The 144,179-nt window shown below is 37.1% G+C and overlaps 2 protein-coding genes across 5 annotated transcripts; both read right to left on the bottom strand.

Annotated features, from left to right (window-relative positions):
* Positions 1-32,738: 32,738 nt before the first annotated feature.
* LOC121430618 (golgin subfamily A member 6-like protein 1) lies at positions 32,739-34,319 on the bottom strand. The gene has a single exon (XM_041627936.1). The coding sequence runs from the start codon at positions 34,203-34,205 to the stop codon at positions 32,739-32,741; it is 1,467 nt and encodes a 488-aa protein (XP_041483870.1). The 5' UTR covers positions 34,206-34,319.
* A 6,833-nt stretch (positions 34,320-41,152) lies between these two features.
* LOC121414204 (E3 ubiquitin-protein ligase MYCBP2-like) lies at positions 41,153-134,971 on the bottom strand. Of its 4 annotated transcripts, none has more exons than XM_041607288.1 (71): positions 134,568-134,971; positions 129,491-129,554; positions 113,175-113,399; positions 112,167-112,320; positions 110,828-111,015; positions 110,187-110,325; positions 109,601-109,713; positions 107,647-107,824; positions 107,007-107,074; positions 106,621-106,774; positions 105,353-105,429; positions 102,216-102,426; positions 101,278-101,448; positions 100,307-100,465; positions 99,751-99,940; positions 97,670-97,968; positions 96,752-96,889; positions 96,216-96,297; positions 95,167-95,437; positions 94,439-94,658; positions 93,699-93,849; positions 92,564-92,877; positions 89,470-89,597; positions 88,806-88,897; positions 88,226-88,360; positions 87,246-87,329; positions 86,369-86,465; positions 85,615-85,807; positions 84,863-85,164; positions 83,646-83,903; positions 82,863-82,958; positions 81,994-82,089; positions 81,456-81,659; positions 79,984-80,291; positions 78,691-78,833; positions 77,525-77,625; positions 76,863-77,078; positions 75,568-75,865; positions 73,995-74,113; positions 72,745-72,888; positions 72,232-72,404; positions 71,278-71,422; positions 70,399-70,643; positions 69,584-69,699; positions 68,769-68,977; positions 68,045-68,182; positions 67,470-67,578; positions 66,522-66,649; positions 64,963-65,242; positions 62,473-64,617; positions 61,133-61,297; positions 59,469-59,656; positions 58,405-58,578; positions 57,395-57,724; positions 56,218-56,442; positions 55,320-55,548; positions 54,476-54,648; positions 53,587-53,667; positions 52,097-52,710; positions 51,517-51,628; positions 50,955-51,074; positions 50,105-50,212; positions 49,552-49,683; positions 48,406-48,541; positions 47,815-47,936; positions 46,902-47,087; positions 46,276-46,383; positions 45,300-45,509; positions 44,289-44,396; positions 43,549-43,714; positions 41,153-43,123 (listed from the first exon to the last, which is right to left on the bottom strand). In XM_041607288.1, the coding sequence occupies exons 1-71, from the start codon at positions 134,726-134,728 to the stop codon at positions 43,008-43,010; spliced, it is 14,232 nt and encodes a 4,743-aa protein (XP_041463222.1). In that variant the 5' UTR covers positions 134,729-134,971; the 3' UTR covers positions 41,153-43,007. The 4 variants fall into 4 exon arrangements, with proteins under 4 accessions (XP_041463222.1, XP_041463237.1, XP_041463229.1 ...); XM_041607303.1 differs by having other exon boundaries at positions 95,323-95,437; XM_041607295.1 differs by having other exon boundaries at positions 101,278-101,445.
* Positions 134,972-144,179: the final 9,208 nt, after the last annotated feature.

Raw genomic sequence — 144,179 nt, 5'->3', positions numbered from 1 at the left:
AGAAGCTTTCCAACGCAAACCTCGTACTCATCTTACTTGCTGAAGCCACACCAACAAAAGCGACTCCAAAACGATCGATAGCATAGCATTTAAAATAACGTTATACAGTGTGTATCAAAAAAAAGTTTACATCATGAAAAAAACCCGGGAATTAAAAAATATACAACATGTGGGTAATTTTTCATACATAATCTTGGGTTTGGATCCCATCCAATGAAAGTAAAAGTTTTGACAGAATGTTACACTTGAGTGAGCGCTGTCCATTTTTGTAAAGCTCGCAGAACTCTGATTGCACAGAAATGCTCGTTTTTACGCTGTGTCAAGGGGAAAGGGCGAAATCAAACTTACCCTGCGAAACATTTCTTATACAGTTCCCTTGTGCTTTTAGTCAATTGAAATAGAACAGATACATTCAAGCATTTTGTAATAATTTTGACACCCAAATTGAAATTTTATAACTTAGTAAGCACAACCTTTCCCCTTTTTGTGCCAGCTGGATCCGAGGACATAACTGAATCTGAACAATAGTTTATATCAGACATCTCCAGCATTTTTCACTTTATCACTTAAAGCGTGTTTACATTTCATTTTTAATTTGATACTTGTTTCTCCACACTTATTCCAGGCTTGACAATGATTAACAAAATGAAAATCAAGCCTAAGCCATTTCATGTAAATCACAGCTCAGTGTAAAGCAAATAGCGTCAGGATGGCATCGGTGTGTGGGGGAGTTGGGCGGGGCGCAATGCACTCTTCGAAGTGTTTTGGGCAAGGAAACAAATTAAAAATGGTAAAAGATATCTTCAAAACAATTTTACTAGCTAATTCCATGTGTTCTTCATGATTAAGGTCTAATATTTATTTGCATAACATTTTCAAAGTTCTGCGCAAATCATTGTTCACTAACTTTTCAAAAGTAAGTGGTGCTCATTCAAGCGGAAATATTTTTCGACAGTTATATCGTCATTTGCTTAAATGGATCTTAATGTTAAAATGTGGAAAATCTTCAGGATATTACAAATGTATAATTTTACAGGATTCTTTCTAAGTGTGAACCTTTTTTGATACGCACTGTATATTTGGCTAGTCTGGAGTAAGTTTCACCGGTTTGGCTGACATTAGCGATGAGGCCCTTGTTGTCCAATCCCACATTCAATCGCGTTCCAATCTCTATCCAAATTGGCCGTCAGAGTAATTCCATATGCTTCAATGTTCTTCTATTTCGTAAGTCAGTATCCCATCCGTCTTTTACATCTCGTTAGATTTGAAGATAGTTATTCTTTTTGTGATTACGATTCGTCTTATCAGTTTGTATGTTTCCACGATTGGAGCCCAAACGAGGTAGAGATGGGCAGTGGAAAACATTCTGGGCGGAAGAAGTGATTGCCTTTTTCGTTCTATCGTGTTTTCATTCGTATCACAAATAGTCAGTCACTTTATGTAGGCTATCCATCATGATCATGAGTCTTTTAGACCAATAATCTATTCTGAAAAAAAATGAAAACATGGCGATTGCAATTGTTTACATTTGTTTCTCATCTCCCAATAGCTAAGATGAAATACAAGTAAGGCAGCAAAATCAATACACATTTGAGAATCCGTGCACATATTTGTACCAGTAATGTCAATATCATATTCATTATATTATGATGATGAGAAAAATAATATACGTAATTTTCGAATTTAAAGTGTACTTAAGAATTACCAATTTAATTAATAACGATTACTCGTATGTTCATCCTGTCAACTGCAATTTCTGTGACATACCCTTTCATTCTCTATTTAATTTCACTTTTCATATGAAATTTACAGTTTCAAAGATCGCATTTTCCTTTAACGAACTTCCAATATTAAAAAAAATAAGTTATAGGTTGTTTTTGTAACGATGAGCATGACGTTTGATCAGTAATTCTAATATTGACTCTGTTCGAGTCAAGTACAACTAATCAGTCTGATATTATGATAGAAATACATCTTGTTTCGATATTACGAGTGACATCTAATGACGATCCGAGGTAGGGAAGATGAGAGAGAGAGAGAGTCAGAACTACATGTATTCGAGATTATTAAACGCCGTGATTATCGGCCGTATTTCACCAATTAAAACCAATTATCGTGCGCCAAAGCAGTGCGATGACGTCACAGTTTTGTTCACGTGATTGATTAGATAGGATATATCATGGCAAGTTTACTAATAAACCAAACAATGTCTGCCGCTCGCATATCGACCGCAAATTTAATAATCGGTCTTGACCTTGAAGATTTTTTGGACGGTCAATGAATATATATGAGATGGTGGACATTGCCAGTCTGAGAGAGAGAGAGAGAGAGAGATAAAGAGAGTGATTTGTTTTTATAGAATTTGTAAAAAGAAGAGAAATACTTTAGATTAACTAATACCTACCTTTAAACTAGAGAGACGATCTGCGACGAAGTCTTGATTACTGTTTTCTAACATTTTATTGTTGTACTATTGTTAAATGTAGTCCGGATCTTAGTATCATTATACATGCATATGTAAATGTTCATAATATTATATTCTCATTATCATAATTATTATTCAATTATTTTGATACCATATTCTAATCCATTTTCTCATTTTTAATCTCAATTGTATTCAATATCTTATACTTTATTTATGTATTCATTTATTTAAAGTAGAATTATCTATTTCGTAATAACTTTTATTAATAGCATTATCATTATAATTTATGTATATAGGCATGGGGGAAATCAAAAGCTTATGAATTCCCAAATCCTCCGTTTTAATCTATTTTTTCAATCTAAATATTTTTTACCTTATTTATTATCTATTTATTTCTTTATTCAAAGTAGTATCATCAATTTTATAATAACAATCACTATTAGCATTATCATTGTATTTAGATGTCATTTTGTTTGGGGGCTCCCTTTACACAAGTCTAGAAAAAAAAAGTGGTTATACTTCGTATTTCCGAAGGTTCGTAATTCCGAAGGTTCTTTATTCCGAAGGTTCGTAATTCCGAAACACGTAAATAGCCTATACCTCGATGTTCGTTAATCCGAAAACGTAAAAGGGTTCGTTAATCCGAACATTTGTGGCGTTATTCCGAAGGTTCGATAATCTCAAAATGAAATAAGGTTCGATGTTCCGAAGGTTCGTTAGTCCGAAAACGAAATAAGGTTCGTTGCTCCGAAGGTTCTTTAATCAGAAAACGAAATAAGGTTCCTTGTTCCGAAGGTTCGTTAGTCCGAAAACGAAATGAGGTTCGTTAATCATTACGTTTTCGGACTAACGAACCTTCGGAATTACGGACCTCATTTCGTTTTCGGACTAACGAACCTTTGGAATAACGAACCTTCTGAATATCCGAATCGTCGGAATAACGAAGCTTCGGAATTACAAATGACTGCGAAAAGAAGTTACCATTGAGATATATATGAAAATAAAAAACGACTATTTTGTAGATTGATTCATTATTTCCCCCTCGAACAAACAAACAAACATCTTGGTGAACAGAATATGGGCGTGCATATATGTCAGCACAATAAAATCCCCGTTATCTGTTGTTATACGAGTGAACGACCCTTGGAGAAAAAATAGAGTAAACATGCGAAGCAATATTCTAGAAAACCAGAAAACAGACAAACATAATCTATGCGATTCCCGGTTGGCCTGGAATCACACCTCACAATGCAAAGGTCAGCATCTCCCGGCTAAGCTATTGGGACAAACCGTGATCTGGGCCACGTCACATAAAACTTAGCGATTGATCGTGGGACTGATTTCTGAGATTGATTGCATTAATTGATGCGTAAGTATCAATCGTAAGTATCAGCTCCACGATCAATCGCTAAGCTTTTTGTCACTGGGACCTGTTGTTTCTAGGAATACAACTACTAATCATGCCGATGGATTACTTGAATTGCTTTAATACTAGGGCATGTACCCAGTCGGCAGATCCAGGGTTTTAAAAAGTAGATGCGAAATCCCGATATTTATAAGGAACAACTTGAGGAAACTCATCAAACTTCTTCTCAAGTTAGAGTTGTGTGCTGTACACATATCATCAATCTTCAGACGTCCTTCACATTCTCCAAGTGCACGCTCTTCGAATGGTTTATACCTTTCATATTGCGCTTTTCACCGGCGAACTTCACCGGCGAAGTTCGCCAGCGAAGGGGAAAGTGTCCAGTATGAAAGGTACACAGGAGAACTTCACCGGTGAAGTTCGCTGGCGAACTTCTCCACCTCTAGAGGTGGAGAACTTCACCGGTGAAACTTTTCACCGGCGAAGTTCGCCGGTGAAACAGCCAGTATGAAAGCAAACCGGAGAACTTCTCCTCTTTAATGACGTCAGAGGTCAATTTTTTTTTCTCTCTCCCAAAGACCCCTGTACCGAGATTCCGCGCGCGATAAGTTGCAAGCTCAGCTGAATGCTATGGCCAAGTATATACCCTCGAAAATATTTTTTTTTACTAACAATATTTATTTAAAAGCACTTTTTACATGTATAAAATGCGCTAAAATATAAAAACAAGGTGATATTGTTTGTTTTTCTTGTAATACTTCCAAAATATGTTGTAATTAATTTTTTGATACCTTTTTGTAAAAGGTAAGAAGTAATGTTTACAATTTTCTTTCGTTTTGTTCTGCAATCGCCCGTTGACTTTCGCCGGGGAAGAAATGTCAGTGCGAAAGGGTACATTTTTTTTCTTCGCCGGTGAAGTGAGGAATGCGAGGCGGAGAAGTTCACCGGCGAAGTTCGCCGGTGAAAAAATGAAAAGGGCAATATGAAAGGGGTATCAAAATTATCATATTCTCCCTCCCCCCGTTTTTTTTTTAAATCATGCCGTTAAATCCTATTTTCGTCATACCAGTCGAAATAAAACCCTTCTTCAAAATATTTCAGTTTAGAAAGAACCTGACCAACGCTCAATGACCTTACCAAAAATAATTCCCACAGGGTAAATGAATATACGTAACATGTATCGGAATGCCACGCGGCAAGGACGGTGAAAGCCAAGGCGTTTAGGGTAGTCTTAAGACAATGAAGGATAATGGTCAAGACTTATAGAGCAATTAGCGAAAACCGGCAGTGATATGATAACAAAACTCGCGGCGAACGGCCTTGAAAAGCTCCAATGATAAGTCACGTAATTTCTAGGGTAAGAAAACAGAGCGTACACACGAGTCATTTCGGAAAGCTTCCAAACTAAAATCTCCGAGAAATTTAAAACGTGATAGATTGATTGTTATTTGTTGATCCCCTATCTTTTTCACATACACATGGGATGGTTAGGCGTATATTTTACCATCTCTTTAACGATGGTGAGATTCTTTCGTGTGTTTCTCGTTAAAAATGCACCACCTGAACTAGGGACACTGACAGGAACATTGCCAGATTGCCAGCAATAATATGAATTTGAAAGATATTTTTATATATTGTTTTTTTTCACGAATATATTAAATACTATATTAAAGAAAATTAGTACCGATGAAAAGGAAGAAGACTTGTCTATTACTATGAAGGGAATTTATTCTAATTAAAGTTTCGGTATCAAAATGAGACCCAATTGAAATTAATTATATCATGAATAGAAAGAATTTCCTTATGCGTATATGCCTAAGGAAAGAGCAATTCATTCATGCAAAACTATGACCCGTTGGAACTTTACAGAAACTCTGCTAATCATAACATTTCTGTACTATTTCGTAAAAGACTGTCATTTTAAAAGGTACAATTTTATAAAGGTGTCCGTATGGTACGCAAAACTAAGGACGTCCCTGTACACACTCATTCTCTAGTTTAAAGGTAGGGTAGATAAAATGAAATAATAATCTATTTTTTTTTGCTATTTCAATATTTTCCCAGGTGCTTCAACAAAGTAAGACTGAATTTCCTATAAACCTTCTAAAATGTAGACGAATCATCACTCTAGCTTTGAGATGCCTGTTGGGACCAAAAAGCTAATCTGCAAAAAAAAGTTTAGACGATAGCTTATGGAACCAAATGTTAAGAAAAAAAATCTGACTTTTGCACATGGGAACATCACAAGTCGTTGTTCTAAGACACCCACACCTTCAGTTCAGGTCTTGAAATACACCAGGGAATTTGATAAAAACACCTGGGTCCAGTAACACAAAGGTTTAGCAATCAATCGCTAGATGAAATGGCCTATCCAGATCGTCGTTGCATACGCATGTTGCTCTGTAGACTGACAAGGAACCAATCAGAATTGTTTTCTCAAATTAGCCATTAATCGTTAACTTTCGTGTTATGTGGCCCCAAATTGTATTAAACTGCTAATTATAACACCAGTGATGTAGAACTAACACCGTGAATTCGACATTGGTGTTTATGCTTAGTGTAGTCCTCTGTAAACACTGGTGGTGTAGTTATATTACCTCTGCATTTGCAGTGCAAAGCAGTGTGCACCAATACTAAAAAACCTTATTAATCACCCCTTTATGAAATGAACGGTTATTTCACTGTTTTCACATCTACCATAGATGACTTAAAAGAGACCGTTTTATGAATATAATTTTTGTGTGACAATAATTTGTCGAATCTGACAATTTTTCTTGGTTTGATTTACTGACAAGCACAGTTCCTCTGGTAAGTCTCCGATAAAACATATTCTGTCGCATGAAATCTCACCCAGGTCCTATGATTAAACGATTCTCAAGAGAGCATTTCATGACGAGTTGTTTTTGCTAGTGGGTTTTACTGACAAATGTTACAAGCTATTGAAATTTTGGAATCTCATTGGCTGCGGAAAAAAAAATGGGTTGGTGGAAATCATCAAAACGCTCTTAAGATTTATCATTGTATGGGAGTGTGTGTCTGTGTGTTTGTAACTGGCAAATGTTAATATCGGTAAGTGAGATGCTTCTCTGATTTACTCACATTAAAAACCGCCCATACATTTTTTTTTTAATCCAATATTAAAGGACAGGTACGGTTTTTTTTGGGGGGGGCTTAGCTTTTGTCAATTCTTGGGACTTCAAGTAACATTTCTGCGAGACAGACCAAAAAAGAAAATAAACTCTCCTATCTCCTGTCACGTTTACCAATAGATTTATAATTCTGTATTTTGTCTGTTTGTCTCTGTTTTTCAGCCTCTATTTCACTTTCTCTCTCTCTCTCTTTCTCTCAAACACACACACACCTACACAGTCTTGAAATTTGACGATCGGGGATTACTAATCGCCAAAGTATGGGGACATGAGCTTGCGGTCTATTTCACTCAAAACTTGGATCAATCAACCAATCGGACTCATTTTCGGACAAACATAAGCATACTTATAGTTCGCTTACTGGAGATTCTTCCCCCCGCTTTACACACTCCACTTTGGTTTAAGTACCATCACTGTTTTTTTTTTTACAAATTATTAGTTTACTGTACGAAACGGTTTGAATTGAGATTAGATGGGATTATGATTGGCTTAGTTATTGGCACTGTCAACCGGGGACGTCCCCGGTTGACAGGGAAAATGTTGGAAAACTTGCTAGAAGTAGGTCATTGCACAATTTCTCTCTCTCTCTCTCTCCATCTCTACTTCTTGCTCTTTTTTCTCAGGTCTCTGGTGCTTCTTCTTAATGCGTGAAGAAAGATCCAGAATTGGTTATTAGGTCAGTATCAGGCACTCAGTCATATAGGATATATCAACAAGTAATATTTATCGTCGTCTGATCACGTGATTATTATAATATTTTTTTTGGTAGCGTAAAAGACGTAATATTGTGTTGACTTAATCAACCAAGAACGTATCGCGGTGTAATGAGCTTCAAATTACCTTGAATAAAATAATAACTATCCATCTTTATAACCGCCTGGTTGAATATAACAAATGAATCCTTCCAAGTGTCGACTTACTCCTGAGTCTTCGAATATTATATTTATACTTGACAGAGCGTGCTGTGAAAGGTTTTGGATCATATATTACAGGATTCGCGATGAGAGAAATCAACTTCCATTTTAAAAACAAATATGACCAAAGGAATGCGATAGAGATTATGTGCTCGCCTCGGCTGACTTTCAGGAATGGATATGTACTTAATAGCCAAAGTCCGCTTGAATAAAACAAATCTTAGTTTACTATGCATGCGTTTATTTTATTTAAATGTAGATGGTGTTCTAATGGTATATCCAAACACGTTTAAATAACGAAAGAAGAATGTCAGTAACAATAGTGCAGTTTTCCAGAATGAGACCAATAACTTTGAGAAGTTAACCTTGAGTCCCCAAAACAGCTTGCGTTCGGTCGTAAAATAATCGTAAAATGTTGTGCATTTTGGTTTACATAAAAAGTATCTGCATATCCAATCGACATGTACATCATGTTTAGCATGGAAGTTTGAAATTCATGATTCATTGTGCTAAGACACTTTACGATTGAGAAAAATTCACCTTATATTGATTTGGTTTGTTTGGTAAGATTTTCTCCCATATTATGTAAAATTCATGTTTTATGGGTAAATTTCAACGAAACATTGGGTAAGCTTTACACAAGATTTAAGATCATTTTGCTTAACAAACATTTATGTTTCTTGTGTACCCAAACTTATGCATAAACTATTTGAGTGGAAGAACAACAAAAAATATAGGGATAAAAAATGTTGATAACTAAACCAAAACAGCCATATACCAAATACAGTTCATATCTGACAGAGTAGAACGTGTCAGAGATTTTAACTAATCAGGAATCCGAACTTATACTATTAGTAAAAATTCACGAAGTTTCGACGGGAATATCGCCTTCTTCATGACGTGGAATAGGTTCCCGACGGGCTTTGTAGACGTCTGTTATAACAATGGACGGTGATTCATACGAATCACTGTTAAACAACAAGGATCTAACCTCGGGAGACTTATAATTGGGTATTATTCCTTACGAGTCCGTATCAATTTATAAGATCATCTGACATCAATGACCTAAGTGTTTCCGTAACAACACCTTAATTAACGGAGCTGATCGAGCGATCAAGTCATTGTTTAAGGTATCCACGCCATAATCTTGATTCAGGAAATTTTGAATAATATTTTGGTCATTGCTTTTTTGTACGATGTGCTTTGATTATGTAGGTTTATTCATGTGGTTTATAAATGATAACTAAAGATATCAGAAAATCTGTATTAACAGATTTCTCAGTGACTTCCTAAGTATGTCACCACTGATTCATATTACAATTTAAATTGACGATAAGAGTATTTCATTAAATTTCTTCCAGATCATTGCTAATTCTTGAAGCTATCTGAATAGATTGGGTATCTATTTTTTGTAAATCATTGGTAATTTGTCATACAACAAGACTTACAAGCAATATATCTGACAGATCACCATGTCATGCACACGTGGGTTTGATGTGGGCCTTTAAATGGGAACCCAGCCTTGTTGATAAAATGTTGTGATGAAAAGGACAAAAATAAATAAAACAGAAATCAATTGTAAGAATTTGAATGAAATCGGACAATCTACAGGTTGCACGGGCCTAATCACAACTGGCAGGCAAAATATATTCATTCGACCCAATTCGGCTCAATTTTTAATTTGATATTGCTGATTGACAAAAATGAATGAATATGACCGACAATCTAACATTGATTCTAGGGAGGATACCTACTGAGCTTCCTTTTTATTCAAATTGGAAATCACCACTATGGAACTATATTTGTACCGGCGGAAGAATTAGGGTCATTTACTCTCTCAAGTGATGAATTTGATCGCGTCAGGTGTAGTCTTCATAAATGCTGATTTATTTTTAAAATGAGCCGGTCGAGGTACACTTTTATGGTCAGATATGGAATGTCAGACTGTCCTATCCACTGGTAGTAAACATTCAACCCTGGAATTTCCTCCTTATTTTTCAGACCACTTTATTACACGAGTCTATGGGAAATGAATTAGGCCTGTGAGCCCAGAATGTTCAATGGCTGCTTTAAACTTGAGATCCCTAAGATTTTGTAGATTTCCAAATTGGCAACTGGGTAAGTAAATTATGAAAATGGACAAGGACAACTTTCCCATAGGCCATGTACTAAATTATCATGGATTGGTGGTCTTCTTCTTAGTACCTCGTTCTTTGGGGCAGTAATCTAAATATAACACAGGTAGTATATTGTTTCACGTCCTCATGAAAGAAAAATATGAAGATTTTTTTTATCGCTATTTTATGTACTGGATTACATGGAAGAGTAGTCCTTACTTTACATCACTTTGACATCACATATGCTGCCAATTTGAAGTCTTCATGGGTATAGTGATTGCCAATGTTTACAATTTTTAAAATTTCATAACTTTCTTATTGTTTGTCCAATATTGTTCAAACTTTCACCTACCAACTTTTCTGATTTTTTTTCTTCTCAAAACCAAATTATGGGTTGGATTCTCTTTTTCATTTCATTCATTTTCTAGTATAGTGCTGTTGATTAAAAAAAACAGTCTGATTTAATGAACACCACCGGTCATTGCTAAATCATGGTACAAGGTGATTTGACAGAGTTATGTCTGACATATCACCATAGCACATGTGGGCTTGAGAGGACCTTGACAAAATATTTGATTTTCTCCATTTTCTAGTAGATCGCTGAACATTTTGAACCAATATAATTTGATTAGCCAATTACATTTTGAGGTCATTGAGAATTTGTGGCACAGCATCGCCTGCCAGAGTTATATCTGACAGATCACCATGCCACAGGTTGGCTTAATAGGACCGTTAACTGTATTTAATTTCAATTAGTTTTCAATAGGACGCTCTTAATTTTTAACAATGTGATTTAATTACCGAACATTGAAAAATTTTGTCTAATGCGACTTGCCAGTGCTACATCTGACATATCACCATGCCAGATGTTGGCTTGATACTGCCTTTAAATGGTATTCCTAACGGATCGCTGTGATTGCTTGAATCAATCTGATTTGATGCAAGCTGATGGACCGTGAGATGATGAACAGGATTAAATCAAGCACAGCGGAAAGCGATCTTCGATTTCCGACGATAGTATATCAGTAGCCACACTCTATGCGCAATTCCACTCATCTTAACATTTAAATGTAAAAGGTCACTAGATATGTTTAACCCGTACTCCTTTCTTTTTTTGTGAAAGGAAATATAAGTTACACTCTTTGCGCAATTCTACTTATCTTGACATTGAAATGTAACAGGTCAGAATGTTCGTTTAACCCGTACTCCTTTTCTTTTTCTTTTTTCTTTTTTTTTGGTGAAAAGAAATATAAGTTAAACTCTATGCGTGTTTCCACTCATCTCAACATTGAAATGTTAAAGGTCACTATGTATGTTTAACCATTTCGTAAGGTCTTATCTCTTTGATGCTATGGAAAAAATAAATATAAGTTGCAAAACTTTTGATTGTTGATTTATTTATTTATTATTGGTGTATTTCTTTTAGATAATAATTACTACAGTTTTCCGAATATTTATGCAGGACAGTAAGAAGAAAAATGTATGTCATTTGGATTGATGGTCCTTCTTGGTTGATAAGAAGGCTAATGACTAATGACTCAGATTCTTCTTCGTGATAATAGGCCTATGAAGCTTTCAGAATGTAGGTGTGAAAATAGTGAAAAATGACGTCACTATGGAGTTAGTAATCCACGGTGAATCCTTGTTTTCTACCGCCCACCTGAAGGGAAGTTATCGCATTCGCGACGGGGAAGTATTTTTACAACATAGAGAACCTATTGTAAAAAGCCCTTTATGACAACCAGTCTTTGTCGAAAATCGGTGAATCAAGACACCAGTTTCCTCCTAGACTCTAGGCAAACGACGCTGTTTGTCCCCGTTCACCAATGTTCGGCAAAGACCTGTCAGCTGTTCATTTTGATGTAGCGGGCATGTCCAATAGATATTCTATGTTGCAGAATCCATTCCCGTCGTGATTGTAAGAAGTTGCTATGGTGAATTAATGTCGTACCATGCAAGGTATACTTGGGCACCAACTCTTCTTTTCATAAGTCCTCTTATGCGATGAAATAATCTTCCCTCTTTTATGGGTTTACAAAGCATTGGTGGAACAAACAAAATAAAATCAATTACATTAGTTTAAACTAATTACCAAAAATCCTGTATTTTTTCTCATCCCATCATCAAATCATTCTTCTCATTGCTTTCCCTCCTTTTCTCTCTATTAAGTCTCTCTGTCTCTCCTCTTCTCCCGCGCTCCCCCCCCCATCTCTCTTTTTCTGCCCCCCCCCCCTCTCTCTCTCTCTCTCCTCCCCCTTCTAACTTCCCTTATCTGGCCCCTGTCTCTTTCCCTCTCTCTCCTCTCCTCACTTTCTCCTCGTTCTTATTATGTCTTTGGCTCATTGCATTCTTTTTGAAGGCCATTTTCATGAACATCTCGGTTCTCTTATTCCGTTCTCTTCTATGACATTTACATTATGAAATGCTGGAGGGGGGAAACATGAATACATAATTTGTGGTCTATACTCCAAAGAGCGCTTATATTCAATCCATTAATTTATATTTTCCAATATCCTACACTGGAGGGTCTAGCTTCCAGACTATGCCTTTGTTGTTTCGATCTGTTGTGACGCTTCCCGCCAAAAGGCTGTCATCAAATTTAGCGCGCTTTATCGAACCCATTTCCCAAGGTGTTTTCTTGCTTCGTCGAAGTGAAATAAATATCCCTTTAGACTCGAAGAAGAAATAGCTAAAGCTTGATTTAAAAGTCAAAAGGAGAGTTAAAAAAATAAATTTCAATAATGATTCTTAGTCCACTTCAGATATCAGATGTTCGGGCAGAGATCGCCATTAGATTTGAGGTCTCAAAATCAAATCTGGGTTGTAATCTCTTTTGGACTTTAATATCAGTTGCTACCTACGAAGATTGATAAGTGCCGTTGATCAATCGCTTTCTTTTTCTCCTAACTATGGCAGTCAAGATGGTGAGGTGACGTAGGAAAAAATATATATTATATTTTATATATATTATTTATAATAATATTTTAAACTGGAGGCTGCACCCTACAATCTCCTCTTTTTAGCAGCCCCCTCCATGCCAAACGTGTGTGTATGATAATCTTGATTATATGATTTTCATATGTAGACATTATGTTTTCTTGCTTACATCACGATGTATTCAAAACAAAACATTGTATATCTAAACGTTAGAAATGGAAATTAACGGAATGAAATGGAATATAAACTCTGGCTTAAAACACTGTTCCAAAGGTTATAGGAAGCCAAATATAATGATAAATAATATAATAATATAGGATTTGTATAGCGCACGTATCCACCTTGCTAGGTGCTCATGGCGCGCCTATATTACCCCGGCTAAGCTAGACTACCGATTTTGGTGTGCACAGCTTTTTAAAGAATTACTTCCTGTCGGTACCTATTTACCTCACCTGGGTCAAGTGCAGCACAGTGTGTATCAATTTCTTACTGAAGGAAAACACGCCATGGCTAGAGTTCGAACCCACGATCCTCTGTTTGAAAGGCGAGAGTCAGAACCACTAGACCACGGTGCGGCCAGAAATATGTCAAAAATTTGTTTAAATTGAATGTTTCTTGTGCTCAATGTGCTCTTTCATGTTGCTATAATGGTTAAAACTACTTCATTCTATTATACTGACTTGGTTATGAATGATCCGAGTAACAGATCAGATGATAAATTGAAACTGTGTTGTTACAGATTGATGTCACAATCGGCTATCCATAGTTCACCCACCACTTTAAAGCAAAGTTTAGATAAAACTAGAAATCGAAATACGGGCTTGGGTCTTTAAGAATTATTTTGACGACCTGGAGCACATAAATAAGTGTGTGATACGGTAATCGGCGTGTTTGGGGTACATTGGAACAGACAAGAAAACAGACAAAATGGCAGACCATGTGTACACAATGACTTGCCCCAACAATCATTTAGCAAATCAGATTGTCCCGAGTGGTATTAATGGGAAAGAATTTGGACCTGACTATGGGTGTGTTTATGCTGCCATTGCGAGGACAGCATCAGCGTTTTCAACGGTCGATTTAGAACGCCGATCGTAAACGTGGTTCTGGGAGTAAGTCGGATAAGAGGGAGATGGTGTTTACCCTCGTGGGTGGGGTGTTTTGTGGGGGATCCTGTGTGCTCCGATGGGGGTGGTGCGGGTAACGGGGTGTGTGTGTGTTTGAACGTGAGATGTTATGGGGCAGTTGTGAAATAACAATTTTGTAATTGGTTTTGTCATCATAATGAAAGAGACTAATAACTCTTAACCTGAAACGGCAAGTAAATACGCAAGATTCTATGTTGATTCTATGCCGTTGTGAACCCAGGGTCTCCAAATACAGGGATAGATTCAATCCCATGACGGTAACATCATCTTTAAAGAGTGAAAAGAAGAGATTTAAACATGTTCCTTCCACTTCATCACCTTTATTACTGAAGACGTTCATAGTGACCATGCCTTATTAGGCCCCCGCCATTAGAAACCAATCAAGCGCGAGACAACGTACAAAATGATTTGACAAGTTCTCTATAAAAGCGTACTGCACGCATCTCCACACATAGCTGAAAATAGACGGGCATGCTGAAAGTACCACCATTCGTTCTTCCTCTATCTCTCTATCCCCCCCCCCCTCTCTCTCTCTCTCTCTCTCTCTCTCTCTCTGGTGATCACTTTCATTCTTGCTCTTTACCATACCATTTTTTCTCCTATTTTTATATTTTACCACAACCATGTCCCGTGCACGTCAATATTTTAGCGCCTCTTCATCTCGTACGCTGCGCAAACCATATTCGAGTGCTGAAAAATAAGTTATGATAATAATGTTGATGACAGTGGCATACAAAAGAATGGAGGGGCCAAACATTGCGTATTGGACAAATTTAGACAGAGTTATGAGCGAGCACAGCAAGCGTGCAATATTTTGGACCTTTTAATAATGAAAATAGAAGTTTGTGATAGAATTTGACATAATAGTCAGGCAATAATCTTAAAACAGTCATATGCCGTATTTTCCTATCCTTTATTTCCTTTTCTTCTTTTTTCCCCTCCCGGTCGTGCGAATTTCTGAGATCCAGTGTCCCCAGTCCCCAATTCTACATCAGTGGATGATGCCGACAACGACAAGGAGGAGGAAGACGAGGATGGAAAAGAACGGAAAAGGCGACCATGATTATTATATTGACACTTTTTTCTCAGCTTAAAGCTACAGTGACATAACTTCGTAAGCCCGATCGGTTCGTACTAATTTTGAGGTGTCAATTAAAATTCTCGTTTGTTTATTTTCTCAGAAGCCCTTTAAATCTTCTGAATTAACATAAAGTAGGCTACCAGTCTACGCGACCTTGCCCCCCTCCCCTCCCCACCGTGCGATTACCCCTGGCACCAACCGTGGTATACACACATCATATGCTCTACTATGGTCCTCAGTTTCTTTTATATAACAGCCTTCATTCAATAGCATTAGTCCATGTTAAAAAGAGTGCTATATCCGTTCTTATAGTAAGTTCATATCTTCTTAAGATCTGTGAGTTCTTTGAACCCCCTTAGACCTATATAGATCACAACATCATTGAATTAAAAGAGATAAGTGACCTTCATTTTGCCCGTATAAGAGACTCATTGTTCAACCTCTTTTGTTAGTCTTAACGCATATATAGGCATATAAGGAGTTTCATAATTCGTCCCAATCTTCGATCTTCTTCTCATTGTGTGATCCTGACCGAGCTATAGGCATCTCATCGTCGTCTCGTACTTTATTCATAAATTCTAATCTATGCGAAACCTTGTCGTTACATATTGTATTACCGCCCATCTCCGGGAGTCGAATAACCTTTCGAGTTTTTAATCGATGTATGCTATTTGATTCGTATCTGCCAAGAAGGTGTCTGATAATGGGGGCTATTACAGATTGACATTCCATTTACAGGTTATTGAGCCGTGGTTAACTTTCTGACACAAAGTTTGATTGAAGATTAGGTCAACCCAAGCTTAATACACGCATCAGAAGCTTTTAACCATGAACATGAAAACCCGCGAAGATGCCAAACTGCGATGTCACTCAACGGAATATGATTTTGCGGCAATATACCATCGGCCAGTCGTGTCTTAAGGCCACGCATAATCCCATTTTCTATCATGAAAAATATCCATATACGTTAATTGATACAAAACCCATTTCAATGATGCCATAACACTGTTTACAAATAGTGGACCATCTTCTATTACATAAGATCATTGTTTTATGAAACTAAGTGAAACCTCAAAAGGCTATAGTTTATACATGTATAATCCAACTTCGAGAGCTATAAGTGTTATTTACTAAATAATTCATTTACACAATGAATTTGAAAGATTTTCCAAAAGTGTATCTTATATTCACTTTATTTCTAAGTGCAGAGCCATATCAAAAGTAATTCTTGAAAAACAGAAACAAACATGACAATTAGATGTTCCAAAGAAATTATATTTATTTATTTATTTGGTTGGCTGCTGCTTTATGTTTGTTTGTCTAATGTTTTGTTGGGGTTTTTCTGTATTTTGGAAGAAAAGACAGGACGTATTTTTATTGATATTATTATTTGGCTTAGTATGGTTCCTTGTAGTCTCCTAGTGCAATCTTCCAATCATCTCTGCAAGATTTCTTTTCTATTCATCATCTTCTCATTTCTATCATATTTCTTTTAATTTCAATAGTTTCCTTTTTTCTAAAAACCATGTATGTCTCTTTTCTAGATTAAAATCCCTTGTGTCTACATGAGAGATTACTCTGTCTTCATCATTTATTTCTCTAATCCGACCAACAGACACTCCTCAATGTTTGAGAGACATTAAAGAAATACAGGTCAACATCTTTCCATTCTTTTCTTCGACGGAATTTGAAATTCAAGACCCTGTTTTGCTGGGAATTAATTACTTGGAGCAGGAATCGCAATCAAGTAGAAATGCGACTCCGAGTCATATTAGCAAGACTTCAGTTTGAATTTATCGCCTCTGGTTCTACAAGTCAACATGACACGGAGTTTGGCATTGAACCCCTTCCCCGGTCCCCACCCCTGCCCAATCATAAAGAGGATCATGTCAAAGTGATTCGATTTCATTCATAAAAACAAACAACGGTTCGTTGTATAATAAAATACATTTTACCAACAAAAAACTATTCGGTGTCATGTGGCTATATAAGAGCAAGAAGGGGTGAAATATCTTGTTTTTATGACACCTCGATTCAAAGAATGTTTCAGAACGTGTCACCCCTAAGATCGCTCGATGCCCGGAGCACCATAACTTATGGGTGTTTTGATTACTATTCTCACTACCAATCAAATTAAGAGGGATTCGAACGCGGTATATAGGGTCATTGATTCTATGTCTTGGCTTAATGTCCAGGCACCTCCATACATTCATTCTCTTCCTATTTGAAGAAAATAAATATCCAATAAAGTGACTTGAATAATTGTTAAGAACGTCGTGATCTTAATCATATTAATGTTACAAAATTGAACTTTTTACTTTGACCCATTTCTTTTTTTTTACAATACTGGGCACATGTCAATGTTCCGAAAAGAAAACATTTTTTTTTAATGTAACGAAAGAATGGATTGGAGTCGCATAAAATAAACCACAAAGATACACCCACTCTCTTAAGAAAAAGCATAAAGTTTCGACAAAATATTTAAGCAGAATCATTCGCAAGAAAACATATTAGGTTCTGTATGACAGCAGATTGGCGTATCAGATCATAACCGGTGGCATTTGTTGAATACAAAATATAAATGTTAAGTGATTTATTTTGGGATGAATGTGAAGACGGAATTCGTTTCATGGTGTATTATTGGGCACTTGTCATTCATTTATGGAAATTGCCTTATCTTTTTTTGATTGATTAAAATGAGCAAGTTTTTAAAATCATGTTTAAAAGCCACCGTTTCCAAGTTAAATCTGAAATCAACCGTTATGCAATAAAAGAACGGGATACTTACTTGCAAATGAAGTTGACAAATGCATAGCAGAATTGAGATAATTAATGATTGATTATCAATTTTGAAAAGACCTAGGCCTGTATTCTGAAGTTGGGTTTAACTTAAACCCAGGTTTAAAGTTATGGTTAAGGTATGTTGTTTCAGCCAGTTGTTTCATAATTGTGTATGAAGTATAAATAAATGACCGTCTTCACCATCAATGAATCAGGAAAGAGCACAGTAAACATAAGGAACATACAACTTGATAAAAATTTTGACACTTTCGGCTACCCATAATTTTATCACAGATTTAGACCATGGTCTAAGTTAAACCTGACTTCAGAATACGGGCCCTAGAGTCAACATATTTTAAGTTTTGTTTGCGTTTAAGAAATAACCTTACTCATGACTTACAGTTCCTTTTATTTTTCCATTAAAAAATAACTTGATACCAGGGTTGAAATCTCCTTTAATGCTTCTGAAATCCGTAATTTCCCTCTGGGCTTAGGCTGGATACATAGCTTAGAGTGTTTTGTTTCTGGATTATTTTCAATTTTGCGTCCTAAATATTCATGGAATTCGGTCTTGCCCGAAGAGTGATGAGCACCATGTTGCTTTCTCTCATTATGCTTGAAATTAATATCACACGTGCACTAAGCATGTAAAGGAAATACAGTTTTTGCGGCGGCAGATAATAGTCATACGGGGTGTTTCAGCATCATTACTGTGGATCCATTTCAAATTACCTACGAAGATCACAAATAACATTTATGATGAAGTAGTAGATATATCCCTCATATTCAAATATTTTCTGCCACAAATACCATTTCTATTTGAAGATATTATTGAATTTGTTTTGGTTGTGTGTCGCACTGAGGGGGTGTCGCGCAGTGGTCTAGTGGTTTTTAGACTCTCGTGTTTCAATATTTTGATGAATGTGAGTTCGATTCCCAGTCATATAGCGTATTTTCCTTCAGCAAGAATTTTACCCACATTGTGCTGCACGCAACCCAGGCGAGGTGTATGGGTACCCAGTAGGAAGAATTTCCTCGAATGCTTCACAGCTAAAGCCGGGTGAATAATAGCAACGCTTTTTATTTTAAAGATAATATAAAATAATATAAATCCATGTATTATTATTATCATTATAATTATCATTATTTTTGTCATTATCATTATTATTATCATTATTATCATTATCATTATTTTTGTCATTATAATCATTTTTGTCATTATCATTATTATTATTTTCATTATTATTATTATTGTCATTAATACTTTTGTTGTTATTATTATTACTTATCATACTGTTCGCATTATTCACAGCTGTGGCATTTTCTTTTCCTTATAATATTTTAAAACGGTATTGATGATATAAATAATAAAAGTATTGATGGTAATAATGATAATTGAATTATTCAGTATAATCATCAAATCTTTATAACCCATTTTGTATCGCCTTGTATTTCAGAGTTTTGTTTTTGCATATTCTAAAAAAAATTGATCCGTAAATATTCAAAATCTGCCTTAAAATACTTTTGTCTGTGGGGGGGTTGCTAATATTTGATTGTATATCTGAGACAAAATAATATATACTGGGACTTGAGCATCTATCTCTTACCACATTTCCCCCGGTACGTGCCTCTATGATAATAATTGTAATAGCACCGCAAAGCAAACATTCTCAAGTCTCGATTGTGATTTTTTTTCTTTCTAGACGAGAGGGCACATAATTAAGAACCATTTCGCGGGGGTGTATATTTATGCGGAAGATTCGGAATGCATTATACAATGGGAAGATTTTCATGTTCAAATTAGCATAAACATAATAATAGAGTCTTTAGAATGACATCTGTATTAATATCTTTCGTGTCAGTATATGTACTTTTTTATGTATAGGCCTATTGTTTGTCTTTCTGTCTATTAGGTTTGAATGTGTCTTCCACGTCACTGTATGTTTTCCAATGTACTAGTCAATTTTCTGATTCATGTATTAATTCCTACACTGTTAGAAAATGTATCCTTAAAAAAGAAGTTCCTGCAACAGAATCTTGAGAACACCTGTAATCTTACAGGAAATTGGTATTTGGTGTATGGAACCTTACAAATTTCCTTTAAGAAAACATCCATTTCCCCTTTTTAAACAGACCTGTTTTGTTGAATTGCAGAAAAATTCATGTTTTATGAATTTACAGAATGATTCTGTTATTGCTTTCTGCAAAATCTTCTTTTTTCTGTAAAATCAGGGGGTTTTTTAACAGTGCATATCTGTTTATTAAATTACGTAATTAATTGATACAAATTATTTGTTTATGTCTATATATACTTTCTTATAATTATGTATCGTTCATAGCGAATAATATGGTTTTTACCTTTTATTTTGAATTCTTTGACCTTTTTATGTTATCGACTTTATTGCATTCCGTTGAAATTACGTATCCTACAGTTTGAAATGGATGACGCTTTTAATTATATAGTTCAGAAAATTATAGTACAGTCATGATTCCCCCCAAATATCAGTGATTTATGTGTCCAATAAAGAAGAAATGGTCAGAATGAATTAAACTTTTAGAAGATTCTCACATTTTCATATTGGTACATCACATGGTATTCTCGAACACATTAGTTATTCCGACTACACATTTTTTAAATATTTTTTATCGTTTGGGGTTTACCTAAGCCTTATGAAAAAATAAAAGAGTGTTTTTCATAATGTTGACTTGAAGTTAAGAGCTATTAAAGAAATAATACAAATGGCGTTTTATGTAAATAATTATGTAAATAATGTATTATTTACTGATGAATGATGCATGATAAAGCTTTCAATACGGACGTACTGCCCATATCGTATCAACGGTATAAGGTATTTCCAGAATACCACGACATGAATATATCTTTACTTCTGGGGACCGTTTCATCAACATTTCTGTCTGACAAGTTGTCAGATCTGACATCTTTCCTTGATTCTGATTGGCTGAGAGGCACTGTTACTATAGTAACTGTCGGATAAAATGGGACTTGTCGGATAAAACGTCTGACAAGTCCTTTCATGAAACGCTCCCCAGATCAACACATTAAAATAGTAAATTGCACTCGGGATCATCCATGTAGGATCTATATAATGAATTCTCCTTATCCCCAGCCGATGTATATAAGCTTGGAGTATATCTATTCTCCAGACATTTTGAGAACTACAATATCGGTTTCCCCACCTGTTCTTTTTTAATCTAAACAACAGCGAAATTAAACAGCGCTCATTTCTTTTTAATGGTAACTTAAATAAAACAACAGATGTACCTTTTCCACCTCACGAGATGGACTATCAGTACCGGTATCAGTTTTTTGTTTCAATTATATTTGAAATGGATTCGTTGTCTCGACCTTAATACACTCTTTAAATCAAAGTGTCAAATTTAGCACTTTTAGGATCCTTACAGTGACTGCGCTTCATGCGCTGAGCTCCAGCACTTGGAGCGCTAACAGCAGCACCTTGGGTGCTCAGTGTATATACTCACCCCACCGCGTGCTATTTTAGCACCTGGAATGCAAAGAATATACACTGCAAGCTACTACATAAAAATGCTGAATATAACTCTCTAATTTTAGAGTGCATGTATTCATGTAAAACAAAATTAGAATATATCAATAAGAAATAATCATCACGGTTTAGTTTCTATTAATATTTATTCTCTGGTTTGCTTTTACGTTAACATAATTGAATATACTACAACGGCATACCCACGAGTCATTTTTTTTCAAAAATGATTTCATTTTCTCTTTAATATTTCATTCTAGAATCCCAGAATTCAGATAATTTAAATACCATAATGTATTTGTTTATTTATTAATTAATTATCTGTGTAATAATGCTTGAACGGGTTTTTGTCACTATTCGGCCGTAGCCGCCATGATATATTTTGATTTTTATTAATCAACCATTTATTCATTTATCTATCTATCTATAACCAAATTCTTCCCCGTTATGCATTTTGCTGGTGCATGTTCATTTAATAGATTGATTAGAGAATACATACTACATCATCAGACAATCATTTCCTGAGTGAAAATAAGTGAGTATAATTATGTAGGCTGACATGAAGTTGAATGATGTCGAATACATCATGAGGCAAGGAACATCGTGTGATAGATCAATTGATATTAATTGTGGGGTACGTGAGAAAGACCTCCGGCAACTGTTTGCACTCCTACCGAAAATGCTTACCGAGGGAGAACACTGCTATATATTAGTTATGTTCACATGACAATGATCTCAATTAATATCTTTATTTTCACTTGATTCAATATTTTATCAAATATCAAAGCAATGTAGGCCTGTCGTTGATTGAATCATTCTCTCTGCAAGCACAGCATTTCAGTAGACTTGTTTCTCAGTAGAACCGATATACCTTTTGCATTTCAAATCAAACAAGGCATCACCATCGTTTGCCGGTGGCATCGCATTGCTATCTATCACGATATTCTTCGTTGGGAGAATATTCTCTTGTAGCCATCATGTCTTCTTTATAAAGGTGCCGTCTGAACACAAACGTTTGTCATCGTTGTCGATGGGGAAAAATAGCGTGTGGACAAAATGAGAAGTGAATTCCAAGAGTGTGCTATTAACTCGAATGCTCCGCTCTACAACCAATCGATGCACCCGCGCACTCATTTACACTAATTTACAGTTCTATATATAGATACGATTCGTTTATTTTTAGTTGTGTATAGTAACATACCACCGTGATAATTGTTCATTGATTAGAAGCAAATGATTAAATATAAACGGTATTGAGGTTGTAATCCCTAATGATCTCCTAAACATAAGGGAATGCCTCATCACATTCATGTTTGACTTCGGCAGTGAAATAAATTACCAGTTAGTCAGTCAGTAAACAATTCGATTTGATTCGTGACATGTGATTTACTTCTGTTAAAATATAAAAATGAAAAGAAAAATGCTCCAACATAAACGAAATATAATGCGCATTTTGTTCACTGCACTTGCAGTCCTTTTAACCTTCATAATAAAACAACTACTGTATCAAACTGCAATGGTTTTAAAAGTAAATACATAGGACTGTGCTCTTTAGTTCAGTGTCTCTGTTTCATGCCAGTCACATTCAACATGTTCGTAAAAAAAAACAATTCAAATAAGTAGGCCATGTTACAACCGATAATGTCGCAATTATGTCGTTATGCGTTAGCAATTTAAGCTACAAGCATTATGCGTTGACTGTGACATTATGCGTTGGATGATTTTGGCATAATGTCGCAGTCAACGCATAATGTCGTAGCTTTAATTGCTAACGCATAGCATCGCAAGTCTTAACGCATAATGTCGCAGCGGTATTTTATTCAGGAATCGAGTTGCAGAATAGTCCACACATTACAATTTTTCAAAGTCCACCCCTTCTACTGACACTGAATTCGATACTGACCCCTCCCCTGCATCCGCACCTGCCCAACCAAACACGCTCTTCAAAACGTTCATAGGACAGAGCTTGGACAAATTAATCAGTGAAAACATATTTTATGTCTTATATTTAACTTGAGTCCTGGAGTAAATATCTTATCACTGCACATTCGTTATTTTGGTTTTTATATATATATATATAGAGAGAGAGAGAGAGGAAAGTTATTTTTTCTATTCATATTTACTTTAAAGCGTTGTATATGTTTTGATTGTATTTCAATCTTGTCTTGTCATTCTTTTTTGTCTTCTCCGCCTTTTTTATCCCCCCTTCAATACTACTTCATTTTCAAATTTAGAATAAGATTTTTTTTCAATGTGAGGTTTTGGGGGTATTAATAGCTCCTTAACAGAAATCGCTTTCCTTGACGGAACTCAAACAAAACCACACATTAAAATGAAAAATTCAAAATATCAGAATTATTTCAATTGCTGTGAATTGGTTGAAACCTTTAATTCCGAGACATTAATGTTAAGGATCCCGACATATACCCAGCTGCTTTCTGGCGAATCAATGGCATTCACTCTACATCATGTGAATGCATGCGACAAATTCATTAACCTAATTAAAGATCGCACTCGAGAATGCGACCTAATTTACCGCTCCTCTCTTTTTTCAGACGACGTGTAATGTGATACCTCCAAGCCAATCATCTTCAATAAAACCCAATTCAAATAAGTAGACCACGCCCTCACCTCCGTGTCTTTCTTTTCCTATAACAGGTCGAGGTCGATCGAGGTGCCGAAATGCCCTTTATCCACTCTCCTACTCTTACTTAGATAAATATGGATGAAAATCTTCTTGTAGGCCCCTACCTCTATTAAATAATAATAATAATGGTGGATTCTTTGAAAGCGCACACATCCTTCAGGCATGACGCTCATGGCGCTAAATCTACAATCATAAAATTTGATAAGGACATGAATATAAATTACCTTACAATTTATAATTAGTAAAGTAAATTAGTAAAAGTACAAACTTTCAAAGTTAATGATACGGAGCTAAAACTGGAGGATATTCAAGACAGATATGACTTAGTTTGATTTGCAGAAACATTACTTAAAATTACATCAAATGATGAAAATAAGAACTACTTCATAAGGAAAAAATTGATGAAATAACAAAAAAATCAAGACCAAGGAAAAAAATAAGAGAGGGGGTGAAAAGGAAAGAGGGAAGGGTGAAATAAAGATTATGATATTACTTTCTGAATACAGTATTTTATCAAAATTTGTCACAAAATTTGATTTTTGTTAAAAAATCAATTTTTTGCGCTCTCACTTCTTTCACTCGCAACTTTTTTATACAATTTTGCCCGATGTACCATATCTGGTTTTGGCTCATTATGCCAAAGAGAGCGCCATATTGGTAAATAATCATAAACCAGGGGTTTGAAGATTGATATCCTTAATTTGACAAACATTTTCAACATTTTATTTTCCGATCAGTATTTACCTTATATCAATATCCTAAGTTCATTTTCAATTATAGACTCTGAGGTATTTAATCAGCTATGAAGGGTAGTGGATAGTAACCAGCTGAATTTATCAATTTTTATAAGTATATTTCTGATTTTTGTTTTATCATGATTATTTCATTATAAACATAATCCATTCCAATTTGAGATCGCATTTGACTTTAATAATAATGATTATAATAATACTTGCTTAATAGCGCTTAAAGGTATTGTTTAACTTTGTGAGCAGCCGATTTAAAAAATTCTCAAACCAATATGAAACATATGTACAAGTGCATGTATTAGAACTAATAAACCCTGAAAACAATAATTGAGAATGAAAAGCTAAAACTACAAGGCCAACCCCTATTTTGTAAATAGGCGTCTTATAGACGCCTAAATAGTACACATAAGTGTATGGGATGAAATTATGATGGTGTTTTCGGTCACTTTATATTTCAATTTTTGAAGCACTAAATCATTATTTTTGAACGCACTTTTTTCTGGACTTCATTTTTGTAACATATCACAGACACAGGTGACAAGTGTGACCTTCTACCTCAGATATTTTAAAAGTCAAACCAATGTTAACCAATCATATTAATGCTCACTTTGTCAGAAGTCTCTCAGCGCTCTACAGTATAATTATGTGCAGCATAATTACCCTGGCTTTAGCAGTGCAGCTGTTACGCGCGCTGCGTTTCAAGGAATAAATTCCCTGCCAGGTACCCATTTACCTCACCTGGGTTGAGTGCAGCACATTGTAAATCAATTTCTTGCTGAAGGAAATTACGCCATGGTTAGGATTCGAACCCATGACCCTCTATTTCAGAGTCCGGAGACTAATCCCCTGGGCTCCCTTTATCTCCTTAAAGGCGGTTTTCCACTAGGGCGCGGACAAGACCAGGAAGGGTTGCGGAAGCTACTTTTGTCATTTCGGCATGCTGTCCGCAACCAAATTCCGTAAAAGATTATGCAAATGATCTTGTCCTAGGACACAACCAGGACTGTCTGCGTATTGTCGTAGGTCACTCCTGGGACTGTCCTAGGACAAGATTATCTAAATAAATTTGTCGGCGTTCGGTGCGGACAGCATGCAGATCGTATTAGGACAGAACCGGAGACATTTAGGACAACGTCACGAGTGGTAAATTCAAGGACTAGGACAATCGGACAACTTGCGAATACTCCATGAAAATTATCATCCATATATTTTTTTTATGAATTTAGGGGTGTTATCTTGGTTTTCTTCGACTACAAAGACTATATAGGATTTTCTTTTATTTCAAATCAAATTGCATACATTGGTGGACATCCCAGGGGGACAGGGGCGACGCGTCCCCTCACTTTTTGGAAGGGGGGCATTTGATATCAAATGCCCCCCTCCCCAATATTTGGAACGAGAAAAAAAATTAAAAAATGGAAAGAGAGGGAAAAGAACCAGAAGGGAAAAGAGAAGAGAAAACGAAGAGGAAAAACAAGAGGAGAAAGACGAATGAATTATATAAGATTGGGGGGGGGGATTTCATGTCACTATGTTAAATTTTCGCTCACGCTTTGTGCCCGCATTGCCTAATCTATGAGATGTATAACTTGCTCAATAGACTTATATTGAGCTTAAAAGATCAAGTTTTGAAATAAATATACAAAACATTTCTCGGAAATGAAGTTTTCAATTTGTTTGATTTACAAATAGATTTTATAGTTTTCTATAAGATGACTATATTTTATGGTCTAAATATTAACATTTTCCGCTCGCGCTGCGCGCGAGCATTATTTGATTTGTCAAAAAACTATTCTCTTCGTGTATTCCATATTTTTTTTTAAATATCCCTTTTTAGGATGGTCTGATTGTGAATAGTATCAGCTAAAGCTGCTCGCTTGCATTTTGATTGGGGAGTTATGTATACCTGTATCAATTGTAACAAATTATTTTAAATTCCTCTTTTTTGACAGTTTATTAAAATTTTCTGCTCACAATTTGCGCTCGCATTATTTTTGTTAAAAATATATATCAACCCATGTATCCTATTCATGGTTACAAAATGTCTAGTTATCTAACCTTAATATCAATTTCGAGCCCTCATTTGACTAATAAGTCATGTAACAATATTTTCATGATTTCCTAATAATCATTGTCCGTTTTTCTTTTTCAGAATGGAATATCGACAAGTTTCATAAATCGCTTAGGAAGATAGTCATCATAGTCATTTGAAGACAAAAAATGACCTTAAAATGTCCCGGTTGCTACTCAAATTATATGTAATGATAAAAACATAAACTTGAGCTTCGCACTCGCATCATTTATTAAGCGAGATCAATATCCAATTCGTAACTGCGCTTAAATTCTTTTTTTTTAGATCTGAAAATCAAATATATTTAGCTCGATCATCGCGCTCTTATTATTGATATTATAATAAAGAATGTAATTGGAAGTTCCTGATTCTAGGTCCGGATCTAAACACACGCACGCATGTTTATTTAGATACGAATCTTGTGCCAGTTTCAGATCAGATTACCAAATATTATAATTAATGTAGGAATATTATCCATCTATCCAATTATCCATCCTTTTTCTGATTTACAAAACGTGATATGTCGAATTTCGTTTCGGCTCGCGCTTCGCGCTGTAATCAAGTGTTTAGTCATACTCCTTTCCTGTTCATGCTTTTAAAAGGTGCTTAGAATGCCCAGTATTTAGGTAGGAATGTAAAAAAAGTTCAGCTCGCGCTTCGCGCTCGCATTATTTGATTGAAATGTGGAGGATAAAGGAAAGTGTGTTAGTGGTGTAATGTAGTATTCACTTTTTGAAAGCAGATTTTGTGTATTTTTATACATAACAATAAATTATCTCGGATCTTGATTTTTTTCAACTAAGGTAACTTTAAAAAGACTGCATATGTTCATAGCAAAGTTGGGGCTCTCTTCATAACATTACTTTCTTATAAATTTTTTACAGTTTAATACATAATCATATATTACAACAGAGGAAGAAAAGAGGAAGTTAGGATGCAAATTGCATTCGACAGGCACATGCGGATCAAGGGGTGAGGTGGTCTTGCTCCCCTTTAAAAAAAATACAAACAGAAGAAAAATAAGTGAATTGGAAAGGGAAACTTAAAAAAAATGATATGATTGAAAAGAAAAAGGGGGTGCCGTGCTGATGCGGCCCTCTCCTCCCTGCTGCTGGCTTACCCCTCCCAGTATTAAAGAGATATACAAACAGCACAAAAGAAATAGGAATAAACGAAGGAGATGAATGAAATAAGGTGAAATAGAATCGAGGAAAAAAAATCGCGATAATGAACAGAAAATAATTGGTCGAGATTATGAAAGTGTAAGATTAGAAATATCAGTTTTAATTTATAGACGAAAATGTGAATCCAGTGTCTAATCGCCTTTGCCTCCTCTTGTACCAATTGAAATAGACTAAGTAAGAAAATGTAAATGGGCAATTCAAAGAGGCCGAATGCGAACGCTACGCCTATTGACTGCGTAAAAATAGGAAAAATGCAGTAACCAAAGAAGAGGGGGAAAAAGGAAGAAGAGTGAAGAAATTGACAGACCTGCAGACAGGGAGAATATCTGCGTTTCAGCTAGTTCAATTTGTAGAAAATAATGGTCCATTTCACGCTTCATACTTTCAATAGTTTAATCATAAGATTGTGCACGCTGTTCATTTTTTACGAAAAATACTTAGGTCTTTTCTTTTTCGTCCTTGATGTTTGAAAGAAGTGAGTTCGCGCTTCGCGCTCATATTTTATGTTTATGAGAAACATGCTCTGTGCACGACTTTTTTTCAGGAAGGCCTATTTTTTTGTAAAGAGTCGTGGTGTAGTGGTTCTGACTCCCGCCTTGTAAACGGAGAGTCGTGTGTTCGATTCTCACCGCGGTCTAAACCGTCCTTTGGCAAGACGTATTGCATACCTTGTCACTCTCCACCCAGGTGCTAAATGGGTACCCGGCGGTTGGAAGCGAAAGTTATTGTATGCTTGAATTTGCCAGCGCAATTTTTAGACCGGGATAAATGCAAGGAATGCTTCCCAGGGTGTGGAAATTGTGCACTTTTCATGCGGGATTGAAATGAATCCTGGGGTAAATCGTTTTGAGCCGTTCTGATAAAAGCGATATTTATAAACTTGCTACCATTTATTATTATTTCTTATTAATGGCACCTCATTCATGATCAAACAAAGTGCTTAAAATGTAATAGGAATATACACTTGAATTTCAGTTTGGAATCTACACCTGTATTATTAATTTTGTTATGATATTTGTCCTATTTGTAAAGTCAAGCGCTGCCTAGAAGGTCCTTTTTTCAGTCGAGTACATTAAAATAATCTAGTTCATAATCAAACGTTGCATGAAACATCTTTTTATGTTCAGTACAGAATAAAATAATCTGCTCACATCATTGCCAGTTTAACTATTGCAAGAAATATTTTAAAAGTCCACTTTTCAGATCAGTAGAAAATGCTTGAAATATTCCTTCTTCAAGTCTGTAACCCCCCCCCCCCCCAAAAAAAAAATCAACTCGTGCTTTGCGCTCGCGTAATTATGTTTAAAACACTGCTTGAAATACTAGGTTCTCAGGTTTGTTTAGTATATACTAATTAGGCCCCTTGACCCCGTATTTCTTTACTTTTTGTAATTTTCTTGTCTTGTATTATCCCGTTGCCCCATCTAGTGCTTTTGCAAATGGTTTTTGCTACTTGTGTACTCGTTCCATACATATTAGCATTAGATCCACACATTCCTGAATCACTCCGCTTGCCTTCCTATTCCAGTCCGAACGTTCCTGAAACAGTCCGCTTGCCTTCTTATTCCTGTCCGCACGTTCCTGAAACTGTCCGCTTGCCTTCCTATTCCAATCCGCATGTTCCTGATAAAATCCGCATGGCGTCTTCTTTCCTTCTTGAAGCTGACCTGATTGCGGATGGTTTCCGGAAGACGCGGAAGGGTTTAGGAAGGGCAGGACATCATCAGGACATCGTCAGGACAGGGTCCCGAAGGTGTCAGGAATTCATTATCCGCGTCCAAATTTTGGTCTCGACCAAAATTTGGATGCGGACAAATTTTGATTTCCCGAACACCAGGAAGGGTTTAGGACAGCGTGCGGACACTCCTAGGAATGTCCGGACAGGTTGCGGAAGGGTCGCGGATTGTAATTATTACATTCCGCGCCTTGTCCTGACGCTGTCCTGGCCCTAGTGGAAAAGGGGTTTAAAGGGAGAATGAACAGACCAACATTGTATCTTGTCTCTCGTTGAGTGTGTGTTTTAAATAGCTAGTCTTAAAACACATAGGCCTACCTTTTGAGATAATTATTAGAAATAAAGAGGATGACTTATAATCTTAACTGTGTAGAGAAACTCAATGGTTCTGAGAGGAAATAGACCGGTTTTTCTTCTTGGTAATATGACTATTTAATTCAAAATGGTTTATTGAAAATACTTTCTTTGCGGAAAAAGCTGAATTGCAAAAGTTTAAAACAAATCATCAATAACAAGGAGAAAATAACTTAGTACTACGAATGAATTTAAGTATAGACATATTTGTAACAAAGTATAGCATAAATAAGAGTAAATCGATACTCATTGATGAAATAGGAAACAATGCAAAGTACATATAAATAAACCTAAAATGTTACCATAATCATTGTAGATGTTCTCATTTGTGAGAAATATGTCAATTTATACCCGATATTAGATTGTAAAAAAAAGGATACAAGAACATTGGTTTAAGTGGGTGTGTTTGTGTAGGAGAGAGAGAAAGAGTGAGAGATAAAAAAGAGCCGAGAGATGGAATGTGAGATGTAGAAGAAAAAGAGAAAAGCAAGGAAAGGGCAGGAAGAGGGAGATAAAAGAAAAGAAGGGAAAGAGGAGAGGGAGAAGGAGAAGGAGAGAGAGACACGCAGAGAGAGGGGATCACACCAGCTATGCTGAACAATGTTCTAATGATTTGTGTGACAAATGGCAAGGCATGATAACTTAGAATTATAAGAATTTTCTGCATATACTTTTCACATTCATAGGCTAAAACTGAACTTAGTGGAGCTGAAAAGAGAAAGATGCAGAAAATGAATTGGAAAGCAGATATGAATAGAAAAAGTGGAAGAAAGATGAGAGGCACACACAGAGAATGAAAGAAACAGAGAGAAAAGGGCGAAAATGCAACATTAATGTATTGATTAGTGAAATAGCGTGTTATCATTCAAGTGGACGTACATTACAAGACTGCGCTTCTCAGAATGTTGCATTGTAGGTAATGAACTTGGCCAGATATGATAAGCCGAGGGCTTGAGATATGGCCACTAAGGCTGCTGTTTCGTATGCAAAAGTTGATTGGAATATCGATAGTTACCAGTGGCAGATTTATGGGGGGTGGTTCGGTAGTTTAAGCTATTCCGCCCCTGCATACTGGATACCGGTGTGTTATTTGGCAGAGCGTCCGTCTCACAACCGGGAGGTCGCGGGTTCAAACTCCGGCCGCGTCAGACAAAAGACGTTAAAAGATGGGAGTTGCTGCTACCCTGTGGCGTTCAACGATTTAAGAGCCACAAAGCCAATTTTCGGAGTATTTCATTTCATGTCTATTTCGAACAATAAAATATGGATTTTCATCTGTGAATTTTCATTTATACTCTATTTATGTGTGTGGGGGGGAGCATTAGCGAACCTTGCACTTAATAATGTCCAGCAATACGTCGTCGATACTGCGTGAAATCTCTTGATCATCGATGCCGTATGTTTATCATAATAGTGGCGCACCACCTGTTGAAAAATAGCTAGGCAATTATTATCCACCTATCTGATAACTTTACCCAGAGGGCTTTTTGTGTCCATCACGTCATTCGGATGATGACGTTAAAGGTCGGTTCCAGGGAGGCGCGATAGCTCAGTCGGTAGAGCGGGGGATTCGCATTCCGGTGACCCGGGTTCGATTCCTACCAGTTGGTGCGCTAGTTCCCTTTGGTAATGCATTAATCCTCAGTACCAGGTCCTTCGGAGAGGACCTTAAGCCGTCGTCCTCTGGTTGCTTACAAGCATTCATGCTTTCTTAGCAATCAGGTAAAAAAATCACCACCAACCAACCAGACGTAAATAATCATATCTGATTGATAAACGTCTCTCTCTATCCTTCCCCATCCCCTCCCTTTCTATTGCTCTCTTTTCTCTTTTTGCTCTCTCTCCCACCCATATTTTCTCTTCCCCTTCATCCCCTCTCTCTCTTATAAGTCTCTACCAATTACACTATCCAAGGGGTGCTCCGGACTAAAAATAATCATGGAGTGAAAGTCACGAAAAGCAAAAAAAAAATTCCATCAAAATCTGAGAACAAATAACGAGATTATTAGATTTTAAAGTTTGAAAATATTTCGTGGTAATATTTCTAGTATGCACGCTGTCATGAATATGCAATGTGTGAGCTGATTATGCATACCATGTTCCAGCTTTCATTTTCTTATGTTTTTACATGAGATCATTTTTTTTATCTCTGTTGCAATAAAATAAGTTGCAGCAATCACCAATTTACACGTCAAGTCAGTAGTCAATCCATTTTTTTTCATTCATGAATGAATATAATTCTATAAGATAAAATATAACAAGTGGGGATATTGCATCATCGGTTTGCTGATGTATATTCATGTAGACATTGCATAGAATTGTTTCAACGATACGCAAATTTATATTTCGTAACTTTGTCATAATACTCCTTGTCCAATTTTGATGAAATTTTCAGTGTTATGTTTGTTTTATTTTACTTTGTTCAAATCACAAACGTTTTAGCCTGGGGTACCGTGAATTTTAAGCTCTGCAAGTGAAATGATAGATTCATAAACTTTTTTAAATTTATTTTACAATTTATTTACAATTATATACAATTTCTTCAATCAAAATAAGTTTTCAAGAGCGCCTCCTACGCCTTCGCCAACCAAAACAGCAAAGTGTCTTCCACCACTTCAGTCTCCTTCCATTATCGACTATCTGGTCAGTGATATCCCCATTACTTTCCTTCTTGATATCGTCATCTTTTCCGCTCATCTTTACCTCCTCTTTAAAGTCTTGCAACTCTGGAACATCCTGTTCCATTTCATTTGTGTCCTCCATCTTTTTTATCTTCGTCTGCCCCTCCTCCTCTTCCAACTTCACTTTCTCCATCCACATCTCATTCCAAAAGGACTCGGCAAACTCTGTTGATTCCTCAAGCACTCTTGGAAGCTTCTGTTCATTGTCCACCCCTTTCTTCTCCTTTGTGGCATTGTTCAAGGAGATGATTACCAATGCATCCTTTCCTGTCATCATCCTCTCCTTGTCGTCCGTTATTTCTTCCTTCAGCTTCCTATCGACAAAAATCTCTCCCTCATTCTCGGTCTTCATCTCCTCCTTAAGTTCCTCCTCGTCTGCTCGGACCTTCTCATCTTTCTCTATCTCCTGTGGTTCCTTCTCAATCTCATCCGCCTTCATCTCCTGTGTTGTCAGCTCCTCAGCCTCCACCTTCTCCTCCAATATCTGATGCTCCTCCTCTCCCAGCATTGGCTCCCTTACTGCCTTAAGCTCCTCTTCTGTCTCCTCCTTTTCCTCATCTGCCTCAGGCTCAAGTGTCCTCACCTTGTCTTCATCTGTGTCCACCTCCTTATCTTCCATTTGCCCCTTATCCATTCCCATCTTCTCCACCGGCTCTGCATTCATCATTGCAGCCTTTAGCTCCTCTTCCTCCTCATCAGCCTTCATCTCTACCTTCCCTGTCTCCACCTCCTTATCTTCCTCTAGCTCCTCCTCTAACTGCTCTGCTTCTAGCCCTTCCTCTGCATTCATCTCTGCAGCCTTCGGCTCCTCCTCCTCCTTGGCCTTCAACTCTACCTTCTCTGTATCCACCTCCTCATCTTCCATTAGCTCCTCCTCCACCGGCTCTGTTTCCAGCCATTCCTCTGCATTCATCACTGCAGCCTTCGGCTCCTTCTCCTCCTCAGCTCTCAGATTTACCTTCCCTGTCTCCACCTCCTTATCTTCCTTTAGTTCCTCCTCCGACGGCTCTGTTTTCAGCCCTTCCTCCGCATCCATCTCTGATGCAGTCTTCAGCTCCTCCTTTAGCTCTTCCTCCTCGGGCTCCACCTTCTCCTCTGTCTGCTTCTCTTCCTCCTCCTCTACCTTCATCTGCTCTTCTGTCAGCTCCTCTTCCAATTTCTCCACCTTCTCCTCCTCTGTATCCAACTTCTCCTCGGCTTTCACCTCTTGCTCTGTCTCCTTCCCCTTATTCTTCACGTCCTCTATTTCCTCTTCATCTGATTCTGTCCCGCATCTGATTTCCTGTCCATGAATCACCTCTACTTCTCCTTCTTGTTTCAGACACTGGATGAACTCGTCAAGCATGTTTGTCTGAATGTCATACAAATATGTGTACTCGTCCCAGGCAAGATACTTCTCAAGCTCCTGCTGAAATTTCGGCACGACGCGACTTGCTAATATGAATAAAAGACATATAGAATGAAATTAATGTTATCTTCTCATGAAAATTCAACACTTATCTGCAGGAATACTGGGATCACTTTAGTTTATCGTGCACGACTTAAACTTTTTTTTCACCAAAATATCTTAAATAGGTTTCGATCATTAACGATCAGAGGCGGATCCAGGATTTTCCAAGAGGGGCACATTTTCCCGAAGAAAATTTGACAAGCAAAAAAAGGTCCTCACTTGTGCAACGACGATTATTCTCATTAAAAATGCATTCGGCAACTATCAAAAGGGGCACACTAATGTAAGAACGGCATATTTACATTAAAAATATTGACTACCGCTCTCAGATTGAGGGGGGCATGGGATTCGCCACTGATTGCTCTATAAAATATAATCAAAATAATTTTTAAGTTGTATTAAAAATGATAATTAACACAAAAGAAGTAGGTCTACCAAGATGTAATCTGATCATATATTTCTGACATAAAATAGAAATGTAACAGAGGAAAATAATTTACATTTTAGGTTATAGAGTCATCTGCTTTTAATGCAAAATTGATAATGTATAAAGATTGATGAAAAAGTATTTATATTTTTTAAAAGATAACTCGTCATAAAATAAGGGATTATAATTTGGTTGACACGGAAGATAACTATTTTATTGTCGGTATGACTTACATTCGTCACTCATGATGAAAAATTGATCCAAGACCAAAATACTCTGAATTTATAAAAGATATCCCCGATCTCGCTATGAATAGCTCAGGTATGCGATCATAACATAAAGTGAATAATGATGAAATTTCTCAAAGTAAACTTTGTTACCATGCGCAGATCATGGTGCGCGGGAGTCACTGTAGCATTTACGTCACAATGCCTTGAGCGTCAAATCAAAAGGTTTATGCGCGACTGTAATCCATTCCATAGATTTTGGAGAAATGATTGATCGATCGTTTTTGAGAAAAATATCAAATCAAAGTTGTTGCACAGTATGTCATTCAGGATGTAAGAGTTGGGGAAATATAACAGAAGAGGTGACCATGTAACCTTCCCGCTATGAGACCATTTTCTAAATCCCCTTCCTTCCCATATACCCCACCCCCCCCCCCCCCCTTCAGTTAATTAACACTCAAACCCGATTGGAACCTCTTTATGGATGCCAAGTAAAAATGCCAAAGTGGTAAACAGGACAGAGGTGAAATGACAGAGGTTAAAAATGGCAGAGGAAAAAAATGGCAGGGGTAAATACGGCAGAGGCAAAATGACAGAGGCAAAAGTGGCAGAGATAAAAATGGCATGATACATCGTTAATATTGGTCTAAAATGTCCATTAATCGTTCTATTATAAAGCTCCATTATCATTTAAAAACAAAAACAGTAATTTCTGGTTGATCAACTTTCTTGCTAGTTGGCTTTTAAAATTAAGCATCTCTTTTTTTCTGAACAGCTAAAAAAAGCTCTACATTAGAGATTTTCTTCACTTCATAAACTGATCAAGTCATGATCGTTAGAGAGCATTGCAGACTGTCAAATGAACAAAAAAATCTGGTACTGGTGCCACATTTCATATACCCATCACACACCTAAAGGGATATAGAGACCGTACCTTTTCATCTAAATTCATTTAAGACTTACTTCCCAAACTATGGAATGAAATTCCAAATGATAAAAAAAAATAGTTCTACCTAATCAAGATTTAAAACTTTATGTAGGAAAATGTTATTTTCCGTTTATTGATCGTATGCATGTACAATGTAATCTCGCATATTACATTAGTGCTTCCCCCCATCCTTTTTTTGTGTGTGTTTCACTTAATTTTGATCTAAGATTTTTACTCTTTAATTTTGTTATTTGTAAATGTATCATGGTGACCCCTGGTGACCCTGCGGGGTCTCCGAACCATTTATTTGTTTGTTTGTTTTTCTGATACTTTGTTAGTACTGTATATTGTACTGTTTTTATCCTTTTGATGGTTGAATAAATAAATGAATTGAATTGAAATGAATTAGATGTATTACTCCACGCCTCCGGAACCCCCTTACTTCTTCACTTAGTGAAATTGACAACATTGAACTCTTCAAATCGTCTCTCAAAACTAACTTATTTCAGCAGATTTGTAATAATTAGCTTAATTGGATGAGCCTGCGCCCAAGGATGTTTTTAACAAAAATATGGCGCAATATAAATGCTGTGGATCATCATCATCACGAAATCAGAAGATTCCATGAATGTCCCACATATAGGCGGTCGGACGTACATCCTTTCTGGAATTGCCCAAATATTCTTGAATAGGGTATAGGATTGATCAATGGATAAAGTGTGTGTAGGTTTGGTTTGTAAAACCTGTGGTCAAACTTTAGTATATCCATAATATAGTTGAGTGCGTGCCCCCTCCCCTCGTATCACAAATTATTTTTTTAAATATATATATTTTTTAATATTAAACAAAGCTAGTCAACAGAATATTACACACCAACCAAACAAACAAAGCAAACTAGACACAAGTCAGGTATATTATATGTTGTCATAGAAATTTGAATTTATTTTATTATATCGATATACAACAAGTTTTTTAGGTACAATTATACCAATTCGTTTTCCTCTTTCTCTCTCACTCTCATAATACCTTTGAGCTAGAATAGGAGACATTGAATAAACATATATTGTCGATATTTCATACACTGGAACATTCACCAATACTCTACACATACAAATACCATCAAAGTGCTCATACTATATTGCTGCTCACATAAATGTCACTATCATTCAGTAACTAAAATACTATCATTAGGAAGATAAATGCGGAGACACACAAAAAACATGATTCTACATAAACATGCAGCAAATAAGCCTCATTGCAGTGAAATGACCGCATCGTCGCCTTCGAAATAATCACACATATTCAATATAAACTTGATACTCTTGTACAATTTTGTGCAGATTGTGCAACGTTGACTTGCACATGTTAACATGGAAAACATTTTTCACTTCAAGTTAAATGGTACTCTGGTTAAAGCAAAGTGTATATGAAAACTTAGAGAATATTCAAAAGTAATATATATAATTGATTTCACTGTGTGCGCACGGTTGCAATCAGATCATTATGATAAAATACGCATCAGAGGAACATGTTAGACATTCTTTTAAAAAGTTAACATCTTCATAATCATGTTCAAAACTTGCACAATCAAATGTCACAAAATATTGATGTATGTAGAGTTCATCATGTAATTTTAGCGATAAATATACTATTCTGATTTATGGTACACTATTACTTTATAGAATGCAAAGTGGTTTGTTACGAGTCACCTAATGGACACATTCAGCAATAGGTGCCCAGGAGAAAAAGCGGTAATAGCAGAAAATCATCATCATCATCATCACCTTAATCATCACTGTCGTCATCATCATCCTCATGAGGAGCAGAGGCAGCAGTATCATTATCACCATCAGCGTTGTCATCATCCAAATCATAAGGAGCAGAGGCAGCAGTTTCACCATCATCATCATCATTATTAGCAGAACATAAATTCTGCGTAAGCAACAATTGCTCATCATATTTAATCATAACACCTGGAATCTAGATCTAATCGCCTAGAAAACATCCTTTGAAAAGAGTTGATTCACATAAACAAAGACATACTTCAGGGTTTATTTTCTTAAATCTGAAAATGTGATATACACTTCTAATCTACATATAAAGTGCACACATTAATACAACTTTCCAATTAATATAGGATATAATAATATAGGATATTTATATTGCGCACATATCCACCTTGTTAGGTGCTCAAGGCGCTCCTATATTACCCGGCTAAGCTAGGCGTTCATAATGCACACAGCTTCTTAAGGAAGTACTTCCTACCGGTACCCATTTACCTCACCTGGGTTGAGTGCAGCACATTGTGGATCAGTTTCTTGCTGAAGGAAATTTCACCATGGCTGGGATTCGAACCCACAACCCTCTGTTTCAAAGTCCGAAGACTAATCCACTGGGCCACAACGCTCCACACACAAGGGAAAAAAGAAAAACTATGGTAACTTAACAACATATTGATAGTGAAATTAATACATTCCACATAAAGGTACCACATCAGATAACACCCTTAGAAATGGAATATGTCGGCATTACAAAAAAAAACTGTTCAACAAATTTGGTATGAAATACATGTACCCCATATGCATGGCCACTCTTGACAGGCATCTTTATACAGATATGTTTTGTGGCAGACTATTCATAGTAAATGGATATATAAAATCTTTGTAGAAAAGTCTATAACAAGCATTCTCTATTTACATTCAGAAATGAATTACATTCAGTAGTCACTGAAGAAATAAAGACTGGGCAGGGCTGAGAGCGACAAAAACTAGAGAGAGTTGAAGTAGCAAAGGCTCCTATACTTTTTGTAATGAGAAAATACATAAAACACTGAAAATAGGCTGAAAAATAAAAACAAGAGCTGAAACCAGCTCTAAATGTGAACTCTCATAACCCTGGACCAAGCATCATAAAGCTTAGCAATTAATCATAGAGCTGAATTTTACAATTAATCACACACAATAATCAATGCAATTGATCTCAGAACTCAACAATATGATCAATAGCTAAGCTTTATGTTACAGGGAAGGCTAATTACAGTCATAAAAATCTTCAAAACACGTTCAATTCTTGAAAGGGACTTTTTACATTGCCACTACAAACAGATTGCCTTTTTAGGCTGATTAAACACACATTCATTTCATGAATAAGATGAAATACATTCTTCGGAAAGATTGCCTTTCTAGTTAGGTTTTACAATACATGTTTAAAACCAGTATTCACAGGTGGCTTTCCAAGTCAGTTTCTAATACAAACTTCATTTTTAGGAGACAACTTACCTATAAACAGATGGTCTTTCAGAAAAGCTTAACATGGATTCCCTATGGGAGAGACAAATCACATAGTGACTACACCATCACTTTCTAATCAGGTTCTAAAGCGTACATTCATTTTTTTTTAGAGGAGGAAAATAACCTATGTCTTTTAGACAGGCTTTACATCGATTCATTTTTGGGGAGACAAACTGACACAGTCAAAACACACAAGTGGCCTTTCTAATCAGGTTCTGAAACACATTATTTATTTTAAAGGAGATGAAATGTCTTTTAGACAGGCAGAGCTGCCAACTTGAACAAGAGCATTTTAGTATTTTAAAAGTAGAAAATCACTATTTCCGAAGAAATACCATAGGACAACACATAAAACTGAAACTTTAGAAATCAGTATTTTGCATGAAACCATCAGCATTCTTCTCATTTTTCAGTACTTAATACTGGAAATCAGTACTAGTTGGCAGCTCTGGACAGGCAATACACAAATTCATTTAGGAGACAAATTAAAAACTCAGGTGGCATATGTAATCAGGTTCTTACACACTTTAATTACTTAAAAGGGATAAATGACCTATTTCCTAAAATTAGATGGAGTTTGAGACTGGATGGACTTTGATTCATTTGGGAGAAACAAATTACATACAATGTGGCCAATATCTATTAAGGTTCTAAGACACACATTCATTTCGTAAAAGATATTTAGTGTATAGCCAATTCACTATAAACAGATGGTGCTAGAGACTGGATGGACAAATTAATACACATGTTGCCAATCTACTTTAGCCAAGTTCTAAAACACACAATAATTTCTTGAAATACAAGGTGAAGCTGATCACAACACTTAATAGATCGGACCACTGATCTCCAAGAAATATTGATATTTGGACATCGCATTGAGCTTCATGTTGACAATGTGCGCTGCCAAGTAAATTACATGTACATAATGACACGCCACAAGTGCATTCTCTGGATGCATACAAGTTAAGTTTCTGAACATGTCAAAAAATATTAAAAATTTTAAATGGTTTTATTCAAATTCATATGCCACACGGTTAACTCTCAACAAGGCAACTTTGCATGTTTGCATTGAGACAACACAGTCAATGCAACAACATAGCATACAATCTTCTTGTAGTACATATATCTTCGTGATAAAGATCGTTACCATGGTAAAACATGACTGGAATATTACAACAAAATATTTGGTACACTTGTTTTTGACACATATAACTGAGCAAACAGGCATCATTAAAAATCAATGGTCGTAAGCACTGATCTAGCTTTGAATCATACAAGAAGAATACAACGACAAAATATACTGAAGTATAACTTCATAGCAATTTATATGTTTTGTAAGTTCAATAATTCCAACTATGAGCATTGACATTTTTAAGGAAATTCCATTACCATATGAACTGCAAAAACTCCATAGAAAATTTAATGTTTAGAAAAGTGTTTTTCTATTTCTATACAACTTAAATCCCTTCTCAAAAGAGAAAGATACACAAGAAAAAACAATTTCTGTTAGAATTGTCATTCTGCAAAGAGCATTCAAACAAATTGCATTGAAGTAAAGATGAGGATAATCAATAATTATCAATGGTAAATTCATACACAAGTTAATTTCAAAACTATATCTAACGGAACAGTTTGCTAATGTACTCAAGTGTTCAGGTATAACCTCCCGAAAGCCTGAGAGCCTTCTGGTGACATGCCTGGCATGGCAACAAGTAATACAGAAAACAGGCATTGCAGTTAATTAGACTTCAACACCTAAATGGAACACATAAAATACAATGCCTCTCTGTATAGAAGATTCCAAACTACCTCAGTAAATAGTAAACTTGTCTATTACACTATGATTGCACAGAGTATACAGTACATGTTGTACAAAAAAATCAAATCAATATGTCATCATTAGATTTAAACACACTTTATTCATATCACTTTGAAGAATCTCAATTAATTAATAGCACTTTTTTCAAATACATTCATATTGTGAGTATCTGATAGAGGCATTTTAGAGTCAAGCACATGTTAATTAATATGAAGGTGAATTGTAGCTGTATGGAATTCATGTGTATTTTTTTTTTAGCCGATTGAACAACAACGGCATGTTAAGAATTGGTGTTAAGAATTAATGTTTGGCACCAATATTACTTTAATTCATGAGCTTTTACATACTATAGATTCAAATCAATATTTTCAAACAAACAATAATGCATCAGAAATACACTATTTCATCTTACAGTCCAAGTTAGTTCACTTGATTCATAAACTATCATATAACAACTCATTAACATACTATATAGAGTCTTTGATTTCAATTCTTGCAATAGTAGGAATAGCAGATCAAATTAATTGATATTGGAATGGCCATTTAGGAGGGATGATACATAAAAATGAATGACCTAGTCCTTTTTATGAGTAACAGATATACATATCAACATAATTCAAATATTTCAAAGCTAATCAATAACTTAATAGATGTATCTTTAAGATCTTGCCAGACTTAGTTTTGAAAAAAAAAAAACAAATACACATATCTTCTAATTTCATTTCTCTTATGCAGAGCCTGTATTTCAGAATTACACAACATTAATGATTTGATAGAGACATGAAACTAAGACCAATCTAATCTTCAACAACTTCTTGTTTCATGTCAAACATGGAATTATCTTTAGACTTTGGTTGCAAGAGTATCACTACCTTTCTGCTAATACTGTACATCTATAAAAGATTCCTAAAATGAAATAACACACTGAACTCGTCTTTATGCCGACCATGAGTTTATTTCAAATTGCAATAAAAATATCGAGAATTTAACTGTGACTTATGTTCACATCATGGAGTTTTCATTTTACACAATAGAAACAGGCTTCAAAGCATGGAAACTGTCCAAATTGCAAACAGTCAGTGCAGTGTCAGTTATAAAAATATCAACACCCTCCACAAAATAAACTTCTGTGTGTTTAAACAGCTTTGGTTCACGCTAATGCTGAGACTGTGTTTAATAGAGAATTACCTTGACCTGTAATATGGACTCCTGTCATGAATCGATCCTGAAAAGGAAACAGTTGTGTTTTGCAAGTTGTGGAGGTTTATCGGAGGCATGCCATGAAGATTTAACACCCAAGTGATCACTAAAGGTGTGTTCTGGTGTGGCCTTGGTGTGCAGTTTACAGAGTGGTGTCATTGTGGTGTCAACGTGGTATCAATGTTATGTCAATATGGTATTGACCATGTATCACTCTGGTTGGTTCAAAGGATGTACCACATTGGACAGCCAGGATAGACATGAAATCTGTCTGATCCATTACTCATTTTTTCTTCAAGGAAGGTACAAAGATTTGATCCAAGCCTACCAATTTAAAGCAAGACAAATCCTGAATACTCTCCTGCAGATGATAGAACTGTGTCCCTGACATCTTGGTGAAGTCCAGGAGATGGCACATGCTACATCCACAAGAAAATTCCTTGTAGATGGATCTTGATGGAAGCACACAGAGTTGATCTTGGTGAAATTCTGTACTCTCAGCAAATGAGGTGGCTATACTCACATGTATAAGCATTCCAATATCCACCATATCCCAAATTCTTCTCCACTCATTATATATCAGTGAGGTCCTGAAGTTTGGGGCTCACATGGGTTGAAGTTCTACACTGTCTTGGTGGAATCTCTGGAATGTCCGAGCCTTCCAACACACACCATATCCACAATCTCCTCATGAGAAGATTAGTAGTAACATTCTTAACTTTGTGCACACATGGGTGCCATGTGACATGTGACTCTGTTTGGGAACCTTGTTGAAGTTCATCTGCCGCCCTCTCTTGGTGGAATCCCTAGAACGTATGAGCGTTCCTGCACACACCGCATCCCAAAGCAAACTCTTCTCCCGTAGGCGGATGTTGAACATGGAGGGGACATTCATCTCCTTCCAGTTGCTTGGCTCGGGCACCTGCACAGAAAAACAAAACAAAGAACATCAGTCTCTCCCTTACCTACTGGACAGTTTGATCAAAGAGTAAACCCTTTTTTTTCAAGGACTACGCCCTTTTTCTCAATTTTTACTTTGTTTCTCAAACTTTCCAGTCATAATAATTTGATTGCATTGCAACTTTTCAAATCATCTAGAAAACAGAGACAAATCGTTGCTCTCTCATTACAATTGTTTTCCTTCTTATATCATAGATGATGTTCTACTGCACCATTCAACAGTAAACAAAAAAGTACGCAAACAATGAAAACTAGGGTCTATCGGCACATATTATTTTTATGTCAAATTTGAATTGAAAATAATAGTAGGCAGGTTTTACAAGAGTCGTTTGGGTTATACAGCAAACATACAATTAAATGGTTTTTTTAGGGTATTGTTAGCCTTACCAGCTGGACAATGAGGCAGTTCAGCCTTAGGAATGGTGGTGATACTCTGAAAGTCATCATGGCAAGCCTGGCAGAAATGAGTGGAACCGAAGCAGAAGAACACTGCCACAGAGCAGCAGTAACGACACTTGTACTCCAGGAAATCAGTGCCATGCTTGGAACACATCTACATGTAAGAGAGCAAAGCAAATGAAGATATCACAATGATTTATAACCATCCAATACTAATGATTAACTGTCAACTCTGGTGTTTCATAATAAAGCTTTTTGTAAGTTATGAGCGACTTTCCGAATGACTGGTGATCCTTTCTTAGGTGCTAAATCAACATCCGTGGAAATTTGGTGTACATCTTTACAAGAAAGGATCCCCAGTCTTTCATAAAGTTGCTCAAATAAGTTGCTTGTAACTTATGAAAGCTTTATGAAATACCCACCTGAGCCTTTAAAGAGACATTGTAACGTGCTCCACAGACCACCTGTAATTCATGACAAACTTACAAAATCAACAATGACTATTAAACCTGAGCAGCAGAGTCATCAATACACGCACCATGGACCAGATCTGGAGGATTATTTACAATTACAGCAATTGTTACTAACCTTAAAGAGCAGAACCGACTAACCTTTCCATTAGAACATGGTAAGGAGACCAGCTGTGATGGAGCAAACATAGTGACTACTAGTAATCTACAACTTTGATTCCTATTTACGACTAACCTAAAAGAGTAACAATGACTAACCTGAGCCCTAGAGACATCGGAACACGCTCCACAGACCAGTTCTGACGGGTCGTAATCTTCTTGGATCCCGGCTTCTTGATCACATCTTGCCTCTCCTCCATAGTAAGCCTGGAAATACATTCATATAGACACAAACTCAGTAACATGAAAATCAAATACTTATTATGTAATAATAGCAGTATAGATACATGTACGTGTATCAATATCATTTAGGCGTTTGTGACATATCAGTGTTTCAGAGAAAGCATTTGTAGCAGTCATACAATGTTCTAAAGGCCTGGTCACACCGCCCGAGCGTTGTTGGAGTGGTCGTAGAGCGGTAGGGAAAGAGGGTCGAATTTCGCTCTCAAAATTGGGGAAAAAATCGATAACAAAATAAAAAAAAAAAACAATCGAAATCGAAAATGGTGAACGGTAGCGAGCGCTGATGATTTTTTTTCTCTTCGCTCCACGACCGCTCCAACAATGCTCGGGCGGTGTGACCATGCCTTTAACTTACATGTATCATCAACATTAGTAAATGTTCTTGTGTTCAAATAATTTTATTTTTCCATATCAGTTCTCCAAATTTATTACAACAGAACAATTACGCCCAGCGTTGTCACTCTGGTGATCGGAGCCGTTCTAAACATTCAACCACTCAAACCTTCCAACCGGCATTGAATGAAATTTAAAACCCACCTGCACGGCACTATTTCCCTGCTGATTTACAAACAAATATCAGTTTAATTTTCAAACAGGCAATGTTAGTTTAAGCTAAATACTTTTACTTTTGAAGCCATAAGAACCGACTATTTTTGGTCCTCCTAAACCCATGGCGCCAGAAAGATGTTTTAATCAATGCTGACAACCCTGGGGCCCATTTCATAAAATAAATTTGCAATAACAGTTAAAAGCTACTGAAATCTTTCATTCTGATTGGCTGATAGTAAACTTCTTATAGAAATTGTGCATTTCTGATATGAGACCCAGGAACACTGGTCAGGTCTTGCCAACATATAGCTTTCTCACCTTCTTACACTTGAAGCAGACATAGTAGGCATATCTATTCATAGCAAAGCCTGCAGGATCATTGTAGAACCTGGCTCCGGGTGTGGTTATCGCTTCACTCTTCAGAAGACCTTCATATTCCACCCTCATCAATGCTTTGCGTCTCACATCTTCGTGGAGAACCTCTATGGGTTTCAGAACATCCTGCAAGGAAGTGTGCTTCATGCTCATCTAAAAAAATGAAAATAGGACATTCAAGAAGAATGATGGTAATTATGTCCACTCTGCCCACTCTGCAATAGACCTTCTTTTACACTCAGCAACGCCTTGCATCTGTCATCTTCATAAAGTAAATTCTGCAGTAATGTGAACGAACCTCATACTCTTCTGATAGCATTACAAGAGTCTAGATGATTCTTGACTGCACACAATCAAAATATATTCCTCCTAATTGCCAGACCGATGATGTATTGGACACCTTTAACTTCTAAAAATTGTTAAATAATATTTTTTCTTTTAAATAATGACGTCTGTCACCTTTGATCTTAATATACCCCAAATTGATCAAATCATTTTCACTCATATATGCATACCTTGACCAAGTTTTAAGTTGATCTATCTTGTGGTAACTTGTTGCAAGAATGTAAATGAGAAGCATGTACGGATGACTCGAAAACATAACGCCTCTTCAGACCACCTTAATGTACATATACATGTATGATGCTAACCTAATCAACTTTTTAATATGCTTTCAATCAAGAGAATTCAGAAATGAAAGAGATAATGTAAATTCATAACAAAACAAAAAGAAAATGACTTGACAAATTTTTGCTACATCATTTACATGTATATTCATTTGCTGAAGAAATATAGCTGGTAATTGCAAAATGAAGAAGTTTGCATACACTGAAGTCTGCAAGAATTTTTTTTTTGGTTAAATCTTAACAATGATGACAAAGTGTGAGTGTTATTAAATTGGAAGATGAAATAAACTTACCTTGCAGATGGGGCAAAGCGAGAATCCAAAGGTTATTCTAGGACCGACCCATTTCCCTTCTAGGACTGCCTGACAACAATGGTGATGGAAGACATGCCCACAGTTTAGCTACAAATAACAAGGTCAACGAAAGTGTGATGTTAAAATGCATTGGCCTATATTTGTCACCATCATCATCATCATTTCTATCCTCATTACCTTCATCATCATCATCATCATCATCATCATCACCACCACCACCACCATCATCATCATCTTCATCATCATCATCATCACCACCACCATCATCATCATCATCATCATCATCACCACCACCACCACCATCATCACCACCACCATCATCATCATCACCATCATCATCACCACCACCACCATCATCACCACCATCATCATCATCTTCTTCATCATCATCATCACCATCATCATCATCACCGCCACCACCACCACCATTATCACCATCATCATCATGACCATCACCACCATCATCATAATCGCCATTATGGTCATTATCATCAACATCATTACCATCATCATCATCATTAACTACATAATCACTACCATCACCATCCCCAATATCAATGCCACCAAAAACAACACTACCACACCATCCCCACCACCAATGTTACCTGTATGGCTGGAGCACATGCTAGAGCCTCCGTGAAGCATATCATACACATATCATCTGCATCCTGACGTAGCGTAGACGGTGGATTGCAACCATAGAGACAAGGTAAACACTCGGATTCGTCACGGATACCACCACACATGTGACCGCACACCTGCACCTTGGTACATGCATTATCAGCATACCGCTGTAAGTAAACATTCACACCTATTATATTCAGTGTGGACTTGAATATTGATCTACTGGTTTACTTACATGTAAGTAACCAGGAATATTTTCACTTCTCAAATTTGATTACCAAAATTGGTCCTTGCAGAACAGATTAAAAAAGAAAAAGTTGTGCCCAGTCCTATGTACAAGTAAAACCTATGTTTACATGTATGTTCGATGTAAGGATCTTATTTCTGTTATACTAATATTTTTGTTGTTGATGTTCTTTGTAAGAGAACACCTTGCTCAACAAGCGTAAACTTCATGAGATGGTACCCGTTTTTTTAAACCTTTGTACATTAACATCTGAAAATTAAATAAATAAATTGAATTGAACTGAACCCACAACACAATTGACATACGTACATGTAGTAATCATGAAAAATACACTGCAAATTCCAATATGACATCAGGAAAATTATCACCTGTCACAGATGAATATTTTTAACTTCAAACTAACATAAGCTTATACATTTCTTAATGGTTGAGTCTTTCTTAGTTGTGGTGAAAAAACTGTGTAACGAACACTGCAGATTCATGTTCAATGGCAAACTAAAATTAGTGAATTACAATAAATTCAGAGTATAGTAGTATGTAGTCCAAAACAACTTATGAATTATGTACATTCTTGTTTTATGAGAAATATAAAACAGGTATATTTTATGAAATAACATGCCAAATCGTTGGACTGATGATGAGTTTACCTGGCAATCCGGATCATTGCACACACTTCCTGCCGGCCCTAGGATCCCTGTGGATGTCTTAGTTCCACAGAAACGACAAGTTCCCATGGAAACCGATCCACCACCACTCGACGCTGTGTTACCTTTGAACCCCAAAAAGAAGAAAATATGGGATGATAAAGTTTGCCCCAGGATTTTTTTTTCAGTTCATTTTTGTTAACAATAATAATACATGTAATAACATTCATAACAATCAGATTCAGTATTTGTATAGCCCATATCACGTACCATTTAAAATCTCTAAGTGCTTCCAAAGGGACTTGGATATCGTTACCCTGGCATTCCCCTGGCCAACTTTTTACAGCCCACAAGCTTATCAAGTATTTTTTTCCTTGTATTGTGTGTTATAGGGGTAACTGTAGCAACCTTTGTGGAGACTGTATACATGTACTGTATGTGTACCTATTTGTTTAATATAATTGAACATCGGTATCATATAGGATGCATCTACATGTAAAACACTTGGTGGCCATTTTAATTAATTCTGCAACAAATCATTTCATTTTGTTAAATTGGGAGTATACATTCTAAATATTTTTTTTTCCTTTTTACCTGGTGTGATCTCCTTGAACTCCACCATAGCTTTGAGTGTTTTGGAGTCAGCGAGGGTCATGACCCAGAAGAGCTTACTCCGCCCACATCCTTCATGGAGGTCAACACGTATAGACTCCTCCTCCTCTTTGAACACCTGAGAAACATAACAATGATATATTACCACAGTGTTCACACATTACAGCAAAATATTTCACATTCATTATAAAGTGTTTTGGATTCATTCATATCTTTCTGTATTAGTTCAGGTCCTTTGGGGTACAGTTGGACCTAAAGACATTTGGAAATAACAGAATCTTACATTAGAATGGTAACAAATGGTAATGCTCTACCAACAACAACAAGACAGACTCCTAACCAACCAATGGTTTGTTCTCATAACATAACAGATTACGCCAGTCTAGAGTAGAATTCGCCAGTCTAGAGTAGGTTTCGCCAGTCTTACAGTCAGTCAGTCATCTAGGTTTTACAGTAAGTCAGGTTTAGTCACTGACTGCAGGGGTGGCCAGATTCACCTCGCTCTCACAGAGATCATCCTCACCCTCTCTCACCACTTTTCTCTATTCGGTGCATCCTCTTCCCTCAGCCCAACCCTCCTGAACCACTTGCTACTTCCCAGTCTACTCTGGATGCCCCCTTCCCCTGACAAGCCACCTTGAACACAAGCTCCCTCTTAAAAACAAAATAAATACCGTGGAGAAGGTTTACGGTTCAGCATGTGTAAAATGAAAGTGGAACGCCTCTGGCCGTCTCACCTACATCACACGATTCAGGAGTAGTAGCAGGTCGAAGTGAAGAGAGGTTCCTCCTTTCTGCCTGTATTTCCTTCCCTTCTTCATATTACACATGGTGAACCGTCAACCTTCTCCACGTTAAAAAACTCCACCATACAAACCTACAAAGATCACAAGATAAATACCTCTCCTCAACACATGTCCATACCAACATACTCTTGTTTGCATTTGCCATCTGATCCACCGTCTTTTCCATACCCAACATCTGGGTCGAAACCTCAGTCTTTGTCCTTTCCGTCAGCTCACAATGCACATCGCTCTCACCTTTGCTCTCTCAATCCTTCTCACAATAACCATCTAATTTTCACTCAAACACCACTATGACATAACAAAATGGAAGCTCTGTTCATACCTTTCTCTGATGATTCCTGTGTTTCTTGGGTAGATGAAGCACCCTATCACAGTCCGCACAGAGGTTCCCGCAGTGTTCACACTGGATGATAGCAGACGTTTCTCCATCGTCATGATTGTCACATGTTGGTTGCTATAAGGGAACAAGAAAGAGTTGACTAGCTTTGTCAATTCCAATTCACATAACCATATTGCAAGTTGGTTGTTAAACCCTTGTATCTCAGAGCTTAAGGATTTTGAAGACCAGAGATAACTCAATTTTAGAGTTATTGACATTGGTTGCAATCTTCTTTGCCCTAGAAGAGTTATATATTGTTTTTTTGTAGAGTATAAACTTACCCCCGCTGTCATATTTCTAAAATACAGCTTTTTCTGAGCCATCCTCAAATTGTTATACTTTTTGAGATACAGTTTTTAAAAGATCTTTAGGTTTTAAAGATGACAACTTTGAAAGATTTGGCTATATGTACAACAGCATGTTCAATAGAGAAATCTAGAGGGGTGTGGGCCTCTGACACCCCCACCAGGATCAACAAATGAAAATAAGACAAAACCTTTTGTTTAGCAGCTGGTGAGTCCTTGCCTTGGGCCCATTGACTTGATGATAATCTCTCAACGTGTTCATGTTCCAATACACATAGTGATGCTAGAGATAACCACAGCTGTATGGAGAGGAAGAGTAGTTTCAAGTTAAAGTTTAAGAACAAGTTTCAATTTATTTTATTTCCATTTTAATATAATGAACATAACAACAAACAAATACACAGATACATGAATACACAAAACAAAGTAAAGATCACAAGAAATACTATGGTTACGATTGGAATTGTAGGAAAATTATCAGTAAATAAATAAAATGTTGCTTCAATATACATTTGGATAAACAAATGATTATATTTAACATATGAGATTGAAAACGAGGGACTTGTTAAACAGCATAGTTTGTTTTGGTAAGCCCCTGAAGACATAAACAGTAGTAATCTTCACAGAATAAATTCAGGTAGTCATCACAGATAAAGAATAACTTAAATTCAAAGTCAACCCTATAAGTACAATTTAACTTCAATAAGAATATAAATCAAACATGTCTAGTATGACGATTTCCCCAAAAAAATGGGAAATCTGAAAGGTATAAAAATTCTGCTTCATTTCACACAACAAATGTACAAGGGGAATATATCCAAATGAAAGAGTCAAAGAGGTCACACACTCCCTATTTCATTCTTATTATTTGAAACATGAATTCAAATACCATTTTATTGCTTCCTGAGCGATGAAATTGCCATTATTGTAAAACATCATGAATCAATAGCAAGCTTATTTATGACAAAATCTACACAACTTCAAATACTTGTTATTTCATGCCAATACTCCCAATTTGCTACTCGATCTCAATGTACTCACAGTATTTGTCTTGATACATAGTGCTGGCGCCCTCTTGGCTTCATCAAGTTTAGTCAGTGACAGCACTCTCTCTGCGATGGCTCCTTTGGTCACTTTGGCCCATTCTGATGAGATCTTACCCTAAATGCACCTTTGGGAAAAAAAAAATATATATAAATATATATATAAATAACAAGAGGTATTCTGTGCTTAACGTCAAATAACTTCTCATTTAAATAGTTGAAATTGAAACCAGCAAGTGATAAAGGATTTCAATTTTTTTCTTTCTTTTTTTTGGGGGGGCGATCTTAAAAAAAGCTATTATCACTAGCGGCAAGTTCTTTTTCATACAGATTTTTTTTTATATGCAAAAACAAAAGAAAATGAAAAAAATTGAAATCGCAACTGGTTGACAGTGAGGAAGGAGGGGGGGCTACATCGCATACAGATGTTTTCATGTTACAGCAGATTTTTGAAGGGAATTGTCCTCTACTTGAATGTAAAAGCGAGGATGGCTGAAGGGTATTTAAAGTGAACAATAGTTGCAAATTTCCATGCAAAGAAAATCTTGGAGGATACTTACAGCTGACATATCCTTGATGAGAGCAATGATCTGTTCTGCGATGTTGTGTGACATAGAACCACACAGCCACCAATGTTTGCTACGGGATCTCCTGGCTGGTGACTCCTCAGTACTGAATGATATCAAAGAATAATGACTTATATGAGGTCATCTATCAAGATACAATTAATTCCGAGGCACACTTTTATTATTACTCCAGCTTAGCTCAAGCTACGTAACTGTTTCTAGCATTCATCGCATTCAACTGATGCAGTCAGAAGATTGGGGGGAAAAAATGGCTAATAAATATGTTGTTTTACAAATAACAAATGTTTTAACTGTTCGTGTTATATACTGATTTGATTAAAATGACAAAAATTTCTTGGTTGCAATGCTTTCATAGAAAAGCGATCATGAAAGGCAATGAAAGAATGAAGTATGCAGTTGCAGTTTGAATTACAAGGAATGGGTACATGCTACACAATGTACATGTAGTAGGTTCTGACCAGAACTTTTGGATTTTAGAGGAAAAGAAGAGAATAGGGGTCATGAATGAAAGAACGACCAAGCAAGAATAAGCAAATGAACTGACATACAGTACCTCATCTGCTGTTGTAATTTGGCCAAGGTATACGAATGTGCCCCTCTACCAACTCCAAACTCTGCTGTCCCTCTACCCGTAGCAGCCTGCCATCCTCCTTTGACTTTGGTTTGAACCATCAAAGCCTTGGCCACACATGCTAAGAAGACATCCAGGACTCCTAGGTAATCCTCTGCAGGGTTGTCCAGGGTCCTATCTGACAGGCCTTGGGTCAGGATGCTGAGATCGTCCGGTGGAAGACAGCTCACACCCATGATTTGCTTGAAGAGCTTAGGAGGAATCTCCAGGAGGAACCTTCGCAGGACCGCCGTCACCTGTCTCTGGACTCGAGGTGTGCCGGTGTGAAGGAGCGAGACCAGGTCTAGGAGCAGTCCGTCTTGCTGGGCCACGTAACACCGTCCTACCCTGGATCCACTCAAGGCCAGGACCATGGATAGGAGCTCAAAGCAGTATGCATCGGGCGTCGAGGCGACCTGGTCCATGGAGGACGATGGAGCGGATGATGATGGGGTACTGGATGGAGTCAGCTTACTGGTGGCTGTCAGACTGGCTTCCCAATCATCCTGCATCTTGATTGTCTCCTTGCGGATGGCTTGGACAATGTGGGAGCAAACCTTAAGAAACAAAAAATAATACTGATGTTGAACAAGAGTATACATGTAGAAGGAAGTAATTTTGTAAAGAACATGTGTTTTATGTGTTTATACAAATGGTGGCTTCAAGAGTAAATAAAATATTACAACTTTTATCCTTTTCTTTCATTCTTTACTATACAAATATTTCGGACATAATCGATATCCACTTCATGTGCATGTATACATAATAGTTAATTATGATTATTTCAAATATCATCATGAGTAATTTGTGATCTAAGAGAATATAAAAGTTAGGGAACAGTATGACACAATTGTCTGCACTTGACTGAGATCCATATGTACAGGGCTGGCAAAGAAAATCAATTGGAAGTTAATTTTTGGTCCCAAAATCAATCACAACTCTGGCAAATAATTGCAAATCAGCAAATGATTGCTGTTATGCAACTTGCAACAGAAGTATAAATTCACTGACCACAGATTTTCTATCAGTTATATTTCTGCACACACAAATTTGTGATCAACTGCAAATGTTTTCTTGCAACAACCCTTCAGTATGATGCAGAGGGTGCAGAAAATTTCAAGTTTGTTGAAAAATGCTGCTTCTTTCTTGCATTATGGGACGTTGCAAGAAAACATTCGCAATCAATTTCAAATTTCTGATACAATTTTATAATTATTGATAAACAATTTCAGCTGTACCTTATCAGTTTGCACTCCTACCAATCAATTGCAAATTTGTAATTATCAGCAAGATGTAAGATTGATTTGGGACTGAAAATGGGACTAGAAATGTATTGCAAGTTTCTTGAAATGCCCTCATCCATGTTTAGTACCACAAACCAACACAAGAAGAGATGTTGTGATGATTGAAGTAGAGCACATGGTTCCATATACCTGTTTTTGTAGGTTGGTGAGTTTGGGACGACTGAAGAGGATTCCAACCATGTGTTCCTTCAGGTCACTATCATTAGTGTCCTATAAGAAAATAAACAATAAACAAACTAAATAAACAAGGCAAACAGTGCAATTGGACAAGGTTTACTATGATTGCACAAAGTAAGCAATTGCCAATTGAATTGTCTACTTCAAAGGTTACCCATTTACATCTACATGTACATGTTTGTATTCCTTTATTTTATGGAAGCACTATCCCAAAGAAAAGAGCTTCTTGACAGTATTTTCAATTCTTCTCATTGTGTTCTGAGAGTGATCTGACAACAGCAATCTTTTAAAAAAAATTGGAAATTAAGGTGTAATTTCAAGTCACACTCAATTCCATTAACAGCAGTTTCAAATTCAATCCTGAATGACCATATAAAAAACAAAAAGCTGATGAAACCATCAGGCCTAAGAACAGAATCGTCATGTGGCTCCCATAAGCCCAAATCGGAAAGTTAGATCAGTTGGTCAGTTTTCTTTTTTTCCCCCTCTTTTTTACATACCTTCGCTGCTGCGCTGCACAAAGAAAATCATGTATGTGATGATTCATTTATGCAGTCACACATGTCAAAATAAATACATCAAACTGCTTTAAGTCACTGAATAGAAATTTGAGCAGATTCTCCATCCAAGTCTGACATTTCATCACAAAAATATTGCATTTGTATATTTTGGGTCTTGTAAGAACGAAGAAAAAGAAAATAGCGACCGTTTTTCCGCTTTTAGGGTCAGTCAGATAAGGGCAACATCATTTTTTTTTTTAGGCATCAGGATCAGACTAAAACAACATTTCCAGAAAAAAGAGGGAATGGTTCAGTTGGAGAAAAAATGTAGTCATGTGTACCTCATCTTCTGGTGTTTGCATATCACCGGGTTTGATGATCTGACTCTCTTTGGTGATTGGTTCCTCATCGGAGAGCAGCCTGCCAAAGACCTGTGAGGTCAAGAGACGGAACACCCTCAAGGTCTCGCTGACACAGTTCTGCTGCTGAAGATTCAGTGCTGACACCTGGGCACCTACAAGTACAACAAACAAAGTCGTAGTGATGACAACAACAACTACAATAATAAAAATGTCATATTTATCCAGGGTAGCCACTTCACTTACGAAAACCGTTCTCCCAGTGGTCCCTGCTTTAAATGATTATTATTATTATAATATGATTATTTTTGTTTGTGAAGTTACAGAAGTAAAAATCATTGAAAGACAAAAAAAATTTGGTGTGGATGTCTCTTCAAAACACTATGATATCCATTATAAATGCCACCCAATATAATTATTGTCTTTCATGATTATTTCTTTCAGTTACTACTTAGTTACTCTGCTGCATCAAAAATAGCAGAATAACAATCAATTGCAAGTGGCCAGATGAAAATGGCTATGCCCATAAAGAATGCAATGATATCATAACTTTACTGATCGATATTCAAGCAGATACATGTACCCTACTTGGAAATCTCATTTCCTTCGTCCTTCTTGGATGAGTGAAGGATTTCATATAAAAGTTTAAAATTTAGGTCTTAGTGTGGTTAATAATCTAATCTTTGGTGCCTTCAAATTTCTTAAGTATTACCTTATTTAAACTGTCTATCCATCTGCAAGAACTGCAGCAGTGTAAGGCACCAGTGGACCAGTCAGTTTGGCTTAATCTTTAATCTACCAACATATGGTACAGAAACCAATTTACCTGCAGATAAAGTCTCCCCTCTGCTGCCCCCGAGGACTTTGACCTGCCGTATCCTCAGATGGCTATCGGGTCCCTTCAGCTCCACACGCATGACCTTTGACCCATCCAGACAACCAGTGAGGTCGCAAGTCACCCATCCTGTATGCCTGGCATCGAGGGTCGATTGTTGAATCTTCTGGAGGCATTCTACGCTGGTCCCCGACAGGAAGGTCATTGATGTCACCTTGTTCTGGAATGAAATGAAGTTCATAATCATCAGTTTACATGTAAAGGGGCTGGTACTTCATACAGCTATTGATAGTTTTACGAAGGACCACGCTTGAATGGTAACCACTTCACTTTAGTCTACAGGAACTGATCCTATGACATTTTAATTCACAAGTGGGCCTTGAATTAAACCCAATACAGGCTCTCACTTGTTAACTGAACTCAGGGATGGAGCAGCTACAGTACATGTTTCCCATTCCTCTCTTCTAGTTTTCAAACTCGGACTACTGCAGCATGAATCGAGAAACCAGGTAAATTGCACCTGCAGACCAAAATCAAGTCCTTGAACGCATACAGGTACACCAGGGCTCCATCTTACAAAGAGATGTGATCAATCTAATCAACCTCAACTATATGGAAATCCATCACTCTCATAATTCTTCATACAAGAAACTTGCAATGTCTAGGGGGGAACACGCCAAATTGTCAAGACAGCAATGAATGCAGAAGTATTCACCATATCTAAAAAACATTTTGAGCAAAAAAATGCATTTTCGATGTTGGCGTTGCTGGCTTTCAACAGTAGTGGTCGATCAGATCAATCTCAATTCTTTGTAAGAAAGAGCCCGGATGTGAGATTCTCTTTTAGTCCGTATGTCTTATGAAAAAAAAAAATTAAACTAGATCTTACCCCCAAGTCTCTCGAGTTGTCCACATGTATGGCGACCATCTTGAGACTCATTCCCTTGTTCCCGATGATGGTGACAAACTTATTCCTATTCCTATCCTCGTCTCCAGATTCCCAGAAGGTCTCCGTAGAACTGTCAGTGAGACTGGGCAACATGGCCGCCCGGCTGGACACCTGAAGCTCTACAGAGTGGGTGATGTCCCGGAGCAGATCCACTTTCACAGAACTCTGTACAAGAAAATAAAGAGGAATATGTTTTATATACAAATAAAAGGTCCATCAGCCAAGTTGTAAGTGATGTCCCACAGCAGATCCACTTTCACAGAACTCTGTACAAGATATACAGTTAGGATAAAGTTTGATTACAAATGAAAGTCCTTTCAGCTTTAAAGATTTAATTCCTTGCATCATGCCAGGGCCCAGTAAAAAAAAGGCTTTGAAATAGATTGTGGGACTGATTCTTATGATTGATTGCACTGAGGATGGTGTATGATCAATTGTAAATATCAACCCCAAAACAATCTTTTAATGTTACAGGGCTCAGATTTCACAAAAATATATCAAGAAATCGTTGTTTTCAATTTGAATTTTGCTCTCCGCCAATCAGAAGGAAGAATATCAGTAGCTTATAACAATTATTTGTGAAAATCAATACAAACTGGTGTGAAAATCCTCAGAAAAAAAAAACACAATTGATTAAGCTGCAAGATGAGTGTGGATTTCATTGATAGAAGTTGTTTTGAGCTGGCGATAACTTTCCATGAATCTCCAGTTATGTGGAAAAACATCCTATACATGTACATGTAAAGGGTAGAGTCCCCAGTTTTCTGTTTTATAAAATTAATGCAAGTTCAATGTTCTTTTGTGCTATTAATGCTCTATTCCATGTTCTCAGGTGATATGTCCAAAACAAGTTTGATTGGCAAATTTTTCCATAGATGCTCAGTTTTATTTTATTGGATTTTCACTATGGTATTCAAGATTTTAACTATATTTGTCATGATTTAACTTTGTGGGGGCTGAAAAATTCGGGGAAGGCTCCCCGAAAGCAGCTGGCAACCAAGGCGGCTAAGAAGAGTGCTCCAGCCACCAAAGGTGTTTTCTGTGAAATTCTGTGATATTTCTTTTTTTTTCTGTATTGAGTAAAACTACAGGTTCTGGTGTAGGATAGTGAACCCACCTGCGAGGTAACGGTTGATTCGGTCATGGACACCAGACTACCGGTCATACTGCCCTCTCCATCTCCTTCGCTCTCGTCCGATTTAGACAGGATCTGATTGATGTTACTGAACACCTGGGAGCGATGCAAGAACACGTGATCGGCCTGCCGGAAACGTAGACACCAGCACCGCATGGCCATCTGCTGGAGGGCGCCCCCTGTAGGTAGGTGCATCATGACGGTGGCAATGGTTTGGAGTAGGTTGTGGAAGGTGGCAGGGAGGGGTTGGATAGCCTCGCCGGCGATGGTGATGTCAGAGAGTGGATGTTCACACATTAGACCATCTATCTCCTGGATAATGGAAAATGGGAAACAAATGGGCCTGTATTATGAACTCTGGTTTGATTAAAACTCTAAAGTTGTGGTTCAATCATGAATAGCCATTGTATCACAATTCTGTAACAGCACAGGTTCAATTTTTCAGTTCATTTGAAAACAAATCGTTTACAACTGTCTGGACAACCAACTTTAAAAACACCAGTAAAACCATGAGGAAGAGCATTGGGAAATATCAGTTACATATAAAATGTAAACCAACTTTTTGACAAGTTTGGTTTCCAATTATTTCAGCACAGAGCTACTGTAAAACATGGCCTATCAAGTTAAACTAGATTTCAGAATACAGGCCAAAGAACTCTTTCATGAGGCTAAAGAGTAGTTTGTGTCATCTTATTGAATGAATGAAAGAAAGAATGAATAAAAATAATGGATGGATGGACGGACGGACAGACAGACGGATGGATGCATAAATGACCAAACAAACAAATGGATTGATGAATGGACGAGTGGATGGATGGATGGATACATGTAAATTAATAAATTGATGGCTGTATGGATGGAAGGGTGGATTGATAGATGGACAAATGAAAGAACAAACCAAGGAACAAACAAATGAATGGCTTGATGGATGGATCGATACATGAATGTATTAATTGACCAAATCAATGAAGAACTACATTACATGAACTCACCTGCTCAGGTTCTTTCTTATCCTTCTCTTTCTCCTTCTCTTTATCCTTGCCACTATCCCCGTCGTCTTCCGTCTCCTTTTCTCCTGCGGGTGGTGTCAATGCAGAGACGAAGTGCCAGAGAAGATCATGAAGACAGGTCAACTGAGTCACATTTCTCAGAAGCCAGTTCAAAGCCTGTCATACAACAAATATGTTATAAGCTTCTGAAATCCTTGCATCTAATTGGCTCAGAGTAGAATAGTCAAATATTATTTGCTTCATGAAACACTCCCCATGTATCTTTTTAGCAAATACATTAAAGGCTGTCATTCATACATCAAGATATTACCATGTAAATGTTTGGAATAGCTTGAGTGATCACAAAATTGGTGTAATAAGTAATTCAAGCTGTTATGTACCTTACTTTCCTTTGAAACAAAATTCTGGCACTTATTGTTTGTTTTATTCAGTTTGATGGGAAATAAAATATGATATAGGAATCAAATTGTACATGTAAACCCTGTACAAAAGTCAAGGAGGCAACAGTAGTAAGACATGCATTTGCCACGAAATGTTTGCAAAATTAATAATGCTTGAACTACGAGGAATCGTACATCAAATGACAAATATCATTTCATCTCTCAGAAAAATTATAAAATAAGTCATAATCATGGAAGCATTGTGAGTTACATGTAGGATTCAATGATCACAGCAATGCTGATCCATACTCGTTTATGTATGTTTAATCACAATTTGCATCTCTGTTACAAACAACGCTATGTTTTTCTTTTCCAATTAACATGACATTCTTTACATCTTATTATTTACTTATTATTCATCTATTGGTATATATGCACATAAAAATTGACCAGCAGCACAAGCTGAAAGGGTCAATTTACAAAAAGTACAATATACAGATGTAACGAAGCAAATGACATTCTTTACATCTTATGACACCAAGGTCAGCATTTTTTCTAATTTCAAGATTTGAGATACAATGGGTAGTTCATATCCCCCTTTTACAGAAATGATAATGAAAACTTACAAATAATTCCTGTATGCACTTTTTATGTGTTCGCACTAACCTGCATGGCATACACGCGGCACGCTCCCTTCCTGAGCGCTTGCTTCATAGCTAGCTGAAGTCCATCAAGGTCGTGCCTCTGAGCAATGAACAGCATGACCGGACGATGGAGGGTGGACAAGCCTACCGAACGACCCTCTATCAAACGAGCAAGTAAGGCTGACGGCCGTCGAAGAAGGGATGACCCGTCTATGGTACAAACAAGATGTTAAAGGTAAACAAAATTTGTGCTCAAGATTGTAATGATCATTGTGAGCTACTTATTTTCATGACGTATGAGTCTTTTGAAAAATCTAACATGCTTTTAACATTCTAAAGCTTGAATTATTTCAATGGTATATGTAATAAGTGGAAAATAAAACTAATACCTGAGCAAAATGATGTGCACATTAGCTGTGGGTCCTAGTTATTTGATAAATCATCCTTGGCCCTGTTGCATAAAAGTTAGTGTTAAGGTAACTTTGCCATCCAAAGGTAACTACCATGGCAACGCTGATCAACAGCCAATCAGAACCAAGGATTCCATGCAAGTTACCATCAGATGGCAAAGTAACCATAACTTTCATGCAACAGGGTCCTTGTCTCAAAACCAGGACCAGTCACTAGAACTAGTACCAGTACCAGTGATTCGCAAATTTGCATGTTAAGCCCAACGCACACTATGCAACAATTGCAACAAAATCACAGAGTGTGCGCAAACCTGCAATGCCCTGCAGCTGAGATCTGAATTATTGCAGTAGAATGGCAGATCAAATTTTAGACCTTTGACTTGTCAAATATTCCTTCGATTCTTCCACGATTTTGATAATGACAGCGAATCAGATTTGTCCTAAACGATGATGATGATGTCACAACCGACTTGCTGTGTTGCTGTAGCGCAGATGACATACACAGAAAAAAGGAGGTGCCATGGAAATGCAGCACCTCGCAGAGCTGTTGCAATGTGTGCGCTGGCCAGTGATGTGCTTGCACTGAGATACCATTAGCAACTTGTTGCAAACCAATCTTTGTGCAATTGCATCACAAAGTGTTCGCTGAGCTTTAGCTAAAACAAATGACTTGTAACAATGATAGCTAATAATAAATAGAATAATATAGGATTTTGAAAGCGCATGTACACGTATCCACCTTGTTAGGTGCTCAAGGGTTTATTTCCAATTCGTTTAATGCCAATTCGTCTAATTGAAAACTCGTCTACTATCATTTGGTCTACCATCAATTCCTCCACTCACCACATGGTCTACTTTCATTTAGTCTAATGCCATTCCGTCTAAAGCCAGTTGGTCCAATAAATATTTAGTCCATATACCATTTGGTCTAATTAAAATAAAGTGTTAATTGTGCAAAATGAATGAAAAGAAAAATGGATATAAGACCAACTGGTTATAAGACGAAATGGTAATAGACAAACTGGTGATTAGACAAAGCGTTGATTGGACCAGCTGGTTATTGGACCAAATGGTTGTTAGACGAAATGTTGATGGACGGAATGGCATTAAGCTAAATGAAGGTAGACCATGTGGTGAGCGAACGAATTGGCAATTTACCGCCCAGGGAGCTCCTATATCAACCCGGCCAAGCTGGTCAACTAGCTCACAGCTATCATGAGTAAATCCCTGTCTAATGGTATTCAACAAATTCATCCTGACTGAAACAAGGACATACCCGAGCTTCCGCTGTTGTTTCTCCTGCGGACCTTGGTCCTGCTGTCGCTCTGTGCTGCAGTATAACCCGACGCATTCATGGAGATAGATCTGAATTGACCAAAGCGCTGGGTAGGGTCCATTGAAGATGCGTTGACATGCTTGGGATGGGAATGGGAGAAGGCACCTGTGTGGGGGGAAGGGGAGGGGGGAAGTGTTTAGCCGTTATTCCATCTGACGAAGAACATGGCATACTGTTTGAAATGTCACAAACAAATAGTCCTTGGGAGCTTTCACTGAAAGATTACACCGCAGTCTGTTTCATCTACATTTTTCATACGACAAGATGTCAGATCTGACAACTTTCCTTGGTTTTGACTGGTTGAAAAGAATTGTTACGATGGTAACTGTTGGAATGAAACGTCCGACAAGTCCTTTCATGAAACGCTCCCCTCATTTCAATGATAAAAGTTCTTCACCCAGGTCCAGTTTCATATTGATAGAGTAACAAATGCATAATTTCTTTTAACAAAGATCTGAAAAAAAGATTTGTGATACCTTGGATGTTGTCTCGTAGGGTATCTGTTTTTCAAACCCTTGTCTTTTACTTTTTTATTTTTTTCGACGAACTCTATCGGGGACCCTTTAGTGATCATAAATAGCATAAAATAAATCCATTTAAACCAACAAAAGTCTAAATACTTATACATTTATGTTTTTTGACTGAAAAACACAATTTGCATTGACCATGTACACAGAATCACGTTTTTGAGCAATTTTACATGTAGGTTTCACATGCTCTTACAAAATGTTGCGTTATTTTGGAACTGTGTACCTGGGCATCGAAAATTCGGTCTCAAAAGATGCGCAAAACTTGAAAGTAAAAAGTCAGGGAGCGCGGTGGTAAAAAAATTTAAGGCAGCAGCGTAGTGACAAAAATTGTCGAGGGGGGTCAAATTGCCCCCCCCCACCGTTAAATAAGGGTTAAACATAATAGAAATTGTGGGCATCAGGGGAGTATTTCATGAAAGGACTTGTCAGATTATTTTTTCCCCGAAAAGTCCTGTTTTATCTGACAGTTACCATAGTAACATTGCTTCTCAGTCAGTCAAGTTTTCAGATCTCCCAACTTGTCAGACGACAAATGTTGATGAAACGCTCCTCTGGAAATAAGTGGAGTTGCCAATATGAGTCTGAATGAACACAGCTTGAAAAATTTGAAACTACCATACTTTAAAAAGAATTTTCTCAGAATCACACCAAAATTATCACTTCAGCTGTCCTATAAAAAAATGATTTATTTAAATGTAGTATTTCATTAAAAAATGAAACAACATTGAAGATATTCAGAGTTGTACTCACTTGAATGAATATCTTGCCCTGAGAAGACACTTCCAGTAAGAGGACCTGATGAAGATGCAATACCTTCATCTACATCAGAGAACTCATCCGATGACCCTTGACTCGCCATGACATTCAGGAACCTAAAGGTCGTGTCAGGAAACTGCGTCATAAAGGAATCCGACTCTGACACCGTAGGAAGATCAAACCTTGTGATCTTCCTCATCGGGCTGGAGCTGGGGAACATGGATCCAGTGGCGCTAGCTAAGTCCAGTAGAAACATTGCATTTGCCTTCATGACCTGGTGGGCTTCGAGAGGTGGCAGGACGCGAGGGGCTTTCAGAGACGGTACTTTCTTACGGACCTTCTTAGCTTTGTCTTTGTTCTTGTCCTCTGCATCGTGCATGTATTTCTCTCTGCAACGTTCACACATGAGGTACCAGTCCCTCCCTACTGTACCGCCTTCCCCACAGTTCCCGACAAAGCCATTCCTGTAGACTCCACTGCTGTTGTAACCATGTCCCAAAGCAGTTTTGCCACACCCTGGATGCATTTGCCTCATATGGTAGGTGACAGGGTGAGGAAACACTCCTAAGCATAAGTCACAGATCTTATCAAAGTCACCCATCCTAGCTTGGACACCTGCAGCTTCGCCAAACAAGTTACCATGTCCGCCACGAAAGTACTTCTCCCTGCGTTTCTTGCCTTTGTTCTCCCGCACGGGACGCTCTTCCTTCTTCTCAATCTTTGCTTTGGTCTTGGTGATCGGGGCAGGGCTCGGAAGCAAGACCTGTTGGGAAGCAATGTTGACTGTTGTTGATGTCAACTCATCCCAGAATGTTAGAAGATGTTTGAGAGTGATTGGCAATGATAGTTTTGATTCAGCATCTTTGGCAAGCTTATTGGCCGACTCCTTTTGAGAAGTTTTGGTGGCATACTCTGCCCCGACAGTAGCCGATCTTTCCCTCATCTCTGCAAAGTCCAGATTTTTCTCTGCAGCACTTATAAGCTTCTTTGGTGATTGCTGTACCTTCTTCGCGATTGCATCATGGGAAGGTTTGGGAACAGTTTTTGGAGAGTGTTTGGGTGATGCAGGGGGCAGGAATGCAGAAGCAGCTTTGACCGCAGCTGTTGCATCATTCTCAGGTGCACTGGAAGGGATGGGATTGAAAGACTTGGCAAGAGGTGAAGTTGGTACTGTTTGAGGAGCCGGAGCAGACTCAAGTCCTTTCTTAGCTTCTTCTAGAGTCTTATCGCTCAGCCGACAGTTTGACATTATATTCTGATTAAGCGGGTGCTCCTGAATGGAGAACTCTGACGAACTGAAGAAGATTCCATCAGACATGCTCTTGCTAAGATCCATGGAGTGTCTATTCTTTAGCTTGAGTTCTCTTTTGTTATGAGTGTTGACCGGTTCCTGAGGACTAATGGTACATGTAGATTGCTTGGTCATCCCTGGGTTAAACTTGAGAAACGATGCGCAAGCCATGGCATCATGGACTAATCCCTCGTGCCATAGAAAGGCTGCAAACACACAACGTACACACTCTGCCACCGACGTTGCAATGGCTGTATGAGCCACTTCCTTCACTGCTTCCTGCTTTAAGATGCTCGCTTTGAACCTCGCTGGTGACCTGTCTTTGCTGGAAGGTGATAAAGTTCTGTCTCTCCGACCAAAAGGAGACCGTGACTTTCTCCCCGGCTTCGGAGACATGCTACTCTTTGGTGATTGCTGACTTGAAGAGGTCCCGATAGAAAACCTTGACCTCTGAGGACTTCCGTGCGGCAACGGACTAGATGGCTGATGATTGCTTGCTGCTGTCATCCTTGCCAGCTCCGATTCGGCTGTCGTCATACCATCAACGCTCTTAGATCTTATTTTACTACCAATTACACCGACACCATCACTGCTCTGAGATGAGTCCTTTCTGGGTTCCTTCCTCACTTCCGACCTTGATTCTCTCTTGATTTCTAATGCTTCCTTTGCTGGATCAAGGTTCTCTTTCTCTTTGGAGTTCACAATGTTTCCTGACTCATCAACATGATTAGTCACTGGTACAGAAGCAAAGTGTTCAAAAGGATCGTCATCATCTTCAAGCTGTCCATTCTCATGCGATATTGAACCATTGGCTGTGGGTTGACCACCAAACATGTATGGTACCAAATCTGCAACAAAATCAGACATATATCACATTACAATGTGTCATCAGTAAACATCACTGTAAAAAGGTTACAAAGGTTACAAGGTGGATATAAATTTTGAAATATCCAATCCCTTTACATGATCTCAAAAGATAATATGCTCTACCCTCTACAAAAGGTTTCAGGAAAATATTACATTTCTCCCCAATCAAAACAAGCCCCCATTGTACCATGGGTTTTAAAGTAATGGAGTAGAAATCAGACATTATTAAACAAAATGCACTGCGACAAGTTCAAGGTTGAAGTTTCAAAATGTCCCATAAGTATTTCAAGATACACCTGCATGTCTAAGAAGAAATATCTCTTCACCTTTTGTTTGGGCAAAGCCCAAGGAAGGTGGCCCCTGAGCATTCTTGAAGTCAAAACCTACGACTCCTTTTCCCGCCTGCGACACAGAGTAGAAGGAGAAGTTCTCCGAAACAGCCTTGGCCTTCTCCTTGTCGGTGAGAGTCAGGTCTTTTTCGCGCATGAGGTAGGTGACACCTTTACTGAATGAGAGAGCCCATGCTTCTCCCTTGGTGTTCTCACAGTATCGGGTCATACCAGCCTTGTCCAGTTTTACCCAGATGGAACCGTCACCTAGCCGAACCTGCAAGAGGTGTTGAGGACATAAGATAAATATTTCAAATGATACTTGGTAAGAAAACAAGTTGGTTCATTCAGTGAGGAATCTCCCTTACCTTTACCTATCATGGTGACCTTGATGCTACCTCTAATTAAAATGGGAGGCCAACTGCAGAACATTAATCTAGATTCTGGAAATAGTTGTTCACCTCTTCTACATGTATGATAATTCATCCATACATACTTCCATATATCCATCTATCCTTCTATTCACCAAGCCATACATCCCTAATTAATACATAAGTTCACCATCCACCTACATGTATCTATCCATCAATCCATTATGCATTCATCCACCCGTCCCTTCATGTATACGTAAGGATTACCAAGTGTTATATATAAGTAAAATTGTAAGAGCAATTTCATTCATGTATTTAGTTATTTCCTCTTTAAGGATATTCATTGCATATAATGATTAAAAAAAATTCTAGAATGTCTCAGTAAAGGTTTGTTTGGCATGCATATTTAATGAGATGGATTAATTTTTGTTATTTCTGGAATGTCCCAAGATATACAATAGAGCCTGTCTGCAGTGAAAAGGACATGATTAGCTATGCTATTTGCATTGTTAATTTCACTGAGGTCATTCAAGAGTTTTCCAGAAGTTTACTTTTCTAGAAAGAAGGATAATGTTCTTTGTAAAGAGAATACTAGAAGCTTCCAGAATAGTGAATATTTATGTAATGTAATATAAGATGGCAGTTTCTTCAAGGACATCATCATATGAGATCAGAACTCAGAGAATCACACCAGACTTTATGTCAGAGCATAGTTTATTTCCAACTGAAATACAACGTTTATCTTCTGTGGAATTATTTGCACGCCATAAATGAACTGTTTGCAATTACTTTGAGAGAGGAATTCTCAGTTCTCATCGAGATCACCATCCTGTTTTAATGAACGCTTTTCAACTCATGGATTGCTGAAATTGACTGTTAATCATCATCAACATCATCTTCACGAACATTTCAACTCGTTACAGTGACTCTTGTTATTCATCGTGCTTCAACATCAATTTCATCATTGCCATTACTGTGAACTTTAATTAAAGGAATATTCGCCAACCAACTTGAATTTTATCTGGATTTAATACAGGACTATCATAAATGACACTTCAAGACATGCAAGATGTTTGGTTTTATTTTTGTTAGTGTATAATCTATTTCTTGTAATGAAATAAGGGAATCAAATTAAAAATGAAATTTTCATTGTTATCTGTTGCATTATCGTAACACAAGCCTTACCTCTTGTACGACGTTAGCCTGGTTTCCCATCACCATCATACCAATGGGCGTGGCCTTCAGACTGGCCCTACAGCGGATGTTATGACCTGACGGGCCACAGTTAATCACCTGATACAACCCAGGACCTCCTGCAAACAAAAGATACCCCATGAGAATTACTATTAGAAGGGATGCCTACCTTGTACAGGCCTTGTCACATCAATGGGTAATTTTAAGTCGGGTGTTGGCCTTGGTGTTGGTTTTGGTGTTGAAATTTGGATTGCTTCCCCTAGCTCCAAAACTTACTCAGAGTTTTCAAAAGCAATCCAGATCACATTAATGACATATCAACAATTACTAGTGACTTTTGATTAATTAAAGGTGACTTTTCGATCGGGACCATATACGTTTAGTGTTATAATCGTGTAAAAATTGACCTAACACCAACACCAAAAGGTCAACACCGTACTTGAAATCACCCATTCAGTGCAAGCCTTGTGTGCGTCTTCAGGGTGACTACTTTTGCTACCCGCAGCTCGCATGAATTGACAATATCTCCAATGCAATTGCCCGCAGGAGCGCACGCAAGCCTGATTTGCCTAGGTAAAAAAACTTATGAAAATGCACACAATTACCGCAACTCATCCACACGGCTTACTCTGAACAAGGTGACAGGCCTTCTGCAACACTGTATTATTTTGAAGGATAAAGGATTGCATTGATGTGGGATACAACAGTACTTTCAACTTTTCTCTCTTTAACAAAAAAATTTAAGTACTCAGATATCAAGAGAAATAATCCTGTGGTTTTGTTAAGTACATGTTTATTTGAGGTATCTGTAAATTTTATTTTCTCTCAATCAGTATATCAATTTTAATTCAGTGTAAAGTCATATAAACTCACTACCATAACAAAATAGATCACACTGGAGCTATCATTAAAAGCATGGAAAGAATAATGACAAGATACCTGTTTTGGGCTTCACAAGAGCAGGGCTGTCGGGATCCAAACTCTTGAGGCCGCTGGCAGATGGAGATTCCCTTCTCTCGGGACGGTCGTCATAAATAGACTTGGACTCCTGGAAATATGAAAAAAAATTATAACTTTTCTGAGCAATAGTCCTTAATTAAAAAAAGCAAACTTTTGCAAAGAATTTGTAAGACCAGAAGCTCTCACTGCAAAGTTTTGCAATCTGCTTTCCTGTTGAATTCAAAGCATCACTGGTCATCAAGTACAATGCAGTGTTCAACTGTTATTGCTGTTGTGTCGATAAATGCCATAAAAATTGTGCATGCGTGTGAGCCAAATTGGCCAATAGATGGCTGGGATATTTAATTTGAATTTTTGGATTGAAATTTTTTTTTAAGAATAATAAAGAACAGGTTTTCAATCAGAATGCAAAAATTAAATGTTACATGTATGTCATGCTTTAATATTATTAAAGTCCAATAACACTTACAGTGCTAATCACTATAGAACAGATATCACTCCTAATAATTAAAATCAAAATAACTCTGAAATCTTGAAAGAGAAAACAACCTTACCTCAACAGGGAAGAGAAAGGTCTTGCCTATGTGCTGATTATATAGAAGACACCAACCCTCGCGATGACCGTTGTCTGGACAATACTTCTTGATGCTTTCTTGGGTGAGCCGCACCCATATACCATCCTCATTTTGGAGCTGTAAACAAAACATACATGAAATAACTGCAAAATGAAGTAAACGCTAATCCTCTGAATAATTGTTGCCAGCTAAATGCCCAGCTTTCCATATCTATGCTGCTTACAACCTTTCAGAATATGAGCCAGCCACATGGCTATGAGCGTCTTGGTGTAGTGGTTCTCACTCTAGCCTTGTAATCAGTGAGTCGCGTGTTCAAATCTCACCACAGCCACGTGTACCTTGGCAAGGCGTCAACAAACACTCTGCCACTCTCTACACAGTTGTTAAATGGGTGCCCAGTAAAATGCAAGGCCTACGCAGTATGCCTATCAATTGGGTATTGGAACTCTTGTTAGAATGCTCCCCAGAGAGTGGGGATGGTGCATACATTGTGTGCTGGCAAGCAAGCAAGGATCCAATGAGCAGGGTAATGATAATTACAATGTAGATTGCATAGAAACATTAATTACTTACACGTAGCACTATATAATGTAGATTGTTTAGAAACATTAAGTACTTAGCACTATATAAATGTAACTATTATCATCAGTATAAATCATAATAAAAACAGACATTATGCGAACAACTGAATCTAAAGACAAACCTCTTCGGTGAAGATGATAACACCGCCAACGTCAACGATCCCTATCTGTTCACTCTGCAGAGAGGGCGCACTCCTAATCCGGAGCCCCCGGCAGTACTTGGCAATGAGCTTCCTCATCTTGTTGACAGGTGGAGAGGTCTTCTTGGGTGTGGAGTTGGGCGGAAGAACACCATGGGGAGGGTCGTTAACCTCTACTTGAGGAACGTCCTCTGTCATCAAAACAAATTAGAAAAAAAAAATTTCATTATCTTCATGTTAATATCAAAGGGGCAACATGCAATACAAATGTGCATGTTAGTTTATTTCTAAATTCCACCGGCCTCTTTGTATAGATTACGAATTGTGATATAAAAAAATATGACTTTGCATTTTATCATATTTTAGATATGTATCATATCTCAGACAAGCAAAATATTGCTTTATTGTACAAGCATTCCTCTGATTGAAGGTACATTGTAATCTTTGCTTGGATGTTTTGTAACACAACAAAATACAAATTCTGAAGCGGTCATTCAAACAAAATACAAATTCTGAAGTGGTCCTTCAAACAAAATTAATGAAATTGAATACAAGTTTCAAGAATATAACTCAAGTCAAACCCGTCTTAACGGCTATCACTTTAGTGAAATCCAATTTTTGTATGCCAGCAAAATTTTCTCTGGATTTGAAAGAAACATGTGCCATAGAACCTGCCTATAATGACCACCCGTTTACAGTGGCCATTTTTTCTGTTCCCCTTGAGTGTCTTTTGTAAACATGTTTGACTGTATGTAGATTAAAGGCTTAAATAGGTGTGATTATGATTGTACACTGACCTAATGAATGTCCATCTATGGTAACATGAACTGAATAGAGTCCAATCGAACTTGGGGTCCAGTTTGCTGTATAGCTCCCATCATTGTTATCTCTGACAAGCATACTCTCATTGGGTCTGTGGAAAATAAAACATACAATAACTTTGGAAGAATACATGTAGATTATTACATATCCTCTTAATTCTCATTATCATCACTATCACAATCATCTCTATCACAATCATCACTAAATATCACCTGCAAAATTATTTAAATCACCATCACCTTCAGCATCATTGTCACCATCATCATTATCACCATCATCATCATCACCACCAACATCACCATCATCATCATCACCATCATCATCACCATCATCACCACCACCATCATCACCACCACCATCATCACCACCACCATCATCACCATCACCACCATCATCACCACCACCACTACATCATCATAATCATCATCACCATCATCACCATCATCATCACCATCATCACAATCATCATCATCATTATCATCATCAAAGTGATATTCATCATCATCATCACCACCATCACCATCATCATCACCACCATCATCATCATCACCATCACCACCATCATCAAAGTAACATTCATCACCATCATCATCACCATCACCATCATTATTATCACCATCATCATCATCACCATCACCACCATCATCACCATCACCACCACCATCATCACCACCATCATCATCACCATCACCACCATCATCGAAGTAACATTCATCACCATCATCATCATCATCATCGCAGTCATATTCATCACCATCATCATCATCATCACCACCATTAACATCCTTACCTTGTAACTGGAAGAGAAGCAAACCTCAGCTCCTCAAAGGAGTAATCCTCGTACTCCTTCATCATGGTGATGGAGTTGTACACCGACACCCCCCTCCTCATCACCGGCTCAAAGGCCGTGTCAAAGGTCGGAGGCTTGTGACCCCCAAAGGTCAAGTCTTTGTCCCCAGAGTTGGGTGGCTTCTGGAACTTGGAGGATTGGTAGGGGTGGTCTCGTTTACCGACAGGGACAGCTTCTACTTCCACCTAGACACAAGATGAACAGATCACAGGAAGGTACATGAAGTCAAGTTCATCTCTCTTGCATTCATCATCTCATAAAAGTAAGTTTCAACCTTAATCCTATGAACTAAAGCTATGTACTCATAGGTAAAGCAAAGAATGATTTTGTGTCTTCAAACTCAAGGTTCACTTTCACAACATCATAACATATCTACATCTGATACACTGGCATGAAGGTTGAAAACTATCATAATGGAGATCACCATCACAAATATGTACAGGTGAAACAGTGTATTATTATTGCTTGGAAAAAGACCCAACACCTGACTCAAATTCCATGCCCAATTTATCTATTTCTCAGCGATCACACATTTCTTTACTAGGAATCATTGGGCAGCCATTTTTTATCCATACATACCAACAATTGGGTGGTCATTTTAATAGATTCTGTTAAAAAAATCTTCACCTTTATTTGTCCAATATTGGTTCAGATAAAATTATAATTTATAAAATCTAGCATGATCTAGCAATCTGCAATGAATTTCTAGTTCTCAGTGAGTTCTGGGGGGAGGGGGGAGGGAGATCATTTAACTATTCCTCATCATCTCCTTCTGCCCCCCCCCCAAAAAAAAAGTTAAAAAGTTGGGTTTCGGTTTACCTTTAAACCAGGTACAAACACCAGTCCACCATACTGGTCTCTGCTCAGCACAGTCACTACAGTCGGAACACTACATCTGATCTCATCTCGCGTGAATATCACATCACACTGACGAGGCTCTACATATGACTCTGGCTGTAACCACCTTAAAAAAACAAACAACAAGAATAAATAACATGACATGATTTGTTAGAATATTGGCTTACCTTGTTGGTCTACGAAAGTCCAAGGTGTACATGTAACAGAAACTTTGAGGGAAGCTCATATATAACACTCAGTACTCAACAATAGCAGGAATTAGTATGTGCTTTTTGTTAGTCAACCTCCATCTATCCTGAATGAGCTTATGACAAAGCCTCAGATGAGAAACTGTTCATTCTTTATCTATCTTATGATACATTAAAAGGAGTATCTCATTGGCATTAGGCTTGGAACTAATTCAAGCCCAGTTTGCAACTCCGGATTTTTTTTAGTTGCAAAGAAGTCCCTTGGACATCTCTTGAAAATTAAAGAGTCTGGCGAGTAAATGCATGAAAGTTTAAAATTTTTTATTTTTTTTTCCCCTGAAAGTTACAGACTATCCAAGAAAAAGCTCGAAGTTTTAAAACGTTCAGTTGTTTTAGATCGTCTGTCTACTTTAAGATGTTCAATTGTTTTAGATCATCTCTCTCTCTCTCTCTCTCTTAGACGGGTCAAAGCTGTCTTCAACAGATAAAGACATTCTTTTGTTTCTGAGACATCACTGAAACTCAGAAAATGTCTCTGAAACTAAAAATGACTGCAGAAAGGTCTCAGAGATGACGAAGTAATGTCTTCAAGATTTCTAAGCAAATATGGTTGATACCTGGCTTGAACACTTCTCTCAAAGTTATATCTTGGAGAGAGCAACTAAAAATGGAGACATCGAGTCTCATTTGATGAGATACTGTCTTTGGAAATGATGACTAGTCTTACCTCGCTAGTCTACCTCCGCTAGTCCCGGGTGCGCACATGACAAAGTCTCGAAGGAAAGCCCTCTCGTTTGACTGGGTACTCAATGGCAAGTTCCCTTCCAAGGCTTGCTCGATGGACGGAGGCTGGGCGAGGGCAAACCCACGGCATAGGAGGCTTGCATGGCTACTGAATATCTAGATATGGTTAACAAAGAGAGATACAGTCAATATCCACAATTCAATTTTATACATGGTTTGCATTAAATGCAGCTTTCAGATAATCCACATCACTGATCATGGCATAAGTACAAAAATTACACACGGGTACATTAAAATTTTGAGACAGTTTTGAAATCCCCAGACATACATTCGGCCAAGGGCACTACGACTATTTCAAAGCTATGTTCTTATGTAAATTGCTTTAGATGAAATGAACAACAACAATAATTATAATAATAATAATAATAGCAAACACCAATAAAAATAATGAAAACAATAATAATAATAGCAATTAAAATACTGGCATTATATGTACCTCTTCAGCTGCTTCAGTGATGAGTTCCACCTCCTCGTTTCCCGTCTCGACAGACGATGGAGGAAGACTGATATCTTTCTTCATCATAGATGCAGCACACATACCACCAAGGTAAGCTATCTCTTTCTCAAGGTTAATCAATCCCTAGCGGGTTCAAGACATATGATTGGAAAGAAGAAACAATTCAATAGATTCACAAAATGCAGGGGTGTGAGTGGCCACAAAAAAATATCTGAAAAAGCTGAATGCTGAAAAAGCCTGAAATAGAAAAAGCTCCCATATTTTTTGTACAGAGAAAAGTAAAAAATAAGCTGAAATTAAGCTAACAATCAAAACATAAAAAGTCTGAACTCTCAAACCCCCGAATACGGTGTAACACCTATCGGTTGCAGAGGAGAGGCCAAATTCACAATGCCTCATGGGAAAAAAGTTGACATCTGCTGCGTGCACTGATATACATGCAAGTGATTCAGCCGGATCGCATAAAATTGTGCTGTTAACCAAGGTGGACCCGAATTACACACGCCAGGGCCCCATCTTACAAAGAGTTACGATTGATCAGATGAATCGTAACTCTATGGAAATCCATCAGTGTCATAATTTTTTTATTTAGGAAATGTGTAAAATGTCCTTTGTTAACAAAGGAGATCACACTAAATTGTCAAGAAATCAATGAATTTATGGCAATACATTCATATCTAGCTTTTTCTTTTTACAAACATGCATTTTATATGTTGACTTTGCTGGCTTTCCATAGTTGCAATCAATTGGATCAATTGCAACTCTTTGTAAGACAGGCCTCAGCTATCTTTGGAACAGTTGTGTTTTGATGGTTACAAAGGTAATCAGATAAATAATATGTAATAGCTCAGTCGGTAGACCAAGGGTTTGGGTTTCTGGTGATCCGAGTTCAATTCCCATTTGGCGCGCTCGTGCCCTTTGGTAAGGCATTTATCCTAATTAGCAGATCCCTTAGAGAGGAGTTTACGTACCCTTGTTGCTTGCTTAAAAGCATTTATGCTTTCTAAGCAATCAGGTAAAAAAACAGCACTTATCTTTCTTGTAACTCTAACATATGTTTGTTTTTTTATTCATGCTTGACTTGCAACTGAACGTAAGTTCCTTGCAATGCCCAAAATGTCTATCTGTTTCAGCACGTAAAATAAATTTGTTATTGTCGTTGCTAATGTTGTTGACTGTATGAGCTTATTCCAAGGTGGGGAATGCCCCTTCTATAAGGATGTTGTTACCTCATCACAAGCTGGAATCCATTCATAGCCTATAATGGTGCACTTGAACCCATACATATTGGCTTTCTCATCCTTCACGTAGTCTGATGCCGTACCAAGCACAAATGATACTTCATTGCCTGCGCGGGTATTAAAGCAAAACAAGTTTTGAGAAGAATAAATACCAAACTACATAGAATATTAAAGGAGAATGAAACCGTTGGAACAAGATACATGTAGCTTGTGTGAAAACAGAAAAATTAAAGAAACAGATCTACAAAAGTTTGAGACATATTTGAATATTGCGATCACTAATGCTATGGAGATCCTCACATTGGCAATGCGACAAAGATGTGTGATATCTCTTGTGAACAACTCTCCCCAATACCTTATGTACATGTATATTTTTCACTTAAACTGCCTCATTCATCAAATCTATCAGTAAATCAAGTGTTCTTTCTGCAGGATGGCATGTATTGCAGATTGTTGAAGAATACATCATGGATAAAGAGCTTGTATCACCATAAGAAAAAACAAAAAAAAGACATTTTGGGGGCATTTTACAGTCCATCAAAAGGAAAGTTGTTCACATGTGACATCACACATCCTTGTCGCATTGCCAATGGGAGGATCTCCATAGCATTTATAGTGATTGTAATATTCAAATGCTCATAACTTTCTAATTATTTGTCCGATTTTTCTCAAATTTTCTTTGTTCTTATTCTTTGATATTTCTGTTTCGACACAAGCCTACTTGTTCCAAAGGTTTCATTCTCCTTTAACATAAGAAATCAAAAATTCAAACATCTGTTAGCGATTAATTGTACATTGTAGTCATTGGAATCAATTGTAGAAAAATGTTCTACCATCATTGCTAAGCTTTGTGTTACGGGCCCCTGGTGGGTGTTTCATAAAGCTGTTTGTAAAGTTACGCAAGACTTTAAGCATGACTGGTGACCTTTCTTGTGCCACACTATCCCTATGTAGCTCACTTAGCACCCCGGCTTGGCACCTAACATCATGTTCCAGTCGTGCATGACTTTACGAACAGCTTTATGAAACACCCACCAGGAGAAATTATTTCTGGAGTAGACATACATGTACTACAACACCATGGGAGTGTCATATGAAGAAATTAGTGAATTCTCTGAGAAAACTTTTATAAGCTACTGAAATCCTTGCATCTGATTGGCTCAGAATGGAGTAGCCGGTGAAAATCACCCACAATTTGCCTCACAAAACACTCTCCCAACTGTAATATTATTGAATCAATTGATCCACATTTATTAATAAGAAAATTTTGTTTGACCCAGAATCCACTTTCTAAAGATATACAACTTTTGTAAGTTTGCCATTATGGTTAACAAGTCTACAGGGCTTAGCAGCCAATCATCATCAAAGATTCCAAGGTAGTGACCATAATGGCACAGTTAAAGGCCTCACATCAATCAGAAAGAATGTATTTGATATTACTGAAGCCACATGTTATCCTTTAGCAAGAAATTTCTCCACATCATGCTTGCCCTCAACCCAGGTTAAAAGTGAATGGGAGCTCCACAGGATTAATTCCTTCCCTGCACTGAAAGCAGCATACCTGGTAGCACAACAGCCGATGAAGGCCAGTTGGTTTTACCGTGGCACTTCTTGATGACTGGCCACGACCTAGCGGCCGACGGCCCCTTGTCAACCTGGCTAACCGTCACCGTAGAGGACGCGGTTACGGACGAGGACGAAACCGGGGATGGAGATGTGGAAGCGCTGGCTTGGGGCGCGTTGGTCGGGTGCTGATGGGTGGTTGGAATGTAGAGTTGGAGACTGTCCTCTGGCTGAGCGGTGCCACACTGAGGATCGAACTGCAGTAACATCCATTGCACTGAATCTGGGAAACACACCTTCACATGGCAAAGAAAAACCAACAAAAACAGGAAATCATTAAGCGTTCAATACTCTTGAAATACTCTTCAATACTATATTTCAGTACACTTTGCTTTTATAGAGCATGATAACTTTGAGTTATCAAAAAAAGTTTGGGTTTCAGACTTCTATAATAATATAGTTATAATATTCAGACTACTATAATCATGGCACGGCCCGCTGGGAGAACAGTTTTCGGAACTGAAGTGGCTACCCTGGGTAAATATGCCGTTACTGTTATCATTATTTTTTTATTATTATTTTTATTACTACATCCACATTTAGTGCAATAATTAGCTGGAATGCATGGATTTAGGCTACATTTCTATGGTGGTTTTGGTCATACGTTTTTTTTCACTTATATTTAGTATATACATCTGCAGAAATGTTCATTTTAATATACTAACTGAAAACTGATTTCGAAGCTTTATGGTGTTAAATGTGCATGTTGAAGTCAATGGATTTCGTAGCCACGTATCAAAAGGAAGGATATCATTTGACACACCCAGCATACATGTAGCCCAGTTCTTTAATAGGGTTAAGCACAGATTCCAGTATTCCCTAGTTTGCTTCAAATTTAGTATAAGTACGTCCCCCTACATGTACAACTTCCTGGTGGTTATTTCGTAAAGCTGTTTTTAAGTTAAGAGTGACTTTAAGAACAACTTGTGATCCTTTCTTGTGGTAAATGGTGTGCTCACTAACGAAGGTTTAGCTCATGAGAAAGGATCACCAGTCGTTCTTAAAGTCACTCTTAACTTACAAACAGCTTTATGAAACAGCCCCCTTGAGTGATATTTTTTCCTAATTGATATGAAAAACAATAATGCTCTTAAAATATCACTGTTTCAGCAGTTCACAAAGTGAGGTAAGAATGAAGAAAAAGAACGGGTAGGAGGTACAACAAGTTTGATGCTATTAATAATAATAATAATAATAATAATGCTATTATGAAATCACCGATAAAATTCTCACCTTATAATTTGCGACGGTGGCAGGCTTATAGGGGTGGTCACTCTCCACCACAGCATAATGCATGGAGGTGGTGATGGTGTGAACATCAGCTGCTGATTGGCCATTGCAACTATCTGTACTTTGATTGACAGGTGGAGTGGGCGGGGCAAACTGTTGATTGATGGAAGCCACCGGAGGGAGGAGGTCCTTCAAGAGATCCAAGACCTGTACTGCACTCTGAAAGATAACAGTGACAATGAGATGACCTTATGGAATGTATTTTGAGCAATGCAGGTGGGTGTTTCATAAAGCTGTTCGTAAAGTTACGAACGACTTTACGCATGACTGGAACATGATCTTGGGTTGTAGCTCAATTACATAGGGATATCACATAGTACAAGAAAGGATCACCAGTTGTTCGTAAAGTCATTCGTATCTTACGAACAGCTTTATGAAACACCCCCCAGGATTGTTATTATGTACATGCTAAGCCTGAAATCTAAAACAAGGCAAAAACCAGATTGTCTTAAGACCTTACCTGTAACAGGACCAATATAAGCTATAAGCTAGAACTAGAGGAAGATTAGAGAACTAGTTTAGACCTTACCTTAGGATCAGCTGATGTAACAGGACCAATATAGGCTAGGACTAGAGGTAGAGTAGAGAACTAGTTTAGACCTTACCTTAGGATCAGCTGATGTAACAGGACCAATATAGGCTAGGACTAGAGGTAGAAGCTGCGAGAATAGATGAGATGATGTAAAGATTGCAGGAATCTCCAAATCTAGAAGAAACATTCAAAAAGAAAATCATTCATAGAAATTATTGAGAGAAACATGTAAACATAGATGTGTTTCAATGTTTTTGTCAACCATGAAACTCTGGGTCATATCTGATCCACAATATAATGCTCTTGAAAGTGAATATACCTCGTAGTGTAAAGATGATGGAATCAATCAATAAGCAATACAATGTGATGATCATGACAGTAAAGAATCTGATCCACAATGTAATTATCTTGAAAGTGAATGAACCTTACAGTGTAAAGATGATGAAGCCAATATGAACCACAGAATGATAACCATGAATATGAGATGCACAGTAAGAGCGTCTTTATTAAAGGGTTTTGAAACTGGCCATATGAAATTGACGGACATAACATCTTTACTGACTATATTTATATTGACATCCCTTGTATATCAGAAACTTGGCTGCATTACCTCGTAAGTGATGTTCCTTTTAAAACTGCTGATATTATCCGACGTAATAGGTCTAATAAACAAGGAAGGGGCATTTGTATTTATATACACAAAAATAAATATTATAATATGCATTGAATTGTCAATGCTTTATCAGAGCTTAATCACAGATATAATAGACACATGACCAATAATTGTTAATCCTTGAGTCTCTTCATTCATCTAATATAATAACGTGAATCATTATACACACATGACTTTTAGGGCCTCAGACACATAAGTACAGGCTGCTTTTAAGAGGTCATGGGGCCCTGTTTCATTATGGTAACTACCATGGCAACAGGGCTCATCAGCCAATCAACATCAAGGTTACCACGGTAGTTGCCATAGAGTCACAACAGTTGCAACTCTTTATGAAAAGGGTCCCAGGCTCATTCATATGGATTTGTTTTTTACTTTGTAACTTCTTGATTATGCTATTTTGCAAAATAAGATTGAATTGAATGAAAAGAATTAGAAATTAAAAAGATGCCCCAAAATAATTTGGCAGACAGTATTGTAGCTTCGAAAATAAAATCACATGTTACGAAAGTTCAATATCTGCTCTTCTATATATCTCAAAGAAAATGATCAAGAGCAGATTTGATTACCTAGGCAACCATCAGTTTTCTTCAGTAGTTCACTAGCTGCCTTGACGATGGTTGTCATGATAGAAAGAACATTGACCCTTGCTTGCTGTTCAACAACCTGAGATTTAGGCTCCACCCTCTGAGTTTCACTCTCTGCCGCAGTACTATAAAATGAAGAAAAAGTGAATATCATAATAAAAAAAATTGAACATATGATTTATATACATGTAGCATTAAATTTTCATCAAGTACGTTATTCTCTTATTTTCATTTTGTACGCATCCAATGGATAGGGTCATTACAGACTACAGTTGTTCCGTTCACATTTTGTTTTATCCAGCAGTCCAGGGGGTACAATTTCATTTTGCTTAAATTAACATTATAGTACTTTTTGATAATGTATCAGTTTCTTGAATGAAATAATAACCAATACTATCGCTATGGAATAATGATGATGATGATACATATTATACATATACATAGTGGTGCCTGTTCAAACACCAGCCACGCAGAAATTGTGTATAATGTATACAGAGATACATGTAGGCTGTGATACTGACATGAGGAGATTTTTTTTTGGGGGGGATGAGCAAGAGACCCAAAGGCTCTTTCCATCCCAATTAGATTTCTGAAAAATAAATCCTCACTCATTCAACTCACTCTGAGAACATGCAAGAAAAAGTAGTTATGTTTCCACTCATAACTAAATGTTCATAAATTAGTATTTTTTTTATACAAATTCAGTAATCAGGAGACTATTTTCAATCATTATGACGTGACCATCATTGCCATAGTTATAAAACATAATTTTTCTTGAGCTGCCGTCATTTTTTTTCAATTTAGATTTAAATGTTGACGCAACCCAGTGACAAAAATTTTAACTTTGACTTATTTTTCTCAAAATTATTTCCTTGTCACTTGGGAAGGTTTGTGAAAGAAATTGATAATAATATCATAATAATAGATTAGATTTGTAATGTGCCAAATATACTCTGCAGAATGCCCAAGGCACAGTGAAAGAGAGAAAGAAAGAAAGAAAGAGAAAAGTACAATGATAAATCATCAAAGGAACAAGAAAGAGTAAGAAGCATTGAATACATGTAGATGTGTCTGGAGGCAATGTTTAAATGTGTCAATAAAAGTGCATTTACGGATAACCAGGGGAAGGTCATTCCAGTGATCAGGGCCAGCTTGAACAAAAGCCTGTAACCCCCATTTCTCCACGGATTTGGGAACAACTAGGGAGTCAGTGTTGGATGAATGGGCTTGTAGTAGAGAATCTGGTAGAACAGGCTTGTAGAAGAGAATACTTACTTGTAATAGAGAATCTGAGGTATCTGCCCCCTTGTTTGACTTGTTCCATTGCTACTCAATCTACATAAACTAAACGAGAAAGTCACTCCGTCAGGACATTTCACATGGGTCATCCCACCGTCTCCGTTCACCGTCCTGTTACCATGGTTACGTAGTCTGACCGCATACTTGATCCCTTCCTTAACCGGGACTGGACGGTCAAACTTGATCTCTGCAATGTCCTTGGCAAGGTCAAGATGGCCGTAGGACCCTTTGACGAGCTCCAACGAGTTCCATCGTTGGCTGTGACCGTCTGGCCCCACCTCGCTCTGTAGAGTTAAAGAATTCAAAGTTGTTCCATGCAATTTTATTTAAAAAAGATAATCTTTCCTTCTCAGCGTGAGTGAAGATATTGATTCAGTAGTAAGTGTGTTTTCAATTCTATTTTGAATTGGTCAAGTTGGTAGGAGAAAATTCCACAGTGCTTTGACACCTTTCTGGAAAGCCCCATCTCCATATGATTTAGATTTGAAGAAGACTTTGTAAAGGGATTTCTTGAAACAGGTCCATGAAAGGACTTGTCAGATATTTTATCGACAAGTTTTTTCATGAAACACTCCACAAAACAGAGAGTTTTCTTGGATACATGAATTTGGATAAGTTCTTGACGGTTGAATATTTCATGGAATTGCCTTAGTCTGGGGGCCGTAACAAGCTTAGCAATAACTTGGAGGGCTGATTTTTACCACTGGGTCCCGAAACACAAAGGTTAGCGATTGATCGTACGCTTGATTGTTACGATTGGTTGTACATTGTATTCAATGCAATCAATTGTCGAAAAATGTTCTATGATCATTGCTTTGTGCTACGGATCATACACAATAGTCAATGCAATCAATCGTAGGAATCAGACCCACAATCAATCACTACTCGTAGTAAGATAAATTTCAATAAGATTTACTTTGTTTGGGCTTCTTCAATTATTATATTCTTAATTATATTTCTATTAGTTATGCTTCTATTGATTTACTGTGTGTTTATCTCTATATCGTCAGATAATTGGATCATAACAGACAATACTCACATCATTTATTATTTCACCAGTCTGTATTTATCAATGACAAGTAGACCACCTTTGTAATTTTTCCAATAATGCCCCATTTAAATCTAAAACATCAATCAGTTTATGCATTTTAATTATTCTTTTAAGGAAATTTCAAAATTTCACTGTGCACTGAGTTAGATTATTTTTTTGTAATTTGTATGTTTTGTAAGTTTGATATTAGTATGCAGTGCTACATGTGGGGGTGATATGCTCCTGAGCAACAGCTATTCAATATGCTTTTATCACGCCTGACTAGCATGTACACTGCTCCATTCTGTATCGTTTGTTTTTACCATGTTAAGTATCATATATGTTTGCATCATGATTCGGTCAAATGAATAATAATAATAATATTGTTTATGTAATGGGTCCCTGACCCTGAACTTACCCCATCAAGCAGTTCTAGTTCATAGTTGTAGTATCCTACACCTCCATAGACGCAGAAGCCAGCCACCATGATACCAGGCTTGTCAACACTGAAGCAAACCGCATCAGGGGTGCCGTTACCAGTACTCCAACCGCGGTTCTGACTCACCCGATTGAATCGTGATGGGGTGGTCAATAGAGGGCGTCCCGAGGTCTGATTGTCGCTCTGTTTAAAAGAGAAAAGTTGCTTACGATGTCAGTTATCAAGCTTGGTGATGTGAGAAAGAAGGGGAAATGAAAGAGGATAAATAGAAGAAGCAGGATGAAGAGGAGTTGAAGATAGGGGTGAAGGAGAATGAGGACAAGAACAAGAACAAAGAGAATATCAGGAAAAAGAGGAGGAAAGAGAAAGGAGAAGGAAAAGGACAAACTCAAGGACAAGGGACCATTATTGATTATTATTGATCTTAAGAATAATTAACCTGTATGAATCTGCAGGAACCAAGAGAAATGGGGAAATCGCTCCCCGGAAGAAAATATACTTTTTATCTGATACGTACCTCGCTGATGCATGCCATTGCTGACAGTTCACTCACGATACATGTTAGCAGTCTGCTGGCATTCTTCACCAGGGAGCTGGGAGAGCACTGCTGCTTCTACAAAGAAAATAATTATACATTATCAGTCAAAACTATCTTGACGAAACTTGTTAAGAAATGCGGTAAACTAACAAACACAAGAAAGGAATTAATGTCGACCACTGTATCAATGTCCAATCTAATAATCATTTTATATAGTACCTTTTCCCTTTCAGTTACAAAGTGCTGCACACACACTACTATATGTTTCGATATGCAACAAAATATAACAGAGTCTGACTGACAACCATGCATTTGACTTTTGGGCCACTCAAAATTCCCTGATTTTTTGCTTGTTTGAGGCATTTTCCCCTAATTTGAGGTATTTTAAAATCAAATTCCCTGATTTTTACCAGACTGGATAAAAGTAAAAATGATTTCCCAGATGGGCTGGGGACCATGACAAGAACTACAAGTAGAAATCAGAATCAAATAATTTCAGACAGGTCCCACATATAAGGCATTGGGTATACAATGTACGTACGCCATGGAATTGCCGATTGACTATTTTTATTCTCATAACATGAACATTATCCAGTAATAAAACTTTTACTGTGTCAGCTTCGAAGTACTGGAATGGTTTGCCTCTAATAATAAGGCAGTCTCCATCAATAGCATTTTTTAGAAGGCATTAAAAAACCCATCTCTTTCTTAGATTATAGTTTTAGCATTGTATAATTCCATTTAATTATTTCAGTGTAAGCGCTTTGGGCGTTACGGGAAAAGCGCATTATAAGTAATAAGTAATAATAACAATATTGCCCAATGTACGATGGTAAAGACTACTGTACCTTATCTAAGGCTTCTCTGACGGGAGTTGTTAAGAGGATGAGAAGCTTGTCGAGGATTTCTTGGAAACTAGTGTTGAGTGCTATCACTCCTTCATCCTGCATAAGAAATGAAAGATTAGATGGTCTCTGACCATGCTACTGATAACATAGATGATGCATAAAGTTTGCAATGTGGTTAGTCCTGAAAAGGACTGTTGGATGGTGGGGAGATAAGAGATGGAAATCAAAAGGTCAGAGACACTTCTCATTCTCATCTTTCTCTTCTCCCCATCCATTTTCCATCTTGCCCCAGAAATGTTCACAAGAGGCCTGTAAAAAAAAAGAGCCCTCCAAATTCCCAATTTGACTGCAATGTTCATCAAGTGATGCAAGTTTCAATTTATCATTACGTTACACACATATCTTTATTGATGAAAACTTTTCAATTTTCTGGATCAAATTGGGTGATGAAAGGGAGTAATTCATGTTAAACCCCCTATGCAAACCTCTACCATCCCTTCCTCTTCTTGTCATATGGATATCGCAGTTTGGAGGGCAGTTTGAGAAAGGGATGGGCAGTTGCTTCTACCCCTCCCCCCAGCAGAAATTAGACATAGGGATGAAATTCACCTGTATCCGCTCTTCCATATGAACTGCAAGCTCTGGAAACAGCATCCTTACAGTTCGGCTTGGGCAGCACTAGGTAAATGTTTCATGGAGTGTTGTTCAGCTAAGGGAAAATGATAGGTGACTGCTTCTACCCCTTCCCAACTTACCAATACCCTAATCCCAATGAGGACTCACCTGAACCCTATCTTCCATATGAACTACAAGCTCCGGGAACTGTGCCCTTGCTTCAGCCTGAGCAGCACTTGGTGAATCCTCCATTGAGAGCTGTTTGGCGAAGGGAACAGGAAGAGGTACTGCTGCATTCTGGTCCTGGGGATTCTGGTCTGGATGTTCCCTCAAGATGGGCAAGACTTTGGTCAGTTTGACCGTCGAGTCACACAGGGCTTCTAGCACCGCGGCCAGAAGGTGACCATTGGCAACTGGGGCAAGACACTGGAAAAAGTAGATTGAATATGAGGAAAGTCAGACACCTTTAATTCTAAAATAATCAGAATCAAGGGAATTTTGTCAAATCCGCCCTATAGGACAGCAGATGTTTATGAAATCCTTCCAAGCTGGAGCAAGAACAGGAACAGGAACAAGACAAGACAAGACAAGACAAGACTAGACTAGACTAGACTAGACTAGACTAGACTAGACTAGACTAGACTAGACTAGACTAGACTAGACTAGACTAGAATAGAATAGAATAGAATCGTGTATTACCGCACATGCCACACGAGCCACCACAGTAGAGTACCATATTTTGGCCATTTTCAATGCTAAAACCTTCCAAAATTAATACCAATCTTGACTGTAATTATCGACTAAATATCCCTACACGTATTAGAAAGATGACGTCATTTTTAAAAGATCAACTGACATTTAGAACCCATATGTTTTATAAAGTCACATGGCTTCAGGCCGGCATTTCGGCCTATCAGGTTCAAAGGGTTAAAGGATTAAAATATCCTCATAGTTTAGCATGTTTGAATTAGATGGTGTCTTAACCTGAACGAATTACTAAATAACACACTCCCCCAAAAAAATTGGGCAAAGACCGACTACCAATATTAGCTTTGGACTGGGGCCCGTTGCACAATTTATACGCAACTCAATAAATCAAGCGCAACTCCCTCATCTGCATTGGTCAGAAATCAAGCTATGTATGATTTCTTTAAATTTAAATGTATTACAAATCTTTCTCTACCAGTTCCCTTGTGAATTAAGATTAATTATGTTTTAAATATACATTGTTTTATATTGTTGCTTTATTGTCCAACTCGGTGAACACTTGGTGGAAATTCATCTGGTTAATATGCATGCATACAAAGTATAACACATAAAGAAAATATATGCAAATCAATATGCACTTGCTTCTTCGTTCCTTTCAAATTAGACTTAATACTCACATTTTTGCTGGAGTTGAGAAGATCACAGAGAAAGACCCACTTGAGTTGTGGTGTAGGGTAGAAGGCATGGAAACAATGCACAAAGGTGCGATGGCACTCCTCGACAATGCCCCTCACGATCCTCCTGAGGCAGTGTGAAACGGTATCTGATGAAGTGGTCAGCAACGACCTGTCAGCGTCTCCTGCGGCTCGTTGTACCTCCATCTCCGTCAGCTCACCGAGTATCCGCTTCAGAAGGTCACAGGTCATGGAGATGCATTCTGGGAGCTGTGATGATCCGCTATTCGGACGTTTCCCAGTCCCTGTTGAGATGTTAGGAATGTGAAATAGTAATGTTGCAATTTTCTATGTGAAACATGCTATTATCCCAGCTTTAGCACTTCACAGGGGTGGAGGGTGGTAAATCAGCATATTGCTCCAATCCTGTGTTTCTCTCTTTTATCTAAAGCTATCTTTTCTCATTCAGGCTACCTTTCTTTAGGCCTTGTTAGATGTGCTTTGCAGGCCCTGTATTTTAAACCACATTTTTGTATAATTCCCATGTAATAAATCTACATGAACATGTATCTTGTTTCATCTTAATGTATTATGGAACATGTACATACTATGATAAGCTGCTGTACATTCATGCTCTCTTTGAACTGTTTATACTGTATGCATGTTGTTTTTCAAGAGCCTTTTTAGTCAGCTTGTGAAAAACTAAAGATGAAATATACTTGAATGAAATGACTTGAATCCTGATTTCAACGCACCTGGATTAGGGTATATTTCACACACATGATTTCTTAGTAATCTAAGACAGGCAGAAGCAATGTAAACTAGTCTGTCTAACTCATTGCACGCGTTTAAGAGTTCCTGGTCCTTCTTCTTTGAGACCTCATCCACATTCTTCTTGAACGTTGTCCAGCTCCATTGAAGAAGTTTCAAGAGAGATTCAAACACCTCCTACAGAAAAAAAACACAAATGATGAAATGAGAAATATTTATCATTATCACAAGCATCTTCTTCCTACTCATTGTCATCCCAATCACCATCATAAATGACTAAAATGAGGTAATAGGTGCATACATTATTCTGCCAATTTATTTCGCTACACTTATTTTATTAAAAAGTTGTGGTGAGGGGAAAAAGGGATGTGCTTTTTCATGTACATTATAGAGAGGGAGTACAACTTCATACCACACACTCAATTGTAAGAGAAATAATTATCTATCATTAACATAATTTATCAACAGCTTAGGTAAGGGAATCAAAACTTAACAAGCAAAGCAAAAAAATTCACTAAACCACTTCAGTGATTCAACAGGCCCACTTAGATTCACCTGCTACTGTGGTTTCAGCTACTGAAAAAGAAAATGTGAACAGGGCCCTGTAACACAGAGCTAAGCAATTGATCATATGGCTGATTTTCATGAATAATACATACTAATCAATGCAATCAATTGTAGAAATTAGCTCTATGATCAATTGTTAAGCTTTATGTAACAGGGCCCAGGTTGACTTACCGGTGTTACCGAGCTACTGAACGATGATGAGAGAATGTGAACAGGCTCCCCGTGAGATGATTTACCTCGGTAGTTGTTAGCATCGGGTTGCGGCATCCTAAACAAAACAAACAACATAAAGAAAGTGAGTGACAAATTTACAGCATTCATAGAACTGCAATGACAATGGTATGTCTGCATCAATTAGCAATGATGAGTTCATGACTTCCAGCCACAAACACAGACGAGCTGATGAAACATCCAAGATCAGATGTGAAATGTTCTCTCCACTTTCATTTAGTTCAAGTCTGATTTCAAAAATATTTCAGAATGACTCTAAACATTGTGCTCAAATTCCAAGTCAAATATTCAGTACAAAGTTAATTCAACATCATATGCAATTTAGCCCAATAAAATCTTGTGCATTTTGTCTCATAGTTTATACAAAATACATGAAAAGAAGGAGCACAAAAGGTACTCGTAGTTCATTACTATCTTCGATTTAATGGTAGAGGTAAAATTAAATGAAAAAAAAATCACTGATAACCTTAAAAGTCAAAAACAATATATATTTGCATTCAAGTTGACAAATCCATAACTGCTTTTTTTTTCTTTTTTTACATAAAATGTAACAGGAAATTGCAGCAGACAAGAAGATTGCTTGGGTTGCCAATTTGAAGAATGAATATTCATCAAAGAAGGCTTCATTTAATTAATGTCCCAACTGAGTTGATTGAAATCAAAAGAGTGTTTCACGAAGCATCATGTTCTTGACTTTCACTGACATATTTGCTCTTATCCAATCATAGGCAAGTATTTCAGTAGCTTAAAACAATATTCAATGAAAATCACTGGACTATTTGTTTCATGAACTGCTCCCCAGATGAAGGTAACAAACCTGTAGAGTATCTGTGGAATCTGCCCTGCGTTGATGTCGGTTCCATTGTTGGATTTCTTGGAACTCATGAACTGGAACGACACTCTGTAAGAGCAAAAACAACATATGGATTCCATGGTAGTTTAATTGTACGACTCCCCCAAAAACACTATTATAAGCAATTTTTGCACACAAAAACAAATAAAATGCAAACCCCAAATTGTTACAAGAATGAAAAAGGGGGATGTGGAGCACATGGCTTATGGAAGAATAGTGCCAGTTTGGAGAGGGGGGGTCATGCTTGTTACTCTTTGATACTTGATGGCTTGCCAAATGTAAGTTGGAAAACTAAGCATAACAGATATCCGCATTCAATACTAATAATAATGGCTGTAATGAAAATATCAAAAAATTGCATATTTCCTCTTTACAGATTGTGTAGCATTGCTCTACTATGGGAGCTTGGGAAGCAATATCATATTTTTGACTAGCCACCTCAAAAACCAACAATAAGTCACCAGACATGGTTCTTTGTAAATAACCAAAATAGTCATTTGGTCTTCAAAATTTAAGATAACTGGTTTATTTTGAAAGAGTAATTATTCTTCACACTTTAATTTGTATTCATCAAAAGTTTAAATATAAAAACAAGATAAGAGTTTTCTCTGACATCATTTTTTTCAGACTAATAGGAAGTTTCACTGATATTGCATAGCATGCACACCTCATGTGAACCCTAACTTCAAATCTTGTTTTCTTTTTATTCTTTTAAAAATTTTTTTTTTTCTACATGTACATGTATATTCAATCAAATACTAAATGTGATTAATTGATGATCAATTTTGAAATACTACATACCATCTGCTTTCTGAAACAAGATAAAAATTCCCAAATTCATTATTGGTGACTTAATGCTGGTTTTGGGGAGCAGGTCACATATTCATCTCCTACATGTATATCTGACATTGTGAAGCACATATATGTATTGGATGTATACTTACTGATCCTCTGTTGTAACTGTACCCTGGCCACTGGATCCACAATCACTGCTTGGTCCGTTCACCCTAGCCCACGCTACATACCAGTTACCGGCTGTCAATGGTACAGGCTCCTCAAATAGTATAGGAAACTTCTCTCTGCATGCAAAAAAAGTCAATTTTAGAGAAGGAAACAGATAAAGGTTTGCCTTTGAAGTCTCAATTGGAGTAACATTTATGGGGCCTACAGTTGTACATTTGACATACAGTATTTGACTTCTTTCAAAGATATTGCATATTTTTGCATTATTTCTTTATGAAATCTAATAATAATTGTAAATTGAAATGGTATTATTTACAGCATATTTCTTTATCTTTTTGACTTGGATGATACCATGACTGTACTCATATCAAAGAATTCCTGAAATACTAATAAATATTACAAATATTTCATATTCATCATTTGTTTATATATCACATCACATGACAAGACAACTCTTTACTTAAAATATATTCATCAAAGATATCAAAAGAAATAAAGATAGACAATTGATGATGTCATGATGATGTCAGAGTAATGTCATCATGATGTTAACAATCATACCTTGCTCCACAATCAAAGGTGATGTCATCACTCTCTGCCAACCACTCTCCATCCAGCTCATAATCTCCACCTTTTGTTCCAAGATCATACACCTGTAAATAAAGAAATGAAGAGTAATCTCATATTCAAATTGGCACACATTGCAGATATATACTTCAAATCGGGCTAAACTCTATTGCATGCAGACAGAATTTATGTCTCTACCATTGATGTCTTCTAATATTTTCAAATATTGACCTCTATGTCCATTGACCTTTTGCCCCAGAGATCTTGATCCCTCAAAAGGGCTTTTCATTTTGGTCAAGAAAGAGATATTATCAAGTATATAATGAATATTATGACCTTTGATATTGACCTCATGATCCTCTAGTCTTATCAGATCATCAACTTTCCAATATGCATACATTTACTTGAAACAGCTTAAAATATTATCGTACAAAAGAAACATCCATTATCCTCACAAGAAGATATTTCAATGTATATAATTACCCTTAACTGCTTAACTGAATGAACTTCCCCCCCCCCATTCAATCAGATTACTGACAATCCCATACACACATAGATGAGCCAAGTTTGAAATTACACCCTCAAACGGTTCTAAACCCAAGTAGGTCAAAGTTTACAGAGGTCACCGAAGTCTCGATCGACTAACGATCTGTCTCACCTTGATCTTAGCACTGTACTCTCCTCTACCACCAAACAGACCAAATCCACCCAGTAGGATGTCTGCATCAGGACAGAATCGTACTGCTTCAACAGAATGACCGGAGTAACCCCAACCACCTCCATAACCTGAGTATAAACATAAAGAAAGACAGTAACATCAAACAACAAACCCAACTTTGTACAATAATAAAAATTTTAAAGAATTAATGAGGCGCTTACCACAGGTATTTCTGAGCGCACTGTGTTCTGTTTAAGGTTTATACTTGGAAGGGGGAAAAAGACAAATACAAATGAGTATTGCTTATAATTAAAACAAATAATAAAGTTATCGAAGTTTAAAGTTTGGCAATATTTTAAGAAAACAGTCGTCATGAATATTCATTAGGTGGGCTGATGATGTCACATCCTCACTTTCCGTTTTCGTATGTTATAACATAAAATCATATGTTTTTCATTATTTCATACTTGCGTGAATAATATGTCTCCCTTATAATGAAATAAGTTGCAGCAATAAATATCTAATGCACTAAATCAGTTGTCAATCCAACTTTTCTAGTTCTTGGAGGAAAAAAATTGAATAAACCTAATTTCATACAACAAAATACAAAAGAACAAGTGGAGATGTGACATCATCAGCCCACCTAATGAATATTCATGACAACTTTTTTCACAAAATATTGCTAAAATTTAATATTCAATAACTTTGTTATTTGTTATCTGATTTTGATGAAATTTTTGGCATTTTGCTCAGTGAATTCTACTCTATTTATCAAGATATAAATACTTCCAGCCTGGACCATCCCTTTAAACAGGTAGGTTTTGAGTAGGGTCTTGAACTGTCTTACAGATTTGGCATTATGAATTTGAGAGAGTAACTTATTCCAAAGAGAAGGGGCAGTTGAAGAAAAAGCGTGGTCACCATATTTTGTAGAGGTTGGAGGTCAACACCTTCAAAGCTTGTTGTACACAAGCAAATGGGGGCCTAATGTGCACCATATGTACTGTTGCACATGTAGTGTAACGTCAAAAATGTACCGTTGCATGGTTCAGGAGATGACCATATTTTGTAGAGGTTGGAGGTCAACACCTACTTAGCTTGTTGTACACAAGCAAATGGGGGCCGAATGTGCACCATTTGTACCGTTGCACACGTAGTGTAACGTCAAAAATGTACGTTGCTTGGTTCAGGAGGTGACGTCACAATACAATTCAATTCATTGCACTTGCTTTATAGTAAATAAATGCAATATGCAATATACCTTGGGCTTACTGGCTACATGTGCACTGTTACTGAAGGTATGATGAGCGCTTGTCTTATTTTGCTTTTTGCTTACAATAATTATTTCCTCAATTTCATGGATTAACATAGAAAAAAATTCTTATTGTTCATATTTTTGCTAACTTCCACAAGATTGTACAACACAAATAGCAAAATTAATATTCTCATTTGTGCAATGGTACGATATTTTGCATTCAGCGAAAGAAAGACATTTGTTCAAGTTGGCAAGCTATGCCTCCTTAAATAGAGCATCTTTCTTTCAACTCATGCAAAATCTCAAATCATCACACTCATATGTCTATTTGCTATTTGCAAAAAAATAAATCCTAAAAATATGATCAAACATTGTCTCATGCATTTTCTTCGTAATGCATACTTATCATCATATTTGTTTGAGTGTGTCAACTACCCACAGATGCTAGTAAAATCTCATAGAGACATGAGTAACTTTACAACAATGCAAATAAAAAAGAAGAGGGGAACAAAACCTAATTTGCTGCATCAGAGTAATGTTTGGGTAGAACGAATTCAGCCAGCAAGATTTCGCTGCTGAATCAGAGAGACCCATTATTGATCTAGGAAGTTATCCATTGAGTGACACACCATCACTAGAAAGGGGAATACCCATGATAAGGGGAATCCCCTGTTAATGAATGATGTAATCACCATGGGTGTCCATCAGAATCACATGAATAGAAGTCTATGGAAGACTGGTGAAACCGATGACATAACTTCCCATGGATTATAATAAACAATTGAGGAGTACCAGGAGCATTTTTTTTTTAGAATCATTGCATTTAAATAAGACTGGGTGAATGATAAATATCTACATCAGTATAAAACTAAAGTACATGTAGTGTCAAAAACCTCTTGTACAATAAAACAGAAATAAATCTTAATAATAGTGTGCCTTAAGATAAACAATCTCCCTAAATAATATTCATGTAAGGTGAATAAAATATCAATCAACATCAAAAGACATGCCATTAAAGAAACATGTGCAACAACATGGTCAGCAAATAAAATTTATGTCTTCTTCGAAACCATACATATAAACTTGACAACCGTGCAAATCAGACTGGAAAAATTTTCTGATTGTTCTAACATAATTTGGTCTACTACCCTTTCCTATTTGGTTGGCCTCACCTCAATGGTCTAATCCCATGTTGGTTGTATCCAGTTCATCTAATAACATTATGTCCCCATTGCCACTTATTCTATTTACCTTTTTATCTTGTTCCCATTGAGGCAACACCCATTTCATCTAATAACCACAGGGTCTAACATTACTTAGTCAATATTTTTAACTGAAGATCAAGTGGAATGAGACCAACCGGTCATTAGACTGAATTAGTCTTAGTGAGAGGAGACCAAGTGCAGTGTTGGCCAAACGGAAAATACACAAATCTGGTAGATCAAATGGAGATAACTCATCTGGCATCAGACTGTTTCGTAAAGCTGTTTGTAAAGTTACGCATGTTACGCTCGACTGGAACATGATCTTAGGTCCTTACTCAATTACATGGAGATATATCGCTTGGCATGAGAAAAGGTCACCAGTCGTGCGTAAAGTCATTCGTATCTTAAGAACAGCTTTATGAAACACCCACCTTGTAGGAAGTCAGAGCCATGCTTTTCCTGCAGGAATCCTGAAAGCAGTTTTCATTATATATCATCACAGTAAGTTTAAACAAAACAATGGGGACTGCAGCTGCAATGCAAAGACGCATAGAAATTCTTATAGCGGGATTCCAACTAAAAATAATTTTGACAAGTTGTCTTAAACTATCTGAATATAAACCACCAGACTTACCTTCAAACCGGTTGACCACACTGAAGTCTTCTTTGGTATAGACCTTGGCAACAGTCTGGACCTGAGTCTCCGACTCCGAGATGGTGAGCCCCAACTCTCGGCTGGCCACCAAGGAATCCAGGCAGGCCAGGACATTGAGGGCGATCTGGGAGCCGTCAATGGGGATGTGAGGGGTGCAGGGAAGGGCCAGCTGAGGGGTGAGGATGGAAGCGGCAGGGGGTAGCTCCTGGAGGGTGGTGCCAGCGGAAGCAGGAAAGGAGGAACCAGTCTTGAGGATGTTGAAGCACTGGATCTGATGAAGCAGTGGATTGTAGCTGTCGGGGAAAAATGAATGGAGTTACTTTGTGACAATACAAATGCATATCTTGTATAAGTGCCTCATAAGAGTTGATAACTAGATAGGATATTGAAAGATTTGAGTTGCATTTGAACGAAAACCACCAACAAATTTGAGTTTGATCAAAGGATCCTTAAGTAGACTCCGAATTCATTGCCACAAACTATTTGTATGATTTATATTAACTTTTCTGTTCATTCTACTTCCTTTCACACATATCATCCAACAACAAAGTTAGCAATCTCTTCCAAAATAAAAGCTTTTCAAATACATATGTAGTCAAACCTAGAAACCAACTGTCAGTAAGGAACACAAGTTTGGTTCCCAAGAATATTATTCTCCATTGAAACATGTATTGCAGATGAAGACAGCCTTCATAAGTATTCCCCATTAAATCCAGAATAACAATAACATGTCTTGGATAACCTATTTTGGTCTCTCTCTTGTGGTTGATGTACATACAGGCTTCACTGTAATTTCATTATTCAATTTTGCCCTAGACTAGTTAAGGCATGTACCCCTATAGAAATCTATAAAAAGGATCTAGAAACACGCTATATGCTTTTAAGCTAGTCTGGTAGGCACCCATGAATATTCATTTTTTCCTTGAAAAGTATCCCCCATTAAAACATGAATTACAATCATATGTTGTGAAAGACCTCTACCATTGAAAAAAAAATGTATTACAATCATACGTTGAAAATAACAGTATTTGTCTCCCTTGGGTTGTCTTTATATACAGGTTTACCATAATTTCATTATCAAGATATATTTCCCAGCCTAAGTTAGGACACGTACCTCCATAGAACTCTGTAGAAGGGATCTAGACACACACTACAACCTTTGAAGCTAGTCTGGTCAGCACCCATAAAGCTGGTACAGCTGCCATCTTTACGATTCAGCATCAAGCATTTCACTGAAGATACCGTCTCATCATTTGGGAGGATACCTGAATGGAAGAATGAGAAGGAATGAATTCCTGGAAAAGTGCACATTTGTGAAATATGTATAGGTGTTGTGGCTCAACAGATAGGTCTCCCGGCTTTGAACCACACAAACTCTAGGGTTCAGTATTCAAATCCCAGCACAGCACTCATATCCTTTGAAAAGACATTTATCTACAATTTCAACTCTCAACCCTGGTGTAGTATATGTGTACCCACTAGAAAGGTTTCCCTAAATGCCCGAACGTCCGATCAGAGTAGCCGTACTAAAGCCGGGATAGTACTATGCAGTACTTTGAATAGAAATAGTCTATTAAGAGCTATATAATTATTGCACATTTTTATCACCATTGTCATTTACCTCATTGGGTTGAGAGTGACAAAAATACAGATTAACATGTTCTCAGTTAAGTTGATATATACATGTAGCTATATATTTGACTTTTGGAGTTGTATTTGATTGAAACTCATTTTGCAATAAGCCACAAATCATATTCCCTCCAAGGCCTGAATGATCACAAACACATGACCTGACTAAAGATAGTCATTTATAGCACAATGCTTGGACTGATTGATAAGAGAAGCATACATTACCTATTTCAGATTGATCAGCAAAGACAAGTGAATCAGTGAGCATCTTCGGACTGATGAGAGCCTCGTCTATCTTGATAAACGTCTTGTCCCCACATGCAGCGATCCACGTAGCTCTCCGACTACAGCGAACCCCTAAGGAGGGGACCGGGGCGGGAACGGTGTGTGATACGGCACCTGCAGCATTGTTCTCCTCTTGGACGGGTCGGCATAGCTGCCCTTTCTGTATAATTGATAAATGATCAAATAATTATAGAATGCTAAAATTTCAAGATGGTATAATATTCCCTATTTTCGGAAGTCCAACATTTCTATTAAAAAAAAAAAAAAAATCCATCAACACTTATTGCCATCACTGTGAATCATAGAAGCAAGAAAATCATAAATATAAGAATTACTGAAATGCAGAATAATCTTTTTGAACTTATTTTTCTTAGATGACACTAAACCACATTTCCTGACATGCATCATACTTGTTTTTTCTTCCATCCTTCATCATCAGCTTTTATAGGATTTGCAAATTAATAATTAGTACATGTAAATATATCTTTCTTTGCTGCAACCCACTTTAGGTGAGCCTTTTTTTACCATCTTATATCTCTCCCCATTTTAACCCTATTTTACCCATTTTCTGTGTGATAAAAAATGCAATATCAGATAAAAACTGTCAGCCTATTCCTACACAATAATCAACTGATTTCTCTATAGTAAAGTATAAGATTCTTACTAACCTGAAAGCTACCACACGTAAAGACCCTTCCTGTCTCTGTGAGAAGCACTGTATGACTGCTACCAAGATTCTTACTAACCTGAAAGCTACCACACGTAAAGACCCTTCCTGTCTCTGTGAGAAGCACTGTATGACTGCTACCAAGATTCTTACTAACCTGAAAGCTACCACACGTAAAGACCCTTCCTGTCTCTGTGAGAAGCACTGTATGACTGCTACCAGCAGCAATCTGGGTGACTCTCTCATCTATTGCCATCTTCACTGGACTTGATCTGATCAAATACAGAAAAAGTGGTTAATGTCTTCACCAGTAACTAGATAACTAGATATGATATATTTCAGCATGTACATGTATTTGAGAATGAGAACAAGAACTGGAATTTAAATATATGCTTTTTTTTCTATTTCCTTTAGTTTCATGCAAATGTTAACCAATTCTTGCGCTACAACCAATTCTCGAATGAAATCAAAACTGTTTTTGATCAAAATACTTGTTCTTTAACAACAAATATTTAAATGGGCAGTTTGTTATTTGTCTAGATTTGATGATAATCTTAGAACAGTGTTGAAATTACTTTTTGTTTTTGGAGCCATTTTGAACAATAAAGGAGAGCTAATTTTCATTTTACGAGAGCCATTTTTTAAAAAATGATTCAGCACATGGTTTCGGGAACGATTTAATGTTGGGAGTCGCTCAGTACTTGGCAGTTTTAGGCAGTTGCGAGAGCGATTCAAAAGCAAATGAGGGCAGAATTGTTCGTCCCTCCTGTGTATTTACAACCGTCTTAGAACATCAACTCAAATTATGTTAAAACACAAAAACTCCATCCTTGTCTAATTCATTAACAAAAACGTCTAATTCTTCTTGAAATGTCATTGGTCTTATTCCTTAATTTTCTTTTTCACTCTCCTTCAACATGTAAAATGCTATATAATTTTTTTCCTGTATGTTTTTAACATTTTAAATATTTTTGTGTAAAATGAATACCTCAAAATGGATTAAGTATTTTTTAAATAGTAATATGGGAAAAAAAAATTTCCTGGTCATACCTGTTTGCCGAGTCTCTCTGTCCTAGTTGACCGTGGTTACCAAGACCAAAGGAAAACACCTCACCATTCTCTAGAAGAACCACTGAAAGTATGGATAAAATAGAAATAAAAATTATTAATAAACAAATGACTGATTGTATCTATTACACATGTATAAAAGGTCAGGTTTCTGTATCGCAAACAATAATGTTCATTGAAAATGAGCAGGACCTTTGTTCATCTATAAATCGCATTATCATGCATTTTCATCAGCTTTCCACAATGGACCAAGTACATTACATAGATTACATAGATTTATTAATCATCATCAGTAATTGGAGTGTAACAGAATAAGATCTGCATAATCTTCATAACTGATTACAAATTTTTTCTACCTGGTTCCACCTGAGATTTACATCTACACCCAATCTAATCAAACAATTCAGATTTTATCAATACAAGGACTCTAATCATATTTCAGTTTCCAAGATAATGAAACTCAAATTTGGATATAACAACATGGAGATGTGTCTTAAAGATTCTCTTGTTTTACAAACCTGAATGATGTAGACCACATGCAATTTGTTTGATTGATGTTTGTCCCGTTCCTATGGTAACCACACCAGGAGGATGGATGATATGTTTGCCGAAGTCTCTCTCAGGTTCACGATCATCTCCACTGTTATTAGCTTCATCTGAAGAAATTGATGATAGCAAATTTGAATCTATAATATGCAATTTCTATATGAATCCATACTTGACTGTGCAATAAAACAATACATACATGTACCAAACAGGAAAACTACAATAAACCAGATAATCAAATACAGCAAAAGGAGAGTCAGTGAAGACAAATATTCTTATAAATGCATTTTAACAAAAGTGTCTTATATAATGGAAACCCTACTGAACAAGCTGACAAATGTCAAAACACATACAACTAATGTCAAGATAAAATCCATCACCTGTCTTCTGAAAGACATGTTATCAGTGACATCTTATACATACATTTATACGTGTGTTTTTTTTGGAAATTCAATAATGGGAAGAAGTTAAAGATGCGGAAAATAGTGAAGAAAGAGATGACGAAGGAAGAGGTGAAGAAAGAGAAGGTACTGAAAAAAGAAAGAAAAAAAGAAGGATGAGAAGAATAAAAAGAAAGGAAAGGGGAGAAGCAAAGAGGATAAGGAGAAATAAAAGAAAATATTCAAAATGAAAAACAGACAAGAACAGAATTAGGATCATACATTTAATTAAATGCAGACAAAACTTCCTTTGATATGAAACATTTATTAATTCGATAGAATATACCACTAAGTATCAGACTTTGACAAGCATGATATAGCGTTGTGAGAGCATAAAGATCTGTTCCGTCAAAGCCAAAATTAATGATACCTCTTTTAATCAATAAGGATTTAACATAAGTCTGAGCTAATTGAAAAGAGTGAAAATTGAAAAGATGGATATCCTCTTACCCTTTCCTTTGTCCTTGCCGAGCACCCAGTCCAACTGTCTGTGGTGGACCTTCCTCCGATTGAACGCATCCCTGAGATGACCAAGCCAGTCGTTGGGGGCGCCGTTACCCATCATCACCACATTGCCGCCACCGCCGCCTCCTCCTCCCCCTCCGCGGCCTCGATTGTTACCCTGGTTGTTCTCGCCAGCAGCGTTCAGACCAACCCCAGCGGCCATGACGCCATTGCCTTCACCTATACAGACCCTGCATATCCCGCATTTGCTGCAGCCAGCGTCGCCCGATCCGCAACCGCAGATCCTGCAGGGAAAAGAGGAAAAGAAGACAACGTTTAGAAAAGGCTTTCAAATCAATCTACATTTGTTCTTCCTTATCCAAATCTGTTCATTATCACTGTATTTTCAAACAATGACATTCAACTAATAAGTAAAAGTCCATGTTGAAAAATACTGCTAATGAATTTATGTTATATTTATATAACTTTGTATCTTTGGGAGTTTATTGCTGTTCGATTTGCCAAGGATCGTATTTTGTATTTCCTAAAACAAAATTCATGTAACTATATCTCTCAAAAACAGAAGTAAAAGATGAATAGATTTTACATAGAAATGTCCTGTATAGAGACATCATGCAAGGGATATATATTCATATCATTTTGCATTGAAATCAGACTTTCCTAATCATTTAGGAAATTTTTTTACTTAAGGAAAAAACATATAGATGTTGTCTGAATATAGTAAAAATGGAATAATCTTCTTTTATTCACTGGGCCTCATTTCATAAAACTTGTTACCAATGAACAAAAATGCTAGAATTTGGTGACAAAGCAGCACTTGGCCAACCAAAATACTTGAGGGATGCAGTTCAGAAACATTTATTGTCAGGAGAGCATTTATCAATATTTTGTCTGACAAGGTGTCAGATCAGACAACTTTCCATGATTTTGATTGGCTGAGGAGCAGAGATCCTAGGGTAACTGTTGGATAAAACAGGGCTTGCCAGATAAAATGTCTAAGGGGGTGCTGGTATAAAATGTTTGCGATCAATTGCAAATATTCTGCTGCAATTTCACAACTGATAAATGAACGTTAGCTGTAGCAAATCAGATTAAACTTATTTCTAGGAGCAGATTAGCAATCAATCACTAATTTGCAATTACTTACAAGACATATGATTGATTTAGAGACCAAAAATAGACTTGCAAATTGATCGCAAGTTTCTTGCAGCACCCCATAAAGAGTCCTTTCATGAAACACAGCACGCTCTCCGATTCTAATAAAATTTCCTTGGTTTCGATTGGCCGAGAGGCGTAAATGTCCAAGTGTTCCTATGGTAACTGTTTAATAAAACAGCCTACAAGTCCGATCATAAAATGCACCCTCATAGCACAAAATCGATAAAAAGTTTTATAAAATGAGACCAGGGGAGCGTTTCATCAACATTTTTGTCTGACAAGTTGTCAGATCTGACAACTTTCTTTGATTCTGATCGGCTGAGAGGCACTGTTACTATGGTAATTGTCGGATGAAACAGGACTTGTCGTATAAAATCGTTTCATGAAACACTACCCCGGGGAGCATTTCATCAACATTTTTGTCCGACAAGTTGTCAGGTCTGGCAACTTTCCTTGATTGTGATTGGCTGAGAGGCACTGTTACCATAGTAACTGTCAGATAAAACAGTACTTGTCGGATAAAACCTCTGACAAGTCCTTTCATGAAACGCTCCCCTGGACCGTTTCATGAAAGTTGTCAGCACTGAAAACTTGTCTTCCTCTGACATTTATCATAGTAAAAGTCAAGGGCCAATGCTTCTTAGCCAATCAAAACCAAGAATTTCACTGAAATTGTCAGCACCGACAGTTCAGTCAGTGCCAACAACTTTCATGACACGCCCCTCAGCACCCCGTCACACAAAGCTTAGCGATGAATAGCAACTATGAAAGAACACTTCTGATTGGTTTCTAATCAGTATTTTGAACTAAATGCACATGTAACAATGATCTTGATTAGTCAGTCAATTTAGTGATTGATCGCTAATCTTTGTGTTACAGAGCCCTGATAGGGTGGTTGGTAAACTTACTGTCCAGGCCTCCTCCCAGGTCGTTGACTCCTAATACAGCTATCCCCATACCCTGTACACTCCCCACATGATGTACAGATCATGCATTGATCAGTGATTAACTCATGCTGACATGACTCCTCCTCCTTCTCCGCTTCCTCCTCTTCAACGTCATCTTCCGTTGCTATGGGCAACCCATCAGATATTGCACCTGCAATTTAGAAAACCAATGATTACTGATTGTTGAAACTACTGATAACACTGAAACTGTCACACCTCTAAGACTGTGTTATAAGTCTGATGGGTATTTCATAACGCAGTTTGTAAAGTTTGAATTATTAAAGCATGACCGGTGATCCTTTCTTGCACTATGATATTAACTTTTGTAGCTGACTTAGTACTTAAGGACCTGTTCCAGTCGTGCATAAATTTACAAACAGTTTTTGAAAGCCATCCGCCTGGATCACCCAGAGCTGTACATATCAATGCACCCCTGGCCCCCCCCAAAAAAAAAAAATGAAAACTTGAAACTTGTTAGAAGACATCATCAACCAAATGGCGCAAGTCCCATACTGACCTTCTTTGGCAGGATGTCCAGCAATGACCCCTCGTCCACATTGACCCTTGTTGCTGATCCCAAAGGTATACAGTTGTCCGGTGGTGGTCAATGCACAGACATGGGCCTTGCCTAACGCTACTTCCTTGATCGGGGTACCCTTTAGTTCAGTCACAAGACCTACGGGATGGAAACGGTCAAAGATTTATTACAAGGGTCTTCATTGTTTATTCATTTATTCATATTTATTTCAAATCTTTATGTAAAACAGCCAGTTCAGTTGAACATAAAATATATATTATATCACAGAAATACATAGAGTTAAAATGCTTATTGAAACAAAATTCACTAGACTTCCAGAGGGCTCTGTATTCATCACTCATAACAAGACGTATGAAAGATGTACAAAATGCATGGCATTTAATAACAAAATTTAAGACACAAAATGAGAAGAAAAAAAAAATCACAATTATTATCTGAACTATCAATGATCGGTTTCTGTAGTATTCAAGACGTGTCTCCTTCAAAGACCCCATCAAATAAAATGAATTTGGTGAATCATACTCTGAAGCCTGGTTTAGCTTAGGCCATGGTTTAACTCTCTGTTAAATTTATTGGAAGCCAAAAAACTCAAATTGCATTAAATTCTTTGACATGTGTCCTACATTATCTTTACTTGGCTCTGTCCCCATGTTTTAGTAATGAAGAGAACAATTTTAGTAATCATTCCCAGTTAGTTTTACTTTCAAATGAGTTGACCAACTGAACTTGAGTGTTAGAGATACCCCTCACAATTGGCTATCCATAGTCAAAAAACAACTTTAGAGTTTGAATTAAACCCAGTTAAGAATACGAGCCAATGGAATATAAGCCTGCCATTGGTATTCTAGTGTCTTTGTAATTCTTCAGGTTTTCAAAGAGGAGGAGTCTATCTGTTCAGACCTCCATCAACAATATAGGTGAAGTAAGTGTTAAGCTGGGAATGAACAGACCTGTAGAAGCCTCGGTATTCTGGTCGTCTTTCCCAAACAGGTAGAGTTCACCTTCCCTCGTAACCACTGCCGTACTGCCGTTATTACAGGCTGATTGTACGGCATGTTTACCATCCAGGCGCAGCATCTTCACCGGTTTGATGGGCTTCATCTGACGACGACCTTTCACTGCTGGCAAACAATAATTACAAGCCGTGTTAGACTTGAGGTCACATGGAGTATAAAATGCATCACCAAGACACCTAGGAGTAAATCTCAACCAATTGATGCATTTGATCAGTTTATCAACAATTGGCAACCGAATACTTCTTTTTGCACTATTCGAAAGTTCGATTATCAAAAGTGCATGGCTATAATCTTGACAAAATGCAAGATAAAAAATGAAATTCGTGCTGAAGATTAGTGAATTGCAACGTGGTAACTCTTTCAAGACATGACAATGGCGGTCGGGCCAGTGACCATGCATCTTTCAGCTATGTTAATGTGCACAGGACACTCGACTGAAAAATCTTGTTCATTATGTGTGACCACTGGTATGGAGGTCATGCAAATAGGTAAACTTCTTTTGTGATTTCTGATAATCCAGGAATCTGGATTGTTTGGACTATTTGGTCGTTTACCCTGGTGAAAATAGAATTGCAAAAAGGGCATTCTTATGATCGCCGCATTGGTCAGATTATGCTCACTTTTTCATTAGCAATTTGTTATAAGCTATTGAAATCCTTGATTCTGATGGGCTCCGATTAGAATAGTGAAAATTTGTTTCATGAAATGCTCCAAAGATATTTCAAAAATTATTCTCTAACTTTCTTCACCAACAATTTGTTATAAGCTACTGAAATTCTTGCATCTGATTGGCTTAGATTAGAATAGTCAGTGAAAATGTTTGATGGAATGCTCCCCCCCCCCGGACATTTCACAAAGCAAGATTTGCCCACCTTGGTCGCCGTCTTCACCTTTCCTGGCCGTGCCGGCAAAGTACGTTGACCCATCGTCGGCTAGCATGACCACATGATGACCATCATGCCCCGTACTACACTGGACGATGGTAGGTGACCTGGAGATAGGGAGCTCCGTCCACTTACTGGGACCGGGGGTGGTACTGCTCTGCTTGATCCCCAAGCTCTGAGACTTGCCCATGAAGTACACCTTTAAAAAAGATAAAAGTATATGATCAATTAAATTGTACATGATATTTCAAGAGATTTTTTTGCAAGCTATCAGGTGCGTTTGGGAGGATTTTTTTGTATTCGGGTTTGGCCCCTTTCCATTAGAATGTCATGTCAAGATATAAATCAGTTTGTTTATGCTTTTCGCACTATTGCCATTGGAATGCAGTATGGATGGTTGATAAGGGTTGATTTCAATACTCTTCTACAGTGTATGTTCATCCAAATATGTTTGTGGTTTAATTCAAATATACTGCAACAGAGACATTTGAATATACACGTAGTGCACTCTATTATCTACAGTTTTTACTATTTGATTGTCAGAATTGTCAATGATCCTATTCTTTTAATGTCTTATTAGTTAATTCTCATTGATCAATGCTAATGATGTATTCTGATTATATTTCAGTTTGAAATTCAATTAAAGAGAACCCTGTAAAAGGGGAATATTTTTTACTAATAAATCAGTTTGTGAGCACATCCCAAGCAATCAATAATTGGCTCTATAAATCTGTCAAAAATTTCTTCTTCTTTCCAATGCAATTACAGTGTAAAGGGGCTACATGAGCACCTTACGCACGGTCTTGCAGCCCCGGCACATGTAATGATGGAGTAAGGGTTTTTACATTTCACATAATATTTGGCGATGAGATTGATAGAATTGATCAGGTTTTTATTATAGTGGGTTAATGTTGTAACCCGCACCCGTTGCGGTACGGGTTAACCTGCCGGTATGCCTCCGATCGCGGGTTGCGGGCCGGGCCGAGTTCATTCTCAAACCCGCAGACCGTCATGCGAAAAAAAGGGAGAATAAACGACGCATAATAAAAACATTCACAGTGAAAATTGAGTTAAGATCATGTGCTTCTTACGTGGCAGATTCTTTTAGAGACGTAGATATTTCCTTTTAAAAATGCCGGCGTATTTTTGTCTTGTGAATAGTGAACAGGACTGAGTCTGAGACAGTTCAACATGATAAATACATCGAGTTGCTCTCTTTCAAAGGCCAGCGCCAGTGCGTGCATGCAGCGCAGTCAAAAGCAACCGCATGGGCCAATGAAACTCGATGTTGAGTTTCCCGTCCCATTTTTTCCAGCTCATAATGAGGAACCGATTTCATTATTATTTTTCAGAAGATGAAAGTTTGACCTTTTGTAACCTTTTAACGCACTTTATTCCGTGGAACTTGAAGCCAGGGAAAAATTAATCATTTTTGGGGGGGGCTCCATTTTCAATTTTTTTTTTTGCAATATTTCAGGGGCTCTTTTCAAATGCTACGTTTTTGTATTTTGAGGAATACCTGTTCACTTATTAAATTAATTATTACTTGTTTAATATTGTATGATTTTTAAAGTTTTTTTCATGCCTAGAATCTTGGATGTGGGTGTGTTTGTGTGGGTGAGACTGTGAGTTGAACTTGATATAAATGAATTGAATATCTAATTTTTACTCCATCTAATTCTAGTACTAGTACTTGGCCATGTAATAAAGGCCCACATACCCTTACTTTTCCTGAAGTTCTTTGAAAACGCAGATCTCCTCGTAAATTGTATTTCTCTATGGGGGAGTCTAAATTTGGTGAGAATGAACTCATTAATAACTTAAATATACATGACAATGAAGAAATCATCAAACTTCATTGGCAGTTTTGAAAAATATACCCGAAATATAAACTCTGTCTGAAGCAGAAAATCACCATCATTGAGGCCTTTACAGAGCGAATTGTCCCCCAGAGCTCTGGCAGAGAGACAGAGCTCAGACTAGCTAGCACAAGCGCCAATGCGTACGTGGGTGAGTCTCCCGTTGGCCTTGTAACAGATTGAGCTTTGATGGTTTTTTTTCTGATATTTAACTCATCCCCTGGAAAAATAAAACAAATGATTTTTAAGTAATAATTAGCAAATAAGATAAATTATTTTGGATGAGTACTAGTATGATAACTCACCAACGCGAGGTTACTAGACTTTGGGATTTATTGAGGTAGCTCAACCATACCTCGAGCGATGTTCGTGCAGGCTCCACCACTTGGTTGTTGAGTGGAGCCTGCACGAACATCCCTCGAGGTATGGTTGAGCATGCAGCGTCATTCCATTCACAAAAAAAGAAAGAAAGAAAAGATTTGCAGGTATTTACAAGATATACAAGTAATTGTCTTACTGAAAAGCTTATATTAATGTTTTAAATCAGTTTTGAATCTAGATATCCAAATAGTTTATTTTCAGAATTTGATTTTCAAACGCGGGTGACGGGAAACTGAACATCGAGTTTTAGCGGCCATATTATCGAACGAAATACAAAAACAGAAGGAAATAATATAGAGATAAACGAGAAGAAAAAATTGACTGTATCATTATCCAGGTATTTATTGCAATTTTGATTACTTTATAGACGAGGTCCCATAGAATTGAATATTGTAATTATGATTGTTGTGAGTCGCAGTGTCGACCGACCTGGACTAAAAAACAACATTGCCGTCTGCCGATCCTTGCTGGGCAGCCTGGGCTAGCTAGCGCGCTGAGTTAGCTCCGATCCGAGGCCGAGGCATTAATTGCGTAATGCTTTCAATTTCGAGATCAGAGCGGACCCGTTTCGTGGTACAAAGTCACCCAAAAAACATTTTCTCTCCGGAATAAAAGGCGAATTTGCAAATTGTAAGTAAATTCTCTCTAGGCTAGGTAGTAGTAGACATATATTTTCCTGATTTGAGCCTGTATAGTGTGGGGATTGCAGAAATATTGTTTTTCATTTTTCAAAGATAAATTGACTTGCGGGTTAAAACCCGACGGGTCAGCGGGTCCCGCTTGCAAATTATTGGATTATACGGGACGGTACGGTTCGGGTTTTCACTTGCGGGTTACAACATTATAGTGGGTCACCCAACTTGTAAAAGTGACTTTTTCACTCACCTTTCCTGAGGATGTCCTTAGAATTGAGAACTCTTTCCCTGTTCCAACCATCACTATCTCCTCATTAGTGCCTGGATCTGAAAGAAATAATTCATAACAACTTTATCAAATCCCTGACAACCTGACAATTGTATTCCTTTATCATACACTGAAAGGGAGAGTGAACTGACTGACACTGTCTGTGGTCACTCAATGACTGTGTGTAATAAATAGCTAGTCTTAAAAATATACCTTTTGAGAAACCTTTGATAATACAGAGTATAAGTCAGCCTAAAGGCCAAATATTTGCAGTAAGAAAACAAAATATTTTGACAGAAAGCTAATTGTTTTGCTACTTGGTGACATAATTATTGCTGTATGATGTATTTAGGCAATGAATTGCCGTGGTATCATTAAAGTGGGCCTAGATTACAAGACTACACTGCACAGAATGTTGCATTGTGGGTTAAACCTGGCCAGATTTGAGTAGAAGAGGACTTGAGGTGGAGCAGTATGAGACTACTGGTTTGTATTTGCTTTAATGGTGATTAGTATCTTTGTTCAAAGTTCTACATCAAAATCACAAATTCAGCCACTAATTCAATTAAAACCGACATTCTTTCTTTCAGACAGGAGTGACTGATTGTATACTAGGGAATAAGGAGAAAAACAATGTCACCTGTAATTCCATCGGGAGCAATTCTTTTTACCTTTAACAAATTCAATCTAATCTTTTTAACTGTTTTGTAACACTCTTGAAAAAAGAGGGTAATGCACAAGTACTTGCAAGAATTTAGTCTTTGCTGAGGTAAATAACAAAATTTGCACCCAGTGGATTAGTCTCCGGACTTAGAAACAGAGGGTTGTGGGTTTGAATCCCAGCCATGGCGTAATTTCCTTCAGCAAGAAATTTATCCCCATTGTGCTGCACTCGACCGAGGTGAGGTGAATGGGTACCCGGTAAGGTTTATTCCTTGAACGCTTTAGCGCCTATTAATATGACAGCTCAGCTACAGAAGAGGTAATAATATGATACCAAGTATCAAAGCGCAGTTAAGTATATGCACATAGTAACTGCACTATATTAATGGACATATTATTATTATTACTATCATTTCCCCCCAAAAAAATCCCTCAAACTTTACTACATAAAATCTTCTTACTGACCTCATGACTGCACTACCAATTAAGAAAAAAAAGTTTTGGTGTTTCATTCATAATCTGTTGTACTAGCTATATTGGTAAGAAAATTGTAAAGTTCTTGAAATAATGAGAATCCAATTTCTCACCTATTTCTTCTGATTCTTTGGCATCTTTGTCGCCTCCCGGCATGGCCTCACCGTAGGCCATGAGACACTTCCTAGCCAGCTTGGCCTGAAGTTCACCACCTACACCAAGAGAGAAGGCGCTCAAGGAACCAAGGGTGTGTACTATAAATGTGTCCTGCACAGAAAGACAATTATAGTTTTAACTTTTAATTGATATGCACTGTATACATGTATGTAGTCACTATACCGGTAATCATCATCATTGCAGACCTTTTACAAAATGAAACAAATGTATCATCGAAATAACATAAATATCATTAGAAATCAACAATGAGAAAAAAATTCAACATATTTTATTAATAGAAACAAAAACCAGTTGATAATAATCACTCTAGTACTCTACTTACATCTGTCACTGAAGTTAGAATACCAAGATTAATACCATCACTGAAGAATAGACCAGTGTTTGAACAAGCTGAAAGAAAAACAAATTAAAAGGAATGTCAGGTTGTGGCGAAGATGAAGCATAATCACTATAAACTTTGAAATTAATTTCCTGTTATTTTTGAAGTATTTTATAGAAAATCAGTCCACTGAAACAGATTGCTCCCCTGATGCCTTAACAAATAGAAGTAACAAATGCAATTGATAATAATCTAAAATTTCACATAATAATTGAAAAGGCAATTAAAATAGGGTCAAAGAGTTGCATGTTATCCACCCATACATGTACATGTGATGATGACAATGATAACAACTTTAATGATAATGATGAGATGATGATAATGTTGATGATGTCAATGATGCTGATGATGGCAAAGATGTTGATTAAGATGATGATGAAGATGGTAATGATAATAATGATGAAGATGATGATCATGATAATGATGATGATGGCTATGATGATGAAAATAAGGTTGATAGCTACACCAATGGTAATGATATTCATAATAATGAAGGAGATGCTAAAAACAAGTACAAAAGGGAGGAAATTATGATAAGATGGGGAGAACAACAATGGCAGCAACAATGACATGGTGAACTTACCGACTGATGGCATGGCAAGTTGCCCCTGTTCCTGGAGGTCAGTGGTCCCTACTCTCACCAGCATATTCCTTGCGGCTTCATTCCCTTCTTGACATTTGAAGAGTAGTTGGTTTCTACTGAATCCTAGCCACCCTCTCTCACCAGGGTAGAAGTTTTCATTACAGGCATACAGCTCACCCTGTGCCGTGAAAAAAAAATCAGTTTAAAGATTTGAAATTGTGAAACCCTAAGTTTTCATTACAGGCATACAGCTCACCCTGTGCAGTGAAAAAAAATCAGTTTAAAGATATAACATTGCGAAACCCTACTTTCATTACAGGCATACAGCTCACCCTGTGCAGTAAAAAAAATCAGTTTAAAGATATGACATTGTGAAACCCTAAGTTTTCATTTCAGCCATACAGCTCACCCTGTGCAGTGAAAAAAATCAGATGAAAGATATGACATTGTGAAACCCTAAGTTTTCATTACAGGCATACCACTCAACCTGTGCAGTAAAAAAAAAATCAGTTTAAACCTATAACATTGTGAAACCCTACTTTCATTACAGGCATACAACTCACCCTGTGCAGTAAAAAAAAAATCAGTTTAAACCTATAACATTGTGAAACCCTAAGTTTTCATTTCAGCCATACAGCTCACCCTGTGCAGTGAAAAAAATCAGATGAAAGATATGACATTGTGAAACCCTAAGTTTTCATTACAGGCATACCACTCAACCTGTGCAGTGAAAAAAAAATCAGTTTAAAGATATAACATTGCGAAACCCTACTTTCATTACAGGCATACCGCTCAACCTGTGCAGTGAAAAAATATCAGATTAAACCTATAACATTGTGAAACCCTACTTTCATTACAGGCATACAGCTCACCCTGTGCAGTAAAAAAAAAAATCAGTTTAAAGATATGACATTGTGAAACCCTAAGTTTTCATTTCAGCCATACAGCTCACCCTGTGCAGTGAAAAAAATCAGATGAAAGATATGACATTGTGAAACCCTAAGTTTTCATTTCAGCCATACAGCTCACCCTGTGAAGTGAAAAAAAATCAGTTTAAAGCCTAAGTTTTCATTACAGGCATACAGCTCACCCTGTGTGGTTGAATTTATAATGTCCAATTTCAACTGCACATCAAAAAATATGGCTGAGTTAATACTGAAAAAAGGAAAGCCTACTTTCTGTAAATTTCAAATATAAAAAGTGACTTATTATTGAAACTCTCTTGATCAAAGGAATGTTTTTAGTTTAGTTTTGAACGAGGAAATAGATAATGCGTTTCTTATTGAGGAACAGAGTACCAACAAAGGCATGGTCACCTAGTGTAATCTTTCTTTTAAAAGGTTGGTGTCTGATAATCATCTGCTTAATTTTGACGGTTAATCATATATCATGGACAATTCAATCAATCATTAAAAAAAAGTTTATATCATTGCTAAGCTTTGTGTTACAGGTACAGAAGAAATGTTTGTAGAACTCTGTACTCTCTTTCATGGAGGGGCCTGTACTATTTAGGCCTAAACATTTTTCTTTCATACATGTAGGTTACGTAGTTTCAGATGTGAAAGATAAACAAATAATTACCTTTTGTTCTCAGGGGATAAAATGTACCATCACTTTCGCAGTGATACAGATTTATAAGCTACATAGTGGGACTCATTACACAAAGCTTAAAAATCGATCATACAGTTGCATTGTATGAATCATTACACATAATGATCAATGTAATCAAGCCTAAAAAGTTCCCACTGATCAAACGCTATGATTTGTAATACCAGCCCCGAATCAAACCTGGGAGTGACATATTCCATTCCATCACTATCACCAAATGGTAATTATTTGTTTGTTACGACGGACGTAAAATTTTTGCGTGTTCCAGCAGGGGCCAAATTTTTGTGTTTTTACAGACAATAAATATATTGAATCTTATAGTTTGTTAAGGTTGATATGAGCTTACCCTGATAGTTCCAGAGTAGCCTGATCCAATCTTTCTTAGTCCCTTGTCACCATGTATGTAGAGATAGCGTCCATCACTGGCTATTGCACTGTAACCGGTAGCATTAGATGCTTCTGTAGTGTAAAGTCATTTAAATTCAAAACTTAAAAATGAAAGTGAGGTGTGTTTTTACAATACAGTATATTAATTGAGCAATTTCGATGAAATTATCAACCTCTTTACACAAGCGATGCCCCCCATTCCCATTTTTTATTCATATCATGGACTACTCAAGCCATGGTGAATTGAGAGAATTACCACCTTTCATATATTAATTAGAAAGCAGAGATAAATCTGATCTGACTATATTTTCCTTGATGATTGGCGGGGAGACACTCTTACTAAAGCAACTGTTGGATAAACCACGACTTGTCAGAAAATGTCCAAGCCCTTCATAAAACATAGGACATTTACAAATGCTTGAAATTAATGACAAATCTACTCCTAGCAAATCACTTCATACAATTTCAGTAGCTTGTAACAATAGCAGGTAACTTGGCAATGATGACAAGCTTTGTGAAACAGGGTCCTCTTTAAGGAGACTCACCTAGACTAAGGCCAGGGATGGACCAAGTATCAATGAGCGATTGGTTCGGTACACCTAGCGTCAACCAATCAGGAAAGAGTGTCTTGCCAACCAGCAGAGCATGGACGCTGCGTTGAAGAGCAACGATGATAGCAGGAACCTACAGAAGTAGAATGAAAATTTTAATGTCTACATTAAATCAAATTTGAAAAATCATACATTTTCTTGTCAACAAATGCACATTATGAAAACACTACATATACTTTATGGCCCATATTCACAAATTGAGGTTTTGAATCCTTTATTCAAAACCATGGTATACAGATTTAATCCAATACTTCAGTGTGTAAATTGAGAAAGTTTCCAATAATTAATTCACAATTTTATTACAGCATGCTAAATTGATGCAAGCTTGTTCCTAAGGATTATGTATTAATGAGCCAAATATCAATGTAAACTAAAGTTAGTTACAAGGGTAATTTAATACCATGCTATTATAAAAGTACACATTCATTATTGGTTGTACCTGAATGCACTGAATTAAACCTAATCAATGGATGGAATCTGCATAAATCCTAGTTTCAAAAGAAAACTCAAACACCTTTGTGAATTCAGACATATACCTTCATATTTTTTTCATCTTTTCTTATGGTATGCATTACCTGTAAAGCTTGTGAAGGTCTCTGACCGACTATCATCAGTAGAGTCGAGATGCCTGTGAGTAGTTTACCTGTGTTGCCCATAGCAACCATGAGACTCAGAAGACAAGCGCTACTGAGCGTGGTCAGGGAATGGGTGTCATTCTCAAGGGGTGATGTAGCAAGGTTCATTAATAGCTCAAATAAAGACCCTGGGGGAAAAAAAGAAGACAAGAGGAAATCAGTACATTTTCTTTATAATATGTAGTATCGTGTGTAAAGAGGATTGCTGGATCATCTAGTCTGCTGTGCAAACCCTTCACTCAAATGAAGCCTGAATTCATAGTGGGTGATTTCATGTTCAGTGTTGACCTTTTGGTGTCGGTGTTAGGTCAATTTTTACACGAGTATAACACCTAACATAAAATGAAGATGGTCCTGAAAAGTCACTCACTGGTTGTTGAGATGTCAATAATGTGATCTGGATCAGTTTGACAAACTCAGAATAGGTTTTGGAGCTAGGGGAAGCAATCCAAATTCCAACACTTACACCAACACCAATGCCAACACTGGACTTGAAATCACCCAGTGAATGTGCTAGACTTTGTGTGAAGACCCACTTGGTGATCAAAGTTTCAATCAGGGTCTGTGCCTGCAGACTACAATGTGCAATTCAATGGCTGCAACTGAATTGTTGAAATATTCACAAGGTAAATTCTTTCAAATTGATATTATAATCCTACATTGCTGTATGAATAAATATTAAGAGATTGCAGAGTGTTGTGGCTCATCTACCTCTAGACAATGTAAAAAAAATGAAACTACATGTAGGTCACATCAATCGCAGCTGGTCTCCCTCACTGGAATACTAAATACGATTGGTTTGGGGATCTAAAACTGACTTGTGATGAATTGCAGATTCTTTGCAATGCCGTATGAGTGCATCTTTTGGTACAGAAACACATGCGGTTCTCATCGTCAATCTATCAGAGAAGATAATATTTTCAGGAACAACTACAAGCAGACATTCAAACTAAAATGAGTATACATGTATGTAGGGTATGCTTCAAGAAAATAATTAGCGATTTCATTGTAAATTCATCAATTTCAAACTTGCAATTAATAAATCAATTTTGACTAAGAATATTTGTGTTGCAAGAAATTTACCAGTAAGCGATATAGATTGGCATTAAATCCCAATACTTGGGGTTAATTTAGGGACCTAAAATTGACATGCAATCAATCATGTAATTCATTTAGCAATGAAATATACATTTGCATTACCTATAAGACTAATTTGTGGAAATAATTTGAAATGCAATCAATTAGTTTTTTGCAATGCCCCTTAAGATTGCTAACTTACCAAGGATATCATCAGGTTCTTTACTGAGCCCCTCTGGTGTTTGACCTTGGAGTATGTCTAGGAGAGCTTGTAAGGCTTTGGCACAGAAGTCTGGATGAGACGCACGTGTCTGACGGATCAACTCAAAGACACTACGAAGACCTAGCCCAACCACCTGTATCAAAGAACAAAATTGAAGGAAAATGAATGGTGCAGACTGTTTTCTATTGAAGTAATTCCTGTAAGAACTCAGCAAAGCATCAACGTCAAGCTGGTTAATAACTAATTGAAGCATTCTACGTCTAAGTTAATCAGTCACAGTAGCTGAACATATACATGACAGAAACTACTTGTACTCTTTCGGGCCTTTATAGCTAAAGTGGAGATAATGGCCGAGCAGGGATTCAAACTCACAACCTTTCAATCGTTAAGTCCAATGCTCTAACCACTAGACCGCATGACCCACTGTTTGCAGAATGTCTACGTATTTCTTGTATTTCTTAAGAAACATAATGGCAAAGTGGCATGCACAAAAATACAAAAATTTATTTATCACATAAACATGCCTCCCCTCCCAGAAATTTTGAAAACTAACATTTTTTTTCCTGAAAAATTTTCACAAAATTCAACAAAAAGTATGCACATAATCCTTCAATTTAACTATACAAAATGTAAAAACAAATGGCAAGCTTGGTTGCTCCGCTCCCCCATTCTGCGTACTGCCATGGGCATAACAGTCCTTCAAACATACATCATGCAAGCACAAAGTCCCCCCGGGGTACTTGTTGCTTACTCTCCTGGGTCCCATTTCATTAAAAGTTTTCATGAGAGCAAGTCCTGCTGGAATGTCATCTACCATGGCAACATGGAAAATCATCTTCTTTGATTGGCTCTTAAAATCATTGACATTCCAGCAAGAGTTTCTATTATAGCAAATTTTTATGGAAAGTACCCCTGAACATTTGAAATTGTATTGCTTCAGCAGCTACATTGTGAAGGCAAATCCTTTCAAAGAAATTCCTTCCTTACCTTTGGAAGCGGTATAAGCTTGTCATCCTCCTTCTCTTCCTCCTCCTCCCCTTTTCCATCTTCCGTCTTTCCATCACTGGCGCAAGCCAAGATGATAGCCCTCTCTCTTATCTCTCTCTCAAGGATGCACTGCCGTACGGCTGCATAGGCGCTGAAGGAAGAGGCATTGTCTGGTAGCTCGATGCTCGGCGGTTGGAAGGTGATGCTCTCTGCTGATTTATCCTTCTGTTCAAAATATATAAAATACTTAATATTTAGTAAATTTAATAACAAATTTCTTCCACTGAATACTTTTTCATAACATTGGGATGACGTCAGGGAAAAATAACACGGGAGAGGGTGATTTTGCCCCTGAAATGCTCAAAAGATCCCCAAAAAGAAATTAAAGCACCTATTAGAAATGATAAAATTTGCAGATGATTATTTTTTTGGCCTTAGATGATGTCTCTATAGATGTACACTTTACAGGGACATGAACATTGTTCCTTAACTCGATCATTGGATTCCAACTTGCTCACAAAGAATACCGGCACATTCTCCACTCCCCGTTCTCATTGCGCTTTCTAAATCTAGTTTTACAGGAAAGTAGTTCAGGAAACCAGTTTGGAAGATCGCTTTGCTAGCATTCCCACTAGATCACTTCACGTAAAGCATTCTTGTTGCTATGGAAACACTTTCAGTGGAATGACATGATTCACGCGTAAATCGAAACCGAAGCTTAGGCATTCTACAACTGTCGTGTGGAGTAGCGCGCTCAAAATGTGTGAAGATTGCTTTCCGAAGAACGGTTCTGTCCTCACGCTGAACCAGTTTAACGAGGCAAAGCAATCTTGAAAACTACAATGCGAGGTGGTTTTCTGAACCGGTTTGGAGGATCATTTTGACTGTTCTCACTACATGTTAAACTAGATTCCACTGAACTAGTTTCCAGTAAACCAGTTATAGAAAGGTAGTGAGAACAGTGTCTTTGTTAAAGCTTTTGCAATGTTGCAGATTTAGAGAGTAAGTTATGATAAGTAACTACCAAAAATAAATTTTTTTAATTTTTTGCCTATTAATAAGTACTATTACACCAATATGCAATATGCAATATCTCCTTCTAGTGAGTATGCTTTTGTAAACATCAAGAAATCAAGATATGAAGAATGAAAGAAGCCAAACCCCTATCAATACCAGTGAAAAATATAGGCAGGAGCCAAAAGTGATAAGCCCCCTCCCCCCCCCAAAAAAAAAATAGCTACCATAAAAAAAAAAACAAAGATCTCCTGTCAACTAATATTTCTGCCAACATGTATATGGGTTACATGAAAATCCCTGAACACTTCTTGGTAGCCCGTCACAAAAGAAAATTGATTTCAGTGATTGAAACTATCTACTGGTATTTTGAATTACGGGTAGTCGAAATATGCAATGGAAATGAGGGAATCAAATTGGTAAATTGTGGAAGCATGAAATTAGGCAAGAGCCTGAAGACTGAAATCCCTGTAACATTATTATCATTAACAATTTAATACAAATGTTGTGATTATTGCCATGCAAAAACAGTGCAACTTGAGAGAACATTTTAGGAGAGTACTGTGATACATGAAGAGAGGGAGGGGGTTAATAAAATTTGTGTAAACATATAGTATAACAGATAAAACTTGATATCAAGATGTTATTTCCTAAAAATATAAATTAGGGAGGTGATCATCCACATTCCTAAACAAACTATTAAATGCACAGCTGAATAGAGACACTGCCAAATGAATGTGAACACCAAAAGAGGGTGTGGGTATGGCCTAAAACAAAGGCTTCCACGAAAACTGTGGACGTGACCTGAGATCGCAGGAAATGTCTATCAACAATAACATCCCCTCCCTCAGAGCAAACCGAGGATGTCAACTACAAAGACATTCATGGAAGCACTTGATTGCTCTGTTGATTACAAACCATTAACACATGATTATTATGACATACCCATACACACAATACAAATATGCATGAAATCGCCAAGTCATTTGATAATTTTTTGACCGAAGTTGAATGTCTCTTCATTTGTCTCTTCTGAATACATGTAGACATATAGGCCTTCATGTATACAGTACACTCTATAAAGTCGAGCTACAGTGTACAGTGTGGAATACTATAAATGAATTAGGCCTATATGTTGATATAATGTTTAATACAGTCAGACCTTCATTATCAAGCCATTAAACCATGGACCTACGTTGACAGATAAATGGGTAAACGATGCATGTATGATATTGATATTGGTCAAAATCAAAGATTGATTATTTAAGGAAAAGCTGCTAACTTTCAACAAAATATAAACCAAGAAAATACATTACAAACATAACAAGTCAATATCATAACGATATACAAAGGTCATAAAATCAACAACAAATTACATACAAAATATGTGTAAAGGATTCCAAATTTGTGATTAGCTGATGTTCAACAGCTTTAATTCAGGAACAACCCCACATGCTGTTATTAGGAATGGTAGCAATTGGGATGAGAAAATAACTCTTATTACATGTACATGTATATATCTCTACTCTCTATAGGTTATTACATACACTTCAGAACCATGTCAGGCCTAAATACCATCTATAATGGAATTTGAAGATGTTTAAACTTGACAGTTGAGTATTTACAAACACGAGAAAGTACTTTAAAATGATTTTTACTCTGATCGTCATCATTTCGTTCAGTATTAATCTGAGTAACAGGTGGCATGTGAAATGGATAGTGATGGGTTAGATAAAAACTTGTGAAGTCATGCTCGGAAAGGATGTACATTTGGCCTGAATATTCAGTAGATATCCTGTCAGAGGTCTATATAATTTAAACATCTATGGTTTATTTTGCTCTCATGTTTGTTAACGTCCTAACGCACACGTAAAAGGGACATGATTTAATAAATAAATAAATACATAAATAAATGTATAAATGAATAAATATATAAATGAATATAAAATGAATGAATGAATGAATGAAATAAATGGCCAAAATATTAAAATAAATTAATAAACAAATAAATGAATAAAAAATGAAAAATAAATAAATAATATCAGACACAGATATCAAGAAATCATGCTCAGTGTTTGCTGTTCCAATCCATTTCCCATAAAATGAGCTGTTTAGTCATGTTTTTCAATGAAGAAAATACAAAATAAATGTTTTCCTTTCTGTTGATGCAATCAATTTGTGAGGGTAGCACCTCTGGGCCTCTGTGTCATCAAATATTTCTCACACATGTAATGCGTCGCAAAATAGAGCCAGTCAAATCAACTTTGCCAAATATCAAAACCATACTGTATTCATAAACTGATCACTAAATTCATCAAATTGTCATCAATATTTTTTGGTTTGTTAAATTGTTTAACCTGAAATATTTCTGAAAAATAATCATATGGGTAGAAACCTAGTGTGTCTTATTGCCGGAAAGTTGAAAAAGTTGCAAAATATAAACAAATTACGTGTAATTAGAATGGAGTTTTATGTTGGAAGGCATTAATTTTCTGCAGCAGTGATATTTGTAATCTATAAAATGAAAACATTCAAAAATATGTCTAATATTTTCATGGACACACAATTTTTATAGTCACCTTTAGGATTTTTAAATATGGCTATACACTGTACATGTATATCTCAAAAAGAAAATGACAATTAATCTTTATACAAACACAGTAAATGGATTTAAGGTTCTTTATTGTAGGCCTCTAATGGAATTGCCAGTTTGTATTTTATGATTTTTGTTTAAAAAGAAATATTTTTCATCTGAAGTTCCTGAAACCTTCATGCAACAATCGCTCTTTAGATTGACTTCTGTTAAAACCAATACAAGGGTTAATATTACCATTGCCTCCTGTTCAGAGATCGAGAGATGACTAAACGTGCACTTTAATCGGCCAGCAGAAATGCAATTTTGTCCCCCAAGTCACACGGCTCATTATGTGCTTTCGTTTCAATTAGGATGGCATGAAATATGCATGGATCGCCTTAAGGTTAGGTTAGTAGCTGAATTCCTCTACCGCGGCCCCTTCCGAGACTGCCCCCATTCACTCTATCCCATTGATCTGCATCAATTGATATACCACCTTAAACACTATACATGTACAAATGGAATAAGGACATGCGATTATATCCTTTTACAGTATGTTCTCTGCAGGGTCATGGTGCATAATGGTGAATTTTTTTCTTTTCTTTTTTTTAAATCAGGTTTCTGGATTAACTACATTGTTTATGACAATGATAGATCTTAAGATTTACAGCTACATTAATGTACTGTAAGTAAAAGTATCTTTTCAAGTATGGTGTGAGAGGGGTGGCTTGTGATAAACAAGGCAAGAGCGATTTTGTGTCTCGCCCACTTATGAAAATGACCAGAAATATCATGATTTGCGAGGGCATGCAACAGAATTGTATCAAAACTTCATTGTGAAATAATTGGGATGATAACACTAGCCATAAGAGCCGTGCATGTAAACTTTAATGTTGACCTGAAAATCACCTTTGACCTTACCATGTGACCTCCTACTGCAGCATAACATGCAGGTCCCCAAAGTCCATCTACCATCCAAGTTTGGTTGAAAAGTCACTTAGGGTTGCGGAGTTAGGTGTCATAAGAGAGTCTTGCATGTAAACTTTATCGTTGACCTAAAAATGACCTTTGACCTATCGTGTGACCTCCGACTGCAGCATAATATGCAGATCTCCCAAGTAAATAAATAGACCTCTTTGATTACATTGTACATGTAGGCACTTACTACATGTTAAAAATGCAATGAGCAGTCTTTTGATAAGCATAAAATATTATTATTACGTCATAATTGGGGTAGGGTCTTCCAGCAGAAGAGAAAGAAAAATCATTCAATTGACTATGGCATGCAATAGATCTGGGTCCTGTTACACAAAGGTTCACAATTAATCGTACGCTTGATTTTTACGATTGACTGTACATTATAGTCAATGCAATCAATTGCTGAAAAATGTTCTACGATCATTGCTAAGCTTTGTGTTACGGGCCCCAGGTGTGTTGCTATGTCATTGCATGAGTAATATTTGTATAGAGTATTTGAAGCCCCCCCCCTCCACGATAGTGCAAATTGGTTTACATGTTTGGCAGATGTTAAGAATCAAGGAACAGAGAGACTCCACATTACATACAGGCTGTATGATGTTCACATGTAGACGTTTTTTAACCGATATATTTTTGGCGTTATTCATGCTAATTGTGAACGCAACACTAGTGGGAGGAACAGAGAGACTCCCAAATACGTACTGGATGTACGATGTTTAGACGTTTTTTAACCGCTGTTCATGCAAAGTGTAAACGAAACGCAAGTGGGAGGAACAGTGAGACTCCAGTCCACATTACGTACAGGCTGAATGATGTTTAGACGGGTTTTAACCACTGTCTATCTAAAGTGTGAATGCAACACTAGTGGGAGGAACAGAGAGACTCCACATGGTCTCAATGAAACTAATGCCAGAGGAAATGACCAATGACAAGTATCCATGATATTGCAACTTTCCATTCTCCATCACTTTCTCTTCTAAGACATCTCACCCACAAACATATTCTATCTTTCCTTCTTTGATGACTTCCATTTCCACTAAACATATCTTCAACAATTGTGATTCTACAGATTTTAATGTACACAAACTGATGTATCCATTGAGTTAGTTTCATTTCAATCCATTTCTACATGTATACTCAAGATCTTTCTTTGACGATTTCATGTTCATGAACATTTCTCCTTCAATTATGGTACAGAATGTACACTCACTGAATGGTGACCAAAGCATGTATATACATGTATCCAGCATCAGTTACATGTAGTTTCATTTCAATCCAATTCTACAGTGCGTATAAAAAAACCCGGACAGATTTGAAAAGTCTATAAAATTTTTGTTTAAAATTGTATTGTCTATATTTTGGTGTTAATAGGTGCTCTAAGGTCTTATCTTTCAAATGCTATTAAAAAAATTTAGTTTCGTTCATGCTTGAGCGAATACGGAATGTTTTTGTCTGGGGTTAAAAAGGAGGCTTGCGCCGAAATGGCCTAAAATTATAGATATGATAATCGGACTTCTTGCTAATTAGCAGACTTTCTCTTAACCTTTTTATTATCTTCGCCATAATTTTCAAATCATGCGGTCAAAATTAATTTCCAGATCTATTTATTTGCTTGAATTGTTCTGTTGTTTCTTTTTAATATGCTCTCTGTTAGCTTTGAATATTCCTTCTTCTTCATAAAACAATTTTGTTTCAACCGAAGTATGGGAGAGCATGGATTTTTTTTTCAAATGTGTATTAAGCGCTATATAAAAGCGGATTATTATCATAATTATAATAAAGGTACATGTACATGTATGTTGTTTTTAACAAGTTTTTCTAAGTTTTTCTAAGCGCTTTACAAAGGAATTCAAATTATACAATTTCATTTCATAACAAGAAATACATGTACAGTATCAGTCAGAAAACAAATTAATCCAAAAGCCATTCTAAAGACCCCCACTTTTCAGACAAACGATTACATGTAGTTCCAGAGCCCACTATTCAATAAAGTTCTGTATCATGCCATGGGATCAGTCAAGCCAGCCCCCCCCCCCCTTCCTGTACATCGACCAAATATACTGTACATACAGCTCATACATAAAATGTGAACATATCAGTCTGTAATTCACTCTACCACAATGTGAATATACATCCCTGTCATCTTGTCTCCTTCCACAATCAAATCTTTCCTCCTTTGTTTTCATTGCTTTCCTATGGCTAATGCAATGGGCAGTATTAAGAGGTCAGAACCGTCCATCTTTTTGACAGTATTGAAATCAGGTAGCCAGTAGCCACTAATGTGAACACATCCTTCTACATGAAATGTTTCTGTTTCTTTACCCCAGTGTGAATGCACTCCTCTGTCATCTTGTCTCCTTTTCTCATCAAACCTTTCCTCCTTTGTTTCCCTTGCTTTCCTATGGCTAATTCAATGGGCAGTAACAGGGGTTACATGCGTTCATCTCTGACTGTATAACGTCCTTAGAACACACTCGGTACTGATAGCCAGATAGCCACTAATGTGAACGCATTCCTTCTACATGTATACCAGTTCTGTTTCTTGAATATCCCGGTGTGAATACACCTCTGTCATCTTGTCTCCCTTTCCTCCTTTGTGTTTCCCTTGCTTTCCTATGGCTAATGCAAAGGGCAGTAGCAGGGGTTATAAGCGTTCATCTTTGATAGTTTTAAGTCCTTGGAAAAGGGATATCCACTGCTTTAACTGAATTGTGTTATATACGGTTGTTGGAATTTCAGTACACAATATACATGTATATACATGCAGGCTCATCAATTTTTCTTTTCTTTATTTTTGCCGATAATAGATGTTCACAGGTTGTTGTAATGATTTCATAGACTGTACACACTACTGAGTTTTGGGTTGAATCATTTAAAAAGATGAGGTGGGAAACTTGGGTAAAATTTACAAATGTACAAATAACAAATTGTAACCAACCACCAACCAAAGAGAAACAGGGGAACCATATCTCAACCCAGTGAGCATTTGGGTGCAAGCGCCATGGCCTAACCCACTTTAATTAGACCACATTGTAACTTCAAGAAATTAATAGGCCCTACCCTGAAAGAGTCAACTGTCTGTACAAAAGTGTGAGTAGGAAATAGGGGTGTCAGAAAAAAGGGGTCAGGGGTGTCACAAAAGACTGGGTCATGTTTTAGAGAAACACTTATGCTAAAGGACAAGTCCATCTCAATAAAAAGTTGATTTGAATAAAAGGAGGAAATTCCAACAAGCATAACACTGAATATTTCATTAAAATCCGATATAAAATGAGAAAGTTATGACGTTGTAAAGTTTCACTTTAATTTCGAAAAATAGTTAATTTGCACATCCTGGACGCTATGCAAATGAGGAGACTGATGAGGTCACCCACTCACTATTTCTTTTGTATTTTATTACTATGAAATACACCTGTATGAAAAATTCTAATTTTCTCTTCATTGTTATGTGAAACAAATTTTATTCCTCCCTGAAAATGTAGAATGAGCATCATTCTGATTGTTTATTTGTTGTCAAATCTGTAAGAATTGAAATATTGTATGATTCAAACAATAAAAAACAGTGAGTGGGGGACATCATCGACTCTCTCATTTGCATATCACTGAGTTGTGCATATGATAACTGTTTTGTGAAAAATAAGCGAAACTTTATTGTCATAACTTTCTTATTTTACATCCAATTTTGATGAAATTTTCAGCTTTATGCTTGTTTGATTTTTCTCTATCATTTCCATTCGACAATTTTCTGGGGTGGTCTTGACCTTTAAAGGACAGGTACTGCCCAACAAAAACTTGATTTGAATAAAAAGAGAAAAATTCAACAAGCATAACACTGAAAATTTCATCAAAATCGGATGTAAAATAAGAAAGTTATGGCATTTTAAAGTTTCGCTTCATTTCACAAAACAGTTATATGCACATCTCGGTTGGTATGCAAATGAGGAACTGATGACATCACTCACTATTTCTTTTGTATTTTATTATATGAAATATGAAATATTTGTATTTTCTCATCATTGTCATGTGAAATAAAGTTTCATTCCTCCATGAACACGTGGAATTCCATTATTTTAACATTTTGTGCTTCAGGCAAGGAGGTACTAATTGTCAAATTCGTAAAAATTGAAATATTGTATAATTCAAACAATAAAAAATAAAAGAAATAGTGAGTGACATCATCGAATCTCTCATTTGGATGTAACTGGCTCGTTCATATAACTATTTTGTTAAAAATAAGCAAAATTTTGAAATGTCATATCTTTCTTATTTTACATCCGATTTTGATGAAATTTTCAGCATTGTCCTTGTCTGATTTTTCTCTATTGATTCAAATCGACATTTTTCTGAGGTGGACTTGACCTTTAATGAATTTTTGACTGAACAGGTCCTTCTAGCAGAAAAGAAAGGGCACATAGAGACACCTGTTGTAGAATGTGTAGACTGCTGATACATGTAGGTAAAGGTCACTCACTACCCTCAAAGGATTGTGACAGGTGCTTCTCACATTGAGAAGACAGGTGAATCTTCCTAACAAGCAAGTGTTCTGACTTCATACCCGTCCGATAAAGAAAAAAAACTACCTCGAAGCAAGTATCACAAGACGAGACTACAGTACCTGAAAAAATACCTGTACCAATTCAAAGAAGAAATTCACCCTGACAAAATGTTGATTGTATATTGGTGAAGGTTTTAGAGAAAATCCATCAAAGATTAAGAAATTTACAAAATATAAATTTCTCAGAAAATTGAAAATGATTTTGAATTTTTCTTCAGTGTATTATTAACTGACAAGTCAACAAGATACATTATATTGCATCTGATCCTAAAAGAAAAAATCAGTCATCATGAAAACTATATTAAGTAAGAAATAAGAATATTTGCATTTTATGTTGTAAATGCAACATACATGTATGGGGCAGTTGCTGCTTCACAAATCAAAAATTTAGAATTGTAATAACTTTCTTAATCTTTAGTCTAGGGACAGTGATTTTCCGCGATCGCGGAAAACGGACGGAATTCACGGAATCGGCTGTTTGAAACGGAAAGTGGCTTTTTAAACGGAAAATCACGGAAAACAAGTTTTTTCTCATAATGCACAAAAAAGTAACATAAATTAATCCCAAATCCTCAACAAAATACGAATATCAACTGAAAAACACGATCTCACTTTGCAACAACAATCATGACAATCAACACATCGTAACTACACTCGAGCCTTTCCATCACTGGATCGTATCCAAATTAGTTTACACTTACGTCCGCATAGAAGGCAGAATCCGGCCGTGTGTTGCTGCCCTCTACGTTCGGTCATAATATAATGATCATGGTGATTCATCAAATCCAAAATGGCGGATATTCGGAAGTCGTCGACTGCTCAAAACGATGTCCGAAAAGTCCCCAAATCAGCGATAAAATCCCATTTAACAATAAAATAATGCTAATAATATGAAAAGTGAGAATATATTCATGTTGATTATGTTTCCCTAAATATTTCAGGAGCTCGAATCTCTTCGATTAATATGTATTTTAAAGCAATGTTAGTACATTGGTACATGTAGATGCAAATTTTGAGCAGCGCTTGCATTTTGACATCACTTCTCGTTGCGTATTGGTTTTCTATGTAAACGGAATTGTCAATTTTTCTTGTACACAAAGTCTATGGGGAAACGGAATTTCCGTTTTCAGACATGCTGAAACGGAATTTGAGATTTTCTGAAACGGAAAAGGCAATTTTTAGAAACGGAAAATCACTGTCCCTATTTATCGATTTTTCTTAAACCGTCACCAATGTTCTGTGTTTTTTTCTGGTATAATGCATCATTTATTAATTACAAATGAAACTATAAAAGTTATAACAAAATATTGATAATTGTTTGTTTTGTTTTCAATCTCATCAAAGCAGAATTTAAAAAAAATCAACTTTAATTCATTCACCACATACATGTACAGGTGTACATGTACATGTATATGTTTAAATTACATGTGTACATACATGTACAGTACATGTACAGGTCTCATTTATGATACACTGTAGGGTTGAACCACTGACTCATCTTCTACGAAAAGGCATATGGAATGAGCCAACTCATTTTTCAACATACCCATACATACACTCTTCTTTGGATGACAGGTTGATTACCTCTAGTCTTTTTTTCACAGACCCAAAATAACAGAAAAAGCAAATACCCTTCAGACAAATATGGAGGGCCAGATACATATATATGGTACTATTGTATCTGATCTAAATAAAGGGCAGGCCATTTTTTCAGGAGCTGCTTTTTCACAACCCACTGTCTACGGTAACTCTGTAACATTGGATAGGCTTTACATTAATAGTGCATGGGATTTTTGGGGGGATCCTTTTAAAATCATTTTCCAGGGCTCTTTTAACATACGTACATGTACATGTAGCATTACGGGGGGATCACCCAAGCCCCCATGTATTTTCCCCCTGATAAATGGAACAGTGTGGGACACAGTGTAGCAATTATTTTAAGCAGATTCAGAATAATATTACAGTGCAGTATGGTACATTATAACTGTATGTAATAAAAAAATTTTACTGTTCTGCAGTAGTATGTACATGTACAAATAATAAACAAAAATGAACACACAGACTGCATGCATATGGGATTCTATTTTTTATGAAAGCCATGACATCAGCTGGCCAATTACCAATGCAAGCTCCAAACGACCCAGTGTATTCTAGTACATGTATGTATCCATGTTACATGTAGATACCGTATCAGACATCTGAGCAGGGCAACTATGATACATGTACATGTACATTGTTGCCTGCTTTAGTCTGAGATAGTGGTCGGTCAATAAGTTTCCACTTGTTTAACCACGGATAAATTTATTGCCCGCTCAGGAAAGTCTATGAGAAAATGCGTGGAAATGTAGCGGGCAATAAGGCAGAGAGCTAACATCTGCGTATTCTACGCGATTTTGTATGCGTCCTTGAGTTCCGCAGTACGATACGTCACAATGTTAATCAAGTCAAGACAACGCTGGATACTGCATCCCCAGGTTGGGAACGCGTTATTTCAATTACATCACAGTGGCAAAGTTCAGAGGCCCAGTCTGCTCAACATGACAAAAATAGATTCCCATTCTTAAACTCCAAAATATCTTAATTTTAACAATTTTTGCTCTAGATGTCTTATTTGGTTAATTATTTAGCAATATTGACTGGCCTGGGGGCAAAATGACATTTACATGTATCACCCTCGTCTACAACTCGGGCGATATACCGGTAAATCTAGTTTGGGCGATATATGTTGTATCGCCCCGAGGCCAGTCCATATTGCTTTAATATCTTGAGAGTGAGATGGTGATTGTCTATCACATTCACATCATGTCTCATCTCTTGGACGGTAATATGTTTGGTCTTGTAAAAAGTCTTTCTCTATAAATTATGAAAATGTCTTGCGTCTCGAAATCTGAGACACCTTGCTGCTTTACTTTCATCTGTTTGATAGTCTTGGGTATCTTGAGCAGGTTGTTGTCTTGAGACATAGTCATGGATGATCTTGAGAGTGATTTTGCATCAGGTGTCTCTGTCTCAGTGCCAATTGGGCCAATTGTCTCCGTCTCCGTCTCTGTATCAACGTCTGAGACTGTCTCAGACCAAATGTTGCCTTGCAATCTACAAATTTTGGGGTTTGTTTTCACATGAAACATTCACGCCTACTGTAAGTTCACAACATGGCTTCAACATACACATCACTTTATGCTTTACATAGACCAGACTAGACTGCAGTGTACAGGTGTACATGTATGTCCTACTTTCACATTCATATTTGAATGAATTATTAAAATTGGCATTTGAGACAAGACATGGTAGCCCCCCCCCCCCCCACACACACTCAGTGTTTAACCCTGATCTGACTGAGCTGTCTGATCGCTTGGTGTACATGTACTTGACCTTCAATACTCTACCACAACTAACCTAAAAAAAAAATAGTCTTGACACACAGACTCTCCATATTAATAGTTGTACACGTACGCACCAATATCAAACTTTTAGTCTAGTGCTCTAGGCCTTGCAATTCTATTGAAAATATTTTTTGAACAGATTAAAATCAGAAAAGCAAACACTGGATATTTCATCTATCAGATTAGAAATAACAACATGACATTTGAAGTTGTGCATTATTTCAACAAAACTTCTATGCATTTTTTTATATTCACTTTTTCAGCATTCGTTTGTTGGATTTAATTTTCTAATATAAACTTCAATCTGGAGTACCCCCTATACATAAGACCAACGAGGTCAGAGAAAAGTCAGCAGGCACAGACCCTGATTGAAAACTTGATCAACAAGTGGGTCTCTATGCAAAGACTAACACATATACTGTGAAGCTGGCCTTTAATCGAAAGGTCAAGTCCACCTCAGAAAAATGTTGAGTTTGAATAAATAGAGAAAAATCAAACTAGCATAATGCTGAAAATTTCATCAAAATCGGATGTAAAATAAGAAAGTTGATGACATTTTAAAGTTTCGCTTATTTTTCACAAAACAGTTATATGCACAACTCAGTGATGCATAAAGGAGAGTTGATGATATACCTCACTCACTATTTCCTTTGTCTTTACAATATTTCACTTTTTATACATGCAGATTTAACAATAAGGGCCGACTTGACTGAACCATAATGAAGCTAATTCCACATGTTCAGGGAGGAATTATTCTTTGTTTCATTTGACAATGAGGAGAAAATTAGAATATTTCATATTTCACATAATAAAATACAAAAGAAATAGTGAGTGGATGATGTCATCAGTCTCCTCATTTGCATACTGACCAAGATGTGCATATATATAACTTTTTTGTGAAATTAAGCGAAACTTTGAAATATCATAACTTTCATATTTTACATCCTATTCTGATGAAATTTTCAGTTTTATGCTCATTCATTGGGTACACAATGCAATTACATGTACATGTACATGTATATTCTGCACATTCAGACCGACAACTCAAGTAAAGGATTTCCGGGTTTGCACAGAAAACGAGTCAGAGAATCCAGTGTCCGATCCACATTATACTACCAACACATATTACCCAGTTCCCACAAAGTCTTATGACTTTCTTGCACTGTCAAGAGTAGAAATGCACAAATCAAGTTCAGACTGTACACACTTCCTCTACTAATAAATCCCTTGTTGCAATCACAGACACACATGTAATCCTCAAAGATTTCACATCACATATTTCCCACCATGTTTTGATGAGTTAACCCAGATTGCATGACATGTGTGGCATGGTGGTCTGGCATGCGGCGGCGGTTTTCACCCGTCCCCTATAAAGGAAACAAACCCTGGCATTTTGAACAATAATGCAGGTCTACATGATAGACTTAAATTTTTTAAATGCTTTTAGTCCTTGGTATTTCCAATGCAACCCTTCATTTTTAAGGAGCGCGATCGTGCCGTCGCTCCTACCTTGCTAAAGAAATAAGGAGAACAAAAAATCGCGCTCCTAAACAAAAAACAAAAAAAGTTGCTGAAATTTCACATTTTACATCTTTTAATCCATGAAATGGCCATCTATTTTCCATAATTCCTTGAAATTATTTTGATTTAGTTGGAAACTACCAAAAAAATTAAAAATATTCACCTCTTTCTCGACTCAGATTTGATTTTAAACTCGGTAAATATATAGTCCCATATGTATATTTTCATGGTAATACCATTGAAGTCTACATGTGGGACAACAATATTTACCAAAAGTACATGTACATGTAAATTCAAATCAGGGTCGGGAAAGAGGTGAATATTCTTCATTTTTCTGATAGTTTTCAACTAAATCAAAATAATTTCAAGGAATTATGGAAAATAGATGGCCATTTCATGGATTGAAAGATGTAAAATGTGAAATTTTAGCAATTTAAGCAGGAGCGTGATATTTTTTGTAAACGTATTGACCCAGGCCTACAAATGTAGTTTCACCACACAGTTATTGCATATATACGATGTCAAGAAAAATCTACAATTTCTCATACATGTATTGTATTGAATTGATTTTTAGCTCCTCAAGGAGAGCGATTCTGAGGAGAGCAATTTATTGAGCTCCACGAAATTATAAACGTGAAGGACTGCAATGATGAATGAGATTATGTGATTGATCTCAATGATGGAAGCTCTCTTAGAAGCTATTCATTTATTGTTACTCGAGTAGCAATAGGTACATGCAACAAATGAATGTAGTTTTAACTGGAAAGATCGATGCATTGCAATCCCAGTGATGTTAAATAATACAAGTGGCTTGTTGTATACAAAATAGGTGCTGGTCTTTAATAAGTACTGCATCATTGTGCATGCACTTTTTTAATTCATTAACTACAAATTTACAAAATCCAAAGCTGTAATAATTTCAGTATGGATTCATTGAGTTTCCTCCAGCTTTGAACTGATAGAACAAGTACCCAACATTGTTTCCTGATATCTTCCCAGGTGTACAGAACTAGACCTAAGTTCTTATGAGTGGAAATCAGTTACGTCGAAACCAGTTCAATATGTAATGGTGTCTTGCAGAAGCGGCCTTGGAAGTAATCTTGAGTGGTCTTCCAAATTCGTTTGGAAAGCACCCCGCGATGTGGTCTTCAAGACCGGTTTGCCTCCCTAAACTGGTTTAAGCAAGTGAGGACACAACCGTTCTTTGGGAAGCGATCTTCACATGGAAGTATGAAAGTGCATTTTTGGCACACTGATTGAAGAATGCATACACGGAGGATTCGAATTTTGGGCAAACATGCGACTCCACTGAGAGTGTTCCCATAGCAACAAGACCACTTTACGTGAAGTGGTTCTGGAAACCGATTCAGGAGATGGTGATGTTGACACTCGCGAAGTGATCTTCTAAACTGGTTTAAGGGAAACCAGATCAACTAGATGAGAACCGGGTCCTACATGCATGCCCAGTATATCACTATCACTTGTCCAAAATATGTTATAATATAATAATAATAACATAGGGTATTTATATTGCGCACATATCCACCTTGTTAGGTGCTCAAGGTGCTCAAGGCGCTCCTAAATTACCCGGCTAAGCTACATGTAGGCATTCACAGCGCACACAGCTTCTTGAGGAATTACTTCCTACCGGTACCCATTTACCTCACCTGGGTTGAGTGCAGCACATTGTGGATCAGTTTCTTGCTGAAGGGAATTACGCTATGGCTGGGATTCGAACCCACAACCCTCTGTTTCAAAGTCCAGAAACTAATCCACTGGGCCACAGTGCTCCAGAATATGTTGAATAATGAAAAACGGAACTCAACAAACACAATGTAAAATGGCAAAACATGAATAAATATTTTTCCATTCCATAAATTGTAACCACATCATTTGAATTTTTATCAATCGTCTTTTTGTGAATTTGTTTTATCTTGTGTTCATGTTGTAGTGGTGTCTTTTCTTATGTCATATGTTTGGTCATGTAAATACATGAACATGCCATATTTTTTTGGTTGCGTTATACCCTGGTGATGCCGCCAGGACAACCCTGGACCAACAGGTAATACCGTACCCCTTTTCTTTTCGGTTAATGGATCGTCCTGTCGGCAGGACTGGGGTACAAGTTTAATTATTCTGAGTACAGAACAATTTATTTAGGATATTTTTTATGTACTTATACACAGTTTGTATCAATGTTCTATTTGATTGAAGTGCAACGACATGTTTTGTATATTTTGATTGTTTTTATGATGAATAAAAACTGCAAAGATAAAAAAAAATGACTTACCTTTTGATCTGATCCCTTCTTTTCATTCTTCTTCTTTTTCTTGTCATTAGTTGGGGATTTCCTCCTATAGAAAGAGAGTGAACAAAATACAATTCATGTTCAGAACAAACATACAAAAAATATGTTTCGTGTATTGGAGATTCCCTCAATTTTATAAAATTAAGACCAACATTAAAATACAGTTAACGTTGGGGATTCATATTAAACAAAAATAAACAGGGAAAAATAAAACAGGGAAAAAGCAAAAATACTGAATATACAGTGTACTGTACCAAAAAATTGATTCAAAGTAACAAATTTATGTGAACATTTTACAAACTGAGCATTATTGTGGTAATCTACACAGTACAGAGTAGTTTCGAATGATGTCATACAGTGTACATGTACATCACGTATGGAGGGCATTCGGGTACCTATCGACCAGGCCATAAAAATAATTTATCATGGTTACATCATGGAGATACAAATATATAGGGTGTGTTCAATGTTGAGTTTCAAATTCAAACAGCAACCTGAATCATGATTGAAAACTCAATTACAAAGCACAGAACACAAACATGACCAGCGGTGCACTGTTCAGTCTCGAAAATATAAAGCAATTTATAATTCTGTTGATTGTCTTTAAATTTCCTGCTTTTGTTAGCTTACAATGTAGCACAGCATTATTGCGCAGTTTGACCCATCACAAGAAAGGTCAATTTGGCACCTGCTTGTGTAGGCTTCCACGGAAAGAGCAAATATAAAGACATATTTCAAAACTCAAGTGTGTTCAATGTTGCATTCCCAATTCTGGAGGATGTAAAATCTGAGGTGATCGCATTTATAAATGCATCTTTATCGAAATTTAAAAAATTTTCCTCCAGATTTTGATTTGAAAGATGTTTTTTTAATGTCCAGGAATGGAGGACATTGAACACACCCTTTGTTTCTCATTACATGTATATCCACGTTTTGTAATCACGTTTTCAATCATGATTCATGTTGCCGCTTAAATTTTGAAACCGACATTGAACACACCCTTAGATGCACTGGTTTTAATTTCATTGCTTGTCCTCCAAATGTCTGCTCCTTGGAATGCTCTTATGTAGAAGCATCAACTTGGCGATGGTGAAATCCTTATGACCTACAAGTACAATACTGCTCATCTGCGTCTCTGTTCCAACAGGTGAATCTGCAGACGTCAACTCCATTGGGACCAGAGAAATCTGTTTGACTATTTGAACCAATGAGACCCAATTCGTTGAAGAAATTGCATTTTGTTCACCTTGTGTGATGTCAGGGACTGTCAGGCAAATCAAGTCAGTGATAAGTACAATAATGTCCTACAGTATTTTTAAAGCCCACTTGGTTTTTTTTTCGGCTCCCAACCAATGAATATGCATAAAACGTACAAGTATTCTTGTGCTTTGTATTTATCAGAGTTTTGATATGATTTGTGGAGCATTTTGGCCCTGTGGATTAGTCTTCTGACTTTGAAACTGAGGGTCGTGGGTTCTAATCCCAGCCATGGCGTAATTTCCTTCAGCAAGAAATTTATCCACAACATTGTCCTGCACTCAACCCAGGTGTAGTGAATGGGTACCTGGTTGGAAGAAATTCCTTGAATGCTTGAGCGCCTAGGCTGCCCAGCTAAGGCCGGGTTAATAAGTATGTAATAATAGCAGGGCCTGCTGGGAGAACAGTTTTCAGAACTGAAGTGGTTTCCCTGGGTAAATATATCTATATTATACATGTATATCATTATTATTAATATTATTTGCATTTTATAAGTCAATTTCACTTTTCAAATCACATGGGATCTCTTACACCATTATACATGTATGATTCTCCCTAGATAAAATGTTATAATCAATTAACAAAGCTTGGATAACATTGTTAAGTTGCTCGTAAGATAAAATCTGTCTTGAGAAGCTCATTCGAATCATCTGGTGCCCCCCCCCCCCATCCCCCATCCCCAGCATCGAAAAGTGGGTCTGATACATACACATGTAACTTCATTAACCTGCTGGGGTGGGGGCATACCTCAAGGATAATTCTTCCATCCTTATTTTATAAAGATACGTGGCAAAGAGATCAAAATTTGATTCAAATTTATTAGATAGCAAGGGATGACTGAAAGGATTTGAGCCTATAAGGATTTGGTCCATAAATCCTTTCACATTTCTATATCATAAACCTACCCAACAAATTTCTTGTTCAAAGCTATTTGGGATCTTATTGATTACAGGTTCCTGTATTAATATAGTCTAATGAAAAATTGAAACATTTGAGTTGACTTTCTTTGGGGTTGATGAAATGGGATGTTTCCACTGCTCCTTGGTCTCAGGGTGATAATGATGAACCCAAGTCTCATCCATAGTCACAACTCACTCCAAGAAATAGGATGGGTTAACCTCGAAGGGTACCAAGTCTCAGGTGGGGTCATGACTTTCAGGTGCAGAATCTTCATGATTTGATTTTTTTTCTAGAAATTTAAGAACCTGTATTAATAAGACTCTAAAACTAAATCAAGTGGGATTTTTTTAAACAAGAGGATTTTTGTTTCAGTAGGGTTTTGATTCAGTTTTCTTCTTGGGTAGCCTAATGTTCTTTAGAATACTGATGACGCATGGCATTCAACTCGGTCCGAACCAGGCTCATAAATCTTGTCAGGATCAGAGCTCGACCTGGACCAGCTAAAATTGATTTATGTCCTTGAAGCAAAAATATAATGTTTTGACCTACTTGACTCTTATCTGTGACCGATATCACCATCTGACCTTGTTCTCAAAACATGATACAAACCCCCAAAATATTTACAATTGCCGGAAGTAGGCCTACTGGAAAAATGCAGAGGTCTGCAGTTGAGTTTCCAAGTCTACAAGTATCTTTCATTTTAATTTTCAATTAAATTGAATTCAATTCAATTAACTGAAGTCATTTATTATAATCCATATGCAACATGTGCATACTAACAATTGTGATCAAGAAGCCTGCAGCTAAAAATAAATATACCCAACAACGAAATCCTTGAGTGAGAGAAATTCAAACCAAGCCATCTCTAACTGCCGAGATGACATCGGGATCAACACAAGGAAAGAAAACATTAGCACACTTAAACCATAACCATTTAAAAAAAAATTGTGAATAAAAAGGTGATAAATTGCATTTTTTCAAAAAAAAAACACAATTTGGGGGCTGAAGTTTGAATGAAATGGAAAAGATTATTAAAACGCCAAAAGTCAAACTGTCAAAGTATAAAAAACTCAGATACAAAAGACCAAACTGAAAACAAAAACAATTGCCTATGTACATGTAGGGGAAGTTCACCCTGACCAGTACTTGGTTTCAATGAATAAAGGCACAAATATTACAGAAAAATATTTAGCGAAGATTTGATGAAAATTTGTCAAAGAATAATGGAGTTTACATTTTTAAGTTTTGATTTTGTGACATCACAGACAAGCAGATTGTCCAGTTTCTACAAAAGGTAATTTTCTTACAAATTCTATACATGTACATGTAGTTAAAGTGAATTTATTTGTGAGGTGAATCATCTATACATGTACACTGGTAGTGTAACCTAATTTCGCGCGTTACCTAAGTTTGCGCACGGTCTAATATCTCAATACCTAATTAATATCTTGAAAAACAGATATCACCAGCAGAAAGAGCGACTTCAAATTACCCGATGTAGTAATTTTCCTTAAGGTAAAGTCTCTATTAATGAAAATATTGGCAAAACATCAGCAAATTTTGTTACCTTTTGCGTCAGCTCCAAGAAAATCTGATAGATCTCCTCGACAAGCATCAAGAAATCGCCATTTTGCAAGCTGAGGTCCCCAATTAAGTAAGTAAAATGTGATACCAACCGAATCTATGGCATTTTAACCTCCATGTGATATAAGTATCTTACCTTTGTCAGCTTGATTTCTTTCCTAAAGCTGTGCAAAACGACCGTGCCCAAATTAAGGTCTCACTTTCTTGTGACACTTTTTCAGCTGAGCGCGCAATAATCGATCGCCATGGAATTTTGAGATCGCGATACGAGCAAAACCCTTGACCTACTTTATAATTCCGTCAAGCACATTTGACTTTGGGATCTTGCCTTCCGTCTGGTATTTATGATTTTGATTAATTTTGTGTGAACTGTGAGAAATTTTTGAATGAAAATCAACTTCATGATGATTTTTAAAATGTGCGCAAATTATGGTCACCCCATCATACATGTATTTATCATCAGACACATCGTTTCATCATGTTCATAGTATTAGTAATCATACCCCATATAAATACGAGAAAAATATTTTTATTCATCATAACTGTTAAACAAATGCCAATGGATTGATAATGATATGGGACTTGGTGCATTGGCTGGGAGGCTGTTCGCATGTGACATCACACAATTCTATAGTTCCATAGGCATATTATTTTCATCAAACTATTAATATCTAACCTGCCCTTCCTCAAGTTCATCACAAGACCCAAGGAAAAGCCAAGGCAAAATACAATTTTGCTGCTTTTTAATTTTAATTGAACAGTAGAGGCGCACTGTCAATATTGGAGACTGTCTCCCATGAGAGAGATTATCTCCAATATCAGAGACTTTTGTAAAGAATTTGGGTATCCAATTTCAGAGACTGTCTCCAGATCCAGTTTGGGTGATCAATTTCCTTTGTTTACATTTGCTTTAAAAGGATTACCTTGGCTGCAAATAAAAATGTGATAAGCAGATTCCTCATGAAAAATTACCCCTTTTCACTGTCTACTTTAAAAATTCACCATCTACTTTTCTTTTGATAAGGATTTTTGTTGTCATCCACACACAAAACAAATGGGCTTCTGGGAGTTCTGACCTCAGTGACACAAAACTTGGGGTGGAAAAAGTTACGCTTTTGTTGGTGTTGTTTCTTTTGTTCTTTTGCAAAGCAAGTCTCTAATTTGGGAGATTATTTCCCACATTGGACTGAGAGAGTCTCCCATATTGTCCGTGAGCCTCTACTGTTGAACTTGAAGTATTTTTTACTTATCATTTTACATCAAAGTTTTAATATTGCCAAACTTCATCTTTTAATGTAATTAATACAAAGAATGTTACCCTGTATTTTCGTCTGCAACAGCATACAACTCGTGGAATATTGCTTTCGCCGATTCCCGGCCGGTCAAAAATCCCTGTGATCGAAATCCCTTATCCTTTCCTTGCAGTTGCACTGTGTGTGGATGTGGATGCGATGATTTTCCCACGCCTAAAGTTGCCATGTCCAGCCGATATTTTGCGTTTCCTTGCAAATCCAACAACTCTTTAGTACCACTAAGCACCCGAAATGGATGCTAAAATTCTTAGACGTCTATATATGGCACAATATAACACGGAAACAATTTGGAAGAAGATTTCCTCAAGTTGTTTTGTTCCTCTATTCATTCAACCTGCTGCCATGTAAGTCGCCATCTTGAATTGTTACATGCATTGTGGGTAGAGGGTGCGACGTCCGCAATGTGACGTTTTGTATAGAAATAGATTTCAGGGACTGCCCCGTGTTTTGTTTACAAACCGTTTTGTCCCAAAAGAAATTTTGCTTATTTTTTATTCAACTCTGATTTTGCCTTATCTTCATTACGGAGTTTTGGCATGGGGAAAATATTTAAAAACCCAACTAGGAAAGATACTTGTCACTCAAAAAAGGTGATGAGAATTCAGATTACCGTGCACACACTAATGTTTTGTTCTATAATAATAAACTATTAAAGGTAGAAGAATCTATCTTCTACAGTTGGGTTTACTCCACTCATGTACGATCATGTAGTGGTACACTCCCGAATGCATTAGTGCAAATGTTTAGAAAGAACAATCAAGTTCACAGTTATAATACTAGACAGACAACTGCACTACATATGCCACGGGGAATCGCCTTGGCTCTAAAAACTCTCGCTTATACTGGTCCTATTAGGTAATGGAATTCGCTTCCTATTGATGTAACTTGTTCTGTCAGTGTCTCTGTTTTTAAACGCAAACTGAAATTGCTTTTACTGAATAATTATGTTGATAATATTTAATGTAAATACGATGTCATATGACCTGTTTAAGTTTTATTACTATTTTCTTAGCTCATTTGTCTATCCCCTCTTTTTCCAGACTTGTCCTTCAATATTCATTTATCAAACTTTCCTCTTGTGACTATGTCTGTTTTCCCTTTCTCTATCTCACTCCTTTTCTTTCAATCTTCCTAACCCCTTCCTGGAACTAGGCAAGGGACCTTTCTAAGCCTATCACTTTTCTTGTTCCTTTGTTTTGTTTTGTGTTCAATTTTCTCTCCCTCTCCATCCTTTGGCATCCCCCTGCTTACCCATTCCCTACTCAGTGTAGATATCAAAATCTCATTTGTAATAATCCCTCACTCTCACACAATTTTAGTTTTGTTTTGTTTTTTCTGGGTAAATTTTACCTCTAATATCTTTTATCTTTAATACATTTACTCTAGTTAAAATTTCATGCCATGTATTCTCTTTTGGAGGACCTTGCTTTGACAAGCTCAGCTTCTTGAAGGTCTCCTCCTCTTTCATGACATACATGTACATGTATATATACTTTTTCTTTTTAATATGATCTCATCTTTGTAGATTTTAAGTGTGCGTGACAATCGAAGTACTTAAGATGTAAAAAGTATTTTGTATGATGTTGATATTATGTACAAATGTTGTGAAAGAAGGTTTTTTCCCAATTTTTTTCCTTCATTTTCTTTCCTTCTCAATTAATCTCTTTTCTTTCTCTCCTTCATTCTTTCGTTCATCCTCCCTTCCCTGAATGCTTTATATTTTATTTCACAAGTCTAACGCTGCATGTGTGTGGCCTTCTTTGTTGAAATTAGTTTGTCGATTGATGTCCCGTATTTCATTTTGTGAAATCTGGTCACCCTGGAAAGAATCGTCGTGATTCCATAGGTTTGTACACAGAAAAACTGGGTGATTTTTTTTTTTTTTTTTGCTTTCCAGATAACGCATTTCATTCTCTTTACTTCTATTTCACAGAGGAATATCACATATATTTCTTCCCACAAGCTTGAATTTATAAAATCTACAGTTTTGAATTAGTTTTTGCCATATTTTATTTCCTGCTTATTTGGCGCAGATTTCAATTCTATCTGCATTTAGATTATGTATAACAACTTTTCCTGACATAGCAATTTAGGCCCAATAAGAATAATTTTGAGTGCCATTTTCATCTGAAAACAAAAAAAAATGGATCATAACATGGAAATGAAAGAAAATATCCAATGCTTTTGTACACAAACCTATGGAATCACAACCTTCCAGACACAACGTGACGGTGACGTCATCATTTCCAGGCGACGTGGGGGTGCTCAATCGAAGCGTTCTTTTGAGGAGCGCTTTCTTTGATTTTTATTTAATAATTTTAACTAATGGAATGAGATATATGTAATATTTTTAGTATATTTGTATTCTATGAATCATTATACCTTTCTTTTGATATCATGACTGTTTTTACACCGGTCAGGGTTTTAATGTTCATCGTAAGATTTAAAAAGGGGCCTATGCTAACAACGGCCGAGATGAAATCTAACGTTCTAGAAAGAATTGGAGTTGTGTGGAATGATTATTTACAGGGGCGGATCCAGCTTTCGCCAATATAGGGGGCCGAAAAATATTTTCAGCAAAACTTTTCTCGACTGGCCGCTTTAATCTGATTTTTTTTTTTTTTTGGTTTTTCAGGGGGTAGTCCTAAGTAAAGATTGAAGTTTCAAGTATATGTTAGTTTTTATTGTTACAAACAAGATAAGCTATCTCATGTGGTCTTAATATATAATGAGAGCGCGAAGCGCAATCTAAAATTATTTGAAATTTTATGTCCTCAGAACTGAAGATTCTGATCAGTTTTATAACCATGAACAAAGATAAGTATCTAACTAAACAATGTGAGCACGAAGCGCGAGCCGAAATTTGATTATAGTAACGTGAAAAGAGACCCAATTAGGACTGTTTTAGTGATTAATGAAGAGGATACAAGTTATCACCAATTAAATCATGAGAGTGCGAAGCGCGAGCTCAAAATTTTGGCATTTCCGACCTGAAAACTGGACATTGTAGGCGCATGTTTATTTAAATAAAGAACAAGCTGTGTGTCTCAAACAATTAGATGCGAGCGCGAAACACGAGCTAAATTTTTTATATACTGACATGATAAAGGAGCATTTGGACAAATTTTGGAAAAAAAAATCCAAAGAGGATAGGTATCTCACAAATCAAACAATGCAAACGCGCAGCGCGAGCTGAACATTTTGTGTAAATAAAAAAAAATAATGAAAGCTTGATGTCCGAGCTAAAATATTGTGTGCAAATTTATTTCAGAACTGGACATGTGAAGTGTCATTTAATCCTCTTGAATGGGAGTCATTACACAGGCAATGCAAGCGCGAGCGAACATTTTTATAAAAAGTCTATTTTCCAATTCTTCCCCTCACCTTTTTCTTGTTTCCTTTCGGGCTCGGGCTGGCCGTTACGAGGCTCTAAATTACACATCATGGGTATAATACCTCTTTCTTACTTTTCTTTCTGTTTTTCGTATATAGTTTCTATCAAGATAAACAGTAGGGGAAGGCGGGGTAAGTTGTGACAGTTTTTGCTTTTTGCATGTTAGAATTGATATGATTAATAATCTTGTCGAAATAAGTACCTTGCCTTGAAATTTAATTCTTCTGAAATATTTTCCACCTTTATATAATTTTCTATCCCCACACTGAAAGTCATCGTGACCTTTGAAAAAAACGATGTCAAATGGCTCAACTTGCCCCATATATGGGGTAAGTTTGAGCCACCTTCTGGGGTAAGTTGAGCCACAAAAACTATGTACAAAATGTATGGGGGAGAACCAGCATGTCAATTTTTTGTTTAAAGTCTTTTCACTTGCTAATTCTCTATAAATACTAACATCCTGTAAAAGGAAAAGAGCAGTCATGTAAGTTTGCTCCTTTCAGCCTGCATTTCAATTGATTTTTATGGTTTTTTTTTTAAGATACATTACCATAGGAAATTAGGAATTCCCATGGCTCTACTTGCCCCATGCTGTTTGGCTCAACTTACCCCAGTCCGAACTTAGTGCGATAATTTTGTATCCACACATTTATTATGCATCCATCATATAAAAGACAATGACAAGAATGAAGATCCATACATGGACTAATAATGTTGTTATCATGTCTGTATTATATTTAAAGACATGTGTGTTTATAAAGCACTTATCTATTTCACACTCTTTTTTACTTTTTTGGCTGAAATTCATATTTTTCCCTCTAAAAAACTAGTTTTTGTTTCAAAGTTGGAAACAATGTGGTGGGGTTAGGGGTTATGCTATGGGTCATCAATACATGACACCACCACAATGTCTGACTCATTCATTATTGGCCTGGGGCTGGTGGCTCAACTTGCCCCTATGCTCAACTTACCCCGCCTTCCCCTACACTTTATTCTGCAGGTTGTCAAAAAAAAATAGGGGTCGGCTCGGCCCCCTCCTGGATCCGCGCCTGATTTACATTAAACTGATAGATCCAAACTGGAAAATTTTAGAACGGGGGCAGCATTTTATGTTCCTCAATATAAAATAAATAAGTATTTCAGGTTATCCGATGTAAATATCACGACAGCGGAACTCATGGCCATTTTAATGGCCATGGTTAGACTCCTCTGATAAAGTTCAGTTGTAATTTTGGCGACTCTTTGTCAGCACTAAATATGATTGATTCATATTTCATATAATGCACTATTTTTAATGAAATTTTATTTAGAATTCATAAACTCAGTTTGTAAGATATTTGTATTAATTTTGAATGGATTCCCTCACACTGTTATGTTAACGGCAATGAGACCGTTGATAAAGCTGCCAAGAAAGGAGCGGCGAAAATGTTTGTAGACATCGTTTTACCAAACACTATAAATGTACTTCTAGAAATGTAGATTTTTATATGCTATTCATGACAATGTTTTTCAAGTATTCTTTACAAACATTAATCATGCACTGACATAGCAACACACCTGGGGCTTGCAACATTTGCAACATAAAGCTTAAAGGCCCTATCTCACCAACGGAGACGTCGCCGCGACAGTCTCCAACTTATCAGTCGCTGCAGTCGCGGAGACGTCTCGGAGACAAAAATGGCTTGCGCTCTCACCAAGGAGACGTCTCGATGGAACGTTTGAAAGATCATACACCTGACTTGGAGCAGGAGGAGGGATATCAGCACGCGTTCAGTCACGTGGTTTCTGAAGTGGGTCAAACAGTGTGAAGAAGTGTCGCGGAGACGTCTCCGCAATGTATTATAATTTTTTTTGGTCTCCAGCAGGTCTTCGCGATGTCTCTGAGACGTCTCTGAGACATCGCGGAGACATCGCGGCGACGTCTCAGCAGTCGCATATATCATTAGTCTCCGAGACGTCGCAGCAACTGATGGAGACTTCTCGGAGACTAGAAACAGTCTCCAAAAATATTAAACATGTTTAATCTTCTTGCGACTCCTCGGAGACTCTGTAATTTTCATGAGACGTCTCAGAGATGTCGCGGAGACGTCTCTGCAACTAGCAAAATTTGTAGTCGCGAACTAGTTTCAAGCCCAGTGAGATACCCCCTGGGGGTATCTCACTGGGCCTGAAACTAGGTATCTCACTGGGCTTGAAACTAGTTCGCGACTACAAATTTTGCTAGTTGCAGAGACGTCTCCGCGACATCTCTGAGACGTCTCATGAAAATTACAGAGTCTCCGAGGAGTCGCAAGAAGATTAAACATGTTTAATATTTTTGGAGACTGTTTCTAGTCTCCGCGACGTCTCCGAGAAGTCTCCATCAGTTGCTGCGACGTCTCGGAGACTAATGATATCCGCGACTGCTGAGACGTCGCCGCGATGTCTCGGCGATGTCTCAGAGACGTCTCAGAGACATCGCGAAGACCTGCTGGAGACCCAAAAAATTACAATACATTGCGGAGACGTCTCCGCGACACTTCTTCACACTGTTTGACCCACTTCAGAAACCACGTGACTGAACGCGTGCTGATATCCCTCCTCCTGCTCCAAGTCAGGTGTATGATCTTTCAAACGTTCCATCGATCCTATTTTGAAATTGTTGCTGCCACCACTCCTTCCAGCATGCCACCCAAGGCAAGTGGAAGTCCCAAGAAAAAGGAACAAGTTTTTGAAGCAGCTGTTGCTGTCGAGGAAGCTTTCGATGCCAACATGGCCAAAGAGGCCAAACAGTTTGACTGGAAACAAGAACAGCAGCAGATAATGGCCGATTTTTGTATACATAGGCAGGAGGAAGTCTCGGATACGTCTCAGCGACGTCTCAGCAACCTTTCGGAGACCCTGGCAAACTACCAGCCAAGTCACCGCGACTGCCCGGAAACATCTCGGAGACGTCGCCGAGACTGCCTGAAACGTCTCGGAGACTCGCTTGCAATTAAGAAATGTCTCAAGGACGTCGCAGCGACTACTTGGAGACTTTCCCGCAACATCGCCGCGACTGTCGGGCTAGTGCTTGTCACCTGCTCTGGAGACGTCTCTGAGACAACGCAGAGACGTCTCCTTGGTGAGAGCGCAAGCCATTTTTGTCTCCGAGACGTCTCCGCGACTGCAGCGACTGATAAGTTGGAGACTGTCGCAGCGACGTCTCCGTTGGTGAGATAGGGCCTTTAGCAATGATCGAAGAACATTTTTCTATGATTGATTGCATTGAATGACCCAAATGTTAATTGTCCAGATAATACCTTGGAACTATTGTGTTTTTTATATGCCACTCACCGTTTTGACAGTTAGGGTGTTTCTTTTTTCACACACACAAGACATGAAAGAAGGATTTAAAATTCTTATTAATAATAAACATAGAAAAATACAAAACAAAAGAATAAGAAGGACGAGAAATATTATAGGAGAGGTGGAATATATTTAGAAAGATATTAATAAAAATATATACCTAGAAGTTAATAGTAAAAACAGTATACACCGTCCAATTTTGTCCTTACAATGTACAATTATTTATCACACGCGTTCTTTACAACTATGTAATCTCATATTTAAATTGTTATTTGACGAAGATTTTAGAAAGTTCTACATGTATGCAAAAACTAGTAGCCGTTATCTGGTGTGCCATTTTCCACGAACAATCATTTAGCACGCGTGATATTTAATTTGTCTACTTGTACTAAGGTGTTATTCCACGAAGATGTTTAATTTTGTAGGACCTACTAATAATTATAACAGGTGGATGGGTGACTAATCTATATTAATAATGTCATATAATAGTCACCAATGGTTTGAATTGAATTGAATTGAATTGAACATTGAATTGAATTGACGTCGTATGGATCGCTTTCCTTTGCCGACGACGTCCTACTCAGGGGTCGCGGAACCGGGGGGGGGGGGGCTTCAGCCCCCCATTTTTTTTCCAAAACCGTGTAAAAAAACGTAAAAATGACCATATGATTGTGATTTTTAGCATGGTCAGCCCCCCCCCCATTTTGAAAACCGTTCCGCGGCCCCTGCTATACACTCTAAAAACAAATCAGTCAAAAAAATGACTGGTTATTAGGGTCAGCTGGGAGCAACTGTTATTCTAGTCATATTTGACTATTTTCTAGTCATATTTTACTAGAAAAAAGTTATTTCTGACTAGAATATATGTCAGAAATGTGAATATCAGTGATTGTTGAAAAGGTTGAAAATCACATTGGCTCCCCTATGTCGAACATCAATTCGGCGGCCGCTTATATTGTTCAAACATCAATTCTGCGCCCTCTAGATTGAACATCAATATGGCACCCCCCACAGGTCGAATATCAATTCAGCGCCCCCTTTCCTCTTCTTTTTCCCCTTTCTCTCTTTCTTTCCCACATTTTTTTATCTTTCTCTTCTTCTTTCTCTCCCTTTTTCTTCTTATTTTTAGCCCTCCTTTTCCGCCTACCCGGGGCCCCGGGCCCCAAGGGCCCCCACCAGAATATGAGCACGTTTAGTATTCATGTTTGGTGAAGTAGGGAGGTTATTTTGGAAAAATAAGTTTACTTGGCATTCCATTTTTAGTTTACTGAATGGGATCATTGACTTGCAATAGAGTGAATAGACCATAAATGTGTTTTGCATTTAGATGTTGTTTTGCGGAAGAGCATGTAGCGACCGAGCTTGAAAATATACGAATTTTGATTAGTATAAGACCTTTAATATTAGAGCACTTGATGACATGAACAGAATGCTACATACGCATATCTAGTTTTCAGTTCCAAATATCAAAATACAAAAACAGTTCACGCTTCGCGCTCGCATTATTTTCATTGGTAAATATTCATCTTATTTTCACGTACTGCTAACAGTCACTTGCAGGTACTTAATTTTGCAGGTCACTTAAAGTTTCCAGCTCGCTCTTCGCGCTGGAACAAAATGTTTAGTTAGATACAGTGGCGTACCTAGGATTTTCCACAGGGCGGGCAAATTCGTCCGCCAAAAAAATTTAAAGCCAAAAAATGGAAAAAAAAACAGGTCGTCGATCAACCACATTTCGTACCAGAAAAAAATTGACAAGCAAAAGAAAAGAAAAAAAAGGTCTTCAAGTTCAAAGGAGCGGGCCAGGGATTAGTTGTGACTCGTCAGGGGGGGGGCAGGGATACGTCCCTTGCCTGGGTTGTGACTCGTCAGGGGGGTGGGCAGTCTGCCCCCTCTGTCACCCCGTAGGTACACTAATGGTATCGTGTTTAAGATTACAAAAATGCCGAGAATGTCCGTTTTCACGTACGGATATTATACATCAAAATTTCAACTCGCGCCTCGCTCTCGCAAGAATTGTTTGATTAGCAGATAACCATCTTGTTCATGTATGCAAAATTGCTAACATGTCTAGTTTTCAGATCGAAATGTAAAAAGAATTAAGCTCGCGCTTCGCGCTCACACTATTTGTTATTTTATTCATGAGATACTGCATACAGTCCTTACAGTCCTCATAGCATGTACTTTTGCACTTCAGCTATTAAAAATTTCAGGTTGCATGCGCTTCGAGTTTGCAGGAATCGTTTAGTTATACGCATCTTTATGATGAATACAAAAAAAATGCTCAGAATATTCTTCTGTTTTTTGTTGCTCTAATCACAATTACACATCAAAGACTTTCTTGATATATGAGATACCTTATCTTATTTGTAAGAATGAGGCTTAAGGTAAAACTGTAGCCTTAACCACTAAAAAATCAGACTATCATTTTTTAGGGAGATCGGGGAAAATGTGAATGAAAACATGCCACCTACTGATGAAAGCTTGACCTGCCCCTGACTCGGAAGACAATGTGACTGAGGGGAATGAGAAACACGAATGAATCGGTACCATATCTGTCGGCAAAATCGAGACCCCCCCCCCCACTTGAACAGGCTACGACAAAATCACCTATACAGTGCGTATAAAAAAAACGGGACAGATTTGAAAAGTCTATAAAAATTTTTGTTTCAAACCATGATATCTATATTTGGGTGTTAATTGGTGTTCTGAAGTCTTATCTTTCGAATGCCATTAAAAGAAATAGTTTCGTTCATGCTTGAGCACACACGGAATGTTTTTGTCTGGGGTTAGAAACTGAGGCTTGCACCAAAATGGCATAAACCGATGATCGGACTTTTTGCAAATCAGCAGACTTCGTCTTATCTTTTTTAATATCTATGCCATAGAGTTTCGA

The sequence above is a fragment of the Lytechinus variegatus genome, chromosome 1 (assembly GCF_018143015.1).
Source record: "Lytechinus variegatus isolate NC3 chromosome 1, Lvar_3.0, whole genome shotgun sequence".
In the NCBI taxonomy this organism is placed as follows: domain Eukaryota; kingdom Metazoa; phylum Echinodermata; class Echinoidea; order Temnopleuroida; family Toxopneustidae; genus Lytechinus; species Lytechinus variegatus.
Note: the sequence above shows the minus strand (reverse complement) of the source record. Positions and strands in the feature narration are given on the sequence as shown.

What these genes read in the sequence shown, in the direction of transcription:
- LOC121430618 (XM_041627936.1), bottom strand. Translation starts at nt 34,205, where the DNA reads ATGCTTGACGAGTTCATCCAGTGTCTGAAACAAGAAGGAGAAGTAGAG.
- LOC121414204 (XM_041607288.1), bottom strand. Translation starts at nt 134,728, where the DNA reads ATGGCAACTTTAGGCGTGGGAAAATCATCGCATCCACATCCACACACA. An exon ending in TCAGAGAAGCCTTAGATAAG is followed by an intron (nt 82,090 to 82,862) that starts GTACAGTAGTCT and finishes TTTTCTTTGTAG; the next exon opens with AAGCAGCAGTGCTCTCCCAG. An exon ending in AGGGCAAGATATTCATTCAA is followed by an intron (nt 61,298 to 62,472) that starts GTGAGTACAACT and finishes CCCCCCACACAG; the next exon opens with GTGCCTTCTCCCATTCCCAT.